Below are 144,179 nucleotides of genomic sequence, written 5' to 3' on the forward strand. Positions count from 1 at the left end.
TCGTTGAACACGGAGATCTAATCTATTAAACAGCAACGCTATGTACAAAGAGTGTGTGTGTGTGTGTGTGTGGTCTGGAGTGATGGTCTGGTGTAATAACCTCGAACCTCGTGGAGGCAGACGTCGGCGGGTCAATGTGAGTGGGTGTAATGACCTCGAACCACTGGTGGATGAGTTGGGATCCTCATCCAAGATGGCTGCTCTGAGGCGGTTTCAAAGAGCCAAAATGGCGGCCCGCTGTGCTTTGCGGAGCAGCGTTACCGTGGAGATTGGGGGCCGCTTTCCGAGGTCACGTGAAGACTGGACGACGCTGTCAGTCCGGTTCTGAGCCGGAGTTCTAACTGGATGTTGGAACATGCAGTCAGAACTCTGGTGATCTGTCCTGAGCTGCACAAGTTAGCTGTTCGGGTGCTAAAGTGTGTTGATCTTATCTGGAGCAGATAAGACGAGCTGCAGCAGACGTGCGCGCGAACGGGGTTAATGACAGAGAGAGAGGAATAGAAGGAGAGAAGAGTTCTGGCGAGGTTCTGCTAACACGAGAGTCCAGCAGTTATCAACAGGAGCTGGGTCAGCTGTTCAGACCGTCTCAGCTTCTGTTAGCTGCGGGATAGCTCCTGGATGCTCGTGCGCGAGTACGGTGATCTGCGTAGATGGCTATCGACACGTGGGCACAAACTGCTTGGAAACGGAGGAGGGGGTCAGCATCCCAGAGTCTCACAAGCACAAAATAAAACACACAGCGATCTCAACAGAACATCATTATACCTATTCTGCCTAGACACCGCCTCTTACTTGGTCAGAAGGTGGGTGGAACGTGTCTCTGTGGCCGGGGGAATCCTTTGATTTGCGGCCGTGGGCAGGTTTTGAGTCCCGGGGACAGGAAGACCTGAGTTGCGTTTTGCGGCACGGAACACGGGGGTCCGCAAACGCGCTTTGAGTAACCTGGCACTTCTTGCGTGGGTGCAGAAGCGAGCTTCAGGTTAGCAGGCACGGGGAAGCTGCGCGGCTGGAGGGGAGCGAAGTTGGCTTGCAGATGTGTGGGTCCCGTTGAAGACAAAGAAAAGACGGACAAAAAGTACGTTTCCATGGCTTCTCCAGCTCGTCCTGTGAGTTGGAAGTGTTCGGGCCCAGTCCATGTGAGTCAACACGAGGCCCTTTGTGTCCCCATATGAAGTTCTGCATCTGGATCAGCGCGAGTCCGTCTTGGAGATGGTTGAATTTTCGTGTGTTGGACTTTTATAGTTGTGCGTCATGGTCCTACCCCTGGTGCAGTCAGGCTGTGTCTCAGCCAATCTCCTTGGGCTGGTCTCAGGTTTCCAGACCATGGGTGTGGCGGAGTTGATGGATTCCCCTGGTGGTGAGCTGCAGGGATGCAGCTTCCGAGGTGGGGGCCGGGGGCCCCCTGGTGGGGGCGCGTGACCAACGGCAAATTCCGTCGACCAATGGCCACCTTCCGTCGACTCAGCCAGAAGCACTCATGTCACCCCCAGTGTCATGGCTGCTCTGTATGTCATCTTGGTAATGGAGACCAACCTCCTTTTACCAAACCACTCCCAGTCATCTTCCCAGGTTGACCAAGTCAACCACAGCACCACCCACATACTCAGGTATGACAATAGCAGTGGTACAGATGGAGAGGTGAACCTCCAACGGGTGCTGGTGACCATTCGGTCCACCGTGCACCACCCCACAGGTTTCACTTCCATCAAAAGAATGACTGGTAGAGAAACGACCCTTCACTGCACCTTCTGAACCAACCAGAAGAGGGCAGTGTTGTCACGGCCTGCACAGCAGAGCCACTCAATCCATTTACTCCCTTGGAGTAAGGTTAATTCCTCCCCTAGCGAGGGGGGAGAACCTCCACCCCAGGAGCAGTGGGAGATGAGCTCCTCCGTCAGCAGGTACAGGTAGAACCACCTTACTTCGCTCCACTAACCCGGGTTGAGCAACTTCTCCAGACTAACATCACCACGGTTCTAAACCTTCACAGATACATCTGACGTAGTCTCTGCAGTGCTATTTTAACCTCTGTGGACCCACAGAGCCAAGAGTTGTGATTTCTTCAGAACATGGCCATTATTGAAATAATGTGTACAGTTTGAAGTCTCTGTAGTGAACGTTGGGTTTTGGAAGGGAACACACACGTACACCTCCACACACCACATTTCACTCTCTCACTCCTAGCCGGAGCAGGTGCACCAAGATCCCCCAGACGGCTGGTGGCTCTTGGACGCTTGCTCACTGGTGAACCATCGCCGATGTCGTCGCACACGCCGAGTGCAACCACCTCCAAATGCTACAGATCAGACTCGATTCCCTGCATCCGGTACCTCCGCTTTTGTAAACTGGTCCACAAACATGTCGCGAGCTAATCCCTATCCTCCGGGAGGTGTGGGAGGAGCCTACTAACTATTTCCTAACCACCTGTCCCCCTTTCCAGTTTAAAAAGTCATCCAAAAAGCAAATTGGACCCTGGATTGTGCTATCACCGTATTCCTCTGTTATTGGATAACTCTCTAACATCTGTTAAGTTCAACTTGTACCAGAAAAAGGGACACTCTCACCTTGTACCCCTGGACTATGGCCATGCTGGGCCCCCCAGGTGAGCAGGAGAAGACTGTCACCATTTAGCCTGGCCTCCACCACTGCTACCTTGGCCTCCACCTCTGCCAGCTGGCTCTCCACCTCTGTTAGCTGGGCCCACATCACTGTTAGCCTGGCCTACACCTCTGCTAGCTGGGCCTCCACCTCTGCTAGCTGGCTCTCCACCTCTGTTAGCTGGGCCCACATCACTGTTAGCCTGGCCTACACCTCTGCTAGCTGGGCCTCCACCTCTGCTACCCGGGCCTCCGCCTCTGTTAACTGGGCCAACAGTAGGTGGAGGTGTTTTGGCTGATGTGGAAGCGAGCAATGTAAAGCCACATGCAAACATTGCCAATAAAAGAAACAGGAAGCTGCCAAATCCCGCAAAATTAAAACACCGGACATTCAGGGTGTATCAAACCGTTAATGACTCCAAACTAATATGGGATTCAACCTACAAACCAAAAGGCATTCTTTGTGCACACTTAAATATAGAAGTATTGTAAGAAGAAGTGATCAGCTCCATCACCTTCTCACTGACTCTAATATCGACGTCCTTTGCCTATCTGAGACATGTCTTCGTCACTCTTTGCCTCCAGCAACACTATCTGTACCTGGTCCTAACATTTTTAGAAAAGACAGACAGGGTTCCACAGGAGGAGGACACTTGTCCTTGTAATGAAATACATGTCCCAGATGAGAATGGAGTAGAATTCTTTGGACTAACGGTTTCCTTGTCACAGCAAATGTCTTTTATTCTTGTAGTTATTTATTCTCCTTCTTCAAAGGTGGATTTGTTTGAAAAGCTGGACATTTTATTGAAACAACTCAATCTTGCAAAAGAGGCGATAATAATGGGACTAAAATGTTAGTTGGGAAGTTAAAGTTAGGAAACAATAGAAGAAGGTTCTGGATGATCTGGATATGACTCAGGTAATTAATGGCCCGACAAGAACTACAAACTCCACCAGCACCCAGATTGATTTCATTCTTACTAATAGGCCAGTCCTACAATACGCTCACAGGAATGTCTGATCACAATCTTATAATGGTCACAAGGAAATGAAATAAAAAGCACTTCAGAGCCTCGGCCCCCACTGAACTGCATTGGATACCAAAACAGGAAGAACAAAACTTCAAAGATCCTGTCAAAGACGTAAACTGGGATGAATTGCTCACCGGCAAACATTTAGATATGGATTGTTCTAATGTGGCCAACAAAGTACAAGTTATTACACAATTTACACTGACAATTCAACTAAAAGCGAGAAAGAATAGCATTCCTTGGTTAAACAAACTTATTGTGAAACTCATGAAAGAAGGAGATCACTCTGAAGTTGTCAGTCAAATTAGGACACGACAGACACCAATTTGTTTCGGTGAGAAATAGTGAAAGAAATAAGAAACTCTAAAGCTGACTTTTTCATTACTGCCTTGAATAGTGCAAGGGGGAATTCTAAAACAACCTGGAATTATATTAAAAAACTAAAAAACAAAACTAATGCAAACTCAATTCAATGAAATATCTTGACAGAACCTCAAGTGACGCTCCCAACAAGTACTTCATTGAGTCTGTGTCAGACATTTCTGATACGTTTACAGTAAAACACAGATGGGGTACCCTGCAGTAAAACACAGACGTGGTACCCTGCAGTAAAACACAGACGGGGTACCCTGCAGTGAAACACAGACGTGGTACCCTGCAGTAAAACACAGACGGGGTACCCTGCAGTGAAACACAGACGTGGTACCCTGCAGTAAAACACAGACGGGGTACCCAGCAGTAAAACACAGACGGGGTACCCTGCATTGTCTGCAACGCAGTTCTTCACCATTACAAATATTACCAAAGGTATGGATTTCATCCCACCACTCAAACCATCTGAAGCAAAGGATGTTTCCGGAAGGGACCCCACCAGAAGGGACCCACCAGAAGGGACCCCACCAGAAGGACCCCACCAGAAGGGACCCCACCAGAAGGACCCCACCAGAAGGACCCCACCAGAAGGGACCCCACCAGAAGGACCCCACCAGAAGAGACCCCACCAGGCTCAAAGATCGAGGTTCAGCTCTCACCACTCCTATTGCCTCAATCATTCATCTTTCACTTTCCAAAGGCCTGAAATCTGCTCTTGTTCCCCGTCTTTAAATCCGGTGACTCAGCTTCTCTGCATAACCACCGTCCAATGAGCATTCCTCCACCCATTTCCAAAATGGCAGAAAAATGGGTGGCGCAGCAGATTGTCCATCACCTAACCAGCAGCTCCGCCTCTCTCCACGCCATGCAGTTTGGCTTCAGATCCAAGCACTTCACCCAAATGGCTACATGCCTCTTTATTGAGAAAATAGAATTCTTTCTCCATCAGGGTGGAGTTGTAGGGTGGTGTTTTTGGACCTCAGTAAATCATTCTGTTCTTCTTCCCAAGCTCTCAAAATGTAACTTCTCTCATGGAACACATCTGTATCAGTTAACACTGCAGATCTGACCTCCGGAGTCCCTCAGGGGCCAATATTAGGCCCCCTTTGATTTAGTCTTTCTATTAATGATGGGCCCACTGTTTGTCCTGAAGCTGAATGCTTCATGTATGCAGACGACACAGTGTTCTTTGTTCACGGTCACACCAAAGACACTCATTAGAACAATGTCCTGCTGTGTTCAGCTAAACGTTTCTAAAACTGTAGGCATGTATTTCACTAAAACAAATAGAGTACCACCTGACCCCGAAAAATACATGTTAATGGAGAAAAAATACAAATTGTCAGCCAATATAAATATCTCAGGACAATAACAGATCCAGAGCTTTCCTTTAAAGCCCATATTGGCAAAAAAATCAAGTTAAATCGCAGAAATTTTCATGCAATTTGAAATGAAATGTCAACTGAAGTCTAAAATGTCCTGGCATTGGATGGTCTTCAGTTTAACTATTGCCTAACCAGCTGGTCCCAGGCTAGTCAGAGTTCAAAAAACCCATTGGAAACCTTGTATAAACAAGCAGTTAAAGTTATGGATAAAAAATCTCGGCACTATCATCACTGTGCAATTTAAAAATAAAATACAGTATTTTAAATTGGGACAGTCTTCACACATTTGCAGAGTACAAAGTGACCTATAAAGTACTGCGTCGGCCTGGTCAGTAAGAAGTGCAAGTGTGTGGAACTCAGTACCTGAGGAACTCAGTACCTGAGGAGGTTCCACTGCTCACAACATACAAGGCCTTCACAGAGGAACTGAGAATGGAGCTTATCAACACTAAAAGATAAGCCTGTTGGGATGTTGGATGTTTTCTTAATTGTAGTTAGTTTGCATATGTATTTTGTATTATATTGTACATGTATTGTGTTGTTTTTAAATTTCTTTTTTACTCTTGACTGCTCACTTTTAAATGTAATTTCATTGCCTTTTTTACATCCTGGCCAGGGGACTCCAGATGGAAACTAGCCTTCCGGTTCATTCGGGCTTTTTTAACCAGGTGTAATCATGTGCTTTATGGAACTGCACTGGCCCTTTAAATAAACTAATAATACTAAATCGTCACTGCTCCACTGTCTACATGCACAGTTCACTTAGTGTTTCTTATTAACTTTTCTCATTGTAGATGGAGACACACAAACTCCAGCTCAACATCTCAGCAGCAGCTTCCATCGCCACAGGACATTTACACTGGCTGACACACACACACACACACACACACACACACACACACACACACACACACACACACACACACACACACACACACACACACACACACACACACACAACAGAAGTGTTCTGAGCATTGTCTTTAATAGATCAGTGACTCAGTCCAAATGCTGAACTAATTACTAATGGATATTAAAACACTGGGAGGTACATTAGAAACACCTTCAAACTAAAACACCTTTACATCCAATAAAACTCCTGGAAATAAGACAATCAATGATGAAAGTAATAAATCATCAATACAACAATCAACATCAAACTAAACACCCATTTTGCAAACAATAACTACATAACTTACATTTACATGATGTAATAACTATATACAAAACTAATCCAAATAACTATATACAAAGCTATATAAAATATGTATGTACAACTACTTTTATTGTTGTAGTATTGCTGATGGCCAAACATTTGCACACGCAGAACGTTAATATCTGAAATGCACGTCTGAGGAGTGAAGAGAAGTATTACTGCTGTTACATCATGAACAGAAACAACCTGGAAAATATAGAAAAACAAGACATGTTGTCTACTGGACAGGAGTAATATACAATCTACTTTTCTGATGTACAGATTAGATTAGTTACAACTCCACTGTCATTACAGTGAAACTTTGAAAAGCATGTGAGTAATGATAATATTGTCACAATAATATGTGGTTCTTTTCCATTAATAAACACTTTAATGTAATTTTATTGAAGGTGAATGTTTAAGATGTTCAGGCGACCCCTGGAAGCCACATCCCCTTAGCATCGCCTCATATTGCCCGACGGTCCCGTCGCTCTAACCTGTGAAGTTGTGAGTTGAGTTTGTGGCGTCCTGTTCGGTGTCTCTTCATATTGAAGTCTGTTTGCAGTTTGTTTAAATGTTCACAAACTGGTAATGCTCATTCCACACATTCCAGGAAATGAATGTTGGTGTCACCAGTGCAGAAAACCTTCATCATGAAGAAAGCAGAGCTCAATATTTCAGCATCCTGAAAACAGGACAAAACTCAAGATTTATTGGCTTACAAAGTTCACAAAACTCATGGTCTCTTCATTTGTCATTTACAGAATGCCTCCATCCTGTGCGCTTTATAATGCAGCTTTAACATTAAGACTCAACATGCTTATTTAAATAAACAAAAAGACAGCTATTAGTACATATAAAATTGCATAACTCATTCTACCAGCAGTTTTATTTCAAGATTAAAAAAAGAAAAGTGACTAAGAAGACATTGGACACATTAACAGGGCGAAGGAAGGGAAACGCCCACTTCCTTTTTAAATCAACATGGATGTTTCTCTAGTCTTGTGAGGACGGCGTGCGGCCGCACACAGACGGACATGGCGGAGTGCAAACAGGAAGTGAGTGGAAGAGGTCAGCTGACATCAGAACATCACTGTGGTCCCAACGACGAAAAGAAAAACACCCTGAGCCAAAACAGCACGACAGCTCCAACTCAGAAACATCAAGCCAGAAACATCAAACCAAAACCAGATGCATAGAAGAGTCCACATCCAGCGGCTCAGCAGGGGCGGGACGAGGACGAGGAGGAGACAGGGAGATGAGGAAGACGAAGATGAAGACGAGACTAGAAGACGAGGAGGACGAGGACAAGATGAGGAGGACGAGGACGAGATGAGGAGGACGAGGAGACGAGGATGAAGACGAGACTAGAAGACGAGGAGGACAAGGACGGGGATGACGAGGAGACAAGGATGATGACAGGATGAGGAGACGAGGATGACGAGGAGACGAGGATGACAAGGAGACGAGGAGACGAGGATGACAAGGAGACGAGGAGACTGGGAGACGAGGACGACAAAGATGATGAGGACGAGGAGACGAGGATGACAAAGATGATGAGGAGGACAAGGAGACGAGGAGGACGAGGAGACTGGGAGACGAGGATGACGAGTAGACTGGGAGAAGAGGAGGACGACAGGTCGAGGAGACGAGGATGACAAAGATGAGGAGACGAGGATGACAAAGATGATGAGGAGGACGAGGAGACGAGGATGACAAAGATGATGAGGAGGACAAGGAGACGAGGAGGACGAGGAGACGAGGCTCTGAGGAGCTCAGCTTTGTGCTTCTCTTCACTTGTGCTCCAGCCTCAGCAGCTGCTCTTTGCCGTTGATGGTTAAGGAGCGCAGACGTCCGTCCTCCTCTACCTCCACCCGCTCCTGACCGTTCTCCATCACCCTGCAGGACAAAACACTGCGCTGCTGAGAGCTACAGGACACAGCAAATGTCCAGGATGTGTGCCATGCAGGCAAACATGGAATCCAGACATAAGATCTGAATTCAACTCACAGTTTCTTGTGTTGAACAGAAATTTAATGTTTGAGGAACAAGAGCGTTCAGAGAGTAAAACCCCTGCAGCAGCGGGTAAAACCCCTGCAGCAAGAGGTAAAACCCCTGCAGCAAGAGGTAAAACCCCAGCAGCAGTGGGTAAAACCCCTGCAGCAGCGGGTAAAACCCCTGCAGCAAGAGGTAAAACCCCTGCAGTAGTGGGTAAAACCCCAGCAGCAAGAGGTAAAACCCCTGCAGCAAGAGGTAAAACCCCTGCAGCAGCAGGTAAAACCCCTGCAGCAAGAGGTAAAACCCCTGCAGCAGCAGGTAAAACCCCTGCAGCAAGAGGTAAAACCCCTGCAGCAGTGGGTAAAACCCCTGCAGCAAGAGGTAAAACCCCTCCAGCAAGAGGTAAAACCCCTGCAGCAGTGGGTAAAACCCCAGCAGCAAGAGGTAAAACCCCAGCAGCAGTGGGTAAAACCCCTGCAGCAAGAGGTAAAACCCCTGCAGCAAGAGGTAAAACCCCTCCAGCAAGAGGTAAAACCCCTGCAGCAGTGGGTAAAACCCCAGCAGCAAGAGGTAAAACCCCTGCAGCAAGAGGTAAAACCCCTGCAGCAGTGGGTAAAACCCCTGCAGCAAGAGGTAAAACCCCTGCAGCAGCAGGTAAAACCCCAGCAGCAAGAGGTAAAACCCCTGCAGCAGTGGGTAAAACCCCAGCAGCAGTGGGTAAAACCCCTGCAGCAGTGGGTAAAACCCCAGCAGCAGTGGGTAAAACCCCAGCAGCAGTGGGTAAAACCCCTGCAGCAAGAGGTAAAACCCCTGCAGCAGTGGGTAAAACCCCTGCAGAAGTGGGTAAAACCCCTGCAGCAAGAGGTAAAACCCCAGCAGCAGTGGGTAAAACCCCTGCAGCAAGAGGTAAAACCCCTGCAGCAAGAGGTAAAACCCCTCCAGCAAGAGGTAAAACCCCTGCAGCAGTGGGTAAAACCCCAGCAGCAAGAGGTAAAACCCCTGCAGCAGTGGGTAAAACCCCTGCAGCAAGAGGTAAAACCCCTGCAGCAGCAGGTAAAACCCCAGCAGCAAGAGGTAAAACCCCTGCAGCAGTGGGTAAAACCCCAGCAGCAGTGGGTAAAACCCCTGCAGCAGTGGGTAAAACCCCTGCAGCAAGAGGTAAAACCCCTGCAGCAGTGGGTAAAACCCCTGCAGAAGTGGGTAAAACCCCGGAGGTGAACAGGAGCAGGCAGGCGGGTCACTTTGCTATTATAGAATTCTGACCCGCTCCATGGAAACGTGACCTTTGTCTCAACACCTTAATGCATAAAAACAATAAAAATGTACCTCTCACATGTGTAATCCAAGTAATAAAGCTTTAGCATTGTTTAGTCTTGAAATGTCATTTTAGGAATTCATTTTTAAAAAGTTTGGATTTCTATTTTGTATACACAGACTTGTAAACTTAATTTCTGTGTATGTGATAGGATTCAGTAGTGGCTTATTTAGAAATTGTATATATGTAAGGGAAGATCAAGTAATACATGTAACAAGTAATATTTATATTAAATATCTACATTAGAACATTCTTGTTAGCAAAAGTTAAAGTTCCATATTAGGGGACAAAATGTTATGTCTAGAAAAGTCAATTTTATATAGAAAAGTGTCCCGCAGGGTCAGAATTCTATATGTATATGTACAGTATATACCTGCTGGGACAGGGGCTCCTGTCTGTTCTTTCTTTGTTTTGTGTTTTTAATCAGCCGTTCCAGTGTGTTTTGAAATACACCTTTGAGAAAGTACTAAATATGCAGAATGATTAAAAAAGTACCTTTTAGTGGTGATCTTCCTGCCATTGATGATCTTGCTGGATGTGGAGACAGAGCGGAAGTTTCCTGTACTTCCTCCTCCTCCTCCTCCTCCTCCTCCTCCTCCCCCTCCAAACGAGGTTGAAGAGAACGATGTGAACCCTGGACCTCCTAGACTGCCCATGGTTGTCATGTGACCCATGTGACCCATGTGACCCATGTGACCCATGTGAGCCATGTGACCCATGTGACCCATGTGACCCATGGGGCTCATGGAGCTGAAGGAGCCGAAGCCTGAGATAACAGCACAAGGAGTCAGACTGACAGAAGAGGCGTAGCATTTAGCAGTTACTGTACTGCTTACCTGGATCAAACGGTGTGAAACCAGCGCCGAAGGGAGGAAACCCAACAAACCCTCCATAAAATGAGCCCCCAGTTCGACTGCGACCCGCCCGGCTTTGGTGCCGCCGGCCACCGCCGAAGAACGGATCCTCACTGAATGGATCAGCACCTGGCAGGGGGCGGGGTTAAACACACCACAGAGGAGCAGCAACATGAGCATGAGCCTTACTATTGGAGCAACTCTGTCACTTTTCATCTCACCGAACAGATCGACGAAAGGGTCTCTGCCCCCGAAGAATTCCCTGAAGACGTCTTCTGGGTTACGGAACGTGAACTGTTGGTGGAAATGATCGCCGTTGTGAAAATGTCCTGAAACAGCAAAGTCACATGACAGAATTTAACTTACAGCTTGTGGCTCCGCAGCGAGGGCAGTCCCCATCGCTCATTCATTCTCTCATTCATTCAGTCCATCTTTGGGAGTTTTACTCTTGGACACTTTGACATGTGGAAGGGGAATGGAACATGCAACCTTCTGATTGAGACGACCAGCTCGACCCACTGAGCCTCAGCAGCTCAAACAAACACATAAAACTGTACAGACATTGCACTGTTTACTACTCAAAAGACAGTACTTTATCATTGCTCAGAACGCAGTTTTTCATTGCTGCACAGAACACAGTATTTCATTAGTATCCATTAACAAACGTTTCTTTCACAAGCTGGGCTGTGTGAAGTTTTTTCATGTGTTGCTGAAGACACGTTGCTGCAGTAGAACATGGAAAGCAAATACACAGCAGGTTGCCCAAGAGTTCAAAGGTTCATGTAGTGCCACAGCCTTATTCCACCTGGACACTGCTATATAGAAGTACATCAAAATACTTCTTTTGCAAATTCATGATAAACATTGACGTTTTAGAGGACTGACACTGGATTCCCTGATAAATTAACATAGCTGATGTTTTCCTTGTAATGAAAAATAAAAACCACCAACCTCTTCCTGCGTTGTTTCCTGTCAGCCCCTCTTTCCCGTACCGATCGTAGACGCTCCGCTTGTTGGCTGCAGGAGCAACGTGAGCAGAGGTGAGAGCAGAGTGGGATACACACCATCCGACTGTAACAGGGTCTGACTGTAACAGGGTTGAAGCTCAGGAAGCAGCCCTGTTACAGCCAGACGCTGATACACACCATCTGACTGTAACAGCAGCCCTGTTACAGTCAGACACTGATACGCACCGTCTGACAGGACTTCGTACGCCTCCGACAGCTCCTTGAACTTTTTCTCTGCCTCCTCCTTGCCGTCGGGGTTCTTGTCAGGATGCCACCGCAGGGCCAGCTTCCGGTACCTGCACAGGGACACCAGGAACACCTTTAGGACCCGTGGTAAACATTCAGCTTCAGGAGGTCTGGCTGAGCAACTGAAGTCCTGATAAGACCAGAGTCAGGGGGTTCTGGGCCTGGTTCAGGAGGTTGGTAGCAGACGGGAGAAACAGCTTTTGTGACGTGAGGTTCTGGTCCTCGGCCAGCTCAGTAGGTAGAGCATGAGACTCTCAGTCTCAAGGTAGAGGGTTCATGTCCCCCGTCCAGCTCAGTAGGTAGAGCATGAGACTCTCAATCTCAAGGTAGAGGGTTCATGTCCCACACCAGGCACCACCCTTCCTGTGGGCTCTCCACCTGCAGGAAGGTTCTTAATGGGTCAATGTGATCTGGGTGACGGTGCTCAGACTGACAACACCACCACCCGGGAATGGATAAGAGGGAGAAGATGGATGGATGGATGTATTCTGGTCCTGATGGACTGAAGCACCCTGCCAAGGGGGAGGGGTTGAAAGACTAGTGGCCTGCTGAGCTCCGTCTTAAGGCAGGGCTCCGTCTTAACACAGGGCTCCGTCTTAACGCTGAGCTCCGTCTTAAGGCTGAGCTCCGTCTTAAGGCAGGGCTCCATCTTAACGCCGAGCTCAGTCTTAATGCAGGGCTCCGTCTTAAGGCAGGGCAGCTCCTGTTCAAGCTCCGCCCCTCCTGTTACTGAGATGAGTGTCTGCACCTCGTCTGAACACCAGGGGGCAGTGGAGCGACATATTTAAAAAAAACAGTTCAGTAAACAACCAGTGAAAACAAAGCAGCAGATGAGAACAACTATGGAGGGTTTATACTGCAAGGAGATATTCAAAGTGCTTGTGACACCATATTCCATGTTGATTTAATTACGTTCGCCGTCAAAAATAACAGTGAAAGGCATAATTGCCTTCCATCAGCTGCCTCCTAAATTTACCCATTTTTGAATTTTGAAGTTGACAAGCTAATCCTCCCCGGAAGGTCGGAGATGGGAGAGGAATGGGGAAGTGACGTAGCAGGAGGAATGCTTCCTCTCGGTCCGCAAGGAATGCTATTTTTTTTTCTTCTTTTTTTGGGGGGGTGGGGGGGGTTTCAACACAGAATGATCTAATACTTACATACAGTATAGTAGGTCTATACTAAGATGGTGTAGTATGTCTACACAATAGACATACTCTAGTAAATCATCTCCTATATCGTGTAGAATAGAGGCTACACATATTGAAGGATCTACTAGCGTATATCTACGGTGTAGGCTTGGTGGAGCAGACATTCATTACACAGGACAGATTGATGGCAGAGTTAATTTATTAAAAGTCCCTCATTAGTCCTCCGACAGGAAATTTCTTCACCAAATGGACCGTCTTCAGCAGCCACACAGCGCAGTGCTGGGGGAGGTGATGGAGGCCAGGGGTGTAGCTCAGGGGGAGCTGATGGAGGCCGGGGGTGTAGCTCAGAAGGAGGTGATGGAGGCTGGGGTGTAGCTCAGGGAGTTACGGTGTAGACTGTTTGGACTGTCGGAGTAAAACGGAATAACAGAGGAAACCCACACACACAAGGAGAGAACATATACACTCCACACAGAAAGGCTCCTGCCGGGATTTGAACCGGGACCTTTTTTTTTGTAATTAGAAATACCTGAGACCTTCTGGCTGTGAGGCGAGCGGCTCAATGTGCAGTCACTGTGTATTCAGGAAGTGGTGAGTGGAACAAGTGTTATCACATCAGATCTACAGTCTTTATTCTGTCGTCTCCACAGTAACTGATATGGACTCAATCAGTCTCCTTGACGATTGTTGTTGGCGTCTCGTCTTCAGATTGTCAGAATATTTGCCGTAGTTGCTGGGTTGATCGTCACTGTTCCCCCAAATCTGTTGGGCCTGACCTCCATCACTCTCTCTTTCTCTTCTTCTTTAAAAAGTCTTCAACTACTGATGAACCGTGTGAAATGTCAGAAAATAGTTCTGTTTCTTCACTTTTCTGTGTGTCCGCTGCTGTGTTGAGCCTGTTACTGCTGGAACCTGTTACTGCTGGAGCCTGTTACTGCTGGAACCTGTTACTGCTGATGCCTGTTACTGCTGGAACCTGTTACTGCTGGAGCCTGTTACTGCTGACACCTGTGTTGGGTTTAAGATTCCAGTGAATTCCTCCAGCAGTTTCTCCTCCAGAGGGGAAACACCAGGAACAATGAACAGGACATAAAACAGCAGGGAGGAAGGCAAAGACCCCAGGAAGTCTCCACCCCCCAGGTTGACAACCAATGGTAATGGTCGAACCTGACCCGGACACCACAGGGTTCCAAAAGTCAACTTGGTGAGACTCCTTTCCTACCAACTGTCCCCTGCTTCTCATCCGACCACCAAGAGGGACACACGTCTCTGCTGCCTCTGGACGGTAAAGAGAGCACCAAGTGGACCCAAGGGACAGAACCAACGTCACCCTGCTGGACGAGCAGGACAGTTTGGACAACTGAAGCCAGGCCTCTGAATTTAGAACGCTGAATTCAGACCCGGTAACAACCAGTTACCGCTGCCTCACAGAACTGCACAGCGCCACGGACGGTGCTGTCCGGCACAGCGCCACGGACGGTGCTGTCCAGCACAGCGCCACGGACGGTGCTGTCCAGCACAGCAACCGGACAGCAAGAGCTTTTGTCTGGGCAGCAACTGTTGGATTAGCGTGAAGCTAACATGCAATGTGTTTCAATGTGCCGCTGATGAAGCCGTCGTGGCCCAGATGTTTGTGTATGCGTGTTCACGTGCACCAACCAAGTCCGGGACTCGGGTTTTCCACCTCAGAACCAGAGGTCCAAGTGAGCTCCAGGCCCACTGGGATCTCTGTGTGGAGAACCGGGTTGCAGAACCGAACGTCGCCAGAATTCTCTCTTTCTCTTCTCTCTCTCTCTCTCTCTCTCCCTCTTTAACTAACCCGAGTCTGTGCTTCCCCTGCTACTGCTGGAGCCTGTTACTGCTGACGCCTGGTACTGCTGGAGCCTGTTACTGCTGACGCCTGGTACTGCTGGAGCCTGTTACTGCTGGAGCCTGTTACTCCTCTGATGTCACAGCAAGATGGAGGAGGTTGAGAAAGCTTGATCAGCAGAGGTCGAGAATCAGGACTTAACTTCACTTGTATTTTGTAGTGTTATACTAACGGACTACGTAGAACAGCTCAATGGATCAACTCTTCATGGTGATTAGATTTTGGCTCCAGACGATCTCAGAACTCCTGTAATGGAGGAAAGAGGATGATGTTGTAGAGCCGATGAACGGGAGTCGGAGGCGGCGTGTTCGGCGAGTAACTCCAAACTTTCTTCTCCATTCAACCAAACGTCTCAGTAACTCTTTTCTTTTCTCTGTGTAACACCAATTTACCTCCCACCAGAAACCCCGCCTCTACAAATTAAAGTTCCACACCACAATTTTATTTTGGACCAATTTATCAAAATATTTTTGTTGGACTTGTTTATTGAAGTATATCCATCTCTTATTGTATTTTATTTGTTTCTTGTTTTTAAAAGATTGGGTGCAGTACAACTGTTTATTTTTCATTACAAGATATTTTTATATATTTAAGTTTTTTTTTTTTTTTTTTTTTTTTTAACATGTTCAATAAATGCTGTGCCAAATTCAAAGACATCATTGTGTAAATAATCAGGATTGCAATATTGTCCCAAATAATGGTGATTATGATGTTTTCTATAATCAAGCAGCCCTTGGATTACGGCAGTATGACAAAAACTTTTTATAATAAAAATACCTCTATTTTGTTTTGCCTTTTTTCAAAAATGTTTGGGTTCTTTAAATATTTCTGCTTGTCCAGAGTGACACGCCTCACTGACCAATCAGCAGACGGCTGAGTTACAGTTAAGGAAGCACCGATCCACGTTGTTTCACTTCCAATCCGATCCTGATACTTGAATTTAGATATCTGCCGATACCGATACTATTCCAATACCGGAGCCGTTTGCTTTAATATTATTATTATTATCATCATTATTGTTGTTGACTTTACATGAGGCTGTAATAAACTCCTCTCTACAGTAAAGTATGAAATGTACTAATGTATACATGTATTCTCTCTAAACACAACTTGAGGTTAGTATCAGGACAGAAAAGGAAGCAGTACAAAGTATTTTTGTTCCATGTGAACAATGTGGGGGTCTGCGTGACGTCATCATCTCATAATAAACTAGTTCTATCTTTAGAACCTCAGAATGACTTTATTAATTTCTGGGGAAATTCTTGAGCAAGGCAGCAGCAACACAATGTTTCCAGCTCTAAAGCAGCTCCAACCATTGGGACTATTTTCAGGGAGTTTAGTGTGGAGTAGGACGCAGCTTCACGGAGGTGTGAATCGCCTGCTGACAGCCTGGAGGAGCTGCTGGTCATTGTTTTGATGTCAGTGCTGTTCTCCTCCGAGAGCTGGAGTTTGAAAACGCTGAGGTCTGGCTGCAGAGCGCCGCCCTGCTGGACTACGGCTTTGCTAACATCCACGTTGCTGTGTTGCTTTGCCAACATCCACGTTGCTGCGTTGCTTTGCCAACATCCACGTTGCTGCGTTGCTTTGCCAACATCCACGTTGCTGTGTTGCTTTGCTAACATCCACATTGCTGTGTTGCTTTGTGGTGTTTTGAGCCTAAAATCCATCCAAATAGCAACATGTTGCCATGAAAAGTTGGATAGCACAGTGCTACTTCCCTAGCCTGCTCGCTGGCTGTACACTGTGGAGTCATTTCAGCAACAGTAAAGCAGACGAGGATCATGGATCAGAACCCTCTGCAGGTTGGATCAGAAGTTTCTGATCCGTGAATTAATTTGGTATCAGAACCCGATCCAGATACTGGATAAGATCGGCCCCATCCCTACTTGTAGTTCCGCCTTATAGGCGCAGTTCCACCGCACTTTGTCGCGTCGCAGGGCGGGTTTTCCCGCGGTCCGACTGAAAAATTGTGTAAGATAGGGAAGGAACCCGCGACCGCCGGGTACGATTTCCCGCTACTCCTCCGTTGAGGTACCTAGCAGCGAGGAACAGGTCTGTGAGGAGGACCTGCAACGCAGCCGTCTGCTGATTGGTCGTGAGGATCGTTACTCTCTACTTACCATCAATATTTAAATATTTCATCCTGGTAAACCTCCTGTTGTTGTTTACATACGCCGCTTTGCTCACTGGTTGATTTGTTTACTGGTTTATTGAAACGTCAGCGCTGCACAACACCGCGTCTTTTAACGAGGTACAGACGCTCCTCTCAGGAGGAGGAGGAGCTCCAGCAGGAGCAGGAGGAGGAGCTCCAGCAGCAGGAGGAGGTCCAGCAGGAGGAGGAGGAGGAGGAGCTCTAGCAGGAGCAGGAGGAGGAGCTCTAGCTGGAGCTGGACGCTGCTGTTCACCAACAGAAAGTTCAACCTGAGTCACAGAGAACAACTTGGACCTCCAGCAGCTTCCATGTTCTTCTCTGGACGCGTCTCCGAGTCGTTCTCAACCCTGCCTACATTTTTACTGTCCTCTCTGTGTTGGACGTGAGACAGAGTTGGTCCTGGGTGCTCTTTTCTGTACTGTAGCCTCCCACTCTGCTCCGCTTAGCAACGTACTGCGGTGGAACAGCGGCTTATGGGACCCTTTCCTCGGTGCTTGGTACCTCAACGGAGAAGTGATGAAAAGTAGTCACGGGCTGGTAATGGTTCTTTCGGTTCCTTCCACAAGGGCTGTGCCTCTTCACTCGTCTCCTCCTTTCATTACCATGTCCACGATTCCGTTCCACGATGCATAACCGTGTTACACCCTCCATGTTCTTCATAGCTGCTCATTACAAACTTTCCATTCATTGTCCCAGACAGTCAGACGGCCTCCCCCGGCTGTCCCACATTATGGGAGTTATTTCTTCCAGAAGTCCTGGTCAGCTGACCTGCTGTAAATCCCTCCTGTCATGTCGCCTCCAGGATCCTCATTTCTGTACCGCAGGTTCACTGTTAATGTGACAAAGGAAACTGGATGGTCACAGATTTGTTGACGCTTTGAGAAGCAATGTCCTCCTGGTTACATGGCGGTCAGAGTGGCTCATGTCCCATCCAGATCTGATTCATGTCCACATATGGCTGAGGCTGGTATGCCCTCTCTAGATATGTGAATGCCCACATATCTAGGTGTGGCAGGAGATTAAACCCCTGATAGGAACTAGGTGTGCTGCCTCACCTGTCTGTCCATACAGGAGGAGCTGCCCGGGGACACGGGGTGACAGGTGGGAGGAGACAGACTGAAAAGCCTGTGTGCACACACTGCTGGGGGACATATAGGTTTGTTTTGGATTTAATTTAATACAAGAATCATGGAGAACTGCAGTCCTGACTCCGTGCCTCTGGGGGGGGAACCCGGCGGTGGCGTGCTCTACTGCCACATCACGTTACATCATCCAGTAGCAGATCCAATCGGAGCCACCTGACATGGACCGTGTGAACGAAGCCGAAGAGTCGCAGATATGAAGCCATAGAAGAAGGTACTCCAGGTACTACAGTAGAAATACGAAAACATTTGCTTTGCTTGAATTCTGAAATGTTCTGTGTTGCCATGGGACTAGAGAACCGTATGTGCTTTAACCCCCATTTTCATGTATGTGATCTTTTAAGAACAACAAGGCCTGAAATATGTTGGGAACGTTCTCAACTCACGCTTTCTTTATGTCGTCTGCAGAGGCCTCCCTCCGGACTCCTAAGACCTGGTAGTAGTCCACCATGATGAGGGGATGAGAGGAGGGACGTCAGTGAGCACGATGCACCTGAGAGAGCAAAGAGATGAATAGAGGGGTGAGTCCTCTCAGAGGACAGTAGAGAGACGGAGTGGGAGCTGATCCTCCACTTATTAGAGCGGCGATAAGTTCTGCTATTCAACAGTTCCACACAGAACATTCCACATGAGAACGAGTCGGGCTGCCGATCTGAGATAAAGTATGGCTACACGTGTCTGGTTTCACATCCTCATCACACGACGCTAACCAGCAGCCGTTTGACCGGGTACTGCTTTAAACTATTAACTGCTGTCACAACATGTCAGCTGGTCGGGCTGCTCCATTATGGGAAACATCATAATCACCATTATTTGGGGCAATATTGCAATCCTGATTATTTACAAAATGATGTCTCTGAATTTGGAACAGCAGTTATTGAACATGTTTAAAAAAAGAGACTCTCCTGTTAAATATATAAAAATATCTTGTAATGTAGTAATGACAAACGGTTGTACTGCACTCAATCTTTTGAAAACAAGGAATAAATCAAATACAATAAGAGCTAGATATACTTCAATAAATATTGATTAAACGTTTATATTGACTTGCCGCTCAGTAAAGTAGCGGCTGCCTTGCTCGGTCCCTTCTCAGTGTGGACGCAGTGTGGTGAGGGTGTCCTCTGGTCTGACTGCAGGAAGGAGGGAGGGACAGTCAGACTGACCTCAGGACGGGGGAGGGGCTCACAGCAGGACCCGTTGCTCATTGACCAGTGACTGTAGAACCAAACCTGCTTTCACCTCAGAGTCGCCAAACGCACTAGAAAGTCGCCAGTAACACCAGAAAGAGTCGCTAGGTTTGCCGCAAGTCGCTTTTCACAAGAACAAAGTGTCCAACAGGACCTGAGAGTCGCCAGATTTAGACAGAGAGTCGCCAAGTTAGCAGCAGTGCAGAGCGTCTCAGAGGGAAACTCCACATTGTGGTGCTGTTAAGTTCATATTCACCCAGTTACTGTGGGGTGGGGGGGAACTTTATTTTGTAGAGGCGGGGTTTGTGGTGGGAGGTATCTTGGTGTTACACAGAGAAAAGAAAAAAGTTACTGAGACGTTTGGTTGAATGGAGAAGAAAGTTTGGAGTTCCTCGCTGAACACGCCGCCTCCGACTCCCGTTCATCGGCTCTACAACATCGTCCTCTTTCCTCCATTACAGGAGTTCTAACACTAACCCCTAACCCTCACACTTACCCGTCTGGAGCCAAAATCTGATCACCATTAAGATTGCATTCATTGAGCGGTTCTACCACATGGTGTTTATGGTGCATTGATGCAACAGGGAACTGAGACGTTCCTGCAGATAAATGAAGAAGATCATTATCATCAAACATGAGAGACAGTGAAGCCTGTCAATCACTGATACACATCGTTCCTTATGGATGGAAACTGGCTCGGCTCAACACACACACAGGAGACAGACAGGGACAGAGAGACAGAGGGAGGAGAAATCCATCATTAACCTGCTAGTTTCCAGTATTTCCTCCGGCTTGAGCAGTTTGGTGGCGACAGGTCAGCCAACATGGCAACCTGCTGTTCCTCCAGCTTTAGCAGTTTAAATAGGGTTAACCCAGGACCTCATGGAGGACTGAGGCCAGGAACTCAGGGAGGACTGAGACCCCGAAACCCAGAGAAGACCTTCAGACCCAGAGAAGTCCCTCAGACCCAGAGAAGACCTTCAGACCCAGACAAGACCTTCAGACCCAGACAAGACCTTCAGACCCAGACAAGACCTTGACAGTCAGAGAAGACCTTCAGACCCAAAGAACACTTTCAGACACAGAAGACCTTCAGACCCAGAGAAGACCCAGAGAAGACCTTCACAGGCAGAGAACACAGTCGGACCCAGAGAAGACAGTCAGACCCAGAGAAGACAGTCAGACCCAGAGAAGACAGTCAGACCCAGAGAAGACCCAGAGAAGACAGTCAGACCCAGAGAAGACCCAGAGAAGACAGTCAGACCCAGAGAAGACAGTCAGACCCAGAGAAGACAGTCAGATTAGCAGAAGTAAAAAAACTTTTAAAAACAGTAATAACAATAATAAATAAAATAATAATAAAAGTGTTGTAGAGGATTTATGTCAACTGTTGGATCCAGCTGGTCCTTCAGAGGAGAATGAAATAATAAAAGGACTTTAGCAGTTCACCGACTCAGAAGCTTATGTGACGGCTGTTAGCTTAGCTTAGCTTCACGGTGCTACCTCCGGACAGTAAGGGACTCACCGTCGCTCGGTCAGCCGGCTAAAGCCTCGGTCACTCCGGCTCGGTTCTGGACTGGATCACACACTAAAAGCGTCTGTTCATGTTGAAATATGTGTCGTTTGTCAGATTCACCGAACCGACCGTCTTCTTCTGGTTGTTTAGCTGCTCCAGCTTCTTCTTCTTCTCCCCAGCGGCGGGAGGCCCAGTCAGTCTGGACTCACAGCGCCCCCTGTATGCAGACTGTTTAACAACACCAGCCGCTGCACCAGGGTCCCAGAAACCAACTGATGAAGCTCATCCTCTGAAGAGAACCAACAATACAAGGGTTTTCATTGACTGCATTTAAAGTTAAAACTGGATTAACTTCATTCCAAAATATGAAACATTGAAAAAAAAAAGGTATAAAAATCTGATCATTCTGGAACTCCCGGTTGGCGCGTACCAAGATGGCAGCATAGAGCGTAGCTCCTGAGTCAATTGGTCGAATTATCCACCAAAACCTGAATAGAGGTGCAGGTTTTAGGTTCCTCCCAGATGGAACACACCTGAATGCAATAAGGCCCCGTTACTTGGCTTTTTCACAAGCTTGATGATGACATCATCATCAGATGGAGGTAACTTCAGGATTATCTCTGCTTTTCTCTTATCCAGATAACTTCGAATCTAACTCTGGTTTTCTCTTATCTAGGTAACTTCAGGATTAACTCTGGTTTTCTCTTATCTAGGTAACTTCAGGATTAACTCTCGTTTTCTCTTATCTAGATAACTTCAGGATTAACTCTCGTTTTCTCTTTCTCTACTGAAGTTAACTCGATTAGAGAAAATCAGAGTTAATCCTGAAGTTACCTAGATAAGAGAAAACCAGAGTTATTCCTGAAGTTACCTCCATAAGAGAATATCCAGCATTGTAGTACAGGCCACAGGTTTAAACCAGGGACGATAGATGGAGGACTTAAGCAACGGGCAACCAAAGCAATCACAGCAACGTGCACGATGAGGGAACGGGGTCAGCTGCACAGGTTTGAGAGACTAAAGGACAAATTTGGACCAAAGGAAAATGAACGCTATCGATATCTACAACTAAAGAACTACTTTGAGGCGGGCGTTAGGATTGGCAAAGACAATGGAATAGTAGGAATATTTCAGAAAGCTTATGAGGGACAAAGTGTAGAGTGTTCTCAGCTTTATATGAAAGTCTGATGTGGAACAGGGACGGCTCCTCTATATGTTAAAGACAAAGAGGTAAGCGAGCTGAATGAAGGAAGAACAGAAGAGGAATGGTCTGTCATGTGTCCATTGCAGTGCACGGCCACGAGCTCCAGGGTTTGGCCCCAGTTCAGTCGGAAAATCAAGGACAAAGTGGTGGCAGCTCAACAGCCATGTTGGACACTGTGTGGACACACTGCTGCACATATTAATATACATACATATTGGTTCTGTCACAAAGTACAAGTGTATTGGGAACAAATATGGCAGTTTGCAAAAAGTATTAGGATATCAGTTCCCCAAAACGTGCCAGATGCTGTATTTGGGAAACATAAGCCAGGATGGGATCCAAATAACAGATGAACATCTGTTGAAGATATTAGGAGCAGCAAACCAGAAGTGATGAGCAGACGGTGGAGCAAAGTGGAACCGCCGACCAGGGAGCAGTGGAGCCACCGACCCGGAGCAGTGGAACCGCCGACCAGGGAGCAGTGGAACCGCCGACCAGGGAGCAGTGGAGCCGCCAACCCGGAGCAGTGGAGGCGCCGACCCGGAGCAGTGGAGCCGCTGACCCGGAGCAGTGGAGCCGCCGACCCGGAGCAGTGGAGGCGCCGACCCGGGAGCCGCCGACCCGGAGCAGTGGAGGCGCCGACCCGGAGCAGTGGCGCCGCCGACCAGGGAGCAGTGGCGCCGCCGACCCGGGAGCCGCCGACCCGTGAACCGCCGACCCGGAGCAGTGGAGCCGCCGACCCGGAGCTGTGGAGCCGCCGACCCGGAGCAGTGTAGCCGCCGACCCGGAGCAGTGGAGCCGCCGACCCGGGAGCCGCCGACCCGGAGCAGTGGAGCCGCCGACCCGGAGCAGTGGAGCCGCCGACCAGGGAGCAGTGGAGCCGCCGACCCGGGAGCCGCCGACCCGTGAACCGCCGACCCGGAGCAGTGGAGCCGCCGACCCGGAGCAGTGGCTCCGTGCGGCTGAGGAACTATTTGGAATGGAGAGACTCACGCACAGACTAAGATTACAGGAGTCCCAATTCAAAGAAAAGTGGGACAAATGGACTGAATCCCAGAGGACAGAAGAAGACACCACCTCCACCGGACAATAGAGACATTGGTTGATGAAAGATGGACAGATTTTGTGTATCTCTTTGCCCTGAAACTGGAACTGTGACAACTGAAAATATTCAATAAAAAAATCAAGTAAAAAAAAAAAAAAATTCAGATCATTCTGTTGGAGGATTTTCACCAGAACTCTTCCATGTCGTTGTTACAGGAAAAAATAGGTTTACATTCTTGACTGAAGCCTGGGAGACTGGAGGGATAGACTGATAGATAGATAGATAGATAGAGAGATGGATAATGAGGGATGAATGGTCTCTCTCTCTCGAGCCACCAGACAGAGTGATGCTCTCTCTAGAACAGGGGTTCTCAGTCCTGGTCCTGCATGTTTTAGGTTCCTCCCAGATGCAACACACCTGAATGCAATAAGGCCTCGTTTCTTGGCTTTTTCACAAGCTTGATGATGACATCATCAAGACATGGAGGTGTGCTGAAGCTGGGAGAGCTAGAACGTGCAGGACACCGGCCCTCCAGGACCAGGATTGAGAACCCCTGCTCAAGAACAACGGCACACCATGACACAGAGTGATGCGTCCCTCTAGGGCCAGGACCAGGAGCGATGCTCTCTCTAGAGCCACAGCACAGAGCGATGGAGAATGGAGGTGTGCTAGTGACGTGTTTTTTTAAGTGAGGGTTGTGTTGGTGGTGTGTTTTGGTGACATGTGGGGGGGTGTTGGTGACAAGTGGGGGGGTGTTGGTGATAGGGGAGGTGTGTTGGTCACAGGGGGGGTGTGTTGGTTACGTGTGGTTGTAATGCTGACGTGTGGGTTTGTGTTGGTGACCTGTGGGGGGGTGTTGGTGATAGGGGAGGTGTGTTGGTGACGAGGAGGTGTGTTGGTGATAGGGGAGGTGTGTTGGTGACGGAGGAGATGTGTTGGTGATAGGGGAGGTGTGTTGGTGACGGGGAGGTGTGTTGGTGATAGGGGAGGTGTGTTGGTGACGGGGGAGGAGATGTGTTGGTGATCGGGGAGGTGTGTCGGTGATAGGGGAGGTGTGTTGGTGACGGGGGAGGAGATGTGTTGGTGATAGGGGAGGTGTGTTGGTGACGGGGAGGTGTGTTGGTGATAGGGGAGGTGTGTTGGTGACGGGGGAGGAGATGTGTTGGTGATAGGGGAGGTGTGTTGGTGACGGGGAGGTGTGTTGGTGATAGGGGAGATGTGTTGGTGACGGGGGAGGAGATGTGTTGGTGATAGGGGAGGTGTGTTGGTGATAGGGGAGGTGTGTTGGTGACGGGGGAGGTGTGTTGGTGATAGGGGAGGTGTGTTGGTGACGGGGGAGGAGATGTGTTGGTGACGGGGAGGTGTGTTGGTGATAGGGGAGGTGTGTTGGTGACGGGGGAGGAGATGTGTTGGTGATAGGGGAGGTGTGTTTGTGACGGGGGAGATGTGTTGGTGACGGGGGAGGTGTGTTGGTGATCGGGGAGGTGTGTTGGTGATAGGGGAGATGTGTTGGGTGACGGTGAGGCGTTGAAAGAGGAAGTGAGGAAGAGGAAGTATTCCTGTTGGAGGAATAACGACGGACTCTTCTCTCCAGCTGAACGTCACTCATCATATCATCAAACCACGTTTGTGTAACTGAAGTAATTTTGCAGTAATTCTGAACTTCTTGTTCAACTCAGTTATGTTACTAGTATGATGGATTATACTTCATACTAAGGTGACAGTTTGGATCTTCACACATTCAACCACAAACTGTTTTCAGTGACTGCAGTTTTATTGTTTGGTTGAAGCAAACAGGTGATCACATGACCCAACAGCTCATGATGTGTGGAAGGTGCAGTGGTGAAACGTGAGCGATGGCGCAGCGTGATTCATTTGAGCAGCTTCGCCGTTGCCATGGAGGTCATGGTGGTCATGGTGGTCATGGTCATGGTGGGCACGGTGATGTCTTTGAAGATGGGCTGCGAGGCACCAGAGTACGACACTTTGTTCTCGCTGAGAGTGCCGATGATCATCTGCCGCATTTCTCTGCTGGCGTCGCCACGTACCGCCAGCAGCGCCTGGATGTGCTCCTCCCTACGGAGAGACGGAGGGACAAGAAGCTCAGTACGGTCACACGACCACAGGAACCACAGGGTCTACCTGCTACACCTTAAGCCGCTGTTCCACCGCAGTACGTTGCTAAGCGGAGCAGAGTGGGAGGCTACAGTACAGAAAAGAGCACCCAGGACCAACTCTGTCTCACGTCCAACACAGAGAGGACAGTAAAAATGTAGGCAGGGTTGAGAACGACTCGGAGACGCGTCCAGAGAAGAACATGGAAGCTGCTGGAGGTCCAAGTTGTTCTCTGTGACTCAGGTTGAACTTTCTGTTGGTGAACAGCAGCGTCCAGCTCCAGCTAGAGCTCCTCCTCCTGCTCCTGCTAGAGCTCCTCCTCCTCCTCCTCCTGCTGGACCTCCTCCTGCTGCTGGAGCTCCTCCTCCTGCTCCTGCTGGAGCTCCTCCTCCTCCTGAGAGGAGCGTCTGTACCTCATTAAAAGACGCGGTGTTGTGCAGCGCTGACGTTTCAATAAACCAGTAAACAAATCAACCAGTGAGCAAAGCGGCGTATGTAAACAACAACAGGAGGTTTACCAGGATGAAATATTTAAATATTGATGGTAAGTAGAGAGTAACGATCCTCACGACCAATCAGCAGACGGCTGCGTTGCAGGTCCTCCTCACAGACCTGTTCCTCGCTGCTAGGTACCTCAACGGAGGAGTAGCGGGAAATCGTACCCGGCGGTCGCGGGTTCCTTTCCTATCTTACACAATTTTTCAGTCAGACCGCGGGAAAACCCGCCCTGCGACGCGACAGAAAGTGCGGTGGAACCTCAAGTTTAGGGTGTGAGCTGGGCGAGACCCTGTTGGAATGCAAGAGATGATGATGATGATGATGATTATTATTATTATTATTATAGTTTCTTCTACTGCTCAAACTGCTGGATGCCACGGACACCCAGACGTAACCCAACAGGAAGTCATGACGCCCAGACTCTAACCCAACAGGAAGTCATGACGCCCAGACTCTAACCCAACAGGAAGTCATGACACCCAGACTCTAACCCAACAGGAAGTCATGACGCCCAGACTCTAACCCAACAGGAAGTCATGACGCCCAGACTCTAACCCAACAGGAAGTCATGACACCCAGACTCTAACCCAACAGGAAGTCATGACACCCAGACTCTAACCCAACAGGAAGTCATGACGCCCAGACTCTAACCCAACAGGAAGTCATGACGCCCAGACTGTAACCCAACAGGAAGTCCTGACACCCAGACTCTAACCCAACAGGAAGTCACTGACACACCGCAGTGGTCCTTCCCTTAAGGTGAACTAACCAGGATGTACAGAACAAGTGAGGACATTGAAAGTCACTCCTCTCTCACTCATGGTTCTAAAGGCTCTGACCTGCCGTCTGTCCACCCACATTAAATGATATAGTAGTGGCGGTGAAGGACGACTGGGTTCCTCCTGCTCCTCTCTCCACCTCTCTCATCCTTTACCTCCTCTCTCTTCCTCTCTCCACCTTGCTCCTCCTCCTCGCCACCTTCCTCCTCCTCTACCTCCTCTCTCGCCCTCTCTCCTCCTCCTCTCTCCACCTTCCTCCTCCTCTACCTCCTCTCTCCTCCTCCTCTTTCCACCTTGCTCCTCCTCCTCTACCTCCTCTCTCCTCCTCCTCTACCTCCTCTCGTACTCTCTCTTGCTCCTCTCTCCACCTCTCCTCCTCCTCTCTCCATGAACATGTAATGGTTCGCCATGATACTAACCCATACTATCCATTCACAGACTAACGCCATCTGCTGGACACAGGAGAGAGCATGTTTTGATAAACGGGACACAGGCCCTCCAGTGTACTGTATGCAGCAGACAGGCTGACAGGCTCCCAGCTGAGAAAGCTTAACGGGTCATTTCCATACCAACAGTGACCTAGTTAGCACGTTAGCATACATTTGCATCCCTGACGTGCAGCACATCCAGGATGTGGTCTGCAGTGTGTGTACCTGATGTCGGGGTACTTGGACACCAGGGTGGTGACCTCCAGAAACAGCAGCGTGGGGTCGGTCAGCTTGAAGACCTCAGCGATGGCAGCGATGGCGCCACAGAGCCGCTCAGTGTCTTCACCCTGCAGACACATTCAGAGATGTGACACCGGGAGCAATCTTCACCATGTCACCTTCTGTTTCTAACTCTAACTCTAACCCTGATATATCGTCTAGCAAATTTAGTTATGGTCACAAGCTGTCAGTGGACTCACCGCCGCCAGTTTCCTGAAGAGAAACTTGAACTGATCAGCTTCTTTGATCATCCTGTCGGCTCCCTCCTTCCTCTCGTCGGCATTTCTGAAGGTGATTCTCTTCTGCATCACTGCTTTGATGTATTCCACCACCACCCTGCGCAGAGCCTCGCTGGTCATCTCCTGCAGAAAACATCTCGGAGTTCAGTGTCGAGTTCGTCTCCTTCAGGTCAGGTCAGTGTCGAGTTCGTCTACTTCAGGTCAGTGTCGAGTTCGTCTCCTTCAGTTCAGTGTCGAGTTCGTCTCCTTCAGGTCAGGTCAGTGTTGAGTTCGTCTACTTCAGGTCAGTGTCGAGTTCGTCTCCTTCAGGTCAGTGTCGAGTTCGTCTCCTTCAGGTCAGTTCAGTGTCGAGTTCGTCTCCTTCAGGTCAGTGTCGAGTTCGTCTCCTTCAGTTCAGTGTCGAGTTCGTCTCCTTCAGGTCAGGTCAGTGTCGAGTTCGTCTCCTTCAGGTCAGGTCAGTGTCGAGTTCGTTTACTTCAGGTCAGTGTCGAGTTCGTCTCCTTCAGGTCAGTGTCGAGTTCGTCTCCTTCAGGTCAGTCCAGTGTCGAGTTCGTCTCCTTCAGGTCAGGTCAGTGTTGAGTTCGTCTCCTTCAGGTCAGGTCAGTGTCGAGTTTGTCTCCTTCAGGTCAGTTCAGTGTCGAGTTCGTCTCCTTCAGGTCAGGTCAGTGTCGAGTTCGTCTCCTTCAGGTCAGTTCAGTGTCGAGTTCGTCTCCTTCAGGTCAGTTCAGTGTCGAGTTCGTCTCCTTCAGGTCAGTTCAGTGTCGAGTTCGTCTCCTTCAGGTCAGGTCAGTGTCGAGTTTGTCTACTTCAGGTCAGTGTCGAGTTCGTCTACTTCAGGTCAGGTCAGTGTCGAGTTTGTCTCCTTCAGGTCAGTTTGAGGAGCAGCAGCATTGTTTGATCTAATGAAAGCAAAAATCCTAACCCTCCGAAACCTAATCCTAATCTTAATCTAAACCCTTGTTACCCTAACCCTAATCGTAATCCTAACCCTCCCAACTCTAATCGTAATCCAAAACCTAATCTTAATCCTAACCCTCCTCACTCGAATACTAAACCTAACCCTAATCTCAATCCTAACCCTAATCAAATCCACTGATAGGGCAGGGGGAGTCACTGAGATAGATTTACTAACCCTAATACTAACCCTCCTAACCCTAATTTAACCCTTTTAAACCTAAACCTAATCCTCCTAACCCTTAACCTAATCTAGCACCGTCCTACCTGGTTGAAAGGCTTCTTGATCTTGTTGAAGTCGTTGAAGTAATCCTCCACCGTCACACAGATGGTGTCCACCGCATGGCAGCCGCTCAGCCACTTCCTGGTCAGCAGCTCGTTCAGGTGGTGCTGGTCAATGTTAACGTTAGGGTTCAAACTTCCTCCCCTCATGTTAACGTTAATTACTACATTACTGCACCACAACATTACTACATGACTACATTACTCCACTACTATATTACTGCACCACTATATTACTACACAACTACATTACTGCACCACTATATTACTACATTACTGCACCATATTAGTACAATACTGCACTACTATATTGCTACACCACTATATTACTGCACGACTACATTACTGCACTACTACACCACGATATTACTACATTACTGCACCACAACATTACTACATTACCGCACCATATTAGTACAATACTGCACTACTATATTGCTACACCACTATATTACTGCACGACTACATTACTGCACTACTACACCACGATATTACCACATTACTGCACCACCATATTACTACATTACTGCAACACTATATTACTACATGACTACATTACTCCACCACTATATTACATTACTGCACCACTATATTACTACATGATTACATTACTGCACTACTACATTACTACATGACTACATTACTGCACCACTATATTACTACATGACTACATTACTGCACTACTATATTACTACATGACTACATTACTCGTGGCTCAGTGGTAGAGTCAGTCGTCCAATAACTGGAGGGTTGATGGTTCGAATCCCACTCTATCCAAGTCATTGTCATTGTGCAAGGCACTTTACCCACATTGCCTTGTATGAACGGGTATGAATGTTGGTGGTCGGAGGGGCGAGATGGCAGCAGCCCCTGTCAGCAGCCCCAGTGTGGCTACAAGGGAGCTTAGCACCACTGGTGTGAATGAATAATGGTTTCTAGACGCGCTTTGAGTCAGCTCGAAAAAAGCGCTATATAAATCCAAGACATTATTATTATTACTGCACATTACTACAGTAATACTCTGCTACAACATGTAGTTTTAATTAATTGAAGTTGTTGTAAGGAAGTAACGTTCTTACATCTTTACATTCGTTATCTTTCACTTCCTGTGTTCAAATCATTCGTACATCATTGTACTCTATCGACTGCTTGCATTACTGTGTTTTCTTTGTTCTTCAGATGTGAAATACATGGTAGTACCACAATGTTTCCTAGTTTTGTGCGTTTTCTTCTGAAAACCTTCATGAATCGGGATGAGTGGCACAAGATTCACTCCTGTACTACGGGCCTTCACTACTATATCCTCGATCTCCCTGTTACCTAGATCAACATAACCAGGATATCTCTGTTAACTAGATTAACATGCCAGGAGTCGGTGGAACAGGCTGAACACTACACAGTTTAATGTAACAAGAACCTCCTTCAAAGCTCAGAGACCAGGATTTATTGGGTTCTGTCTAAAAGATTGTTCCAGATACTTTCTCCTCTCCTCTCCGCTGCAGCTCAGCGCTGAACCTGCCCACCAATCACCATCATTTAAGAATGGGCGGGGCATTACTCAAGAGATCTGATTGGTCAGAAGGCGGGGCTTTACACTCACTGTGATCTTATCCAGAACATATCCTGCTCCGGAGCAGGTTAGACATTCAGAGTCAGTTATGATGGTGATTTATCCTGGGAAGAAGTGAACCAGCGTCATAGTACGGAAAACCTGAGTTAATCCTGAAGTTACCTAGATAAGAGAAAACCTGAGTTAATCCTGAAGTTACCTCCATAAGAAAGAACCAGAGTTAATCCTGAAGTTACCTCCAGAGAAAACCACAGTTAATCCTGAACTTATCTCCTTGAGAAAATCAGAGTTAATCCTGAAGTTACATGGATAAGAGAAAACCTGAGTTAATCCTGAAGTTACCTGGATAAGAGAAAACCTGAGTTAATCCTGAAGTTACCTCCAAAAGAAAGAACCAGAGTTAATCCTGAAGTTACCTCCAGAGAAAACCACAGTTAATCCTGAAGTTATCTCCATAAGAGAAAATCAGAGTTAATCCTGAAGTTACCTCCATAAGAGAAAACCAGAGTTAATCCTGAAGTATGCAAGAAAATCCAGAGTCGTAGTACAGGCCCCAGGTTCAAATGTTTTAAAGCCTCAAGTCTCTGAAATCTGTTCAAAACCTGGCAGTGAGTGAGTACAGTTGTCCTATGTGGTACTAGATGTACACAGAGAATACTGTGTTTGTACCTCCAAGTCTAAGAAGACTTCGTCCAGCAGAAACTGGCAGCCGTCCTTGGCCACCTCGCCGAGAGTCCGCTCGATCGCAGCGTCGCTGTCGGAGGGCTCAGTGTACTGAGAGTACTTCCTCTTCAGACTGTTGATGGACTCTCTGAGGAACAACGTTATTATAGCATGACTCAGCAGAATGAGAGTACTTCCTCTTCAGACTGTTGATGGACTCTGAAGAACAACGTTAAAGCTTGTTTATGTACTGAGTAAAAGAATAAAACTTTCCAGAGATGACATTTATGGAGGACTGAATGTGCCAAAACTTCAAAAATAAACACACCTTTAAATAATTATTTAAACGTGTCATTACATTATTAAAATTTGGATATATAAATGTGTCATTAATGAATTAAAATACCAATTAATTTGATGTGAAAGACATAATTTCACTATTTAATTAAATGTGATCTAAATGTGCCAAAATAAAAAAATGAATACGCAGGTAAATAATTAATGAAATGTCTCATTGATGAATTAAAATTGGAATTAAATATTTAAATGTGTCATTAATTAAAATACCAATTAATTTTATGAAAAAAACAATTATTTCACTATTTAATTAATAATTTTATGATCTAAATGTACCAAATTATATAAACACACCAGTAAATAATTAATCAAATCTGTCATTAATGAATTCAATTTGGAATTTAATATATAAGCGTGTCATTAATTAATTAAAATATGAATTCATGTTATGTAAAAAAAACTTAAGACTTTTTAAAAAACCTTTCAAAAGAAATTAAGACCTCATCGCCACTTTAAATTGTTGTTAGCAACACGTCTAACAGTTGTAGTTTACAATTTAACAGAAATGAGGTAAAGGCAGTTTTATTGACGTTCCCCTCAGTCAAAACAAGTAATAACAGTTATTCAACGCCAACTGAAATGGAGAATTGAATTGTTGTGCATACTAGAGAATTAATGACTAATTTTAGACAGAAAATAAATTGTAGTATCATACATTAACAGACAGTATTCAGTGACTAGAGTACACCAATAAAAAGACACAAACTGATGCATGACAGAGTGCAGTACTGTAGAACACAAACTGACAAAATGTGGATCCAGTTTGTCACTAAAGTATTTAGAAAACAAGTATTGAAGCACAATTCATGAACATTTAAAAGTTCTTATTTCAGGATTCTGATGGACGGACAGCTTCAGGAACTTGCTCATCTATACTGCAGTAGGGAAGCACCGAGCCACGTTGTTTCACTTCTGATCTGATCCTGATACTTTAATTTGTATATCTGCTGATACTATTCTGATAGCAGAGCTCTGTTTCCTTTAATATCATTATTATTGTTGATTTTATATGAGGCTGTAATAAACTCCTCTCTACAGTAAAGTATGAAATGTACTAATGTATACATGTATTCTCTCTAAACACAACTTGAGGTTAGTATCAGGACAGAAAAGGAAGCAGTACAAAGTATTTTTGTTCCATGTGGACAATGTGGGGGTCTGCGTGACGTCATCATCTCATAATAAACTAGTTCTATCTTTAAAAGCTCAGAATGACTTTATTAATCCCTGGGGAAACTCTTGAGCAAGGCAGCAGCAACACAATGTTTCCAGCTCTAAAGCAGCTCCAACCATTGGGACTATTTTCAGGGAGTTTAGCGTGGAGTAGGACGCAGCTTCACGGAGGTGTGAATCGCCTGCTGACAGCCTGGAGGAGCTGCTGGTCATTGTTTTGATGTCAGAGCTGTTCTCCTCCGAGAGCTGGAGTTTGAAAACGCTGACGTCTGGCTGCAGAGCGCCGCCCTGCTGGACTACGGCTTTGCTAACATCCATGTTGCTGTGTTGCTTTGCTAACATCCACGTTGCTGCGTTGCTTTGCTAACATCCACGTTGCTGTGTTGCTTTGTGGTGTTTTGAGCCTAAAATCCATCCAAACAGCAACATGTTGCCATGAAAAGTTAGATAGCACAGTGCTACTTCCCTAGCCTGCTCGCTGGCTGCAAACTGTGGAATGGATTTCCTGACTCATTCCTCCTGGTCTCATTGAGACCCGCCTCCCTTCAGGAAATCCAGTCCACAGTTTGCAGCCAGCGAGCAGAGCAGCAGCAGGGAAACACTGTGGATCATTTCAGTATCATGAAGCAGACCAGGATCATGGAGCAGAAATCTCTGCAGGTTGGATCAGAAATGTCTTCATGTCTGTTTTTGCGCCAGAATATTCGCTGTGATGACGTTGCACCCGTACGAGCGCGGCCCCGAGGCGATCGAGCTCAGAGAACGCAACCGAGTTGTATAAAATTTGATACCTGATAGAATCACGATTAAGACTTTTTTAATACTTTTAAGGGCCTTAATTTTCCTACAATTGATTTATCAATTTTTAATACTTTAAGACCCCGCAGACACCCTGAATTAGTTTAAAAAATGTAACGGAATTAATGCAAGTTTTGTTGACTTTCGTTTATTTATTTTACACTCCGTCACGGGAGCAGCCTCATGTACATGTACTCTGGGCGCAGCACTGTGACTCCAGAGCAGCACGATACCTAGTGGATTAATATTAAGGCAGGAAGTTTCAATTTCATGTTCCCTGAAGACTGATTGAGAAGGTGAAAGTCATTATCACACTTTGTAAAGCTGAATTTAACGACCACAGAAGTAATTCTGCACCTAAACAGCAGGTTGCCATGTTGGCTGACCAGGAGCCTCCAAACTGCTAAAGCTGGAGGAAATACTGCTAAAATATTAATTTATCCTCTTTCCCTGGCTCTCCTCTATACTGTGTGTGTGTGTGTGTGTGTGTGTGTGTGTGTGTGTGTGTGTGTGTGTGTGTGTATTATTGCCACTTAGTTCATGTAATAAGTTTACCACTTTGTTTCTAGAACCGTTAAATCCTCGTGTGTAAAGTGGTGGACCTGCATTCTAACAAAACCCAGACTTATGTTAGATGTTTATTAATTAATTAATTACTTTATGTTTTATTATTTTGCTGATCTTAGAGAGAAACGGTTTCACCAAAGCTAAAATGAGGTTGAAAAAAGTCTTTGAATTGAAATATAGTCTCTGTGTGTTGAGTCGACATTAACTCTGGTTTTCCCTGAATAAATATCCATTACAAGCTTCAGTCTTTAGTAGAAAAACATTGCGATTAATCGCAATTAATTACAGAAAATTGTGCAATTAATTTAATCGATTGACAGGACTAGTTTTTTTTACATTAGTCAACACATTAGAAAACACTTGGAGCTGCTCAATTTTACTTTTCTGTTTAACTATATGTTTTTCTTTTTTCTTGCTTCTACACATTTAATGATCTTATCTCTGTTTTATTTAACTTTAATTTTTAATTATTTTATTTCATTTTTTCTGTTTTTAGTGCTGTTAAGCACCTTGTGACTCATGTCTGGGTAAGGTGCTATACTAATAAAATTCTATTCTATTCCATTAAATAAATATTTAAATTAATCAATGACACATTTAATCAATTAATGGTGTATTTATGTAATTATTTAATTTTGGCACATTTAGGCAATGAAATAATTAATCAAATACTTAAATAATTATATATGTCATTTACATAAAATTAATTGGTATTTAAAATTAATTAGACACATTTAAATATTTAATTCCGATTTTAATTAAGGACACATTACATATATTATTTAGTGTCCCATATATATATCTTATTCCAATTTTAATTAATTAGACATTAAATTAATTATTTAATGGTGTATTTGCATATCTAATTTTGGCACTTCCAGTCATTCATAGATATTCAGTGTTTAAGATGAAATGAATATGACATTTGGACAAAAGGTGAGTTGTGATGATGTGACCGTTACCTGAACGTCTGGCAGTTGTTGATGATGGCGATCATGTACTGAACATAACACTGAGGCAGCTGGCGGTCTCTCAGGTGCTCGTCTTTGTAGGTCACTGCCTCCTCACGGTACCTGTGAATACGTCACCACAACGTCAACATCAACACATCACCCCAACATCACCACATCGTCACCACAACGTCAACACAACATCACCACATCACCATAGCATCACCACATCGTCACCACAACACACACAAACACATACTTTCTTCTTTATTTATATAACCGACCCCCCCCAAAAATAACAAAAAAAACCTGTTTCAGTGCGAGGGTGACTCTCTAACCACTCTACACACTGTAACTTGACCAATATTAATTATTAATATAAAATAAAAAACTTCTAATCTGGGCCAGAAGGCTCTCGGGACCTAAGTTATCTCAAATGATGTCTGCCTCGATGGCGATCAGGTTTGGATATAATGGACAATCCATTCCTCGTCGTGCTTCAGGTTGGAGGAGACAGTAGAACGTCAGAGTTCCTCTACAAAACCTGCCAGCGAACAGGTTCTGTTCAGATAGTCTGTTGCCATGGTAACTGACTCAGAGTTACTCTGAGTTACTCAGAGTTCCACTTATCTCTCTTTCTGGAACGGAAAACTCAAGAGTTTCCCTCAATTCAGGGTTATCTTACTCTGAATTGTCACATAACCTGCTTTCTGGAACAGGACCAACATCAACACGTCAACACAACAACACAACGTCAACACAACATGACCACAACGTCAACATAAGATCACCACAGGCCTGTGGCCTGGACTAGGATAAGCGAAAACCCAGCTTCATAGTACAGGCCTCTGGACTACGTGAACGCGCACACCCAGGTCTGGGTTGAACCAGAGAGTTGATAACCTGCTTCGTAGTAACGGTGATCAGGATCGCGCACATCTGGATAAGTCAACCCAGGAAACACAGAGAGATCCTGGATATGTTGATCAGGGTTAGTAGTACAGGCCTCACATCACCACATGGTCAACACAACATCACCACAACATCAACATAACATCACAACGTATACATAACATCAACACAATGTCAACACATCACCACGTCAACACAACATCACCACAACGTCAACATAACATCACAACGTATACATAACATCAACACAATGTCAACACAACATCACCACAACATCAACATAACATCACAACGTATACATAACATCAACACAACATCACCACAACGTCAACATAACATCACCACAACGTCAACATAACATCACCACAACGTCAACATAACATCACAACGTATACATAACATCAACACAATGTCAACACAGCATCACCACAACATCAATATAACATCACGACGTATACATAACAACATATCACCACAACGTCAACATAACATCACAACGTATACATAACATCACAACGTCAACATAACATCACCACGTCAACATAACATCACAACGTATACATAACATCAACACAATGTCAACACATCACCACGTCAACAGAACATCACCACAACGTCAACATAACATCACCACAACGTCAACATAACATCACCACAACGTCAACATAACATCACAACGTATACATAACATCAACACAATGTCAACACATCACCACGTCAACAGAACATCACCACAACGTCAACAGAACATCACCACAACGTCAACATAACCACAACGTCAACATAACCACCACCGTTATGTCGTCAATCCTCACGTTCTGAGAAAACAAACCCTGCCGGGAGTCACTTCCGGGTCACCACCAGGGATGACGGCATGAAAAGCCTCTGGTGACAAACTAATTTGAAATACCCCCGAAAGTCTATTTCAATTGCGCATTTATATGAAATGAGTTGATATAGTGAAAGAGGAAAATAAATGGCATCTAAGAACAAGACAAAGAAAATGTCTCAAGCTGTTGAAAGAAACATCGGGGTTGAAGAACATGCTCGCGCTCCCACAGCTAGCCAAGAGGACGCAGGCAGCATGGACGTTCAAGGCGAGGACAAGCTGGCATTAATCTGGAAAGAAATCAGAGATTTTCGCAAGGACAATAAAAAGCAACTCCCCGATCTAAAGCAAGCGATTACAAACACAAAGTCAAGATTGGACGACGCAGAAAACCGGATTACAACTACGGAAGCCCGCGTGCAGGGGGTAGAAGAGGTGATGGAGCCAGTGAAGCAACAAGGAAGGACACTCCCGGAGACACAACATCAGAATATATGGGATCCCCGAGTTGGCTGAGGGGGAATCTCCATCTACGGTCTTGCCATTTGTGGAGAAGTTATTGCAGGAGAATCTGGGAATACCCGCTACTCAAGATTTACAGATTGAGAGAGCGCAGCGGGCCCTGGGCCCACGTCCCCCTGCACACGGTAAGCCCAGATCGATAGTGGTCAGGTTCCAAAGCTATTGTACTGAAGAAGAAGTATTGAAATCAGCCTGGCAAAAGGAAGGTTTTACACCAAACAGTCAAATCAGCCTGGATCACGATTAGGCCTGGATGTGCCGGCACCACGGAGGGGATATGGAGAGATACCAAGAATTCTCAAAAAAAACAATATGAGGTTTCAGACTGTGAGTCTTCTTCAGCGAGGAGACGAAAACATACGACTCGATGGAGGATGCATCGTCGGACCTGGCGGACAGGGGCTTGCCTGTCGCCAGGGTGAGGCGCACAGATCCCGACATGCTCCTGGAGAGGGTGCATCGGCAAACCTGGCAACCACGGCCACCGGGATACAAGGAAAAGCTCCAATCATTTAGGAGGAATCAAACCGAGAACGCAAACGTCTAAGGAAGCAAACTGAACAGGTAATTTCACACTTGGATGCAAAATACCAACTAAGAAACGTGTAGCTACAGAGACACAAAGAGCATCGATATAACTGTTTCAGAGGGCGCTCCAGGCCTTTCAGGCAAAAGAGGATATCCCTCGATGAGGTCCAAGAGAGACGGGACCTCAACTTAGGAAGTGGGTTTGAAAGTTAAAAGGGTAACAGTTTTAATGTTTGCATGTTGTTACCAGTGTTCTAATGTTTATTGTTAAACTCAAAATTATTTCTTTCAACCTCAATGGTGTATTAAACCCATCAAGAGAGCAAAGATTTGATCAAAATTGACAAAAAAAAGAGCACAAACAACTTTTCTACAGGAGACTCACAGGTCTGATTCTGAACATGCTCAGCTTAGGAGGCGGGGCTTCATCATGTATTTGCCTCCTCATATAAGGCTGCACACAAAGGAGGGGTGGCCACGCTTATATCTGGCTGGCTTACCTACGAACATGAGTCTGAGACAGCAGATGAAAATGGCCGTTTTATTAAGATCACCGGTAAATTAGAAGGAATTGAAGTACCTCTGATAAATGGGTGTGCCCCACCAGGGAGCGATTGGCGACTGTATAAGGAGATTTTTGAGATGATGGCTACTTCTCAAGGAGTGAGGATCTGTGGTGGTGACTTTAACATCAGGCTTGACCCAAATATGGACTTATGGGGTAAATCTACCCAGACCAATCCCCTGCTCACAAAGGTGAATTCCATAATAAAGGAGCTGGGAATCATAGATGTGTGGAGAGATGTGCAGACTAGAGGTTAGACACACTTTTCTGTCCCACATTCCAGCTGCTCCAGGATAGATTATTTTTTCATATTTAGTGTGGATAGGCTTCAGAAGAAGGACTCCCAAATTGCAACAATTGATATCAGATCATAGTCCAATACCTCTAATAGTAGACCTGCAGGGGGCACAAAGAAAACCCATTGGAGAATAAATTCATATATTCATAATGACTCAAAAGTAGTTGAGAAAGTTATAAGGGACATCAAAGAATACATGGAAATTAACAATGACGGCATAATTAAACCTACAATCCTGTGGGACACATTGAAAGCAGTACTCAGAAGAAAGCTTATTTCCCTTACTGCATACATGAACAAATGTAGAAGTAAACATTTGACAGATCTACAGGAAAAGTTCAAACAAATGCAAACCAGAGATAGTCAAAATACTCACACTCAAATGAGATCGGATACAAAAAGAATACAAAGGCAAATAGATGATATTTATACAATGGAAATACAAAAAAAACAGACATTTCTGAAACAAAAAACCTGGCTTATAAGCTGCGCAAACAACAAATGGAGAACGCAATTTATAAGGTTAAGAATCCTACAACCGGCAAAATCGAGGACTCCAGGGAAAGAATTAAAAAAGGTTTTGAAACAACTGACCACAGGTTATAGATACAGCCTGCAGCTGCACATCAGCAAAGTATCAATGTGTTCTTGGAAAGTCTGGAGCTCCCAAAAGTAAAGGATTTCCAAAATAAAATGCTGGTGAAGCCTATTACAATCAAAGAACTAAATGTGAAAATGTCAAAATTGAAATCTGGAAAATCCCCTGGTTCAGACGGGTACACCCTGGTTCAGACGGGTACACCCTGGTTCAGACGGGTACACCCTGGTTCAGACGGGCACACCCTGGTTCAGACGGGTACACAGGAGAGTGGTATAAACATCTGAAAACCAGCCTCTCACCACTATCAATAAGGACTTTTAACTGGGTCTTACAGACGGGTGAGACGCCACCCTCCTGGCGTGAAGCCATCATTTCAGTTATTCCAAAAGAAAATAAAGACATAAAGAAGTGTGGAAATTATAGACCCACAAGTGTCCTTAATGTGGACTATAAACTTTTTACCTCCATTTTAGCACGTTGACTGGAGAACATATTACCAGACGTCATCAATCTGGACCAGACAGGATTTGTAAAACAGAGACAGACAATGGACAACATAAGAAGGACTATACAGATTGTTGATCATGCAACACAGGAGGAAACTGGTGCCTTGGTCTCGATGCAGAAAATACCTTTGATTCCGTAAGATGGCTTTTTCTTTACAAAGTAATGGATAAATTGGCATTTCATAGTAATTTTATAGTAGTGATTCAATCTCTGTACTGGGAACCAACGACACGGATAAAGGTTAATGGTGACCTTACAGACTCGTTCGTGTTGGAAAGAGGACGCAGGCAGCGGTGCCCAACCACTACACTTTTATTTGCAATATTTATCGAACCTCTTGGACAATTGTTAAGGCAAAGTACCCAAATCAAAGGAATTACAGGGCCTAATGACTTTGTTAAAAGAAGTTGGAAACTTATCAGGTTACAAACTCAACACAAGTTATGACACTAATTATCACTGTCCCAACAAATTTAGAGAATGATTTTAATTTAAATTGGGAATCTCAGGAGATAAAGCATCTCGGCGTGTCCGTGACCAAAGATTTAGAAATGCTTGACCAAACTAATTATGAGCCATTGTCACTGAAGATTAAGGAAGACTTACCTAGGTGGAGCCTTATCCCCTTTTAGAGTCTCACCTCCAGAGTAAATACTATTAAGATGTCAATACTCCCTAAACTACTGTACTCATTTAGAACGCTCCCAATAGAAGTGCCCGAAAGTCCATTTAGGGAGTGGGACAAACAGATACCAGGTTTATCTGGCGGGGAGAGAATCCACGTGTTAGGCTTAGCACGATGGAATTACAAAAGGAAGAGGGGGGAATGGCTCTCCCATGCCTACGATACTATCGCTGTGCGTCTCAGTTAATTCCTCTCCTCTCCTGGTGCAACGATAACTACTGATCAAAGTGGAAAGGATTGGAGATTAAAATGGTCAGTGCATTCCCACTGCAGGCAGCGACTGGCGACAGAGCACTGCCATCATGGATGGGAGAGCCTGGAGACTGTTGGGTACATTTTACATTAAACATTTAGAAGAAGGTGATTGACTTGACAAAAACTCAGAAGATGGTAAATTAATTCAGATGGTATGCATTTGATTTTGATTTCCCTCCTAATAAAGTAGATTTCACATTTAAACCGTGGGTAGAAAAGGACCTTACAACATACTGGTCATTTACCAAACATAATATCTTTCCCAGTTTCCAGGATCTTAAGAACAAATATAACTTGGGAACAAATGATCTTTACAGATATCTTCAAGTAAGACACAGTTTCACTTCAAAATGCAAAACTTCTCATTTTTCAGAGACCGACATGGCATTTTATAAAATACTGAAATCAGCACACAGTTTGTCTCCAAAAATGATTTCAAGAACATATAACGCCTTTTTTACTACCGACAAACACAAAACACTGAATATAAAACAGAAATGGGAGAAGGAGGCTGCCATTAATATTTCTGAAGAAGATTGGGGAGAAATTTGGGCTTTTCAGTGTTCATCAACTAATTCCTTATTTTGGCGAGAGCATTGTTGGAAAGATGTTGTGAGGTACTTCCAGACCCGTCCAGGGAAAGTATTCAAACACCAACATGTTGGAGACAGTGGCTCAGACGAAGCGAACCAGTACCATGTATTTTGGGGGTGTCCTAAATTGAATCCATATTGGAAAGAGGTTGGTAGGACTCTAAACTCTATGTTTGGAATTGATTTAGCGTTCACCTTTGAAAGTATGTATTTGGGAAATGCTGATAACTTGGAACAGAGAAGTGATGATAAACTGTTGCAGGCCCTTCTGGCAGCAAGCAAGAACAATATGACCAAAAAGAGGCTAACTTCAGCTCCACCTTCTCTGCAAGGTTGGATTAACATTATTCTTAAATTTTTCAAAATGGAGACGTTAACCTACATAACGTAAACAAGAAAAAACTAATTCTATTGTATTTGGAATAAATGGATCAACTACATTACCCCAATGAGAACAGATTTTATATGACGTCCCTGACATGTTTCAATGTTTTCTAAATGATATGGTTTTTGTCTCCTCCCATACTGTAAATAGTTCAGGGCGTCAGATTTTCTATGTCCCAGCCATTCTTAGACAGCTTTTGTGGTTTTTGTGTACACGCAAAACAACTTTGTCTAACTTTGTGTAGACAAAAGGTTGGAGAATGCGAAGCTGAAGTGAGCTAAAGATGCATACGGGGGGAATAATCTTATCTGTATATCTATACTACATGTATAACTGTGTACAATTGTACAATGGCTATTTCCAAATTAAAAAAAAAAAAAAAAAAAAAAAAATATATATATATATATATATATATATATACAGTGGGGCAAAAAAGTATTTAGTCAGCCACCGATTGTGCAAGTTCTCCCACTTAAAATGATGACAGAGGTCTGTAATTTTCATCATAGGTACACTTCAACTGTGAGAGACAGAATGTGAAAAAAAAATCCAGGAATTCACATTGTAGGATTTTTAAGGAATTTATTTGTAAATTATGGTGGAAAATAAGTATTTGGTCACTTCAAACAAGAAAGATCTCTGGCTCTCACAGACCTGTAACTTCTTCTTTAAGAAGCTCTTCTGTCCTCCACTCGTTACCTGTATTAATGGAACCTGTTTGAACTGGTTATCTGTATAAAAGACACCTGTCCACAACCTCAAACAGTCAGACTCCAAACTCCACTATGGCCACGACCAAAGAGCTGTCGAAGGACACCAGGAAAAGAATTGTAGACCTGCACCAGACTGGGAAGAGTGAATCTACAATAGGCAAGCAGCTTGGTGTGAAAAAATCAACTGTGGGAGCAATTATCAGAAAATGGAAGACATACAAGACCACTGATAATCTCCCTCGATCTGGGGCTCCACGCAAGATCTCATCCCGTGGGGTCAAAATGATCATGAGAACGGTGAGCAAAAATCCCAGAACCACACGGGGGGACCTGGTGAATGACCTGCAGAGAGCTGGGACCAAAGTAACAAAGGTTACCATCAGTAACACACTACGCCGACAGGGAATCAAATCCTGCAGTGCCAGACGTGTCCCCCTGCTTAAGCCAGTGCATGTCCAGGCCCGTCTGAAGTTTGCCAGAGAGCACATGGATGATCCAGCAGAGGATTGGGAGAATGTCATGTGGTCAGATGAAACCAAAATAGAACTTTTTGGTATAAACACAACTCGTCGTGTTTGGAGGAAGAAGAATACTGAGTTGCATCCCAAGAACACCATACCTACTGTGAAGCATGGGGGTGGAAACATCATGCTTTGGGGCTGTTTTTCTGCTAAGGGGACAGGACGACTGATCCGTGTTAAGGAAAGAATGAATGGGGCCATGTATCGTGAGATTTTGAGCCAAAACCTCCTTCCATCAGTGAGAGCTTTGAAGATGAAACGTGGCTGGGTCTTCCAGCATGACAATGATCCCAAACACACCGCCCGGGCAACGAAGGAGTGGCTCCGTAAGAAGCATTTGAAAGTCCTGGAGTGGCCTAGCCAGTCTCCAGACCTCAACCCCATAGAAAATCTGTGGAGGGAGTTGAAAGTCTGTGTTGCTCGGCGACAGCCCCAAAACATCACTGCTCTCGAGAAGATCTGCCTGGAGGAATGGGCCAAAATACCAGCTACTGTGTGTGCAAACCTGGTAAAGACCTATAGGAATTGTTTGACCTCTGTTATTGCCAACAAAGGTTATATTCCAAAGTATTGAGTTGAATTTTTGTTATTGACCAAATACTTATTTTCCACCATAATTTACAAATAAATTCCTTAAAAATCCTACAATGTGAATTCCTGGATTTTTTTTTCACATTCTGTCTCTCACAGTTGAAGTGTACCTATGATGAAAATTACAGACCTCTGTCATCATTTTAAGTGGGAGAACTTGCACAATCGGTGGCTGACTAAATACTTTTTTGCCCCACTGTATATATATATATAAAATAAAAAAAAGAAGATGGCACTGTGAAGTCGGTCGCCATCGGAACTGTTGAAGCACCTTTACAACTTTATTTATTGTTATTTTACGTTTTACTGAACCTGTTTAAAGGTTTACACCGTCACGTTCTGGTCCTCACAAACACAACAGACACTCCCAGAGGCCTGTGGCCTGTACTAGGAACCTGATCAATATATCCTGAGGCCTGTACTAGGAACCTGATCAACATATCCTGAGGCCTGTACTAGGAACCTGATCAATATATCCTGAGGCCTGTACTAGGAACCTGATCAACATATCCAGAGGCCTGTACTAGGAACCTGATCAACATATCCAGAGGCCTGTACTAGGAACCTGATCAATATATCCAGGATCTGTGTTTCCTGGGTTGACTGATCCTGATCACCGTTACTACCAAGCAGGTTATCAACTCTCTGGTTCAATCCAGACCAGGTGTGAGCGTTCACATGAAAGGGGCGGAGCTTGCAGCATCTGACCAATCACACAGGGAGAAACCATCCAGAGCAGTTTACAGATTACTGAAGGAGCAGTTAATCTCTGAGATTATGAAGAATTCTAACAGATCCAGCAGCTCAAAGCAACACTGCTGCTGCAGCCAAAGCCAGAACCTTCCTGACTTGTTAATGCTGACTTGGTGAGATTAGAGCAGATTAATTTATCAGATATAAAGGAACAGCACTGTGATCACTCAGTTCCACTTTATTCCAGCAGAAAGGTTCCAGGCTGAACTTCCTCACTGCTCTTCTTTTACTTTACATTCTCCATCACTGGTTCTGAGGCGGAGGTTCTCTTGTGTTTACTGTTGGAATATTAATTCATCACCATGACGACACGAGTAGTTCTGGTTCCATAAATTCATGGTTCTGCAGTTCTGTCAGGTGTGATCATGAACCTCATTATTCCAGATCAACCCTCGTGGAGATAAACAGACCTGGAACAAGTGCAGAACAAGAACAAGAACCTCCTTCAGAGCCTCAGAGACCAGGATTTATTTTATTATGTCAAAAGATTGTTCTGAATTAATTTCTAATCTCCGCTGCAGCTCAGAGCTGAACCTGCCCACCAATCACCATCATTTAAGAATGGGCGGGGCATTTTCCAAGATATCTGATTGGTCAGGAGGCGGAGCTCTGACCTCTTATCCAGAACATAACCTGCTCCGAAGCAGGTTAGACTTTCAGCGTCAGTTACCAGGTGATTGATCCTGGTGAAAAGTGAGCGAGAGTCGTAGTACGGAAAACCAGAATTAATCCTGCAGTTATCTCCATAAGAGAAAACCAGAGTTAATCCTGAAGTTACCTCCATAAGAGAAAACCAGAGTTAATCCTGAAGTTACCTCCGTAAGAGAAAACCAGAGTTAATCCTAAAGTTACCTGGTTAATCCTGAAGTTACCTCCATAAGAGAAAACCAGAGTTAATCCTGAAGTTACCTCCGTAAGAGAAAACCAGAGTTAATCCTAAAGTTACCTAGTTAATCCTGAAGTTACCTCCATAAGAGAAAACCAGAGTTAATCCTAAAGTTACCTCCGTAAGAGAAAACAAGTGTTAATCCTGAAGTTACCTCCGTAAAAGAAAACCAGAGGTAATCCTGAAGTTACCGCCATAACAGAATATCTGAAGAGGATGGATCATGCCCACTGGGGCCTCGGAGTACCTGAATCCTCCTCCTCACATTCAAAGCCATTCACAACCTCCACCCCCCGTATCTGTCCACCTCCTCCATGTTTCACCTCCCTCCCATTCCCTCAGATTCTCTTCCTCCATTGAGCCGTCATCTCGTCATGGCGGAGGAGCAGAGCTTTCAGGCGCTCTGCTCTCCATCTCTGGAACTCTTTACCTCCTCAACTGAGAAACCTGGACTTTTTCCTTCATTTCAAATCAAAACAGAACTTTTCAAAACTGCAGATTCCCTCTAATACCAGTATTGTCTTGTTTTTACTGTTTTGAATGCACTGTTGTAAATGTATGATTGCGCGGTGTTGAGTGCCGGGAAAAGTTATCATTATTATTATTATTATTATTATTATTATCATTATTCAGAACAACACTCACCTGATCAGGAAAGTGTTCATCTGCTTCAGACAAAGCTTCAGGACCTGTTCTCTGAAATCCCCATCGATCTGTGCAGCAACTTGCAGATTCTGCTCAAACATCTGAGAATGTTCAATGAAGACCAAGAGAGAATCAGTGTGTCATGTGTTCAATTCAATTTAACTTTATTTAATAAGCGCCAAATAGAACACAGTCATTTCAAGAGAAAAACCAACAATTCCACATGAGCAAGTGGATGAGACGGAAAACCGAAAAAACATCAGTGGTCGCTGTCAATAAAAAGATGTGGGAAGCTCTGGTGTGTGTGAAGGTGGAGGTGAAGCCTGCGGTGTGTGTGGAGGTGGAGGTGAAGCCTCCGGTGTGTGTGGAGGTGGAGGTGAAGCCTCCGGTGTGTGTGGAGGTAGAGGTGAAGCCTCTGGTGTGTGTGGAGGTGGAGGTGAAGCCTCTGCTGTGTGTGGAGGTGAAGCCTCTGGTGTGTGTGGTGGTGGTGGAGGTGAAGCGTCTGCTGTGTGTGGAGGTAGAGGTGAAGCCTCCGGTGTGTGTGGAGGTGGAGGTGAAGCCTCTGGTGTGTGTGGAGGTGAAGCCTCCGGTGTGTGTGGAGGTAGAGGTGAAGCCTCCGGTGTGTGTGGAGGTGAAGCCTCCGGTGTGTGTGGAGGTGGAGGTGAAGCCTCTGGTGTGTGTGGAGGTAGAGGTGAAGCCTCTGGTGTGTGTGGAGGTGGAGGTGAAGCCTCTGCTGTGTGTGGAGGTGAAGCCTCTGGTGTGTGTGGTGGTGGTGGAGGTGAAGCGTCTGCTGTGTGTGGAGGTGGAGCAAAGTGAACATCAGTGAACAAATGTCCTCCCAGTCTGCGTTACCTGGAAGACGATGGCGGGCAGCGTGGTCTGGTAGTATCCGTCCTGGTCGGCCTCCGGCTCACTGTCTTTCTGCCAGTCCTTCTTATCTGTTTCCAGAGCTTTCCTCAGCCAGCCTGTGATATTAGACTACACACACACACACACACACACACACACACACACACACACACACACACACACACACACACACACACACACACACACACACACACACACACACACACACACACACACACACACACACACACACACACACACACACACACACACACACACACACACACACACACACACACACACACACACACACACACACACACACGTCAACATGCCTATCTAATCAAAGTAACAATTATCTATGTAAGAATGTGATTTAAATAATTATTTAAAGTTACCATGTGATTAAGGTAATGACGTGATCAAACAATGTGATCAAAGTAACGATGTGATTAGATTAAAATTATATTAAAGTAACGACTATTTAAAGTAACAATGTGATCAAAGTAACGACTATTTAAAGTAATGTGATTCAAGTAATGATTAAAGTAACAATGTAATCAAAGTAATGATTATTTAAAGTAACAATGTGATTCAAGTAACAACTAAAGTAACAATGTGATTCAAGTAACGACTATTTAAAGTAACAATGTGATTCAAGTAACGATTATTTAAAGTAACAATCCATTGTCCACCTCCTATCCGGGGCCGGGTCTTGGAGGCAGCAGTCTAAGCAGGGATGCCCAGACGTCCCTCGCCCCAGACACGTCCTCCAGCTCTTCCGGTGGGACCCCAAGGCGTTCCCAGGCCAGCCGAGAGACATAGTCTCTCCAGCGTGTCATAGGTCTGCCCCGAGGCCTCCTACCGGAGGGACATGCCTGGAACACCTCCCTAGGGAGGCGTCCGGGGGGCATCCCAAACAGATGCCCGAGCCTCAGCTGGCTCCTCTGGATGTGGAGGAGCAGCGGCTCTACTTCGAGCTCCTCCCTGGTGACTGAGCTCCTCACCCTATCTCTAAGGGTGCGCCCAGCCACCCTACGGAGGAAACTCATTTCAGCCGCTTGTATCCAGGATCTCCTTCTTTCGGTCATGACCCAAAGCTCATGACCATAGGTGAGGGGAGGAACGAAGATTGACCGGTAAATCCAGAGCCTCGCCTTCTGGCTTCGCTCCTTCTTCACCACGACGGACCGATACAGCGACCGCATAACTGCAGACGCTGCACCGATCCGCCTATCGATCTCACGCTCCATCTTCCCCCCGGTGGCGAACCATGGCCTCGGATTTAGAGGTGCTGATCCTCATCCCAGTTGCGTCAGACTCAGCTGTGAACTGCGCCAGTGCACGCTGAAGGTCCAGATTTGATGAAGCTACCAGGACCACATCGTCTGCAAAAAGCAGAGACGAGATCCTGTGGTCCCCAAGCCGGACCCCCTCCGGTCCCTGGCTGTGCCTACAAATTCTGTTATGAAAGTTATGAACAGAACCGGTGACAAAGGACAGCCCTGCCGGAGGCCAGCGTGCACTGGGAACAGGTCCGACTTACTGCCGGCAATGCGAACCAAACTCCTGCTCCGGGCGTCCAGGGACCAAACAGACCTTAGCAAAGGGCCCTGGACTCCATACTCCCAGAGCACCCCCCACAGGACATCCCGAGGGACACGGTCAAACGCCTTTTCCAGATCCACAAAACACATGTGGACTGATTGGGGAACTCCCATGAACCCTCGAGCACCCGGTGGAGAGTATAAAGCTGGTCCAGTGTTCTGCGACCTGGATGAAAACCGCATTGTTCCTCTTGGAACCGAGGTTCGACTAACGACCGGATCCTCCTCTCCAGACCCTGGAATACTTTCCCGGGGAGGCTGAGGAGTGTGATCCCCCTGTAGTTGGAACACACCCTCCGATCCCCCTTCTTAAAAAGAGGGACCACCACCCCGGTTTGCCAGTCCAGAGGCACTGTCCCTGACCACCACGCGATGTTGCAGAGACGTGTCAGCCACGACAGTCCCTGCACATCCAGAGACTTAAGGAACTCAGGGCGAATCTCATCTTCTCCCGGTGCCTTGCCACCGAGGAGCTTAGCAACTACCTCGGTGACTTCAGCTTGGGTAATGGACGGGTCTACTTCTGAGAACCCAGCCTCTGCTTCCTCAACGGAAGACGTGATGGTGGGATTGAGGAGGTCCTCGAAGTATTACTTCCACCGCCCAACGACATCTCTAGTTGAGTTCAACAGCTCCCCACCTCCACTGTAAACAGTGTTGGTGAAAAACTGCTCCCCCCTCCTGAGGCACTGGACGGTTTGCCAGAATTTCCTCAGGGCCGACCGGTAGTCCTCCTCTATGGCCTCCCTGAACTTCTCCCAGGCCCAAGTTTTTGCCTCCACCACGGCTCGTGCTGCGGCCCGCCTGGCCTGCCGGTACCCGTCAGCTGTCTCGGGACTCCTATGAGCTATCAGCGCCCGATAGGACTCCTTCAGCTTGACGGCATCCCTTACTTCCGGTTTCCACCACCGGGTTCGGGGGTTGCCGCCACGACAGGCACCAGAGACCCTGCGACCACAGCTCCGAGCAGAAGCTTCGACAATGGAGGTGGAAAACATGGTCCACTCTGACTCAATGTCTCCAACCTCCCCCGGAATCCGTGAGAAGCTCTCCCGGAGGCGGGAGTTGAAGACTGCGCGGACAGAGGGCTCGGCCAGGTGTTCCCAGAAGATCCTCATGACATGTTTGGGCCTGCCGAGTCTGTACGGCTTCCTCCCCGTCCAGCGCATCCAACTCAAGACCAGGTGGTGATCAGTTGAAAGCTCTGCCCCTCTCATCACCCGTTCATCCCAGTCACCCCCTTCCAAGTCTCACTGTCGTTGCCAACGTGGGCGTTGAAGTCCCCCAGTAGAACAACGGAGTCCCCAGTCGGAGCACTATCCAGCACCCCTCCCGGGGACTCCAAGAAGGTCGGGTACTCTGTACTGCTGTTCGGTCCGTAGGCCGAGACAACAATCAGAGACCTGTCCCATACCCGAAGGCGTAGGGACGCGACCCTCTCGTTCACTGGGGTGAAATCCAACACATGGCGGGTGAGCTGTGGGGCAATAAGCAAGCCTACGCCAGCCCGCCGCCTCTCACCACGGGCAACTCCAGAAAAGTGGAGTGTCCAGCCCCTGTGGAGGAGCTGAGTTCCAGAGTCCAAGCTGTGGGTGGAGGTGAGCCCGACTATATCTAGACGGTATCTCTCAACCTCCCGCACAATCTCAGGCTCCTTCCCCCCCAGCAAGGTCACATTCCATGTCCCAAAAGCCAGATTCTGTGTCCGGGGATCAGGTCGTTGAGGCCCCTGCCGTCGACTGCCACCCAATCCACATTGCACCCGATCCCTACGGTAGCCTCTGTGGGTGTTGGGCTCACAGGAGGAAGAGGAAGAGGGACCCGCGCCGTCCCTTCGGGCTGGGCTCGGCCAGGCCCCGCAGGCAGAAGGCCTGACCACCAGGCGTTCGCATACAAGCCCCAACCCCGGGCCTGGCTCCAGGGTGGGGCCCCGGCTGCGCATTACCGGGCGACGTGACGCTTCTCTTTGATGTTTCCATGGGGGCTTGTTGAACTGCTTTTAGTTTGACTTGTCACCTAGGACCAGTTTGCTTTGGGAGACCCTACTGGGGGGCATGAAGCCCCCTGACCCTGTAGCTCCTAGAATCATTCGGGTACTCAAATGATGTTGCCTCCATCGTGCCTACACCATCCTCAAATTTTAACAAATTTCTGTAGGGGTCAACCCCACAGCACTCCTCTATCTTACCATGCTACCTAGCCTTATCTGGAATGTTCAATCCTTGATCAATTTGGGAAAAATCACATGAATCCGATACGAAGATATGTTCTTATGCAGCTGTATACATAAAAGATGGCGGACCCAAGCGAATTGGAGAGGATCATGGGAAATCTGACGTCAGTTGCAAACGATTTATTGTGGGACTGACCCACTTGCTGTGCTGGATATTATTCTTGGAGCATACGAGTCCTCACAGCGTTCAGGGAAACAGGACTGTGCCACACAGAGGCACAGAGGCAGACTGCCGGTTCACCATACTTTATTGTCCGTACTCAAATCACCACACTCTGCTGAACTGTCTTCCTCATGTCACCCCTGTGTCCGGCCTGCTGCTCCTTTATGGGCAGAGAGGTCTTTGGCACCTGATGCCAGTCAGGTGTGCTGCCTCATATATACTATGTGGCAGAGAGGTGGAGCAATAAAGTATGGTGACCTGGCCGTCTGTTTCCGTGCCTCTGTGTGGACCGAGGGTGGCCAGCACGTCTGCCACAAGGACACTCTGATCCCTCAGCTGAAAAGAATTCAAGGAGAAACAAATTGTGCTTACTGTGAAGGTTTGCACGTATTTGCTGAGCAGGTCGTCGACCACTTCCTGAGGCAGCAAAGGCTCCAGCTGATGGATGTCACACTCTGAACAGAGCTCTGGATGGCCCATCATCTCCTCACTGTAAAATCACAACAGTCGGTTAATGCTCCTCCTGCAGGTGTCCACATCACTTCTTCCCTCAAACTAAATCATGTTTTCTTCAGTCTGAATAAATTCGAGCCACTTTCATCCACAGAGCTGCTTGTACCTTTAATACCAGTAACCTGAAATATCTCCATGATAAACTTTTTCCTCCGTCTACCTCTTATAGGTGTTGAGGACCCAGGTGAGCAGGGACACGATCTCGTTGGCCTCCAGGTCTTCAGAGGCCAGTTCTGTGACACGAGTGGACACAGCATCGTGGTAGAGACTGAAAAACCTGCAACACATAATGCAGGGTTTACACACACTGAAGGACAGTCTGATGGTTTGTTTACAATCTGATCTGAGCCTCTGTATCATTACCTGTTGAATGTGTCGTAGTGTGGTGGGAAACACTGCACCATCAGATTCTTGACAACAATCAGATCATCCAGAACGTATTTCCGGGTTATTTCCAGGAGGCGAACCAGCCACATTTTGTCAGCCTCTTTGGTCACAGCCTGGGTACCCTCGATGCGGGTGCTGACCGTGCCCTCTAGAACCTGCTCCACAAACACATCCAGGATTTCACAACCGGGCCTGGATGAACGTCCTCACATAGGTGACATGTTGGTCAATCCATAATTCACAAACACACCAGTTGCTCAGATGAAAGCCAGCTGTCTGTACCGAACGTGATCTCATGATTACACCAGTGTCCAAAGCTTGTTCTGACTTTGGTTCCTGTGACCCTCAGACTTTCAAATCAGAAGAACGTTACCCACCTTGAACATTTTGTCCTTCCACTGTTTGGGTCTGCCTGGAGGGATGAACCCACTTTGCTTCTTTCGGTCCACCATACGCCGATCAATCTTCTCCTCCCGCTCAATGATCCGGACCACTGACACCAGCATGGTGGGATCCCGTCGTACAGTCACCATGGCCCTCTGCAGTACCATCCACAGTTGTTTGGCCAGCTCGTCTGACAGCCCCTGAACCTGGAGGAAAGACCGCTCTGTGACAGCAACCACCACAGGATGAACAGGAAAACCAAAGCCATGGAGAAATCTTCAGGACGAGCACATCCACAACAGAAACAAGAGCAGTAATTGGCTGAACCTCGTGTTTTTATTGGTGCAGTGAAATCATGATACTGTCCATAGTTTACCTGCAATTCAGGCTCCACAGGCCGAACTGAGATCAAGTGATGGAATGAGCTGAGGTTCTCTCTTATCTTGGTAACTTCAGGATTAACTCAGGTTTTCTCTTATCTAGTAACTTCAGGATTAACTCAGGTTTTCTCTTAACTTGGTAACTTCAGGATTAACTCAGGTTTTCTCTTATCTAGGTAACTTCAGGATTAACTCAGGTTCTCTCTTATCTTGGTAACTTCAGAATTAACTCAGGTTTTCTCTTATCCAGGTAACTTCAGGATTAACTCAGGTTTTCTCTTATCCAGGTAACTTCAGGATTAACTCAGGTCTTCCGTACTAAGACTCTGGTTCAGTTCTTCCCAGGTTAAATCACCATGGTAACTGACTCTGAATGTCTAACCTGCTCCGGAGCAGGATATGTTCTGGATAAGATCACAGTGAGTGTAAAGCTCCGCCTCCTGACCAATCAGATCTCTTGGGAAATGCCCCACCCATTCTTAAATGATGGTGATTGGTGGGCAGGTTTAGCTCTGAGCTGCAGCGGAGCGGAGAGGAGAAAGTATCTAGAACAATCTTTTAGACAGAACCCAATAAATCCTGGTCTCTGAGCTTTGAAGGAGGTTCTTGTTCTTGTTCTTGACTTGTTCCAAGTCTGTTTGGCTTCTCGAGGATTGATCTGGAATAATGAGCTTAATAATAATGCTCACGCTGACAGAACTCCAGAACCATGAATTAATGGAAGCAGAACTTCTCCTGTCGTCATGGTGATGAATTAATATTCCAACAGGAAACACACTCACACAGAGGAACCTCCGCCTCAGAACAAGTGGATGTAAAATGTAAAGTAAAAGAAGAGCAGTGAGGAAGCTCTGCCTGGAACCTTTCTGCTGGATATAGTGAAAGTGACTCCGTTTCTATTGTCCCATGAATTAATCTGCTCTAATCTCACCAAGTCAGCATTAACAAGTCAGGAAGGTTCTGGCTTTGGCTGCAGCAGCAGTGTTGCTTTGAGCTGCTGGATGTGTTGGAATTCTGATCCTTCAGTAATCTGTAAACCCGGGATGATGCTGTAGTGTGACCCGTCAGAATCGGCACCACAGCCCCACACGGTGGGAGCTGGTTTGAAGCACTCACGTCCTGGAAGTAGATGGAGATGAGGTTCATGTCGCTGGCGTTCCTGCTGTCCATGCGGTACTGCTCGTACATGAGGTCGTCCCGGGAACACTCCAGCTCCATCAGCTTCCTGTGGGCCTGCAGCAGCTCTGCCTGCTCGATCAGCTGCTGGGTGTCTGCCACAATCTCTGGGACTGAGCAAAGGGAAACCAACTTCTCTGCATAACTCATTTTCTTACTTCTTGGCAGAAACAAATCCCATTATAGAAGGAAAAAACTGTTTTTTTAAACAAATATTTGTTTCATTAAGTGACATTTTTTTACTTAATCTAAATGACATGACGAGAAAACAAAAAAAGAAAAACAAGTCTGACAGCAGCAGGCCTAAATAATGATCAACACATAAGATCAATCAACCTACCAGAAAAAATGTTTTTGAGGTTTTCCACAGCAGAGGCCAGCTGACTGTGTTGGACCACAGCGTCTTTGACGTCCTTTAGGTTCTCTATGGTGTTGATGCTCTGCCTCCAGTCCTTACTCACGTCAGCCAGCGAGCTCTGGATGTCTTTCACATCCAGCAGGGCGCTGTGGAGCTGGGTGAGCCCGGTGCGAACCCCGTCCAGCTGGGACTGGATGGCTGCCTGCAGGACAGGAAACACATGACATTGACCCGATTCTCACCAAGTGCTGCATGTGCAAAATGCAGCCGGGGTTTCCCCGACAACTGTAGACTTGCATTCAGAGTTCCATCAGTCAGGGAGGGAGACATGAACATCACAGAAACCAATGAATTAGAAGATGTTATGTCAGAGGCGGTAGTGGCCGGCAGGTTCCAGGTTAAACTGGAGATTACAGCTTGAGCCAGGCCCTGGTCTGTGTAGCTAGTGTCCAGTCTGAACAGGATGGGATCAATAAAGACCAATAAAGAAGAGGACAGGTACAAGACATGGGAGATATGAGCTCACATAAACCACCGCAGGAACAACAGAACATTGCAGGACCTTAACCGAACCGACACCGACAGTGTTGACAAGATGCTAATGAAACAACAAAAGTTACACAATCCAACGGCTAAATATCTGTGATTCTGTGGCTCTGGGTTTCCTTTGGCTTCAGTGCAGACAGGCAGGTTCTGGCTGAAGGCCTCTGTAACGATACAGCTTTTACAATGAGTGACTTCAAACATCATGACAGGATCCAAAGATTAACCGGCCTGACAAACGTGAGCCTGCAAGTCTGAACCAAGGACAAAGAAAAGTTCCCCTTGTAAAGCCTGAGGAGACAGACACCTGCTGGTGGTGGAGCAGAAGACAAAACATTGGTGCGCACTTACAATTAGCTGCACACATATTGTATTGTGAGTGCACACATTTCAATATGCACATACACATTTCTGCACAGTATGAATTATAATATGGTGAGATATAAGATACTGATCGCTACACAAACAACAGTACTCCACACAGTTTCACTCACGCCTCAGTTGAAACTGTAAAGTTTAAAGGACGTAACAGGTACTAAACAATTACAGTACTTCTACTTTGTGCTGAATATTATGTTGGCTTTCAAAAGTATTTTCCACTGTGTAGTGTCCATGAGCAAGGCACTTTGCCCAACTTTGCTCTCGTCGACTCAGCTGTATAAACAAGTACCAGCATATGCGATGGACCAGTGTGTCCTCCATGGGGGGTCTAAACTCTCACCCGCTGGGGGGGGGGTCTAAACTCTCACCTTCTGTGGGGGGTGGGGGGTGGGGGGGGGGGGGGGGGGATAAACTCGTACCCGCTGGGCACTACTGAAACCAGAGACGGTCCGATAAACCCTCGTGGTTTGGAAAAGATTTGGTTGGTTTCAAAAGCATTGATCCTTTTACACTTCTCCACATTGTGTGGGATTACATTACAACCACAAACGTATAGTATTGGTTTTATATGACAGACCAACACAACGTGAAGTGGAACTCAGTTTAAAAGAACAGGTCAGACAGGAACTCAGCAGACAGGTCGGAGGTCAGACAGGAAACTGTGGAGAAGTTTATAGCAGATTCATTTCTAATAGGGATGTCCCGATTCGATCGGTAGATATCGGATCGGGGCCGATATTAGTGATTTGTGAGTGATCGGGAATCGGCAAATCCAGCCGATCACCCCGCCGATCTAAAAGAACAAAAAAAAACTCGGTCCGCAACGTCACCTAATAACCACAACAATCAGGGACTAGAAGCTCGGGTGGAGCTGCAGAAGCTAGAAGCAGGCGGAGCGGGGCCATAGACCTATGAAACTAGAGTTATATATAGTGGGTTATGTGTTTATGTGCAGAAGTCTACTTCTATATTTCTATGTGGTCTGTCTTCTACTGCGTTTTTTGTTGTTTGGTGAGTCACAGCGCCCCTAAAGGCCTGGCATGTGTACTACATGCCCTGAAGCCTCGTGTTGAGCCGTGTTCATAGTGAGATGTGGACGGAAGTTTTTCGGGAGAAGAAAAATCATTTTTTCGTTGTGTGGATGTTCCTCAGTTTACAACAACAACTTAAGAAAAAGCCGCACCGAAGCAGCAAACCCGGTGCGGCTTTAAAATAAAGGATTTTAAAATAAAGGATTTTAAAAACAGGGGAGCGATATGGTTAAAACAATAACCCAGAAGGTTCCTCTAGTTTGAAGGGAGACTGAGATATTCTGAATAAGTTTTTGAGAGTACTATGTTCAGAGTACTTTTGTCAAACAGGTTTTACCACTTTGAAGTGGAATGAAGTGTTTATAATTCACATTGAAATGTAAATGTTTTGTGACAGTTCAGGTCAAACCTCTCATACTGCTTTAAGGTAAACTGGAATTTAATACACAAAGAAGTTACATTGGAGCCTGAGAGTATTTATGTTTAAGTCATTCTGAGAAGAAGTTTGATTCAATAAGTGAGTTTTACAATCATTTCTAGGTAAACAAAGCTTCTACCAATAGTGCTTTTAGCTTCAGACATCTTAGCTGCTCCAAAAATACACTATTGAGAATATTTGCATTAGCAATGTAAGTATCGGATCGGGAAAGTATCGGTATCGGCCGATACTCAATTCTGAAAAATTGGTTCGGTATCGGGGGTCAAAAAGTGTGATCGGGGCGTCCCTAATTTCTAAATACCGTTACCTTGAGCCTGGCCTCCACCGAGGCCTTCTTGTTAGCAGTTAGCAGTTAGCAGTTAGCAGTTACCTTGAGCCTGGCCTCCACCGAGGCCTTCTTGTTAGCAGTTAGCAGTTAGCAGTTACCTTGAGCCTGGCCTCCACCGAGGCCTTCTTGCGAGCCTCTCTTCGCCTGTACTGCTCCACTTTGTCCAGCTGGTCCGAGCGCTGCAGCATCCCGGCTACACGCTGCACTGCAGTGGCCACGGCCTCCCGACTCGTCTCCTCCATGGCGCCGCTCACCAGAACCTCCCGAGTCCTGTCGCCTTGTGCAAGCTCTTCTGGACTGGAAGAGAGAAACACAGTCCAGTCTGGTTGTTTCTCCTCAACAAAACATTCAAGGTGACCAAACCTTCTCGTCAATACTCGGAAAGATCAGTAACTAAAACAATACCATAGTCAATAGATCCACTTCCACAAAGTAACTAAAGGTCAAGAAAAAAAAAAGTGGAAGTCCTGGATGAGATCTTTTTTTGCGGCTGCAGAGCTGCAGCCATAACTGCTACATGGGTCCCGGGAGAGCGGACGCAACGCCGGTGTAGTACCGGTGTAGTACCGGTGTAGTATTGTATATGGACCCCCTAGAAAATGGACCCAGCCACAGCAGCCCCCCATTGAATTTGCAGAATGTGGACACGCCCCCACACACATAGACACACCCAAAAAAACATGATTATAAACATTTGGTTGTATTTATATTTTCACATTTCTTCTCAGTGCTTCCAGTAGCAGTGCTCATCATGGGTGTCACACCTGAAATGTTCAAATAATTATAACTTAAAGAGTATCTTCCAAAGGTAGATATCACTGACTCTTTAGAGTTGGGACCAAACAGGCTTTAAAAGTATTTTTGTTAATTCAAACTATATAATCTAGAGCTATATATTTCTGTGAATAAAAGTTTATTTTATAATTTGAAAGAACAGGTTGAAAATAGAAATGATTTAATTTATTATTTATGTTTACCTTATGAACTTGATTTGTGTCGACTCCATCAGGAACACTAAGAAGTAAAAAATGTAATTTCTTCCAGGCTGACAAGGGTCTAAAGGTGTTAATTATGTTATAATAGGGTTTAGTTACTCTGATATGTAATAAAATATATCACGTAAACTGAAGTTGTGATTTCACACTATTCTGAAAAGTCTGAAAAACACTTCTAAATACCTTCACATTCAAACTGAGTCCTGTACTAGGAACCTGATCAACATATCCTGAGGCCTGTACTAGGAACCTGATCAATATATCCTGAGGCCTGTACTAGGAACCTGATCAACATATCCAGATGCCTGTACTAGGAACCTGATCAACATATCTTGAGGCCTGTACTAGGAACCTGATCAACATATCCTGAGGCCTGTACTAGGAACCTGATCAACATATCCAGAGTCCTGTACTAGGAACCTGATCAACATATCTTGAGGCCTGTACTAGGAACCTGATCAACATATCCTGAGGCCTGTACTAGGAACCTGATCAACATATCCAGAGGCCTGTACTAGGAACCTGATCAACATATCCAGAGGCCTGTACTAGGAACCTGATCAACATATCTTGAGGCCTGTACTAGGAACCTGATCAACATATCCTGAGGCCTGTACTAGGAACCTGATCAACATATCCTGAGGCCTGTACTAGGAACCTGATCAACATATCCTGAGTTGGAATATTAATTCATCACCATGACGACACGAGTGGTTCTGGTTCCATAAATTCATGGTTCTGCAGTTCTGTCAGGTGTGATCATGAACCTCATTATTCCAGATCAACCCTCGTGGAGATAAACAGACCTGGAACAAGTCCAGAACCAAACATTACTTTCATCTCCGCTCTGCTGCAGCTCAGCTCTGAACCTGCCCACCAATCACCATCATTTAAGATGGTCTCATGTTGTGACCTGACACACTGAGCCACTGCATCTCATTAGCCAGGTTTCCACCGCACAGAAAGTGCAGGGAAGGAACAGAGCGGTTCAGAGCGGTACAGCAAAGCAGACCCCAACAGAAGTTTGGATAATTTAGAGCTCTGTAGATATGTGAGGTTCCAACAGTGATCTCAGCCGGGCGACAGACCTGGACCTTATGAATCCTCTCTTGTTCTTTACATCCTCTCTTTGCACTCATCGTTTACTTCTTTTATTTGTATGTGCTGCAGCCACAGAGCTGCAGCCACAGAGCTGCAGCCACAGAGCTTCCATGTTGGTTCCTACAGAGCCAACGTCGCAGGGCGGTGACGGTGTCGCTCCGCTGGTTGTGACGGCTGCTACTTCCACAAGGAGGCAGAGATGGTGGACATGATGCCAGGACAGACACCGGGACTCGGGGCTCGGACCAGCTCAGGCGTCCCGGCAGGTTCCAGCGTTGGGGAACCGGAGCGTCGGGGAACCGGAGCTCCGGGGCGGCACGCGGTGGTTCACACCATATTTTGATTGATTTGATCCTAATTTCTTTCCTTTTTTTCCATCAAAAACTGAGAAGTAAATGGTGGTTCTCTTCACAGTGTTCTAAGTTTTTATGGGTTTTATGAGTTCGAAGCCCAAATTATGTCAAAATAAACAAATAAATACTTGAAATTGTTTGAATTGTGGAACCTGAATCTGTAATCTATGAAAGTTTAACTTTTTCAATGGCATTATGGAAATAAATAAAGTTTTCCATGATATTCTAATTTTTTTTAAAGTGTCTGTACATGATCAACTAGGAACCATCCTTCTCTATATAGAATATAAACTACGAACCAACCTTCTCTATATAGAATATAAACTTGGAACCAACCTTCTCTATATAGAATATAAACTAGGAACCAACCTTCTATATAGAATATAAACTAGGAACCATCCTTCTTTCTAGAATATAAACTAGGAACCAGCGTTCTCTTTCTAGAATATAAACTAGGAACCATCCTTCTTTATAGAATATAAACTAGAAACCAGCGTTCTCTTTCTAGAATATAAACTAGGAACCATCCTTCTTTATATAGAATATAAACTAGGAACCATCCTTCTTTATAGAATATAAACTAGGAACCATCCTTCTTTATAGAATATAAACTAGGAACCAGCGTTCTCTTTCTAGAATATAAACTAGGAACCATCCTTCTTTATAGAATATAAACTAGGAACCATCCTTCTTTATATAGAATATAAACTAGGAACCATCCTTCTTTATAGAATATAAACTAGGAACCATCCTTCTTTATATAGAACATAAACTAGGAACCATCCTTCTTTATATAGAATATAAACTAGGAACCATCCTTCTTTATAGAATATAAACTAGGAACCATCCTTCTTTATATAGAACATAAACTAGGAACCAACCTCCTCTATATAGAATATAAACTAGGAACCAACTCTCCTTAATCGACGTGAATCTTTCAGCATGAAGAAGGTAACAGCTAAAGCTAAGCTAACGACGGACAGGAGGCGAACTGTACCTGAAGGCGGGGGAAACGGTCGCTAGAAGAGTCCGGTAAACATCCTCACTGCAGACATTTAAACGGAGACAATAACGGACACGTCTGCAGATTAAACAGAGGTTTGGATTTCAGACAGGTTGATGTTGTTGTGGTTGACTTCCGCCCTGCATCAGCTGCCGCGGCTGCTGCAAAGCTTCTTCTGCAGCTCAGCGCCTCCTGAGGCTCCATGGCGCCCCCTGCAGGGTCGCCCGTCCTCTGCAGCTTCTTCTGCAGCTTCTTCTGCAGTTCAGCGCCTCCTGAGGCTCCATGGCGCCCCCTGCAGGGTCACCCGGCCTCTGCAGCTTCTTCTGTAGCTCAGCGCCTCCTGAGGCTCCATGGCGCCCCCTGCAGGGTCGCCCGGCCTCTGCAGCTTCTTCTGCAGCTCAGCGCCTCCTGAGGCTCCATGGCGCCCCCTGCAGGGTCGCCCGGCCTCTGCAGCTTCTTCTGCAGCTCAGCGCCTCCTGAGGCTCCATGGCGCCCCCTGCAGGGTCGCCCGGCCTCTGCAGCTTCTTCTGCAGCTCAGCGCCTCTCGAGGCTCCAGATCACAGTTGTATACTCTTATCTATAAAACTTACCAGTGGAAGATTTTGTAGCTCATGGTGACGGAGCGGCTCTGCAGCCACAGCGGACACTGAAGCTCTGTGGCTGAGCTTCGGACCCGGACGGTGTTATGTGCACGCTCACGCTGCTGCTTGGTGTGGGAGGCAGGCGGTGGCGTGTGCACCTTTTTCTTTTTCCTCCACTGCCACTCTGGAGACCCAAGTTGTTCTTCGCTCTTTTCTGACATCTTCCCCCGTTTGCATCCATTTTTTTGTTTTTTTGGTCTTTGCACTGTAAATATCTGCACTTGGGCGGCCGCCGAAAATATATGGTAAAAAGACTGCGCCATCTTTTAGGATTTTTGTTGTTGGAAGAAAGAACCCGTGACAAAGACGTCTCCGTTCATGTAGATGTAATACCAAAGCACCAATTACAAAATCTCAGAGGAAGTAACCTTTATTGATTTTGGGGAAATAACTTCACTGAGCTCCATAGATGCTTGCCGTGACTCTTTCCACAACAAAATAAAAAACGTGATTTCTTCTTTTAGTCGAAAAGTGAATTAAAGAGCTAAAAAAGACACGAACACCTTCCATGGTTAGATGAAACATGCAAACATTTAATAAGATCAAGAGATGCTCAGCTTAAGTGTTACTAGAGAACTCATCTGTCCACAGACAAAGATTTACTCACCAACACGATAAAGTAACACAAACCTTAAGAAAAGCAAAAGTGCTTTTTTTTTTTATCTCTGTCATTGAGGATGCAAAGAGTAATGGAAAGAAAGTGTGGCAAAGACTGAATAAACTACGAGGTAAAGAAACTAACAATGAGAATAAAAAGCTTGAGCTAAATATTGACAATTTATGAGTAAAAGATCCATTCATGGTGTCTGTTACTGCGGAGGCAGTGGGCTTCACTTAACAAACTGCTGGATTAACCTGGAAAATAACATTTTTCAGCTGCAAAGAACAACAGAAGAGCAAGTCTCAAAGATCAAAGGGTCCATTAAATGTTCCAAAGCCAAAGATGCTTGTGGTATTGATTCAGGTCAAAACTCCCTCTGATGCTTTAATCTTAAACAAATCAATAGAACATCCAAGTAGGAACAATGAGGATCCAGAACACATGATGCCTGATCTGAAAGAGACTGGAAGTGCGTGACAGCGAATGCTTCAAAGGTTGTCTTTGAAAGGACAGGACAATGGGGCAGGTGAGCACACACATCGCAGGTGGGAATGCCTCAAAGCCTGGAAGTCTTATGCAAGCACAAGGGAGTGCTGGTGACTTTTCACAGACAGACCACACCTCCCTTTATGTGCGCTGCCTGGTGGACCCCATCAGAACCCTTCATCAGAACCCTTCATCAGCCTTCAGCACTTCAGAGACCGAGTCTGAGTGAACCAGCTTCTTCTGAAACGCTCCATTTCCCTGGACCTCTTGAAGATGCCAGGTAAGAATCTTTTGGTGGTATTCTTTACTAAATAATGACTGATTGAACATCCGTGAGGATCCTGTACTCAGTCCCCTCAGCCTGGGTGAACCCATGAAGAGGGAGGGAGGACACTCCACATCAGAGGAGCTCAAATAATGGAGTTCACTTTGATAGCACAGAGTGCTTCACACTGCTAATCCACCCATTCACACTGGGGAATGGAACCTGCAACCTGCCGCTGCAGTGCTGAAACACTGCTGAACATGAAACCAGTGAAGAAGAATTCATCACTGAGCTCAGTCAACCTGCAACCGTTTCCTTTTGGAAGAATGAACTTTTCCCAGAGGAAGACTTTACATGCAGAGCAGGGCAGGTACTCGTGAAAACACAGTACTTCTCGGTATCTGAGTATTATGCAAAGCTTTGAAGAGATAAAGGTCCTGACCACCAATGTCCTTCATGTGTCCTTAAAAGAAGACTGTGCAGACACGAGGCTAAGCAAAGGCTCAGGGACTCACGAGGACACGTCTCTCTACAGGAACAACCTTCTATTTACCAAATGTCAGAATGAACCGGACTCACGCTGTTCTTGTCGCTGTGGATGATGAATTCAAGGTTCTGGCAGATCTTTTCAGCTCAGTCACTTTCTCAACATGTCTGCTGCCACTGGCTCTTTTATTTCTTCAAACTGGTTTTGTGAAAATCGTCCCGGCTTCCCTTCCACAGCTCCTGTGTAGAACTGAGATTAGAGCTGTGGCTGCTCGATTCTGCTGGAGTTCAGTTTCCCTCCATGTTCAGGCTCGTTGTTCCACTGCGCTGAGGGAGACCTCACTGTGGAGTTCAGTTCCGGTGCTCTCCATGGCCTGAAGCCAACATCCCGGCCCGCCATCATGACTGAGGAAGAGCACCAGCAGCAACACACCTCCTGCTGCGTGTCTCTGAAAAATATAGAATCAATCGTTATTCCAAACAAAAACAACAGAAACAACAGACTCATCATCATCGAGTAGGAGGAAGACGCCCAGACCTTTTGACTCCTCCACCCCAAACACTCCATATCCTGCCAACGCCTTTCAGTGTGATTTAACATCAACAGTTGCTCAGATGTTTACAATAAACTACATCTGGACTGATTCTCCATTTAACAAGCAAACCCTCACAAACATGAACCACTGAACCTCTAGAATCACTCCCTCTAGAATCACTCCCTCTAGAATCACTCCCTCTAGAATCACCCCCTCTGGAATCACTCCCTCTGGAATCACTCCCTCTAGAATCACCCCCTCTGGAATCACTCCATCTGGAATCACTCCCTCTAGAATCACTCCATCTGGAATCACTCCCTCTAAAATCACTCCCTTTAGAATCACTCCCTCTAGAATCACTCCCTCTAGAATCACTCCCTTTATTATATTTCATATTGCTTTGATCTCCATTCCTACTTTAATCCACAAACTCACTCCCCAGACGGAGAAAAGAAACTTTTCACTTTATGCATCTTGAAAGTGAACTTGACTCTAAATCAATAAGCACTCGGTGTTTGACAGAAACATCCTGGGTAGTGAGTCATTCTCTGGAGTGGTTTGGAAGTGCAGCAGATCAGTGAGTTTTAAAGTTTGAGCTTGTATCAATAATGAAAACCAACGTGAAGGATTCTTAAAATCCTCATTTTGGTCAATGTGAAAGAATCAATCTGGTAAATGTAATAATGTGGAGTAAAGAGGTGGAGCAGATTCAGCTTTCCGTTAAAACTATAACAAATAGAAGTCAGTTGAAGGAATTCGAAGGGATTGATGCTTGTGAAGCGCAGCAGTTTCCTGTAGAGACGCTTGTTTACAGCGTTCACCATCATCTTCACTGCAGCTGACGGGGTAAATCAACTCACCATGGACCTTCTGCTCAAACAAAGGTGGAGCAAGTGATATGTGTTGTTTCACTGTTTTTTGTTTGACCAATTTAAAATGAAATGTTTCTCTTTTCCTTTCTTTCTTTTTCTCTATATTTGTATGTTTGAAATAAAGTAGAAAACTAAATCAATAAGAGATAAACCACGGTGTTGAGTGTCCTGAGGTCAGGAAGGATGGAGTCCAGTGTGTTGGAGGCTGCTGCAGCCGCCAGAATGGTGAGTGTCTGTCTGGACAGTCCAGTCATCAATACTCAGTCCACAGTCCAGCGTCCCTCTGCTGCTGTTTGTCCTCCTAAGAACAACAAAGGTCCCGCTGCCTTGTGCAGCTCTCAGCTTCGGAAGCGTCCGAGTCGTCCTCACTGATGTAGATCTTAGCTCCTCTAAGGTTCTTGTCTCTCTGCAGGACAGCTGATCGGTCCTGGAACCTCAGGACCTTCACCACTATAGACCTGAGGCCTCAGGACCTTCACCACTATGGACCTGAGGCCTCAGGACCTTCACCACTATGGACCGGAGGCCTCAGGACCGTCACCACTATGGACCAGAGGCCTCATCTCTAAAAGATGCTGAAGCACTAAAGGTCCTGAAAGATGCATACGCCCCTTCCCAAGCTTTTGAACTAAAAAAAGAAACTTTGCAGCAGAACGTTGGTCCCCTGAGCAGCACATTCCGGAGCGCTGATGGTGAGGTGGAGGAATGAAGCCACATTCATCTCAAACATTTAATATCTTCAAATATCAAACTTATTGATCCACGTGATCATAAACAGCCGAGCTGCAGAGTTCTAGATGTTTCTTTACTTTCTTTCATGACTGCTGAATCAGCAGCTCTATGTTCATATGTCAAACCTTCATCTTCAAATGATACAGAGCTGATAGAACTGATTGATTATTAATGCTATAGAGCTGATAGAACTGATTGATTATCAATGATACAGAGCTGATAGAACTGATTGATTATTAATGATACAGAGCTGATAGAACTGATTGATTATTAATGATACAGAGCTGATAGAACTGATTGATTATCAATGATACAGAGCTGATAGAACTGATTGATTATTAATGATATAGAGCTGATAGAACTGATTGATTATTAATGATATAGAGCTGATAGAACTGATTGATTATCAATGATATAGAGCTGATAGAACTGATTGATTATTAATGATACAGAGCTGATAGAACTGATTGATTATCAATGATACAGAGCTGATAGAACTGATTGATTATCAATGATATAGAGCTGATAGAACTGATTTATTATCAATGATATAGAGCTGATAGAACTGATTGATTATTAATGATACAGAGCTGTTGTTGTGGTCGTTGCGGTCTGCGGTTGTTGCGATCTGTGGTCATTGCAATCGTTGCTGTCGTTGCAGTCGTTGCGGTCATTGCGGTCATTGCGGTCACTGCGGTCATTGCAGTTCCAGTCACCAGTCATTGCGGTCGTTGCGGTCACTGTGGTTGTTCCTCAATAGCAGCTGAGCTGCAGGTCTTGTTCTTCTGCAAAGGTTTTTATTCTAGCTACACAAGTTTCTATCTGTGATACAACAGCTATTTATAATAATTTCTGCATCATAACATGTTTTTATAGCTAAAAGAAGTTATTGAGGGGTCACTGATTCAGACGGGGTGAAATACTGGGCAGTCACTGAAAGTAAGCAATCGTAATATGACCTCGTCAGGAAGAACAATCTCATCAGGAAGTACAACCTCATCAGAAAGGACAACCTCATTAGGAGGGACGACCTCGTCAGGAGGGACGACCTCGTCAGGAAGGATGACCTCGTCAGGAAGGACAACTTCATCAGGAGTTACGACTTCATCAGGAGGACGACTTCGTCAGGAGGGACGACCTTGTTAGGAAGGGCGACATCGTCAGGTGGACAACCTCGCTAGGAGGGATGACCTCGACAGGAGGGACAATCTCGTCAGGAGGATGACCTCGTTAGGAGGACGACTTCGTCAGGAGGATGACTTCGTCAGGAGGGACAACCTCGTCAGGAGGAACGATCTCCTCAGGAGGAACGACCTCGTCAGGAAGGATGACCTCGTCAGGAAGGACAACTTCATCAGGAGTTACGACTTCATCAGGAGGACGACTTCGTCAGGAGGGACGACCTTGTTAGGAAGGGCGACATCGTCAGGTGGACAACCTCGCTAGGAGGGATGACCTCGACAGGAGGGACAATCTCGTCAGGAGGATGACCTCGTTAGGAGGACGACTTCGTCAGGAGGATGACTTCGTCAGGAGGGACAACCTCGTCAGGAGGAACGATCTCCTCAGGAGGAACGACCTTGTCAGGAGAGATGACCTCGTCAGGAGGAACGACCTCGTCAGGAAGGACGACCTCGTCAGGAGTGACGACCTTGTCAGGGGAGATGACCTTGTCAGGAAGGACGACCTCGTCAGGAGGGACGACCTCGTCAGGACGAACGACCTCGTCAGGAAAGACGACCTCGTCAGGAGGGACGACCTCGTCAGGAAGAACGACCTCGTCAGGAGGGACGACCTTCGTCAGGACGAACGACCTCGTCAGGAAGGACGACCTCGTCAGGAGTGACGACCTTGTCAGGAGAGATGACCTTGTCAAGAGGGACAACCTTGTCAGGAAGAACGACCTCGTCAGGAGGGACAACCTCGTCAGGAGGAACGATCTCCTCAGGAGGAACGACCTTGTCAGGAGAGATGACCTCGTCAGGAGGAACGACCTCGTCAGGAAGGATGACCTCGTCAGGAAGGACGACCTCGTCAGGAGAGATGACCTTGTCAGGAAGGACGACCTCGTCAGGAAGGATGACCTCGTCAGGAGAGATGACCTCTTCAGGAAGGACGACCTCGTCAGGAGGGACGACCTTGTCAGGAGAGATGACCTCGTCAGGAGGAACGACCTCGTCAGGAAGGACGACCTCGTCAGGAGAGATGACCTCTTCAGGAAGGACGACCTCGTCAGGAGGGACGACCTTGTCAGGAGGGACGATCTCGTCAGGAGGGACGACCTCGTCAGGAAGGACGACCTCGTCAGGAGGGACGACCTCGTCAGGAGGGACGACCTCATCAGGAGAGATGACCTCGTCAGGAGGGACGACCTCGTCAGGAGGGACGACCTCGTCAGGAGGGACGACCTTGTCAGGAAGGATGACCTCGTCAGGAGGGACGACCTTGTCAGGAAGGACGACCTCGTCAGGATCGTCGTGTGGATCTCAACTGCTCTCAGCAATTCATTTGCTTGACAATACAACAATCAATAAAAAATCTGTCATTATGTAATTTCCACTGATCAAATATAAACAATCAATCAACCCATCAATAATCAGTCTACTGATCACCCGTTGAAGTGAACCATTTTGATTTCTTCGCTCAGACATCATCAATCGATCAGCTGCCAGAAACAAACAAGATCAGGATTCTGCAGCAGCAGTCAGAGACCGAAACCTGATGGCTGGCGACTTCCACAGTGTCTATGGCAAAGGTGAGTCCTGGACAAGGTCTGGAGGCTCAGTCGTGGACCAGGTCTGGAGTCTCAGTTCGGTGTGTGTGTGTGCATGTGTGTTTGTGTGCAGACCTGCTCCCGGCTCCAGATGGTGAAGATCTGACGAGAAGATTTCTTGAGGAGCTGCTGAACATTCTGCTTAGTTTCATCTGCAAGTCGAGTGAGACAAGCTCCAAGGTATCGACCAATTAAAGTCAAGATTGTGTCCTTCAGTCAGAGGACACGAACAGTGAAAGTGACTTCCTGCTGGGTTAGAGTCTGGGTGTCAGTGACTTCCTGTTGGGTTACAGTCTGGGTGTCAGTGACTTCCTGTTGGGTTACAGTCTGGGTGTCATGACTTCCTTTTGGGTTAGAGTCTGGGTGTTATGACTTCCTGTTGGGTTACAGTCTGGGTGTCAGTGACTTCCTGTTGGGTTAGAGTCTGGGTGTCATAACTTCCTGTTGGGTTAGAGTCTGGGTGTTATGACTTCCTGTTGGGTTACAGTCTGGGTGTCATGACTTCCTGTTGGGTTAGAGTCTGGGTGTCATGACTTCCTGTTGGGTTAGAGTCTGGGTGTTATGACTTCCTGTTGGGTTACAGTCTAGGTGTCAGTGACTTCCTGTTGGGTTAGAGTCTGGGTGTCATGACTTCCTGTTGGGTTAGAGTCTGGGTGTCATGACTTCCTGTTGGGTTAGAGTCTGGGTGTCATGACTTCCTGTTGGGTTAGAGTCTGGGTGTCATGACTTCCTGTTGGGTTAGAGTCTGGGTGTTATGACTTCCTGTTGGGTTACAGTCTAGGTGTCAGTGACTTCCTGTTGGGTTAGAGTCTGGGTGTCATGACTTCCTGTTGGGTTAGAGTCTGGGTGTTATGACTTCCTGTTGGGTTAGAGTCTGGGTGTCATGACTTCCTGTTGGGTTAGAGTCTGGGTGTTATGACTTCCTGTTAGGTTAGAGTCTGGGCGTCATGACTTCCTGTTGGGTTAGAGTCTGGGTGTCAGTGACTTCCTGTTGGGGTAGAGTCTGGGTGTTATGACTTCCTGTTGGGTTAGAGTCTGGGTGTCAGTGACTTCCTGTTGGGTTAGAGTCTGGGCGTCATGACTTCCTGTTGGGGTAGAGTCTGGGTGTCAGTGACTTCCTGTTGGGTTAGAGTCTGGGTGTCATGACTTCCTGTTGGGTTACAGTCTGGGCGTCATGACTTCCTGTTGGGTTACAGTCTGGGTGTCAGTGACTTCCTGTTGGGTTAGAGTCTGGGTGTCATGACTTCCTGTTGGGTTAGAGTCTGGGTGTTATGACTTCCTGTTGGGTTAGAGTCTGGGTGTTATGACTTCCTGTTGGGTTAGAGTCTGGGTGTCAGTGACTTCCTGTTGGGTTAGAGTCTGGGCGTCATGACTTCCTGTTGGGTTAGAGTCTGGGTGTCAGTGACTTCCTGTTGGGTTAGAGTCTGGGCGTCATGACTTCCTGTTGGGGTAGAGTCTGGGTGTCATGACTTCCTGTTGGGGTAGAGTCTGGGCGTCATGACTTCCTTTTGGGTTAGAGTCTGGGTGTCATGACTTCCTGTTGGGTTAGAGTCTGGGTGTTATGACTTCCTGTTGGGTTACAGTCTGGGTGTCATGACTTCCTGTTGGGTTAGAGTCTGGGTGTTATGACTTCCTGTTGGGTTACAGTCTGGGTGTCATGACTTCCTGTTGGGTTACAGTCTGGGTGTTATGACTTCCTGTTGGGTTAGAGTCTGGGTGTCATGACTTCCTGTTGGGTTAGAGTCTGGGAGTCATGACTTCCTGTTGGGTTAGAGTCTGGGAGTCATGACTTCCTGTTGGGTTAGCGTCTGGGAGTCATGACTTCCTGTTGGGTTAGAGTCTGGGTGTCATGACTTCCTGTTGGGTTAGAGTCTGGGAGTCATGACTTCCTGTTGGGTTAGAGTCTGGGAGTCATGACTTCCTGTTGGGTTACAGGCTGAGTGTCAGTTACCTTCTTTTGTGGCTCAACATGTTCAAAGTGTTGCCTGTTTTAGATTTTACAATTGTGAAAAAAATCTATGAGGCGCTAATGAGCCATTTTACAAAATGACCATAAAAGATAAAACAGTTTGCCACTTCTGATGTGTGTAAATGTTATAATAATAATAATGATGATATTATTTTCAACAATAATACTAATACTACTACTACTACTAACAACAACAACAACAACAACAACAACAACAACAACAACAACAACAACAACAACAATAATAATAATAATAATAATAATAATAATAATAATAATAATAATTAATGCTGCAAGCAGCCTTGATCAGGACCTTGCACTCTGGCCTCTGGACCGTCAGGGTGGGCCCAATCATGGCCTTTGGTCCATTTAAATATTGATCAAATATACATTTTGAAGGTTTTCACAAAAATGACTTTTATTTTGAAAAATGTGGGGGGGCTTTTAATTTGAGGGCCAACTAAATACAAATGTAGCTCGTGGCATATAGGCCACCACCTAACCCTAAACCAAACCCTAATTTTTCTGGTTTCCAGAGATAAGGATACTATAGTGGGTGTGGATGGTGAGGGTGGTGTTTAGATAAAGCAAAGCAAGCCACTTTCAGCTGGGGTTGGTCCTGTAACCCTAACCCTAGGGTGGGGTCAAAAGTGATTCGTCACCTAATCCCCCCTTTAGTTCACCCCCCAGATATCAGCTCAATCCAACAAACAATGTTAGCATGCTAAATAGCATGCTAAGCTAGTACCTGTTATCTACCTCAAAATTACACAGGTTACTCCCCAGTTGTCCTTGACCTGGAATCTCACATGCTAATCTGCTAAGCTAAGTAGCCTAGCATTAGCATTAAAAAGCATTAAAAGCATTAGCCTTAAACTAACATCTAATCTAGCTAATCCCGAAATATCCATTCTTTAGGGTTGTGGTGTCATTTTTAATAAACAAGCACTTTTGTTGTGAAAAGATTGTGGGCTTTTATTTTGAGAGCTAGCTCACCACTTACCTAGCTTAACAATTGATATCTAATTTGAAGGTTTACATTGTCATTAGATAAACCAGGGACTTTTTGGTGAGCATGTTTAGGGTGTCAAATCTATTCTCCATCAGAGGTAATAGTGTTTGCGTGAGGATCTTTTTTTGGTGAAAATCTTACTTTGAAAGGCAAATTGCAGACTTCTTGTTGAATTTAGGTCAGGGGCATCAGTGGGAGATTTTTAGGTCTTGTTGAGACAATTGAGTTTTGGTTTGATCTCCCTACGACATTCCTACGGGCCATGGTTGCCGTTTTAGTGTTTCTAGGTGGCGCTAGAGAACACATTTTGGCAATCTGGGGGTTAATTTTCACATTTCCTTGAATTTTTTGCCAGTCGAGATCAGCGTGCCAAATTTGATTCAACATTTGACCGTTTTTAGTGGGTTAAATTTGGGCTCAAAGCGAAAGGAGTGAAAAAAATGAAGAAAAAACAATAAGAAACATATGAAATACAAAAGGGTCCTGGCCGTTCGGGCTCGGTCCCTAATAACAATCTCTCATGATCCAATACAGTCTCAGGCTCAGCTCTGCTCAGACCCTAATGAAAACAAGGCTTCAATCGTTCCAGGTCCTGGACTTCCACCACCCTCATCAGTTGAAAGAAGGACTGGAGGGCTTCAATCTGGACCTGCCGGACAGTCCAGAGACTCTAGAGCAGATTCTGGTGGACTGTAGAGACACACTCAAGTATGGTGTGAGGACAGGTGTGTACTTCTTTTGAGTCTGTGTGTTTTCATTTCCTGCCTCCTCCCTGTTCTCTCCCTGGTACCTGCGACTGTGCACATGGTCTTAAACTAACCAATGAGGAGGCATCTGGTTGTATCTAGTTGAGTTCAGGCCTCAGTATTGAACAACACATAGATAACATACACAATCAATCAAATTAAGATAGGTGATCAAATCCACAACTAACCCCAAATAAGATGTCCTCATCAGACTATTGTTTTTTCATTTAAGAACAATCTTGAAGTAACTTAAAGAAAGTCCTGAAGAGCAGGACTCATTTTCATTGTTACTAAACCCCCATAATGACAGATGCATCAAACAAGGAAATAAACTGAAACCAAAACTAAGCCCTGGAAACCAGTGGTGGAGTTTATTCTGGGCACAGTGGGCGGCTGCACAGGGCCAAACTCAACAGGTGCACCGTGCTCCGGCTCAGATAAGGTCTGTGACTCCGCCCCCTGTCTGAGCAGACGGCTGCCAGCTCCTGCAGTTAAAACCAGACCAACATGGCGGCTCGGACACAAGCTTTCTCTTTTATTAGAAATGCATTTCTAAACTGGGTCAAGGTCCTAGCGACGGGGGGACCTCCCTCCCTCAAAACCTCTCTTACCTTACCTCACCTTACTTCACTCCACAATAGGGAACAGTGAGGCGGTGCATAGGGTGGGGGGTCCAGGCTATTTAACTGCGGTCTGGTCCCACCACTGGGCCCCGCAACCCACCAAATTTAAACCGCACCTTAGACACACACATTGCACCCACCCACAACGCAAAGACACACCCCTACATGCATCTAAGGCTCCACAGGGTGGGTGGGGGCGGGAGGTGCTGGGGGGAGTGTGGGTGTGGGTGTGTGTAGGTGTGCGCGTGTAGGTGTGTGTGTGTGTGTGTGTGTGTGTGTGTGTGTGTGTGTGTGTGTGTGTGTGTGTGTGTGTGTGTGTGTGTGTGTCAAGATCAAGATCCATCAAGACATCTGTCTAGATAGAGCTCCTCGGGCGGCTGGTTTAATCGAGAAAATCATGTGACTGTTGCTGTTCACCCGGGGCTGAAAAAAACAGCCAAGTCTGCCACTGCTGGAAACTGATGTCCTGTCCCCAAAACACCATTTCATCGAACTCAAACCCCGTTTACACCACAACGTTCCAAGTGACGACCATCCATGTGACAATGTTCTAAGTGACAATGTTCTAAGTGACAATGTTCTAAGTGACAACGTCCCTTGATCTCCTCAACCATCCTCCATATATCAGAACATTACAGCAGCCAGATGGAATCTCTCAGGAGGATTTTGCTGTGGGGGCTACTGAGCTCTGACGCTACCCTCACAGGAGATAGAGCCTCAGAAAGTAACTCTCAGAGGAGCCAGAGCTCCAGAAAGTAACTCTCAGAGGAGCCAGAGCTCCAGAAAAGAGAGGACACTCTTGACCTGTTGGTTGAGTTTGGTTCTCTCGACTCTTGGAACAAGTTGTTTTTAATTGAAATGAAAAGGTTTGTTGTGTTCCAGGTCATCCTCGCTTCTTCAACCAGCTGTCGTCTGGTCTGGATGTAATCGGACTGGCAGGAGAGTGGTTAACCTCCACCGCCAACACCAACATGTAAGACCTGTCTGTCTTTCTATCTGTCTGTCTGCCAATCTGTCTTTCTCTGTGTGTGTGTGTGTGTGTGTGTGTGCGTGTGCGTGTGCGTGTGCGTGTGCGTGTGCGTGTGTGTGTGTGTGTGTGTGTGTGTGTGTGTGTGTGTGCGTGTGCGTGTGCGTGTGCGTGTGCGTGTGCGTGTGTGTGTGTGTGTGTGTGTGTGTGTAACATCTGTTAACCAGTTTATGAAGAATTGTGTTTGATGTTCTTTCTGCTGGTGTGAATATTTTGATGTCAGAAGTCTTAAGGCCTCTTCATCCTCTATAAGAACAAGACGAGAGTTCGGCAGTGACGGTCCTGCGAACAAAATGATGTCATTTCCTTCTTCCAGCTCCTTCTGGCTGAAGACATTAGTTTGGGCTGTTCCAACCGCCCTGGCCGAACTGTGTAGGAACCTTCTGTTCTGCCGTGCTGCTCATGTGTTCCAGCTCTCTAATGACTATCAGTCATATTTTAATCATATTTAGCTTGTAACATCGCTACTGTACGAGCGCCGCAGCTCGTTAACATGTCGGAAAGCAGGCTGACGTGATGCACCTGAACACATCACGAACAGCTGTCAGCTCCTGTCGTTAATACCGGACCAACATGGCACTCTGACAAAAACTCTCTTTTATTACTGAAACAGTTCAGAGAAATGTTTCTGAAAGCTCTGGAGGACAGAAATAAACTGCAGCTAAAAAGTTTAAACGCCGCATCACTGTGGCTGCTGTGAGGGGGCATGGTCATATGTGATGGGGCCTGTTGTGGGGTGCGTGGCCTGTTGTGGGGTGCGTGGCCTGCAAGTTCGGCAGCTTCTTATCGGAGTATGAACAGTCCTGCTGAACAAGCTTTTTTTTCGGCAGCTGGCTGACGTCACTGCAGAACTTTCCTCTTGTTCTTATGGGTTCAAAAAGGGAGGATGAAGGAGCCTTTATCCAGAAAGTGTGAACTGAACCAGGAGGTGTTCACTAATGCTGATGGTGACGATTCACCAGGTTCACCTACGAGATCTCCCCCGTCTTCCTCCTCATGGAGGAGGAGCTGCTGAGCAAGATGCAGAGGATGGTGGGCTGGTCTGACCAGGAGGGGGATGGGCTCTTCTGTCCCGGTAGGACGCAGGGACACACACACACTTTGACACACACACTGTCAAACACACTGTCATACACACTGTCACACACACACTGTCACACACACACTGTCACACACACTGAGACATACACTGACACACACACTGACACACACACTGTCACACACACTGTCACACACACTGTAACACACACTGAGACACACACTGACACACACACTGTCATACACACTGTCACACACACTGAGACACACACTGACACACACACTGACACACACACTGTCACACACACTGAGACACACACTGACACACACACTGAGACACACACTGATACACACACTGACACACACACTGACACACACACTGTAACACACACTGTCACACACTGACACACACACTGACACACACGCTGTGAGACACACACTGACACACACACTGTCACACACTGACACACACGCTGTGAGACACACACTGTCACACACACTGACACACACACTGTCTCACACACACTGATACACACACTGACACACACACTGACACACACACTGTCACACACACTGACACACACACTGACACACACACTGACACACACGCTGTGAGACACACACTGTCACACACACTGACACACACACTGTCTCACACACACTGATACACACACTGACACACACACTGTCACACACACTGACACACACACTGACACACACACTGACACACACGCTGTGAGACACACACTGTCACACACACTGACACACACACTGTCTCACACACACTGATACACACACTGACACACACACTGTCACACACACTGACACACACACTGTCTCACACACACTGATACACACACTGACACACACACTGACACACACACTGTCACACACACTGATACACACACTGACACACACACTGACACACACACTGTCACACGCACTGATACACACACTGGCACACACACTGACACACACACTGTCACACGCACTGATACACACACTGACACACACACTGACACACACACTGTCACACACTGACACACACACTGACACACACACTGACACACGCTGTGAGACACACACTGACACACACGCTGTGAGACACACACTGACACACACACAGACACACACTGTCACACACACTGACACACGCACTGTCTCACACACACTGATACACACACTGACACACACACTGACACACACACTGTCACACACACTGACACACACACTGACACACACACTGACACACACGCTGTGAGACACACACGCTGTGAGACACACACGCTGTGAGACACACACTGACACACACACTGACACACACACTGACACACACGCTGTGAGACACACACGCTGTGAGACACACACTGACACACACACTGACACACATGCTGTGAGACACACACTGACACACACACTGACACACACACTGACACACACACTGTCACACACACTGACACACACACTGTCACACACACTGTCACACACTGACACACACACTGACACACACGCTGTGAGACACACACTGACACACACACTGTCACACACTGACACACACGCTGTGAGACACACACTGTCACACACACTGACACACACACTGACACACACACTGACACACACGCTGTGAGACACACACTGTCACACACACTGACACACACACTGTCTCACACACACTGATACACACACTGACACACACACTGACACACACACTGACACACACGCTGTGAGACACACACTGTCACACACACTGACACACACACTGTCTCACACACACTGATACACACACTGACACACACACTGACACACACACTGTCACACACACTGATACACACACTGACACACACACTGACACACACACTGTCACACGCACTGATACACACACTGACACACACACTGACACACACACTGTCACACACTGACACACACACTGACACACACACTGACACACACACTGTCACACACTGACACACACACTGACACACACACTGACACACGCTGTGAGACACACACTGACACACACGCTGTGAGACACACACTGACACACACACAGACACACACACTGTCACACACACTGACACACGCACTGTCTCACACACACTGATACACACACTGACACACACACTGACACACACACTGTCACACACACTGACACACACACTGACACACACGCTGTGAGACACACACTGACACACACACTGACACACACACTGACACACACGCTGTGAGACACACACTGACACACACACTGACACACACACTGACACACACGCTGTGAGACACACACGCTGTGAGACACACACTGACACACACACTGATACACACGCTGTGAGACACACACTGACACACACACTGACACACACACTGTCACACACACTGACACACACACTGACACACACAGCGGATTGAAACGATAAACTCTGGGTTGGATGAGCTTCCAGAGCAGCTGTGGTGAGTGTAGATTTCTCCTCATGTTCCTCATGGCCAAACAACAGGAGTGTGTCCCCATGCTGCAAACTGTCAGTTTGCTCATCAGGTCGCTCATCAGGTTGCTCATCAGGTTGCTCATCAGGTTACTCATCAGGTTGCTCATCAGTTTGCTCATCAGGTTGCTCATCAGGTTGCATGAGGTTGCATCAGGTTGCTCATTAATTTGCATCAGGTTGCTCATTAGGTTGCTCATCAGGTTGCATCAGGTTGCTCATCAGGTTGCTCATTGGGTTGTTCATCGGGTTGCATCAGGTTGCTCATCAGGTTGCTCATCGGGTTGTTCATCGAGTTGCAGGTGATTCACTCACAGCAATTGGTTGACACAGTCCTGTTCAGAGGTCAAGGTGACTTTTTTAGTACCTGTAGGTAGATTCAGAAGAGGGTGTTTAGTGGAGAACACCCGGCTGGAGACTGGGTCTCCTCCAGCAGGTGGAGCACCGGGTCGTTGTTCCAGACGACACTCTGAAGCATCAGGTGTTTCTTGCAGTTGTGCAGCGGTAACACTCAGTGACAATGGCGAGCAGAAACATTCAGACTCCTCCTACTGCTTCCTCCTCCACCAGGTGGCTCCATATCCAACCTGTACAGCATCCTGGTGGCCAGGTATCACTTTTGTCCAGAGGTGAAGACCAGAGGATCTGCAGCACTGCCGCGGCTGGTGCTCTTCACCTCAGAGCATGTAATCACTCTTCTCTCACTCCTCTCATTCCTCACTCTCCCTGCTCTCCCTGCTCTCACTCTCACTGCTCTCACGCCTCTCACTGCTCTCACTCTCACTGTTCTCAGTCCTATCAGTCCTTTCACTTTCACTGCTCTCACTCCTCTAGTTCCTTACTGTCACTCTTCACTCTCACTGCTCTCACTCTCATTGCACTCACTGCTCTCACTCTAACTGCTCTCTCTCTCATTCCTCACTCTCACTGCTCTCACTCTCACTCCTCACTTTCACTGCTCTCACTTCTTACTCTCACTCCTCACTATCACTCTCACTGCTCTCACTTCTTACTCTCACTTCTCACTCTGACTCCTCACTCTTCCTCTCCTCATTCCTCACTCTCACTGCTCTCACTTCTTACTCTCACTCTCCAGTGGCGTTTCTTCAAGTAAACACTTGGTGGGGCAAAATTTAATTTCAGGTGAAGTGACAGCACTGAATTTCAGAGTAAAGTGTGTACACAAACTTTTAGCCACAACATTATAACCACCATATAGGAGCTGATCCAATGAAAATGTTAAGCCTGGAGATGGCAGATCAAAAAAGAAAAAGATCGATTAAAAAAAAAGTCTCTCTTTGATTCTTAAGAATGAGACCAGGTCATGCAGTTTCAAAGACGAAAGTTCTACCATTTGACCACAAGTAAAGCTGCAAATTTATGAGATTCTTAGAACTCTGTCTGTGAAAAGCGCTATATAAATAAAATGTACTTACTTACTTATTTAGAAAGTCTTGATCACCACGTTACTCAATTTACCACAAGTTACCCTCAGTTTCTCAGCTAAAATAAGAGTTTCAAACTCGTACTCTTAAATAATCGACCTACTTAACTTAGATTCTTAACTGTTTGTTAGCTTTAGCTGCTAACAAGATGGTATTTGCTCGACTCGCTTCGTTTCTGTGAAGCTCCGCCTCAATCAGCGACAGCCAATCATCTCTGAGCATCTAAATGACGTTGTCAGTGGGCGGGGCTTCAGGCTACAAGACCCATGAGGCATCAAAATCACCTGATCTGAATAAACAGAGCTACAACCTGAGCATGAACACTTTACTGCACGCAATACACACTGCATGGTGAGAGAGGGGCGAGCTATACTAATGCAATACACACTGCATGGTGAGAGAGGGGCGAGCTACACTAATGTAATACACACTGCATGGTGAGAGAGGGGCGAGCTACACTAATGTAATACACACTGCATGGTGAGAGAGGGGCGAGCTACACTAATGCACCATCAGTGTAGATCAGGAGGAAACAAGCTGAAGCAGCAAGAGGAGACCAGGAACCAGGGAGTACTGTCCTCACACAGTAATCATGTGTATATAAGAGGAAGTTTTATTCACAGACAAGAAAATATAGTAGATAATCTTAAAGAATTAATAACATACTTTGCATGCAGTCCTTTCTGATGACACCAGGTGGCGCTCAGCCCCAGCTGCCCCTGATGACCAGTCGCCCCTGTCACTCTCACGCCTCACTCTCATGACTCACTCTCACTCCTAACTCTCACTCCTATCTCTCAATGCTCACTCTCACTCATCATCTCACTCCTCACTCCCACTCCCAACTCTCACTCCTAACTGTCACCCCTAACTCTCACTCACTCACTCACTCACTCACTCACTCACTCACTCACTCACTCACTCACTCACTCACTCACTCACTCACTCACTCCTCACTCGCTTTCCTCTCACTCCTCACTCTAACTCCTCAATCTCCTCTCATTCCTCACTCTGTGTGTGTATGTGTGTGTGTGTGTGTGTGTGTGTGTGTGTGTGTGTGTGTGTGTGTGTGTGTGTGTGTGTGTGTGTGTGTGTGTGTGTGTGTGTGTGTGTGTGTGTGCGTGCGTGTGTGTGTGTGTGTGTGTGTGTGTGTGTGTGTGTGTGTTTTCACCACAGAGCCATTATTCAGTGATGAAGTCTGCCGCTGTGCTCGGGATGGGCAGCGACAATGTGCTGCTGGTGAAATGTGATGAAAGGTGGGACGCACACACACACACACACACACAAACACACACACACACACACAACACACACACACACACACACACACACACACACACACACACACACACACACACACACACACACACACACACACACACACACACACACACACACACACACACACACACACACACACACACACAGATCTGCATGATGAGCTCCAGCCATGACTGACCTTACTATGAACCAAACAGAGAAATGAACCAGATACAAAACAGGTAGTCTGAGTGTGAACAAGGGAAATCTCTTTCTACGTCAGTTGGAGACCTGGAGCTGGGAGGAGGAGGCCAGCTGCTCATAGTCAGGACTGTAGGAGCTGGTTGCAAGTCGTAGGCAGGCTGCAAGGTGATTTTCATGAGAGAGAAAGCAGACTCACACAAATCAGCTGATCCTAAAAAGAGCTGTCAGGTTCACATCTTCTGAGCCTGGGATTCTTCTCCTCCACCAGTCGTCTCCAGAACTCTCCAGGTTGAGCAGATGTTGATCTGGGTTTGATCTCAATGTCATTTTGCAACTTCAGGATTCCATCCTCCAGAGCAAAGCTTTCAGTCGACAAGTGATTTGACTTTAGCTGCAGTGTCACCAACATCGATCCCTGCACTAAATGGATAGCACGTAACGCTGGTTCCAGGCTCAGTGGAGGCAGAGTCAGTAAGACGCCTCTCACACTCTGAGGAGATGCTCTGAACATGTTCCTCATGAGGTGCACCGTCAAGCTGTCACAGCTTTCCCTTGACGTTGTGGTTCTGCCTGCATGTGAGGGACGTTGCCCAGGTTACCAGTTGTTGACTGAACTCATCATGCTGACGACGTCCTCACCCTGGCCCTGCAGCTCGGAATTCAATTTATTGATCTCGCCAGTGAGATCAGTGAGGAAAGACAAATCTAAAAGCCACTGGGTGTCCTCTCACTTTGGATTGTTATCCACATCTTTTGAAAGCTTCAGGAAGTCCTTGATTTCAGGCAATCTGGCCAAGAATGTCCCTCTGCTGAACCACCTAACATCCGTGTGACGCAGCAGGTCAGCGTCACTCTCCTCCAGGTGAGCACCATAAAGCCTGGCCCCAACTTCATCACAATCTCCATCACAATCTCCATCACTCCTTTCAGATTTACAATCTTTCCACCCAATGCTTGCTGGAGAATTATACAATGATAATGCAGGATATCTGGGAAAGATTCACTTTGTTTGCTCAGTGCATTGAACCCACTGGTGCGGCCCATCACAGCAGGCGCTCCATCAGTTGTGATGGAGATCAGCTTGAAGAGCCGCAGTTCTGTCTCGCCAACAAATCCCATGAAGCATTAAAAATCTCCTGGCCTCTGGTGTGTCCTGCTAATGGCAAAATGGTGAGTCGCTCTTCCTTGGTGCTCATGTCTTCAAACACCACCCTGATGGAAACATCCACCACATCAGTCGACTCGTCACATTGGAGGGAAAAGCACTCACACGCGTTGATATCCTTCCACATCCACAGCCGTTCCCTCACATCGCCTTGTCGTAGTGTTGCACTTCTTTAATGGCCTTTCGAGCTCCGTTTTAATTTTGAAGTCGTCCCAAAGGCTATCTGCTGCCTGGAGGAAAGCTTCTGTTACAATATCGCCGTCTTTGAATGGCTTCTTGTGTTTAGCAAGGATGTGACTGCCGCGATAGGAAGCAGTAGTTGCGGCCTTACGCTGGGTCTGCGGTTTGGTGAAGATTGACTGCCGTGCTACAAGCTGGGCTTTCAAATCCCCCACTTTGTAGCGCTAAAAGTGTTTTTGAAGGGTAATACCTCTCGTAGCTCCCATTGACCATTTTAAAATGCTGCTCCAGGTTCTCTTTCTTCAGCAACGCCACGGTTCCTTTGCAGATCAAACAAACAGGCTTTAAATGAAAATAAACCAAAAAATAATCTTCCTCCCATTCAAGGTGAAAATGGTCGGTCTCGGCTCGTTTCCCTTCAGCCGCTCTGATCGCGAGCTGCTAGCTACCGTTGACAGCTGTCCGCTTCCTGTCATACATGTCACGCAATAGCGTTACGCTGAACTTGACCTTTTGTTTTTATACTTTTGGGTGGACGTGTTCAAGAGACTGATGGGGTGCGCAGGCAAGGCCTTACGATAGGCTGTAGTGTACATTTCATATAGAATATAACAAACACACACACACATCAAATTGTTTTTTGAAGTCTATATTTGTCCGGTCACGGAACTGAAGTGACTTTTGCTATGTGTCCAGCAAACGCTCTGATTGGTCGAGAGCGGTGACGGCATCACGTCGCCTACTTCACCGGGTCATTTGCAGAGATGGCTTTTCGCATTGGACATACTTTTTCTTCCTTTGCAGAATGAAACACTCGTTTAATGAGCCCCGGGGGGGGTTGTGACCCCCCCGTCTCATGGCCGCTCACTCAAACATTCCCCCCCGGGGCTACGCCTGTCTGAGGGTCACTTTGCAATCAATCGGCCGGGTCCGGCCCCCCGCCAACCCTCTCACCGGGGGTCTCTGAGGCGCCTGGGTCATCCGGACGCGGCATTCCACATGCTTTTCGGCTCGCCTCGGGGTGGGGTGGATGTGGGTACAGGCGGGGCCCTGGCAGGTAGCTGGTAACTTGCCGACCAGGGCGTAAACCCTAAACCGCCGTCGCCATCCACCCACCGCCCACTGCCCACCGCCCACCGCCCACCGCCCGCCAACCTTGGGAGTTGGACGTACGTCAGCGCGGAGCCACGACCGGGTCCTTCCCACTCACTTCCACCTACAACCTCAGATCAGACGAGACAACCCGCTGAATTTAAGCATATTAGTTTTTTTTGTTTTTTTTCCTCCCCCTTGTCCTGTTGGGCAGCTTGACCAAACAATATGATGTGATCTAGAACCTTCGGAGTCAGAACAGTTTTTGTTCTTGAACAGGAAGAGACCTGGAGTCTCCTAATGCTGCTGCTTTATTAGGAGTTGGCATGGCTGCTGTACACGACCGGGGGGGGGGCGCTCAGAGAGAGAGAGGAGAGGAGAGGAGAGGAGAGAAAAGAAGTGAAGAGAAGAGAAGTTGAGGGGGGGGGGGGGGGGGGGTAACATACAATACCCTTGTTAGTGCTACATATATTATTTGCAGTTATCACACTGATCCAAATACTTTACAACTGTTATTAGATTAAACAAGCCTGAGCGGCTCTATCTAGACAGTAAGATGATTTTCTAGATTAAACCAGCCTGAGCAGCTCTATCTAGACAGTAAGATGATTTTCTAGATTAAACCAGCCTGAGCAGCTCCATCTAGACAGGAACATGATTTTCTAGATTAAACCAGCCTGAGCAGCTCTATCTAGACAGAAACATGATTTTCTAGATTAACCAGCCTGAGCAGCTCTATCTAGACAGTAAGATTATTTTCTAGATTAAACCAGCCTGAGCAGCTCTATCTAGACAGTAACATGATTTTCTAGATTAAACCAGCCTGAGCAGCTCCATCTAGACAGGAACATGATTTTCTAGATTAAACCAGCCTGAGCAGCTCTATCTAGACAGGAACATGATTTTCTAGATTAAACCAGCCTAAGCAGCTGTCTAGACAGTAACATGATTTTCTAGATTAACCAGCCTGAGCAGCTCTATCTAGACAGGAACATGATTTTCTAGATTAACCAGCCTGAGCAGCTCTATCTAGACAGGAACATGATTTTCTAGATTAACCAGCCTGAGCAGCTCTATCTAGACAGGAACATGAAGCAGGAACATGAATTAACAAAGAGGCAACAACAAAAGAGGAACATGATTTTGAGTGTTTGAGCAAATGATGACAGAGAACAAGCAACTTCAGAAGCACCTTTCATGAGGAGTGGAAGTGTGTGTGTGTGTGTGTGTGTGTGTGTGTGTGTGTGTGTGTGTGTGTGTGTGTGTGTGTGTGTGTGTGTGTGTGTGTGTGTGTGTGTGTGTGTGTGTGTGTGTGGTTTGTGGTTTGGCCGGAACTGTTGTGGGGGGACCTGTAGCGACACCCCGGGGCCCGAGGCCATCGGGCCCGGACATCACCACCGCAGCGGACGGCAGCCCTCCAGACCCGGGGAGGCCCCAGCGAACCACCCCAGAGAGCCACGCCCCCGCCCAGAAAGCACCAGATGGAGAATGTAGAGAGGACCCTCCCCCACCCCCAAGGCAAGAGTAGCCCACAGGAGAAGGATAAAGGGCAAAGGGCCCCAGGCGAACCAAGCCACCAAGCTGAAAAATGCCGGAGCAGGGCCCCCGGGCGGAGTGGGCCGAGAGCCCCCCAATCCCGGCGGCGAAGCCCGCCGCACCCCCAGGAGCCGGACCCCCACCGCCCCCCCCAACTCGGCAAGGCAGAGATGGCCCCAGCCGCCACGCCATGCCCCGGACTAGCCCCGCCCCCAGACCAGGAAAAGCGAAGGCCCGAACAGGCCCCGGTCGGAGGACAGTCAACTCTCCACCCCCAGGAGCCTCATAACCCACCCCCAAACAGACACAGACAGACTGACACACTGACACACTCACACACTTGGGGGGGGTTATGCCTCTCGCCCCCCAGGCTGCCAGCCGGGCCCCCACCCGGCCACCGCGAGATCCCATCCTCCACTAATCCAACAGCGAATGGGGAAGGAGCACCGCACCCTAGCCCCCCCACGAGCGCCACGCCTGAGGGATCGCACCCCCCGCATTCCAGCCGTACTCAACCCGGGCCGGGGTGAGACCTCAGCGGGAGATTCTGGGGGGAGCCACATCCCCCGCCCCCCCACCCTGTGGCGTGTTGGATGCATGTAGGGGTGTGTCTTTGTGTTTTGAAGAAGTGGGTGCAATGTGTGTGTCTATGGTGCGGTTTAAAATTGGGGGCCGCGGGGCCCGGGCGTTCTACCGCTGACAAGCGGCAGAACCCCGAAAGCGGCTTACCCCATCAAGACCCTGCGTGACTCGGTGTGGTTAAAATTGTGTGTGGTGCAAAGTCGGAGGAGGACCCAGACCGCAGTTAAGCAGCCTGGACCCCCCACCCTAGGCACCGCCCCACTGTTCCCTATTGTGGAGTGAAGTAAGGTGAGGTAAGGCAGGGAGGGCCCCGACAAGGCGCCGTAAGAGGACCCGGGCAGGAAGCCCCCACCCCACCCAACGGCCAGACAGCAGAGTCTAAGACCCGCATGGCCCAGTGCGAAGCCAGTGGTTAGGGAACCCACCCTCACACACACACACACACACACACACACACACACACACACACACACACACACACACACACACACACACACACACACACACACACACACACCTCCCATATTTCAGGCCCTGGAGGTCACTCTCAGTCAGTTGTCATCCAGAACCCGGACCCCACCTGTCCCTCACCCACCCAGATCCGGGAGTGAGGCAGACCCGGAGCGCGGCTGCAGGGGCCAGCCAGCGGCCCCACCGGGGGAGGAAGGGCAGAGGGAGGACCCACCCCTGGCGCCGCAGCGGGCACCCCCACCAGAAAGGGGGAGGAATTCCACCCCCAGGGCCCCGACGCCCCACCCCCCGCACCCCTCAGCCCGACACCCAGCACCCCCACCCCACCCCAGTGGGAGCACCCCCGGCCCAGAGCAGAGCCCCATCACACACATCCCCAGCACTCCCCAGGAAAGGCCGCAGCCCCTCAGCATAGAGGCTAGCACCCCCTCGAGCCCGCAGAGCCACCAACCACCCAGGCCACGACGTCCCAGCCACTGATGGCCCCCAGAGCCCCGGCGCGGAGCCACCGCCCCCCCACAGGGCTACATGGTGTATTTAAGCATTTTACTAAACGGAGGAAAAGAAACTCTATAAACGATATTCTGAGTCACCTCGACTCAGGGTGTTACACACAATGCACAGCGGGGATGACGGCAACATTACCATATAATCTATGTACATGCTCAGTCGGAAAAATCACAGTCAGTGACGTCATGGCGATCAATCAATCACAGTGTTTGCCAGACAAATAGCCAAAGTTGTTTCAGTTCCGTGACCGGACAAGTATACGCTGCCTTTTTTTTTCCACATCCCTTGTTACAAGGGTTAGGGCTAGAGGGTTAGGGTTAGAGCGTGTTTAGGGTTAGAGATAGAGTTAGATGGTTAGAGTTAGAGGGTTAGGGTTAGAGGGTTAGGGTTAGAGCGTGTTTAGGGTTAGAGATAGAGTTAGATGGTTAGAGTTAGAGGGTTAGGGTTAGAGGGTTAGGGTTAGAGCGTGTTTAGGGTTAGAGATAGAGTTAGATGGTTAGAGTTAGAGGGTTAGGGTTAGAGGGTTAGGGTTAGAGCGTGTTTAGGGTTAGAGATAGAGTTAGATGATTAGAGTTAGAGGCTTAGGGTTAGAGGGGTTAGAGGGTTAGCGCTAGAGGCTTAGGGTTAGAGTGTATTTAGGGTTAGAGATAGAGTTCGAAAGTTAGAGTTAGAGGCTTAGGGTTAGAGATAGAGTTAGAAGGTTAGAGTCAGGGTTAGGGTTAGGGTTAGGGTTAGGGTAAATGCACACATGGAGATCACCTCCAAAACCAGCACCTGATTCTCACTGGTGACGCAGTTTAACTTCCAGTTTATTTTCTGAAAAGTGTCACGTGATGATTGTGAAACAAACAAGGAGATTTCCATTCAACATGCAGAGGAAACAACCACCTGCTTTCTTCTCTTCAGAGGTAAAATGATTCCTGCTGAGCTGGAGTCTTCCATTGCTGCAGCTAAAGAAAAGGTGATGATCAGTTTTCAGTGTGTTCCTGTGGATCCTGCTTTACAGGACGGTACAGAGACTTGTGTCTTTCTCTGCAGTGTCTGGTGCCGTTCTACGTCAACGCCACCGCCGGCACCACCGTGTACGGAGCCTTCGACCCGCTCACTGCCGTGGCAGACATCTGTCAAACACACTCTCTTTGGATGCACGTGGACGTAAGTCACACACACACACACACACACACACACACACACACACACACACACACACACACACACACACACACACACACACACACACACACACACACACACACACACACACACACACACACACACACACACACACACACACACACACACACACTTCCATTCTCTGACACTGCACTCATTATTCAGGATTAAGTCAAAATACAAGTTTTTTTGGAGCTCCTGCAGATTCCTCACAATTTCCATATTCAAATGACATAAATATTTAACTACACATATACAGCACTGAAAATATTGAAACACATAACAGAAACTCAAGTATAGAAGGACCAAAGCCGACCTAAATGGCATCAAATCTCTGCAAATAGAACTTTGGCGGACGTGCGACTGCAGGGCCCAACCCCTTGGAGACGGATTGAAGCGGCCTCCACACAACCAGCCAAAGGTTCAACCATGGACGTTGTGTCCATCAGGGAGGACATTCTTTGACATTCTTTCCTCCCTGAGTCAGGACATGTCCTCCATCAGAAGAGTGGAGCTGAAAAACACTATGACAGAGGAAGAGGAAGGGCCCAAAACCCAGACTGCTAACAGCATAGCCACAATTACCTTGGAGGTGAACAAGGTGGTGGCAGACGTCCCGGCAGTGGAGGACAGACTGTCGGCCTGGTCGGATGGACTAGAATAGAATTTTATATATATAGCACCTTTCCCAGACACGAGTCACAAGGTGCTTAACAGCACTAAAAACAGAAAAAATAAAATGAAATAATCCATCCCTCCATCCATCCATCTTCTCCCTCTTATCCGTTCCCGGGTGGTGGGGGTGTCAGTCTGAGCACCGTCACCCAGATCACATTGCACCATTAAGAACCTTCCTGCAGGTGGAGAGCCCACAGGAAGGTGGCGCCCGGCGTGGGACATGAACCCTCTACCTTGAGACTGAGAAGCTCACCCACAACGCTGGAAGAAGACACATTAGAAGACCTTCAAGCCGACTTGGACCAGTGCTACGATCATCTCGTAATGTGCAAGACTCCGCAGACCTCGTCACCCTAAAGAAGCCGCCAGAGCTGTCTCCACCCATGAGTTCCTCGCCGTCCAAAAAGTTCGAGGACATCCTGGACAGCATCAACACCAAGCTGTCCAGCTTCGATGCCCGGCTCGCTCTGGTCGAGGTGCTCCACCACGAGTTCCAGGCTCTCCGGGACTCGCTGGAGTTCAGCCAGCAGCAGGTGGTGGAACTGAGAACCAGGGACTTCGGGACGAGGTGAAGTCACTGAGCAAAGGACTGACCGGGCTGACGGAGGAGAGCAAGAAGATGAAGGAGTCCATCCTCGATCTCCAGAGTTGCAGCATGCGGGACAACCTCGTCTTCGAAGACGACAGGACAACCAGCGCCCGCATCCACCGCCTGGGAGCAAGACGACAGGACAACCAGCGCCTGCGGCCCGTCGTCGCCGTTTGAACATTTTAATCAGAAAGAGCAGGTGAAGAGTCACGGCAGGGAACTGTGAGGGACGGACTTCAGTGTCAACGAGCAGTTCCTGAAGGACATCCTGGACCGCCGCTGCTCATCGCTGAGGGATCCCGAGCCGTCCTCACCGTGGACAGGCTCTATGTCAACGGCCAGCTGTACCGGGACCCCGCCGTCCCCCCCTGGCTCTACTGATGGTCCTCACACACTGAGTATAACCACTCTAACACACACATCACAGGTGTACTCAGGTCCAGGTAAGTATTTAACAGTAACATCAGTAAACATCATGAACAACCTCTATTAAAGCGAAGCTAATTAATATTACATCATTAATGTACACGATGTTTACAATATTGTTGTAGTAATAATTATCCTGGACTTGCATCGTCAGCGCTGGGATGGAAAAAAGAAAGAAAAAAACACTGAATTCTTTTCTGTTTTTGGTTTCTCACTTTTCTCTCTATTCCTCTACCTCCTCCCTCGTTTTAATAACAATACATACTCACTGTTTTCACCACATTAAAACCTCCACATCACAATCAACTGCCACCATATCACACACTCATATATTGGCAGACACACACTCCTGTTTGAATAGCCAGTCACACACACACACACACACACACACACACACACACACACACACACACACACACACACACACACACACACACACACACACACACACACACACACACACACACACACACACACACACACACACACACACACACAGACACAGAAAATGAGTGTAACTAGGAACAGGTTCAGCTTTCTCCCCTGGAGTGTACGAGGAATGGACACGCAAATAAAAAGACAAAAAGTTTTTGAACACTTAAACCAACTCCAGGCAGACATTGTCTTGTTACAAGAGACATTGTCTTGTTACAAGAGACATCATCTTGTTACAAGAGACATTGTCTTGTTACAAGAGACACACACACCTACCACAGGACATCACAAACTGATTTCACCACAGTTCCCTCACACACACTCAGCTTGGTAGAATGCCCAGCAGAGAGGCGGAGCTACATTAATCAACAATAAAATATAATTGTCTTGTAAAGACACAATCACAGACCCAGAGCGATTCTACTAACAATACACATAGATTAATTAATCTTATAGACCACTCCACTAATTATACACATAGATTAATTAATCTTATAGACCACTCCACTAATTATACACGTAGATTAATTAATCTTATAGACCACTCCACTAACAATACACATAGATTAATTAATCTTATAGACCACTCCACTAATTATACACATAGATTAATTAATCTTATAGACCACTCCACTAATTATACACGTAGATTAATTAATCTTATAGACCACGCTACTAATTATACACATAGATTAATTAATCTTATAGACCACTCCACTAATACACGTAGATTAATTAATCTTATAGACCACTCTACTAACAATACACGTAGATTAATTAATTTTATAGACCACTCCACTAACAATACACGTAGATTAATTAATCTTATAGACCACTCCACTAACAATACACATAGATTAATTAATCTTATAGACCACTCCACTAACAATACACGTAGATTAATTAATCTTATAGACCACTCCACTAACAATAAACAAAAGGCCATTATCACCTCCTTAGATGCAGAAAAAGCCTTTGATGGGGTAAATTGGAAATTTCTACTCGCTGCACTATGAAAATTTGGATTTAGAGAAAATGACCTCTCCTGGATAAAGATCCTGTCCACCTCACCCAGTGCCTGTGTTAAAACCAATGACCAAATGTCCTCAAGGTTCAATCTTGAGAGAGGCACCAGACAGGGGTGTCCACTCTCACCAGTACCCTAACCCACAGTACCCTAACTACAGTACCCAGTACCCTAACCCAAAGTGCCCAGTACCCTAACCCACAGTACCCTAACTACAGTACCCAGTACCCTAACCCAAAGTGCCCAGTACCCTAACCCACAGTACCCTAACTACAGTACCCAGTACTCTAACCCACAGTGCCCAGTACCCTAACCCACAGTACCCTAACTACAGTACCCAGTACTCTAACCCACAGTGCCCAGTACCCTAACCCACAGTACCCTAACTACAGTACCCAGTACCCTAACTACAGTACCCAGTACCCTAACCCACAGCACCCTAACTACAGTACCCAGTACTCTAACCCACAGTGCCCAGTACCCTAACCCACCGTACCCTAACTACAGTATCCAGTACCCTAACTACAGTGCCCAGTACCCTAACTACAGTACCCAGTACCCTAACTACAGTGCCCAGTACTCTAACCCACAGTGCCCAGTACCCTAACCCACCGTACCCTAACTACAGTATCCAGTACCCTAACTACAGTGCCCAGTACCCTAACTACAGTACCCAGTACCCTAACCCACAGTGCCCAGTACCCTAACCCACAGTACCCTAACTACAGTACCCAGTACTCTAACCCACAGTACCCAGTACCCTAACCCACAGTACCCTAACTACAGTACCCAGTACCCTAACTACAGTGCCCAGTACCCGAACCCACAGTACCCTAACTACAGTACCCAGTACCCTAACCCACAGTGCCCAGTACCCTAACCCACAGTACCCTAACTACAGTCCCCAGTACCCTAACCCACAGCACCCTAACTACAGTACCCAGTACTCTAACCCACAACACCCAGTACCCTAACCCACAGTACTCCAACCCACAGTACCCTAACCTAGTACCCATACCCTCCCCTCACTACCCAGTACCCTAACCCACAGTACTCTAACCCACAACACCCAGTACCCTAACCCACAGTACTCCAACCCATAGTACCCTAACCTAGTACCCGTACCCTCCCCTAAGTACCCAGTACCCTAACCCACAGTACTCCAACCCACAGTACCCTAACCTAGTACCCCATACCCTCCCCTCAGTACCCAGTACCCTAACCCACAGTACCCTAACCCTCAGTACCTTGACACCTACTGGAAGAACTGTAACAATGAGATCGGGAATCACATTCATATATTCTGGACTTGTCTGAAATTACAAACATGTTTGGAAAAAAATCTTTGAGGCATTAAGAGTAATATTTCAAAAAAATATTAGAAAAGATCCAAAGGTGGCACTACTTGGGTTCTTACCAACAGATAGTAATAGAGCTCAGAAATATCTTTTTCAAATTCTGACTACAGCAGCGGTCAAATGTACCACAATTAAATGGCGACAACTGGAGACACCAACACATGATATGAGGATGTAGAAAGTCTGAAATCTTCCAATTGGAACAATTTACATTTTTTAAGGCTACAAAGTGAAGTTTTTGTTGAAAGATGAAGACCAATTTTGCCGCTGCTACCGCGGACCCTCGGCTGGACACACTGTGATTATTTCATCTATCTATCTATCTATCTATCTATCTATCTATCTATCTATCTATCTATCTATCTATCTATCTATCTATCTATCTATCTATCTATCTATCTATCTATCTATCTATCTATCTATCTATCTATCTATCTAGTTGTAAAGTGTGTTAATGAATGTGTACTTTGTAAAACTTGCTAAAATCAAAATCAAAACTAAGTAAAAAAACAAAAGAAGATCATGTAGAGTAAGTACACCAACAATGAAAGTCACTCATGATGAGTACTCACATTACTCAGTTTATTGTAGTCATTCGTAATGTTATTCACAAGAGGCTGAGGTACGTGAATTCTCATTTCAACCTTTTGTAGCTTATACGTTTCTTTAAAGAGGGTTAGCGTTAATCCTAGCTTCACTATGATGTCATGTTTGCATTAGTTCCTGGTGAATATTGGATTCTGGTACATTCAGCTCACACTTGTCAAACAGGAACATTGATGCTGCTTGTTTGAGTGGTTGGACCTCTTTCAAAGCCAAAGCCGATGTGTTTCCACAGGCAGCGTGGGGCGGCGGCCTGCTGATGTCAGACCGACACCGGCTCAAACTGCATGGCATCGAACGGTACGCATCTCTACACTCCACACTCTGGCTACCACGACACAGTGTGTGTGAGCTGCAGGATGACCGGACCATAAAGACAGAACACATAGTCAGCTGCTACACAATGAGCTGGCTGGCCTCACCTGACCGTGACACAGGTTTCATGGTTCTGTACACAGGTTTCATGTCTCTGTACACAGGTTGCATGTCTCTGTACACAGGTTGAAGTTTTCTGTTAACAGGTATAACAGGTTGCAGGTTGCATGTATAACATGTGAGATAGCACTGCTGATGCTTCATTACAGGAGTCGTGGTCACTTTTGGTTAATTATATCATGTCACACATTATTTTGCTTACATTTGTACATTTGCTGTAAATCCGTGTGATAATATCCCTGACAGTTTGCTGACAGAGTGTACTGGTAGTGGCCCTAGTAATAATATTTGTGATTATTTTCAGAGCATCTTCTGTAACCTGGAACCCTCATAAGATGATGTGTGTCCCCCTGCAGTGCTCCGCCATACTGGTTAAGAAAAAAGTAAGAAATCAAAGCTCTGCTTCAGATTGTTGTTGAGCTGCTGCAGTTTGACTGCTGGACAAACGGACTGATCCACGGAGCCTCTCTCCTCTCTTCTCTCCTCATGTTCATATGCCATGATGGCATGTAGAGATCCGTGTTTCCTCTCTGACCCTTTACCCCCCCAGTGCAGACAGAGTGCTGCCCCCTCCGTCTGGTTTGTCTATTCTTTTAAATTGGTGACATGCTGTTGTTGAATGTTGTTCCAGTCTGCAGGTGATTGTGGCGCTCTGTCACCTGGACTGGACTTTTCCTTCTTCTGCTGCAAGGTTTCTCTCTCTCTCTCTCTCTCTCTCGCTCTCTCTCTCTCTCTCTCTCTCTCTCTCTCTCTCTGTTGGAGAACATGCTCACTCATTAAATAGTGTTTCTTTTCTTTTCTATATTTTATTTGAACATGTAGTCCCATGAAATGTACATTAACCCTCCTATTAACCTCACATTTTACTCCCACCTTTTACCCTCAAGGTCAATTTGACTTCAGACATGTTTGCCTCCAGAAAATGATTTATATAAAACTGTTGTCCAGGTTTTAGTTTCAGGCACTTTGTTTATATATTGAATACATAAATAACCCTTGAAAATGAGTGAGGTGGCCTGTCTTCTAGCGCCACCATCAGGTCAAACCTATTCATTTGAATGAATGTTTCCTGAAAAGTTTTCATCCAAATCTTCTCAAACCTGCAGACAACATAATGTCCACACGAGTCTGTTGGTTTGATGATGATGTGACCTTTTTGCAGGTGGAGTTCATTATGACATCTTTAAAGAAACACTTAGCATGAATAACCTAGAACTGAAAAGGGCCAGACAATCTTCCTTTTCTGAGATTATCACCAAGCACAGTAATACTGCTGGTACTTTGATTAGTGTGGACAGACTGACTAATCCCTCCTGATCTGTTATCAAATGCAGTTTGTAATGAATTTCATCCCATTTCACCCAAAAAGGACAAATCAGACTGACTTTCAGTCAGTCGGCTATTCTACCTTCAGACTGACCTTCAGTCAGTCAGCTAGTCGAAATCAGACTGACCTTCAGTCAGTCAGCTAGTCGACCTTCAGACTGACCTTCAGTCAGTCAGCTAGTCGAAATCAGACTGACCTTCAGTCAGTCAGCTAGTCGACCTTCAGACTGACCTTCAGTCAGACAGCCAGTCGACATCAGGCATGATGACTGTAACGTCTGAGCCTCCACAAAGATGTTCTGTCTAATCTAGTTGAAAACAAATCATCAATTATTTTAGTGATTTGGGAGTGAATTCATGATTCTCCCACCATGAACCATGAGGACTGTAAAGGTTTCACCACTTTGCCCAAACTTCCTTTTAGTAGCACGGCTGTCTCGTTCTGGTCCACCTGCCTTGTTTGTTTGTATTGTTCTGGTCCACCTGTCTGCCTGTTCCCTCAGTGTCCATGCTGCCTGTTTCCTCAGTGTCCATGCTGCCTTTTCCCTCGGTGTCCATGCTGCCTGTTTCCTCGTGTCCACGCTGCCTGTTCCATCGGTGTCCATGCTGCCTGTTCCCTTGTGTCCATGCAGCCTGTCCCCTCGTGTCCAAGCTGCCTGTTCCCTTGTGTCCATGCTGCCTGTCCCCTCGTGTCCAAGCTGCCTGTTCCCTTGTGTCCATGCTGCCTGTCCCCTCGTGTCCACGCTGCCTGTTCCCTTGTGTCCACGCTGCCTGTTCCCTTGTGTCCACGCTGCCTGTTCCCTTGTGTCCACGCTGCTGCCTGTTCCCTCGAGTCCATGTTGCCTGTTTCCTCATATTTCCACTGTCTGTTCCCTTGTGTCAATGGTGTGTGTTCTCTCGTGTCCATGCTGCTTTTTCCCTCGTGTCCACGCTGTCCGTTCCCTAGCTTGAACACGACCTGTTCCGTTGTGTCAACGCTGCTGCCTGGTAATTTGTATGTACGCTGCCTGTTCCCTTGTGTCCATACTGCCTGTTCCCTGGTGTCCATGCTGCCTGTTCCCTGGTGTCCAGGGCCTGTTGCAGGAGTGTAACAAGCTGGGAGCAGAGTACCTGTTCCAGACAGACAAGCCCTACGATGTGAGCTACGACACCGGTGACAAGAGCATCCAGTGTGGACGGCATGTCGACGTCTTCAAGTTCTGGCTGATGTGGAAATCAAAGGTATTGATTTTGATGATGGGTGAGGGAGGGGTGAGGATGGAGTTGGAGTCATTAAGAGGGGTGCGGGGGCATGAGGGGGGAAAGGTGGTGATGAAGGTGGGTAAGAAAGCAGGGATGAGGGAGATAAATGGATAACCAGAGGTCTGTACTACGACGCTAGATTTCTTTATAATTGATGTAACTCTAAGATGACCTCTGCTTCTCTCTTCAGGATTAACTCTGGTTTTCTCTAATCTAGGTATCTTCAGGATTAACTCTGGTTTTGTCTTATCCACGTTACTTCAGGATTAACTCTGGTTTTCTCTTATCCAGTTAACTTCAGGATTAAACTCTGATTTTCTCTTATGGAGGTAACTTCAGGATTAACTCTGGTTTTCTGTTATGGAGGTAACTTTAGGATTAACTCTGGTTTTCTGTTATCTGGGTAACTTCAGGATTAACTCTGGTTTTCTGTTATGGAGGTAACTTTAGGATTAACTCTGATTTTCTCTTATGGAGGTAACTTCAGGATTAACTTTGGTTTTCTCTTATGGGGGTAACATCAGGATTAACTCAGGTTTTCCGTACTATGACGCTGGTTCACTTCTTCCCAGGATAAATCACCATGGTAACTGACTCTGAATGTCTAACCTGCTCCGGAGCAGGATATGTTCTGGATAAGATTACAGTGAGTGTAAAGCTCCGCCTCCTGACCAATCAGATCTCTTGAGTAATGCCCCGCCCATTCTTAAATGATGGTGATTGGTGGGCAGGTTCAGCTCTGAGCTGCAGTGGAGCGGAGAGGAGAAAGTATCTAGAACAATATTTTAGACAGAACCCAATAAATCCTGGTCTCTGAGCTTTGAAGGAGGTTCTGGTTTTTGTTTTTGTTCTTGTTCTTGTTCTTGTTCTTGTTCTTGTTCTTGTTCTTGTTCTTGTTCTTGTTCTTGTTCTTGTTCTTGTTCTTGTTCTTGACTTGTTCCAAGTCTGTTTGGCTTCTCGAGGATTGATCTGGAATAATGAGCTTAATAATAATGCTCACGCTGACAGAACTCCAGAACCATGAATTAATGGAAGCAGAACTTCTCCTGTCGTCACGGTGATGAATTAATATTCCAACAGGAAACACACTCACACAGAGGAACCTCCGCCTCAGAACAAGTGGATGTAAAATGTAAAGTAAAAGAAGAGCAGTGAGGAAGCTCTGGACATTGAATACATGATGCTGCAGTGCAGACCGATATATTTGTGTGTATTAGTTTACATCGATACTGATCACAGCCGTATACGCTACACCTCGCCATCAACCGGCAACTTGCAGCACAACCAGACAGGGTCGTCATAGCAACTGGGGACCTCAATCATGCCAACCTGAAGTCTGCCCTACCCAAGTCCCATAAATATGTAAAATTCGCTGATGCTTCCTTTAGAGCCTCCTTTAGCCCAGGAACCACTGAGGCGTCCTTTAGAACCTCCTTTAGCTTAGGAACCACTGATGCTTCCTTTAGAACCTCCTTTAGCCTAGGAACCACTGATGCTTCCTTTAGAGCCTCCTGTAGGTTAGGAACCACTGATAGATCCTTTAGAACCTCCTTCAGCCTAGGAACCACTGAGGCGTCCTTTAGAACCTCCTTTAGCTTAGGAACCACTGATGCTTCCTTTAGAACCTCCTTTAGCCTAGGAACCACTGATGCTTCCTTTAGAGCCTCCTGTAGGTTAGGAACCACTGATAGATCCTTTAGAACCTCCTTCAGCCTAGGAACCACTGAGGCGTCCTTTAGAACCTCCTTTAGCTTAGGAGCCACTGATGCTTCCTTTAGAGCCTCCTGTAGGTTAGGAACCACTGATAGATCCTTTAGACCGTTCTTTAGCTTAGGAACCACTGATGCTTCCTTTAGAACCTCCTTTAGCTTAGGAACCACTGATGCTTCCTTTAGAACCTCCTTTAGCTTAGGAACCACTGATGCTCCCTGTAGAACCTCCTTTGGCCTCGGAACCACTGATGCTTCCTTTAGAACCTCCTTTGGCCTAGGAACCACTGATGCTTCCTTTACCAAAGCAGACCAGCTCATGTTCCTCAGAATTCCTTGCAGCGACAACATTTAAAGGAACCCGCTCATCGGAGCGTTCAGAGAAACTCAGGATGACTGAAAAAGGAGCAGATCATGTAAGTTACTAAAGCAATAATCTGCCTAGAACCACTTGAAATCATCTAGAATCCAGATGAACTTTTTGTAGTTCATTTACAGAAACTTGTAGTTCTTTCCCCACCATGGCAGACGTCACTAACTAGAGCCGCCGTCGCTTTATTATGACGTCACTAAGTGAAAGTCTGACTGCCTCACCACCGTGATCACCTTTACTAACTCCTTTAGGAAGCCTCCTAACACCTTTCACTAACTCCTTTAGGAAGCCTCCTAACACCTTTCCTTAACTCCTTTAGGAAGCCTCCTAACCCCTTTCACTCACTCCTTTAGGAAGCCTCCTAACACCTTTCACTCACTCCTTTAGGAAGCCTCCTAACACCTTTCCTTAACTCCTTTAGGAAGCCTCCTAACACCTTTCACTCACTCCTTTAGGAAGCCTCCTAACACCTTTCCTTAACTCCTTTAGGAAGCCTCCTAACACCTTTCACTCACTCCTTTAGGAAGCCTCCTAACACCTTTCACTAACACCTTTAGGAAGCCTCCTAACACCTTTCACTCACTCCTTTATGATGCCTCCTAACACCTTTCACTCACTCCTTTATGATGCCTCCTAACACCTTTCACTCACTCCTTTAGGGAGTCTCCTAACACCTTTCACTAACTCCTTTAGGAAGCCTCCTAACACCTTTCACTAACTCCTTTAGGAAGCCTCCTAACACCTTTCACTCACTCCTTTAGGAAGCCTCCTAACACCTTTCCTTAACTCCTTTAGGAAGCCTCCTAACACCTTTCACTCACTCCTTTATGATGCCTCCTAACACCTTTCACTCACTCCTTTAGGGAGTCTCCTAACACCTTTCACTAACTCCTTTAGGAAGCCTCCTAACACCTTTCCTTAACTCCTTTAGGAAGCCTCCTAACACCTTTCACTCACTCCTTTAGGAAGCCTCCTAACACCTTTCCCTAACTCCTTTAGGAAGCCTCCTAACACCTTTCACTCACTCCTTTAGGAAGCCTCCTAACACCTTTCACTAACTCCTTTAGGAAGCCTCCTAACACCTTTCCTTAACTCCTTTAGGAAGCTTCCTAACACCTTTCCTTAACTCCTTTAGGAAGCCTCCTAACACCTTTCACTCACTCCTTTAAGAAGCCTCCTAACACCTTTCCTTAACTCCTTTAGGAAGCCTCCTAACACCTTTCACTAACTCCTTTAGGAAGCCTCCTAACACCTTTCACTCACTCCTTTAGGGAGTCTCCTAACACCTTTCACTAACTCCTTTAGGAAGCCTCCTAACACCTTTCCTTAACTCCTTTAGGAAGCCTCCTAACACCATTCACTCACTCCTTTAGGAAGCCTCCTAACACCTTTACTTACTCCTTTAGGAAGCCTCCTAACACCGAGTCACAAACCGCCTCAGGCACAGCTTCTACCCACAGGCTGTGAGAACCATTGCCACCCCACCCTCCACACAGACTGAACAATTTGCACAGCTGCTACACTCCCTTCTCCACTACTTGTAAATACTTCTTAGTTGTACATATTTTATTATTTATATCTTACCTTTCGTATTATATTTTCTACCATTGTGTGTGTGTTTTTACTGCCGTCACAACATTTCACTGCTAACACTGCTAACACATTGCTAGAGTTACAATAAACAACTTCTACTTTTACTTCTACTGTGTTGCTTTGAGCTGCTGGATGTGTTGGAATTCTTCATAATCTCAGAGATTAACTGCTCCTCTATGGTAAAGTCAGCTGCTCTGTAGGGTTTCTCCCTCTGTGATTGGTCACACGCTGCAAGCTCCGCACCTTTCATGTGAACGCTTTGATCCTGGAGGGAAACTCTGGTTGAACTTGTGAGGTGATAACCTGCTTCCTGTTAATGCTCCAGAATGTCTGGGTTAGTTAATCTAGGTAACAGAGATATCCTGGATATGTTAATCCAGACAACAGAGATATCCTGGTCTGTTAATCCAGAGATATCCTGATACGTTAATCCAGGAAACAGATATTCTGATACGTTAATCCAGGTAACAGAGATATCCTGGTATGTTAATCTAGGTTACAGAGATATCCCGGTATGTTAATCCAGGCAACAGAGATATCCTGGTATGTTAATCCAGACAACAGAGATATCCCGGGAATGTTAATCTAGGTAACAGAGATATTCTGGTATGTTAATCCAGGTAACAGAGATATCCTGGTATGTTAATCCAGACAACAGAGATATCCTGGTATGTTAATCCAGGTAACAGAGATATCCTGGTATGTTAATCCAGACAACAGAGATATCCTGGTATGTTAATCCAGACAACAGAGATATACTGGTATGTTAATCCAGGTAACAGAGATATCCTGGTATGTTAATCCAGGTAACAGAGATATCCAGGTATGTTAATCCAGGTAACAGAGATATCCTGGTATGTTAATCTAGGTAACAGAGATATCCCGGTAAATTAATCCAGGTAACAGAGATATCCTGGTATGTTAATCTAGGTAACAGAGATATCCTGGTATGTTAATCCAGGTAACAGAGATATCCCGGTATGTTAATCCAGACAACAGAGATATCCTGGTAAATTAATCTAGGTAACAGAGATATCCTGGTATGTTTATCACGGGTCGTAGTCCAGGCCTCTGGTGTCAGACCTGAGATGACAACATGAAGTTGAATAGAAAAAGAAGTGAAGAGTATGTATGTATATGTATATGTTGGTGTTGTTGATGGAGTTGACAGTATGTCACGGTGTGACGTTGACGGGGGCCTGTCACGATGTGTTTCACCCTCTGGTTCAGGGTTCGGAGGGTTTCGGCTCTCAGGTCAACAGGTGCTTGGAAAACGCAGAGTATTTGTACGACGAGCTGCAGAAGAGGACGGACTTCCAGCTGGTCTTCAAAAGCAAAGTGAGTCTGATCAGACACATCATGAGTTGTGTGCGATTGTATATTTGTTTGTTGGCAGCCTGAACACAGTACCATGTGTTTGTTTGTGTTTTCTTGTTTGTTTGTTGGCAGCCTGAACACAGTACCATGTGTTTGTTTGTGTTTTCTTGTTTGTTTGTTGGCAGCCTGAACACAGTACCATGTGTTTGATTGTGTTTTCTTGTTTGTTTGTTGGCAGCCTGAACACAGCAACGTGTGTTTCTGGTACATCCCTCCCAGTCTACAAGGACTGGATCCTGGACCAGAGCGAGACCGCCGGCTGCACCAGGTAGTGACACACATCCAGACTCAGACCGACCCTGTTCCTGCAGGACGTGGACCCCGTATTCATTCATTCATTCATTCATTCATTCATTCATTCATTCATTCATTCATTCATTCATTCATTCCTGAAGATTCTGAACAAAAGATTAAAACAAAAGAATCAAGAGAAACAAAGAGAATGAATAAAAAAGAGACATTCATCCCAGTGAGTGATCCAGAGTTCACTCCACACACACTCTGGATCACTCACTGGGATAAATGATCCAGAGTTCACTCCACACACACTCTGGATCACTCATTGGGATGAATGATCCAGAGTTCACTCCATACACACTCTGGATCACTCATTGGGATGAATGATCCAGAGTTCACTCCATACACACTCTGGATCACTCACTGGGATGAGTGATCCAGAGTTCACCCCACACACACTCTTCTTTTACAATGTGTGTGTCATATGTTCGAAAAGGGGGAGGAAGAAGTATAACTTATTTTTTTCTTCTTAAACAAGCACCAATTTAAAAAACAACTAAACATTGGGGTACAGACCACGGTCACAATGGTGAACAGTCGTTTTTTTTTTTTTAATGTGAAATGAAAAATGAAATATGAATATAAAAACTCAGGGGTTGAAGCAAAGTTTCCAGATCTCTGTGAAGACATGAGCATCCGCCGCTCCACCCTCAGAGTTTGGAGAGTTTGGATGTTGGGGTTTCAGTGCAGCAGGATGCTTTTCCCTGCCATTGGAGATATCCTGGGAATCCTGTCGGTGCCTGTGGGATCCAGTGTCCTGTCCAGTTCTGTGCCAAAGAGAAAGCTCACTGGTTCACAGTCCAGCCGGGTTTCAGAATGCTTTCGATTTCTGCATTCCCACTGAGCCTGTTCATGTTGTACAACGGAGACATTCAGAGGAAGAATGTGTGACCATGCTGCTCATGCGAAGCGGGATTAGATATGTCCTGAGCTTAAAGTTAGAATTGTCTTCAGTGATTTTATGATATGGCAGAGGGGTGAAGACATATGGAGTCCCACACAGCTTCTCTAACTTCGTGTCCTAAATCCTTTTGCCTTCTGGTCTAAAGTGAGGTCAAAGAGGAGCGGTGGTGTTCTAACACAGCTCCACAGAGCCAGGCCTTCCCTCTGTGGAGCGGTGGTACTCTGACACAGCTCCACAGAGCCAGGCCTTCCCTCTGTGGAGCGGTGGTACTCTAACACAGCTCCACAGAGCCAGGCCTTCCCTCTGTGGAGCGGTGGTACTCTGACACAGCTCCACAGAGCCAGGCCTTCCCTGCGGTGATACTCTGACACAGCTCTACAGAGCTAGGCCTTCCCTCTGTGGAGCGGTGGTACTCTGACACAGCTCCACAGAGCCAGGCCTTCCCTCTGTGGAGCGGTGGTACTCTAACACAGCTCCACAGAGCCAGGCCTTCCCTCTTCAGGATAGTGGAAAGGTGGAGAATTCACACTATTTGGAAAAGTCTTATTCTGGGATTTCAAATTCTGACTTGAGGTTTTAAAAAGCGAACTTCAAGCTCTTTCTAGGATATGGAGGGTCTGTGTTACAGGAAGGGGGGGTCTGGGTTACAAGATATGGCTGGTCAGACTGTGGCTTGTTGTCAGACTGTGGCTTGTTGTCAGATTGTGGCTACTGGTCAGATTGTGGCTTGTTGTCAGACTGTGGCTTGTTGTCAGATTGTGGCTACTGGTCAGATTGTGGCTACTGGTCAGACTGTGGCTTGTTGTCAGATTGTGGCTACTGGTCAGACTGTGGCTACTGGTCAGATTGTGGCTACTGGTCAGACTGTGGCTTGTTGTCAGATTGTGGCTTGTTTTCAGACTGTGGCTACTGGTCAGATTGAGGCTACTGGTCTGACTGTGGCTACTGGTCAGATTGTGGCTACTGGTCTGACTGTGGCTACTGATCAGACTGTGGCTACTGGTCCGATTGCGGCTACTGGTCAGACTGTGGCTTGTTGTCAGACTGTGGCTACTGGTCAGATTGAGGCTACTGGTCAGATTGAGGCTACTGGTCAGACTGTGGCTACTGGTCCGATTGCAGCTACTGGTCAGACTGTGGCCACTGGTCAGACTGTGGCTACTGGTCAGATTGTGGCTACTGGTCAGATTGCGGCTACTGGTCAGACTGTGGCTACTGGTCAGATTATGGCTACTGGTCAGACTGTGGCTTGTTGTCAGATTGTGGCTACTGGTCAGATTGCGGCTACTGGTCAGACTGTGGCTACTGGTCAGATTGCGGCTACTGGTCAGACTGTGGCTTGTTGTCAGACTGTGGCTTGTTTTCAGACTGTGGCCACTGGTCAGATTTTGGCTACTGGTCAGACTGTGGCTTGTTGTCAGATTATGGCTACTGATCAGATTCTGGCTTGTTGTCAGATTGTGGAAGAGAAGAGAACTTCATAAGAACTCCCTCTTCAGGAAGAAAGCGTGGGGCGGACCCTAGACTCTGGAAGGACGGCCATCCGCCTTGACCGGTTGGGGGAGAAGTACATGGGATAGGACAGGGAGAGAGAGGAATAGAAGAGAGAGAGAGAGAGTGGCAGACAGGCCAGATAAGTACAAATACTAAGAAAAGTCTATGATGAGCGTTGGTCTGATGATGAACCAATCTCAGTCTGGAGTTTAAGGGCCGTGCCGTTGCGGTGGGGTCCCGGTGCTGTGGTGGGGTCGGGTAGTAGGACCGTGGTAACTCCACTCTGGGAGTCTTGGGTCTGATCCCCTGGATCCTGCTCTCCTCCTGTCAGGGATAAAAAAGACGGCGGCAGTGTCTGGTGTCTACAGTAATGTTGTTACACAGAGAGAAAGAAAGAAAGACAAGAAACAGAACCTCCAAATGTAGAGTTCCTCCCTTTAACGGGAGAGAGGAAATCCCCTCAGCAGTCTAGGCCTAGAGCAGCTCAACTTAGTGCTCCTATTTTATTCCTAATGAGAAGCTTTATCAAAGAGGAAGGTTTTTAGTCTCCTCTTAAATAAACTAAGGGTGTCGCCCTTCGGACCGAGGCTGCTAGTTGATTCCAGAGTAAAGGAGCCATATGGCTGAAACTCCTGCCTCCTCTTTTACTTTGAAGGACTTTAGGGATTACCAACAGTCCTGCATCCTCAGAGCCAAGGGCTCGTGGAGGGTGAGACACTTCTAGAAGTTTCTCGATATAGGACGGAGCCTGGTGATGAAGAGTTTTATATGTGATCAGAAGGATGTTGAATTCTATTCTAGATTTGATGTGAAGCCAGTGTAAGGATGCTAAGACTGGGGAGATGTGCTCTCTTCTTCCAGTTCTGGTTAGTAAACCTGCAGCAGCGTTCTGCACTAGCTGGAAGATCCTAACAGAGGAGTTTGGACAGCCTGACATTAGGGAGTTACAATCATCTAATCTTGAAGTCACAAAGGCAGGAAGCATTTTTTCTGCATCTTTGAAGGACAAGAAGTTTCTCATTTTTGCAATATTCCTTAGATGGAAGAAGGCTGTCCTGGAGACATGTTTAACATGGGACATAAAGGACAGATCCTGATCAAAAATAACACCCAGGTTCCTAATATCACTGTTAGAGGTTAAGGTAATATTATCTAAGGTAATCAGACTATCTGAAAAGTAATCCCTGAGCTTTTTAGGACCTAGGATTAGAACCTCAGTCTTGGATGTGTTGAGCATTAAGAAGTTGATAGACATCCAGGACTTAACGTCCCTGAGGCAGGACTCTAGTTTAACAAGTTGGTCGGCCTGATTGGCTTTAACTGATAAATATAGCTGAGTATCATCTGCATAACAATGAAAGTTAATGCTGTGTTTCCTAATAATATTTCCGAGTGGTAACATATAGAGATTAAACAATATGGGTCTGAGGACGGAGCCTTGTGGTACTCCACACAGGACCCGTTCATGCATTGAAGATTTGTTATTTACATGAACAAATTGAAACCGGTCAGATAAATATGATTTAAACCAGTTTAAGGCTAAGTTTTTAATGCCGACGGCATCTTCTAATCTCCTTAAAAGTATATTATGATGGACAGTATCAAATGCGGCACTAAGGTCCAGAAGAAGTAAAGCAGATAGAAGAGCTCTATCTGAGGCCATTAGAAGGTCATTAGTAACTTTTAGCAGTGCAGTCTCTGTACTGTGGTTCATTCTGAAGCCGGACTGAAGGTCCTCTAACAGATTATTCTCCTGCAGATAATCCTGGAGTTGTTTAGCCACTACTTTCTCCAGAACCTTTGACAGGAAAGGAAGGTTGGAGATGGGCCTGTAGTTTGAGAGAAGGCTTGTGTCTAAGTTTGGCTTCTTAATGAGAGGTTTAATAACTGCTAGTTTAAAGGATTGTGGCACATAGCCTATTGTTAGAGACTGGTTAATAATTGCGAGTATAGAATTATTGATTAGTGGCAGTGCCTCTTTCAGAATTCTAGTAGGAATTGGGTCCAACAGGCTAGTAGTTGGTTTAGCAGAAGAAATAAGGGAGTTTAGTTGGACTAGTTGTATTTGCTGAAAGCATTCCAGATGACTGTTAGGTTTAACCAGTTCCTCTGTTATGGGGCTAACAGACGGTAGGGTTTGATGGATGTTATCCCTAAGCCTTGTCATTTTATTTTGAAAGAACTTCATGAAGTCCTCACTACATATATTGATAGGAATGGTGGGCTCCACGCTATTTTGGTTCTTGGTCAGTTTGGCTACAGTACTGAAAAGAAAGCGAGGGTTGTTTTTGTTTTCCTCTATTAAGGATGAGTAGTAATTAGTTCTACTTCTACTCAGAGCTTTCTTATAAGTTTTGAAGCTATCCTTCCAGGCTATATAATCTAGGTCTGTTTTTGTTGAACGCCAAGTTCTTTCTAATCTACGGGAGCGTTGTTTAAGCTGGCGGGTTGATGAGTTAAACCATGGGGAGGACTTTTCCTGTTTTTTCAGTTTCATTTTTTGAGGAGCTATGTCGTCTAACGTTGTTTTTAGCATATCTGTCAGACTGTTTGTTAGGTATTCAATATCTGAGCTAGCAACAGTATACGGGTCAGGAAGATTCACTACTGATTCTATAGCAGAGGGAATTCTTTCCTTGAATTTAGTTACTATGTTATCAGAGAGAGACCTGGTTAACACGGCTTTAACCGGAGGGTTATAACTATTTAGAACAAAGTCAAAGGTTATTAAGAAGTGATCTGACAGGAAATCATTGTGAGGAGAGACGGTCAGACGCTCTATATTCAAACCATAGGTTAGAATGAGGTCTAGGGTGTGGAGATGTTTATGGGTAGGCCCGTCTACTACCTGAGAGAAACCTAGAGAGTCAAGTGTAGATCTAAAGCTGGTACTGAAACTATCATTTTCTAGGTCAACATGAACATTGAAGTCTCCTACCATGATAACCTTATCTTTAGTCAGGGCTAGATCTGACAACAATTCAGAGAATTCAGTTAGAAAAGTTGAACAAGGTCCAGGAGGACGATAAATGATTACAAATTCTACAGAATTTACTATTTTATTTGACGGGTGTGGCATGGTCATGCTCAGACTCTCAAAAGAACTAAGTTGGATTTTGGGTTAATATTAATTAGTAACTGAGAGTTCTAGATGGCTGCCTCCACCCTCCTCCACCACTTTCACCAGCTATTTGAGTGTTAATATGACTTGGAGGGGAGGCTTCATTTAGACTAACATACTCATCTTTACATAGCCAGGTTTCTGTTCATCCAAAGAGATCAATGTTGTGTTCGCTTATCAGATCATTGCCTAGAAGAGCTTTGGATGATAAAGATCTAATGTTTAGGAAACCACATTTCATTCTTTTGTCTTGATTTTGTCTAGTTTCACACTTGATACGGATGAAGTTTTTGTAGTCATTAGAAGTTGTTTTCCTAGGTTTAGATAGTTTTATACTTGTGGTGGTCCGAGGGATAGACACAGTCTCTATGGGATGTTTGACTAAGTTAGCTATGGTTGGTGACTGCCGAGAGGGAAACTCAGAGAGGCGTGTAGGACTGTGAATCTGTTGCCTGGTCCCCACTCTGCTACGTCAGGATGGAGGAGCTAAGCTTTTAACTCTGTTTCTAGATAAGAGGTACGCTCCATCCAACGTGGGATGGATGCTGTCCCTCCTGATGAGACCAGGCTTGCCCCAGAAGGACTTCCATTTATTACTGAAGCCTACCGAGTTACTGGGACACCACCCTGACAGCCAGCGGTTAAAAGATGAGGTGCGGCTAAACATCTGATCACTGATGAGGTTTGGGAGGGGGCCAGAGAAAACTACTTCGTCTGAAATGGTCCGCGCGTATGTGCACACTGACTCTACGTTAGCTTTGAGGACCTCAGACTTCTTCAGGCGAACGTTGTTTCCACCGCAGTGGATTATAATCCCTTTAAATCTCTGTTTACTCTTGGTCATTAGCTTTAGCTGGGACTCTATGTCGCCTGCTCTGGCCCCAGGCAGGCAGCTAACTGTGGCCGCTGGTTGTCCTAGGTTAACGTGTCTCACTATAGAGGAGCCAATAACCAGCGTGTCCTTCTCAACCAGCGTGCTGCTGAGTGGGGCAAACATATTGGAGACACTGGCTACTGGTCAGATTGTGGCTTGTTGGTCAGACTGTGGCTACTGGTCAGATTGTGGCTTGTTAGTCAGACTGTGGCTACTGGTCAGATTGTGGCTACTGATCAGATTATGGCTACTGGTCAGACTGTGGCTACTGGTCAGATTGTGGCTTGTTGGTCAGACTGTGGCTACTGGTCAGATTGTGGCTACTGATCAGATTATGGCTACTGGTCAGACTCTGGCTTGTTGTCAGACTCTGGTTACTGGTCAGATTGTGGGTACTGGTCAGACTGTGGCTACTGGTCAGACTGTGGCTATTGGTCGGACAGCAAGTGGATCAATTTCAGAAATGGACCAAGCCCTCATTTATTCCTTCACGTTCTACTGCCAGAGGAACCGTCAGTGACCGGGGCTTGCTGCGATACTGCAGGTGGTTTCAGCCGGTTGTGTAGCGGCGGCTCTGGGTTTGGCTGCTTCACAGATTCTCTGCTTCTGGGGATTTAGACGTCATGTTTCTCTGCTGGTCGGCAGGTTTTAAGAGGTTTTGTGTCCCAAGTTGTGGGAAGCATAGACATTATATACATAGACGCCTCATTATCTGGGGAGGGAGACGTCAACAGCGCTGCCATCTTGGACTGGTGGTGGTGGAGGCAGGGGTGAATGAACATTGACGATGGAATGAGGTACTCCTCAATCTCTAAGTAGAATTATAAGTTGAATTTTGTATCAGTCTTCCCTTAAAGTCTTAAACACAACACAAGGAAATGTGACTAGTAGTGGTCAGTGTGCATTAATGTGCAGTATACACTTTGTTTAGTGTGTTAATGTGCAGTATACACTGTGTTTTAAATGAGTTAATGTGCAGTATACACTGTGTTTAGTGTGTGTTAAAGAGCAGTATACACTTTGTTTAGTGTGTGTTAAAGAGCAGTATACACTTTGTTTAGTGTGTTAATTTGCAGTATACACTGTGTTCAGTGGGTTAGAGTGTTTTACTGGGCTGTAATTCATGTGAAGTGGGTTCAGTCAATAAATTCTGAATTTCTTCAGTGAGACAGATATTGTAATATACCGCAGAATCACTGTATTGTCATAATTAGGTTACTGGCTATACTCAGCCGTAGTAATGGTTATAATAATACTATCAATAATAATATCAGAATCCAGTAACTAAAATACAATAATAAAAACTATAATAATAAACAGCATTAGATCATTATAATAAGGTAATATAATATAAGAATACTATAGTAATAATAATTGTACAATGAGAATACCAGTAAATATAAAATATAATAATAATATGAGAATATAATAATTAAAAGAGTAGCAATAACAATAATACTGTAGTAGTACAATTATACAATAATAATTGTCAAATGCAATGTACTGCCATAGTCCTGAGCAATAATGTCAATAAAACCTGAACACATCTGAAAGTTTTCTGGGTTTCTTTTGTTCTATTTACATCTCTCTCTCTCTCTCTCTCTCTCTCTCTCTCTCTCTCTCTCTCTCTCTCTCTCTCTCTCTCTCTCTCTCTCTCTCTCTCTCTCTCTCTCTCTCTCTCTCTCTCTCTCTCTCTCTCTCTCTCTCTCTCTCTCTCTCTCTCTCTCTCTCTCTCTCTCTCTCTATATATATATATATAATGTCTGACTCTAGTTATAAACCACCTCCATGATAATTGTGGATCAGCTTTACTCAGGTCATTCCTCTAGAGATGTACTGCGCTGCAGGAGCGATTGTCACTGGTCCAAGATGGCCGCCCTGTAAAGGCCTACTCTTTGTTCTGTCTATGGTGGGGAGCCTTGAGTCTTTATCTACCCCCTGTACCTTTATCTGATTATTCTGAAACTGTTCCTGCAGGTGGCGCCACGGATCAAAGGCAGGATGATGGAGAAGGGCTACGTTCTGATTGGCTACCAGCCGCTGGGAGACAAAGTCAACTTCTTCCGCTGCGTCTTCTCCAACCCGGCGACCCAGCAGAAGGACGTGGACTTCCTGCTGGACCAGATCTCCCAGCTGGGCCAGGACCTGTAACCTGAGGGGCTCTGATCCAGACCACCGCTTCTAGACCTGGGTCTACTTCTACACCTGGGTCTGCCTCTACACCTGGTTCTGCTTCTACACCTGGGTCTGCTTCTAAAGCCTGAGTCTGCTTCTACACGTGGGTCTGCTTCTAAAGCCTGGGTCTGCTTCTACACCTGGGTCTGCTTCTAAAGCCTGGTTCTGCCTCTACACCTGGGTCTGCTTCTACACCTGGGTCTGCTTCTAAAGCCTGGTTCTGCCTCTACACCTGGGTCTGCTTCTACACCTGGGTCTGCCTCTACACCTTGGTCTGCTTCTACACCTGGGTCTGCTTCTAAAGCCTGGTTCTGCCTCTACACCTGGGTCTGCTTCTACACCTGGGTCTGCTTCTAAAGCCTGGTTCTGCCTCTACACCTGGGTCTGCTTCTACATCTGGGTCTGCCTCTACACCTTGGTCTGCTTCTACACCTGGGTCTGCTTCTAAAGCCTGGTTCTGCCTCTACACCTGGGTCTGCTTCTAAAGCCTGGTTCTGCCTCTACACCTGGGTCTGCTTCTACACCTGGGTCTGCTTCTACACCTGGGTCTGCCTCTACACCTGGGTCTGCCTCTACACCTGGGTCTGCAGCAAAGTGATTTTCGGCTGAGCTGGTCCGTTCTGGTCCCAGAGGTCTGGGTGGTCCTACTGTTATTAAATGTTTTCCTACTGTTAGTAAATGTTTTTCCTGCTGTTATTAAATGTTTTCCTACTGCTATTAAATGTTTTCCTACTGCTATTAAATGTTTTCCTACTGCTATTAAATGTTTTCGTTCTGTTATTAAATGTTTTCGTACTGTTATTAAATGTGTTTGTTCTGTTATTAAATGTTTTCGTACTGTTATTAAATGTGTTTGTTCTGTTATTAAATGTATTCCTGCTGTTATTAAATGTGTTTGTTCTGTTATTAAATGTGTTTGTTCTGTTATTAAATGTATTCCTGCTGTTATTAAATGTTTTCCTGCTGTTATTAAATGTTCGACAATCAATCCAACATGGAGTTGATTTTTGTTAATATTTCTCACCAGAAATAGGTTTTTGAGAAAAAATGATTTACCAACACAATGTATTGATTATATGTTCCAACCTTCGATATCTGTAAATTGAGTAATAGACATTGTACAGAAGTAGTGACGTGTTTTGTCCCTCCAGACCACAGGAATCCTAAACTTCAGACAAGTCGTCTTGTGTTGGCGCAGACATTCAGTACATGTCTTCAATCATAAATCAACTTTATTTGTAAAGCACTTTTTGTACACTTAATGTCAAACAAAGTGCTGAACATGATTTAAAAACAGTGCAAAGATACAATAGAAAAAATGAACACACACACACACACACAAGCCTAGTGGTATGGAGACATGGCAGGACACTGAGGACTAAGGTGAGGAAAGGGACACATTTGGGGGCCGTCCACACTGGGAGTGGCACAGCCTCTAACCACAGATCTCTCTCTCTCTCTCTCTCTCTCTCTCTCTCTCTCTCTCTATAGATAGATAGATAGATAGATAGATAGATAGATAGATATAGATATACTGTATATATATCTATATATATATACACATCTATAAAAATCTGTTAAAAAGCCTGATTAAAAGGTGAGTTTTAAACTTTTTTTTTAAAAGCCTCAAGGGTCTCTGCAGCCCTGAGGCTCCCCGGCAGGCTGTTCCACAGACGGGGGCCATAGGAGCTGAATGCAGCCCCCCCAGGGGTCTTGGTCCTGGTTCTAGGCACCACTAAAAGGCCGTCGCTGGAGGACCTCAGGGTCCGTGGGGGCCGATACGGTAAAAGTAGACCAGACTAATAGGAGGGTGCAAAAGCGTTAAGACACTTAAAAACTAATAAAGAACATTAAAATCCATCCTGAAGCCAGCGGGGAGCCGATGCAGCGATTTTAAAAACAGGCGTGATGTGGGCCGCCCTCTGGTCCTCGTCAGCACTCCGGCAGCAGAGTTCTGTAGGAGTTGGAGAGTTGATAAAGTTTTTTGGGAGACCAGAGAGCAGGGCGGTACAATAGTCCAGCCTTCAGGAGGTAAAAACATTAGCACCTCCAGCCTTGGCTGAGAGAGAAGTGGGCGGAGTCTGGCTGAGTTCTTCAGCTGATAAAAACAGTCTTTGTCACATGTTTGATGTGTGAGATCGAATGAAGCTCAGAGTCAAAAGTCAGGGCCGGGTTCTGTACGGATGAAGATGGTTCAAATCCAACAGTTTGGGTAAAAGTTTGTCTCTCTGCCCTTCAGGACCGAGAACTAGAACATGTGTTTTGTCCTGGTTGAGCTGAAGGACGTTTGCTGCCGTCCAAGACTTAATATCTAAAATACAGTTAAGAAGGGCATCAGTTGTCCTCGTGTCCTCAGGAGACACCTCCACATACAGCTGTGTGTCATCAGCATAGCTATGGAAGCTGATGCCATGTCTCCTGAGGACGTCCCCGAGTGGCAGCATGTCAAGATTAAAAAGGATTGGGCCTAAAACCGATCCTTGGGGAACCCCACAGCTGACTTCATGGGTTCCTGAGGAACGTGTATCCATACTTACAAAGAAGCGTCGATCTGTGAGAAAAGAACTGAACCACTTCAAAACATCAGCAGAGACGCCGGCCAGATTCCTGAGTCTCTCTAATAAAACCTGATCAATCACAAGCACTAAGATCCACTAAGATCTAGACTGGGAGCTGTTGGGAGTCTTGATTGCCCCTGATGCCATTTAGAACCTTTATACGGGCTGTGCTGTGGTTCTTCCTCAAACCAGACTGTAAACGTAGCTTTACCTCCTCCCTCAAGTTGGAGAACTGTGCAAGCATATTAGCACCTCACAAGGGTAAATTCCATCTCCATACTCCGACCCCAGCTCACCCAGGAGCTCCCTAACCTGGCGACAGTTCAGTCCTCTGCTTTTCATGATGTTTATGGTGGAAACAACAACTTTCCTCACAGGAAGTTAACATGCACATGAGCTCTCTTGGTGTAGGAGACAGTGGCAAACCAACAACTCCCTGGGATCCAGACGGAGGCCACTCATTTCTTTTCTCACCAATGCAGTCAGTCCTTTTGTGGCGTCAACCATAGCTGGAGGTTCCGTCAGTCGCCAGGACACTCAGCTTGTGGAACTGCAGGTCAACTTTGTTCATGTCCAAAACAACTTGTTCCAACAGATCTTCACCTTTAGTCGTCCCATGCATGGCGTGCAATGAGAGCTCTTCCTCTCTAATCTCAAAGTGGGCAGTAAGCCCTCGCACAACAACGGCTAGTGGAGCTGTTTGTCATGTCAGTTGTCTCGTCACAGACCAAAGAGACAAACTGGAACTCTCCTGCAGCATCCTTCAGAGATTTTTCAGTGTCTTGTGCCATGTCAGTGATCCGATCTGAGACGGTTCTCCGAGACACACTAACACTTTGGAAGAGCAGCTCCAGAGCGGCGACGAGGCACCCCTTAACAATTCACCGTTAGAATGAGGTTTCAGCTTCTCACCACGAAGCCAGCCGGCGCCACGTTGTCCTGGTCCCTCCGCCGTTTGGATCAAACTGCTTGCTGGCCACTCAAACTCCGTCGCAGAGCTGCAACTTTATCCACCATCCCTTGTTCTTGAAAGGCATCAAAGCATGTTTAGTGCTCTGACTGCACTCAGTGTCCGCCTGTTTCACCTGTATCCCGCCTGTCTTTTGAGGATCATATCTGACTCCAAACAGCCAATCAGACCATCACTGACCTTAAAGATGATCTTTGACGTCTCTCCAGAGAGCTGCAGAAGAAGGACACCATGTTGTCCAGCTTCATGGAGGGAGCCGTGGACCAGTCCAAACAGCTGTCCTCCTTCAACGCCACGGTTCAGGACCTTCAGGACACAGTTGGTGGGATCCTGCCACCTGTCCTCGCTCCTCCTCCTGCTCCACCCCCAGCCATCAGCCGCCATGGTCGGAGGTGGTAATCCGTGGTCGTAAAGGACGCTCCGGAGCAGCAGCCTCACCTCCTGGACTTGGTCTGTCTCGCTCCGCTCCCCGTCACAGCCTCACCACAGAACCAGCCTACCAGCCATCTCCTCGTCCTCTCTCCTCTCCAACAACATTAATAACAGGAGATTCCATCACCAGAAACATCCTCTTCTTTAACACCATCACACACTGTCTCCCCGGAGCCACGGTCCCGGTGGTCCTCGGTAAACTCCCGGAGCTTTTACGCTCTCTTCCTCCTCCATGCACCGAGTTCTAGTCCATGTGGGTACTAATGATACGGCCCGCCGGCAATCCGAAGTGACTAAGAAGGACTTTAATGAGCTTTTTAAGTTTTGAAGTAACTGTGGTAAGTCCGTTTTTATCCCCGGGCCCATTCCCACACTTGGTCGAGGCTCAGTTCATTTAGTTCATGTTCATGATAACTCTTCAGTCCAGACTGAAGTTAAACATGGAGTTCCACAGGGTTCTGTCTTAGGTCCTTTACTTTTTACTTTATACACGCTTCCTGTAGGGAATATAATTAAAACACTCCATTAACTTCCATTGTTATGCAGATGACACACAAATCTATTTATCTATGGAACCTGAGGATAATAACCAACGTTCTAAACTAGATACTGTCTTGAAGACATAAAGGTTGGATGAGCTGTAATTTCCTGCTCCTGAACTCTGATAAAACTGAAATTATTATATTTGGCCCAAAACATGTGAGAGAGAAATGATCTAAAGATCTAGTACCACTAGATGGTTTTACTTTGTCCTCCAGTACCACTGTGAGGAACCTGGGAGTTCTTTTGGACCAGGATTTATCCTTCAACTCCACATTAAACAATCTGCAGGACTGCCTTTTTTCACCTCCGTAATATTTCCAACATTAGAAACATGCTGACTCAGAGTGATGCTGAAAAAGTAATCCATCATTAGTTACTTCCAGAGTAACTATTGTAACTCCCTATTATCAGGGTGAAACAATAACTGCTTCAAAATGCTGCAGCCAGAGTCGTGACAAGAACCAGCATCAGAGATCACCTCACTCCAATACTAACCTCGCTTCATTGGCTCCCTGTTCAATCTAGAAGAGAATTTAAAATCCTCCTTCTAACTTAGAACGCTCTTAACAACCAGGTTCCATCAGATCTTAAAGAACTGCTAGTCCCAGATCTCCCCAGAAGAACTCTTGGTTCTCACAGTGCTGGCTTACTGGAAGTTCCTAGCTTTTCTAAAAGTAGAATGGAGGCAGAGCTTTCAGCTTTCAGGTTCCTCTGATGTGGAACCAGATCCCAGTTTCAGTTAGGGAGGCTGAAACAGGCTCTACTTTTAAGGTTCTACTCAAGACTTTTCTATTTACTGAAGCTACAGTGAGGACTGCTTCAAGATACTTTCACTCTCTCTCTACCCCTCTCTACCTCTCTCTCTACCTCTCTCTCTACCTCTCTCTCTACCTCTCCCTCTACCTCTCTCTACCCCTCTCTACCTCTATCTACCTCTCTCTCTCTCTACCCCTCTCTCTACCTCAATCTAACTCTCTACCTCCCTCTACCTCTCCACCCCTCTCTCTATCACTCTCTACCTCGCTCTACCTCTCTCTACTTCTCTCTTTTCCTCTCTCTACCTCCCTCTACCACTCTCTCTACCTCTCTCTCTTCCTCTCTCTTCCTCTCTCTCTACCTCTCTACCTCTCTCTCTTCCTCTCTTTACCTCTCTCTATCGCTCTACCTCTCTCTCTTCCTCTCTCTACATCTCTCTCTTCCTCTCTCTACCTCTCTCTCTACCTCTTTCTAACTCTCTCTACCTCTCTCTCTACTTCTCTCTACCTCTCGCAATAACTCTCTCTAACTCTCTCTACCTCTATCTCTCTACCTCTCTCTCTCTCTACCGCTCACAATAACTCTCTCTACCTATATCTACCGCTCTCTACCTCTCTCTCTACCCAAACCAAGGTGTGTTTCTCCCAATCTATCTCTATGTCTATTCTATCCTTTCCTCTCCTCTATCCCTCCCAACCAGTCAGCAGAAAGCCTCCACCTCTGACTCTGGTTTCTGGTTGGTGACGCTGAAAACCTCAGTAAAAACACATGTTGCACAGCAATTCACAAACTGGCGAGGGCCCTGACGGCGCTCCTTGACCGATTTGTGGTTTCCCCAGTCCCCTGGCCATACAATCAATAAGAGAGGAGTTTTATGCAACAGCAGGTAAGAGAATATAGCCTGTGTAAATGACACATGATGTCATCTTACTCAGCTGTATACTGAATGCAGTATGTCCCCTTCACAGGGTTCCCCATGGTCATAGGAGCAAGAGACCTCACACACATCCCCATCAGAACCAGTCTGAGAGGAAATGAGGCTTATTATGTTAGTAGGAAGAATATTCACAGCCTCAACATTCAGGTACTTCACATAATGCATAACATTTTGCTATGCACACATTTCACCAATGTCTCGTCTCAATAGTCTTTATATTCTCATTTTAAGTCAGAACTACACAGTCCACATGTATGAAGATGTCCACACAACACACTTAGAGGTTTTTTCCAAGTATCCATTGAGTAATTTTCACTTCAACGCTTCTGTAGATGACATGTGACCATCTGATGATGTCTCCAGCCTCATGGCCAAGTGGCCAGGGTCCGTCCACGACTCCCTCATCTTCAGGGAGTCTGAACTGTGCCATGTGCTTGAGCAGTTTATGACAACTGTATATTTAATACCTTAATCATGTTCAGACTGTACTGTGTGGTACTAATCAAGGCCATTTCTCTTCTTTGGGGCAGTTCAGTGGAGTACCTTTGGGTGACGGGGGCAATGCCTGCCAGCCCTTCTTGATGACCCCCTGTCCTGATGCTGGTGCAGAGCAACAAACAACATTTAATGTGTCTCATGCAAAAACCAGGTCAAGGTAGAAATGACCTTTGAGACCCTAAAGGCCCATTTCAACTGCCTGAGAGGGCTCAGGGTGGCCCCCTACAGGGCGTGTAAAATCATTACAGCATGTGTTCTCCACAATATGGCCACTGCAGGGAAGAGCAGACCCCTCCTGTTTAATATACAGTTACTTCATGGCTGTCATTTAACCAATGCTCATGTCACTGCTCATTACATGTCTTGGTCGCCATCTGCAGGTGGAGGCCTCAGGCTCTGAAATGGTTCCTTCGTCCTGTAAAATAACAGCAATGTCTTCTTTATAGGATATAAAGCACGAGTACAAGGAGCAGACCACCACCATTAGTGAGAATTTAAAGGTTCACCCAGCAGCCCCTCCCTTTGTGTTCAGGCAATGTTTGTCGGTGTAAGAAAAAAAGAAACGTAGGACTGGATTGTACCAGTTTTGGTCTTTCTGAGTAAACACACACCGTGTCCTCATTAATGGCCTCCTCCTGAGTGGACAACATTAGATCTGGAGAAGGTCTTTATGCACAAGCGGAACAAATCAGATCCGGGCTGGGGGCGGGGCACGTGACTGGGCCCTTTAAACCCAAATGATAAAGCTCATCATAACATCATTTTACAACAAACATGCCCGCAACAGCGTGCTCACAAGCTTCAGCACCACGAAGACCAACTACTTCATTTTGAAGTCCATCAAACCGACATAAAGTAGAACAAACCAAGAGAAGAACAAAAACAAAAAAATGTAGTAGGCTACTACATCACTAAAGGTGTGTTTCCACCGAACAGAAAGTGCAAGGAAGGAAATGAGCGGTTCAGAGCGGAACAGCAAAGCAGACCCCAACAGAAATTTGGGTGGTGTTTCCACCGCAGAGGGAGGGTTAAAATGTAGGCGGGGTTTAGAGCTCTGTAGATATGTGAGGTTCCAACAGTGATCTCAGCCGGGCGACAGACCTGGACCTTATGAATCCTCTCTTGTTCTTTACATCCTCTCTTTGCACTCATCGTTTACTTCTTTTATTTGTATGTGCTGCAGCCACAGAGCTGCAGCCACAGAGCTACAGCCACAGAGCTACAGCCACAGAGCTTCCATGTTGGTTCCTACAGAGCCAACGTCGCCGGGCGGTGACGGTGTCGCTCTGCTGGTTGTGACGGCTGCTACTTCCACAAGGAGGCAGAGATGGTGGACATGATGCCAGGACAGACACCGGGGCTCGGGGCTCGGACCAGCAGGTTCCAGTGTCGGGGAACCGGAGCGGCACGCGACGGTTCACACAATGTTGCACCGGCCAGCGACGTGACGAGTGGACTCGGTAGAGCATCGGTTCCGGCCGCAGCGTCTGCCCCAGAGTCCCGGTCTCCGTCCTGCCTCACGTCTCCTCTTTAGGGACCAACATGAAAGTTGAGCAGCAAAAAATAAATAAATAAAACAACCAGTGCAAAGCTGAATCTGTGAACAACAGAGGATTCATACAGCCACATATTAAAATATTGAGGGCGATCTGAGCTCCTCTGGGCCCAGGCCGGAGAGCCCCGCCTTCCCCAGCCTGAAGCCGGGGGAGGGTCCTGGCTCCCCAAGGTCCCCAGGCCAGGAGAGGGACCTGGCTCCCCCGGCTCTCCCAGGTCGTGGGCGTGCCGCCCTCCGCCCCTGTCTTTTTGTATTGTCACCAAGCACAGCTTGAATAGGACAGTTACTGTCCTGCTTCCCTCTGAACAGGACAACTCTGGTGGGTTCGGCAGTGAGAAAGACTGGTCACTGTCCACTGGAGGTCAAATGCACATTAGCCCAGCGACCCCCACAGTAAATGACACAGTGGACATGTGGGTTATAAGCAACACCGTTTTTTTTTTTTTTTAAACCTTAAAGCTGGGATAAAGGGAGGTTATCCCTGAGAATCTCACAATCTTACACATTTACGGAGTCGGCCATTTTCTGCCAACGATCCTTCCTGGCTCTGGCTGCGGCAGCAGTATTACTCTTGGCCTGAATCGTGCTCTGAAATGATTCAAACTTTGATTCATTTCAGAGCTGAACTTTGTTAAACTATGTCAGCTAGTGTCTACATCTGTTATTTAGACATTTAGTTTGTGACAATCATTTCAGGGAATTAGCGTAGCTTCCACAGGTTGATATTATTGGACATCTTGAGTGCCTTTGCCAGAACAGAGAGACCAGACGGAGTGCCCCCTTGTGGTGAAGAGAAGAACATCGGGCCAAGAATCATCGACTCTGATTGGACCAGGAGACGATGACCGGGATTGGCCAAGAAGACGCAGGACATGATGACATACAGTGTGTGATGCCCTCCAGGTATATCTGCTGTTGACCGTAGAAGCGCGCTCTCTTTCAAACGCCATAAGGTTTGGTCGAGCCGTACGCTCCTTCTGAACACCAGGTCGAGCCGTACGCTCCTTCTGAATGCCAGGTAGAGCCGTACGCTCCTCCTTCTGAATGCCGGGTCGAGCCGTACGCTCCTTCTGAACGCCGGGTCGAGCCATACGCTGCTCCTTCTGAACGCCGGGTCGAGCCGTACGCTGCTCCTTCTGAACGCCGGGTCGAGCCGTACGCTGCTCCTTCTGAACGCCGGGTCGAGCCGTACGCTCCTTCTGAAGGCCGGGTCGAGTCATACGCTCCTTCTGAATGCCGGGTCGAGCCGTACGCTGCTCCTTCTGAATGCCGGGTCGAGCCGTACGCTGCTCCTTCTGAACGCCGGGTCGAGCCGTACGCTCCTTCTGAACGCCGGATCAAGCCGTACGCTCCTTCTGAACACCAGGTCAACACTACCTTTGTTAATAAGTGCTTGTGTAAACTTTGATCATTTCAGACCCGTTTTATTAGTTCACAGATTGGAACATGCAGTGAGGTGAATCCCTCACAAATGGTGACTTGTGCGCTGGCTGTTGGAACACTGGAGGAGGGTGGGGGTTCTGGAGGAGGGTGAGGGTTCAGCATGCTTTGGGCCAACTGGTGAGCAGAAAACCTTTTCTGACCTGTTGTGGAAAGTTTCTGGAATGTTCATCGTACTCCTAATCGAAATTAATATAGAATTTTATAGAAGTTATTTTTGTAACCACATGGCAGTTTGTAAAGGTTTCTATTGTCAAAGTACTGTAGTAGTTTTGTTTGTGTCAGATAATGCACGGGAGCCTCATCCAAGTAATTGTTAAAAACACATCCCTGCTTTGTGTTCTCATGGTGGTTGATAATGTGTTCCCCTGAGTTTGGATAATTGCTTGTAAAGAGTTTGATTTCGAGGATTTCAAACCCTCAGTTTGGGGAAGCTGGGACAGATTTCCTAAATATTGTAGACGTGGGTAGTTTAATTACATGTCCAGTAGCGCAAGGAAGCACACCCACATTTATCGATGTTTTAGAAACACAAGTCATAGACGGAGTTCTATGGTGTTTAGGTCTATAGTACATTCGCCATGAGATCATAGAAAGGGTAAATCTGAACGAGTCGATTTGAGATCTCAGTTTTAATAAACTGTGGTGGTGCTCTTAAGAGTCTCATAGACGTGGGTTTTTATTTTTATATTGCGTCCGGTAACACAGGAAGTGATTACCCGGGTTTGACATTTTAAAAATGCAAGTCAGACTGAGTTCTCATGTTTTAAAAACTGGTGTTTTCACCGTGAGTTCATAGAAAGGAAAAACTGGAACGAGTCTTTGATTTGAGATAATCGGCCGACAGGTGGAGAAATCTGTGATGTGATTCCTGGTTAGAGTAGTGGGGATTTAACCTTTGTGCATTGGGCGGTGGAGTCGTAATGTTTGTGAGACTCAAATAATAATACTGGTAGTAAGTAGAAATGCACGTGTGGTTCTGGAGTCAGATTGGAGGTTAATGGTGTTGATTTGTTGCACGTTTGATGCTTTTATGTGGACGAGTTGCAGTTATTGTGCCGAGAGATGAAATCATTGTGTTGTGTGAGTCAGATGGGTCAGAAGGATTGGAGTCAGTTTTGAGATGGTTGGAGAATGGATTGAGATTGAGTTGAAAATGCTGAGCAGAGCACAGCTGTGACGTCGCAGGAAAAAGTCTGTCGATGAGATGGAAGAGTACGTGACAATGTGTGGAAGCAGTCATCTTTAAGATGGCTGCACTGGTAACAAGGTCTGTGGTTGTAAAATGGTGGCTGGAAATTAGAGGCGATGCCATGAGGCAACTTGTGAACATTTGTGGTCTGAACTTCCCCCGTCAGAGAACCAAAGGTTTGGTGTTTTGGGGGAGAAATCCTGTGTGTGAGTGGAACTCCTGAGTGAAAGAGACAAGTCAATGAGAGCCTCCTTTAGGATGGAACCTTCTGAATGAGGACTGTATGACGGAGGTTTTCAAACTTTAGATGTTTTTGAATGTGTGGGGTCGACTCAGTTGTAGCGTGGTGCAAAGGTAAACTCTTTGTACTGAGTACCAAACTACCTGGGATTAAATGTGGCTTCAATCCCAGATAGCAGCTGATGGGGAGAAAAATTCAGAAAAAGAAATGAATGGAATAAGTAAACCCTGGAAGGAGAGGAAAACAGGAAACAGGAGGTGCGGCTTTGGGAGCAGAGAACACAATGGAATAGAGAGAGAACAGGTTCTAGTGGAAGCCAGACGAGCGATGAGGGACCAGAGTGAGGAGGACTTACAGTACGTGAGAACCTGGACAATTCTGATGTGAGGTGAGAACGATGTGAGGCAAGGACGATGTGACGACATGAGGCGAGGACAATGTGAGGCGAGGACAACTGGATGAAGGTTGGAACATGGACACCCATAGAAGGGAAGCAGACACACATTCATGAAGTGGTGACGACCAACAGAATAAACATAAATATTCAAATAGATTAGTAAATTTACTTGACTAGATTTTTCTTTTAGGCACAGATTAGATTTCTAAATATAAGATTAAACTTTTAAATGGATTGACAATATTAAAATAATGGTTCTATACTGTGTTGTTAATCTCCGAGGCAGATCTGTAACCCAGACTAATAACATTTTAGCCCTCGCAGACCCCTCCCCCGACCCCCACCCAGAGTGAGCTGGGATCAGCTCCAGGAGACCCTGGGCTGGATAAGGAGCTTAGGAGTGTAAATCAAGTAACCTTGCCTGGGTTTTAAGAACGTCCACAAGGTGATCTCAAAGTCAAAACATTTATTAGAAACACATTTCATTGATTAGTCATTTCAAATAGATTCTTTAAAATCTGCTGGTCGCGGCTCGTTCTGCAGGATCGTTTAGTGTCGTGTGGTTCGTCCAGTTCCTCCTGCAAACAAAACGCATCAGCGCTATAGTCTCACACACTCAGAGCTTCAAGGCAATTTTAAAGTTAAAACCCTGAAGGAACCGTGACGGTTCCTCTGGACCGATATCTGGGATGTGACCGGCGAGGGTTATTTTGGGCAGCTGGCTGGTATATGAGGTCATGATGTGCTGCAGCAAACTGCTTTAAGGAGCATTAGAACCAAATGTCACTTTATGAAATGGCCACATTTCTGTCTCTATTCTGCCAAATTATTTAATACATTTATAAGTCCACATTTTTCATGACTTTGGCAGAAACTAAATCCACATGTAAAGAAGAAATCCCAACAATGTTTGTGAAGCGAGTGATTAACTGCTGATACCAAAAGCTTTGTGTGCAGGACTGGTGGAACCGGTGGAGCTGAAAGAATCCACTCTTCAGATGGGATTCCTCTGTAGAGTGATGAATTTACTCCGACCACTTTGCTGCTGCGTCACTGAACTTTCTCACTTGTGGGACTAATAAAGGTCCAAGTAATGTAATGTAACTCCCGAGTACAGATTACTGCTGCTTCACGTTGGCCTAAATCACTGAAAGCATTTGAAAAGTGAATAAAACAGAAGTGTTGCTTCATAGTGAAGTGGAAGTTGGAGCTTTCACCTTTTGACCTCCCGGGTTTCCCACAGTGTCCCAGTGCCTCCTGCTGGATCCCCCTCATGGATCCACCCTGACGGAGGTCCGAGTTACCTGGATTCCTGCTCCTCCAGTGACCGGCCTGCTTCCAGGGTTTGGAGGGCCGTCGATCCATCAGGCTATGTTCAGTGGTGTCATGGTTCAACTTCTGCACATCTAAAAGACATTTAAAGTGAGTTTTCCCTGGAGTCCACAGACGTGACCCGGAGAGTTTGAAGGACATCACCTGGACTTTTGGGAGGACGCAGCTGCTTTGGTCCGGTGCAGTCCTTCAGCCCCCCACAGCCACAGAGGTCAGTACACTGAGTACCACAGTCCATCGACGGCCCCTTGGAGGGCGACGTAGCTGCAGGGACCAACAGCAGGCCCCGTGCTCCCTCCGTCACCTCCTCTACTGCACCATGCCGAGGACCAAGATGACCTCTGACCTCTTCCACCGCATCTCGTCGGGGACTGAGACGACCTCTGACCTCCACCGCATCTCGTCGGGGACTGAGACGACCTCTGACCTCCACCGGAGACGTGGGGCTTGACTCCTGCTGCTGAATGACCACCACCACCTGTGGCTTGGGGCTGTGGGCTTCACTGAGAGAAGCCCTCTCGTGCTCCAGGTCCTGGTCAGTGGAGGTTTTTTGGTGCTGGGGGGGAGGGGAGAACGTTCCTCCCACGTGGGTTCCTTTCTCTGCAGCGAGCTCAGCTTCACCCTCCAGGGAGGTTCTTGGACAGCCGGACCTCTCTGGGGTGCTGAAAGCCAGCCTGCTCTCCAACACGGGGACACAATCTGAAGCCGTCGGGCCATTTCCTTTAAGGGGAACAAACATGTCATGTTTGAGGGCTGACAGACCATCTCCTTCAACTTTCTCCATCTCAACAATGACTTGAGCATCAAGAAGACTATTCTGCAGCAGCCACTCCCGGCTGGGGACATAAGGCTCCAGAGACTCCACAGACCAAAGGGACTCATTCAGTTTTCGTCTCATGTGGAAGCTACTGGAGGACATGTAATAGGGGATCATCTCAGAGGCGTCCTCCTGGCTGGTGTTCAAGGAATGCAGCTCTTCGTCTCTCAGGGCGAAGCACCGTACAGTCTGGCCTAGTTTCCTGGAGTCTTCCTCCATCCTGGACTCAGGAGTACAAGGTGGTCTGCGAATCTTTGGAATCTCATGTTTGGACCTTGAGAGACCCTGAATGACTTCAGCCTCCATCGAACTCTCAGACTTTTCATGCAGTTCTTCCATTTGAAAACACTGAGGCGGCATGTTGTCCGCTACGTTCAACAGCCGAATGTTTGCAAGAGAGCCGCACATCTGTCTGTTGGCCACATCTTCAGTTTGAGACGAGCTGCAGACAGGAACCTCGTCAGAACTCTGAGACCACATGTTGAAGTGGCTGCTCTGGAAGGTGGAGGTGAGGTGAGGCTGTTGATCCACGCTGTCCTTTTGGTTCTGCGTTTCCTGAGTTTCTCTTAAAAACGATTGGACAACCTCCTCCCTGGCGGGCTGCTTGGCACCGGAGCCCTGGTGGAGGGTGGGGGCGGTGCACCGCCTCTTCTCCTGGGAGCTTCTCTCCGCTGGGCCTTGTTTTTGGGAGGAAGACGGGGAGTTGGAGGCAGTGCCACGTCCAGAATCAGAGCACACTTCATCATATCCCCTGTCGGGTCGGTGGGGGGGCTCCGTTTGGACCTCGGTGTTGACAGTGCCTCTCGTGGGGAAGGTGGGGGGCACCGGAGCCCTACGGGTCAGGTTCTGGTTCTGCTGAGATGCTCCAGGTGCGTTGAAGCGTCGGTAGTCCACAGGTTGCATGTACGAGTGTGGCAGAACATAGGCCGGTGCCTCCATAAAGGGTGGAGGAGGGAATGAGGGCATAACCATACCGTAGCCTGGGGGCACAAAACATTACAGAAACTTAGTTTCTCCATAAATTTAAAAAAAATCCTATCCTTTGTTCATAAAGCAATAAAGTTCGACATGACTGCAAATTCAGACGCTGGAAAAGCAGCAGCCGGGTGAAACTTACTGACCCTCTGATTCAGACACTCGATCCTGAAAGAACCATTTACACAATCAAATGCAAAAGATCAGGTTTTAAAAATAAGACACTTATTCACACAGAAGCCAAACTGTCAAACGGTCTAACAGAATTAGTTGTGATTTATATGAAAGGAAATAATGAGACACGATGTTAATGTGGCGTCAGGAGGTTGTTCCCTTAAATGGGCCTGCAACAACCGAACTCCTTGCACACTGCTCTCTACGCCATTTTAATTCATCTTCCTTTCATTTCTTTTATATTCAAGCTTAAAAATGTATTTTCCGTTAAATCACATACTGATTTTGAACCACAAGTGAAAGATCTTGTGAAGTTTACTCTTCCCAAGACCTACTAGTACAGCTTCGATCCTGCGCCGCCAAAGTCCCCAGCCCATAGCCCCCGGCCGATATATCCCAGCCCCCAAAGACAACAGCCCCCCCCATAGCCCCCGGCCCATACATCCCAGCCCCCAAAGACAACAGCCCCCCCCATAGCCCCCGGCCCATATAACCCAGCCCCACAAGTCCATAGTTAGGAGGATAACTTTTTCTTACGTGCGCAAAATCTCCCCATTGAAAGCCGTCTTCTAAACCACTTTAATGGATTTGTGGTGCGACTAAATGAGGCATAAAGGTTTATGTTGAACATATCGGAGGAAACTCCAATCAAAAGGTTTGAATGTTGAAGAATGTTGCTCACGTGTCACGTTGTTCCAAAGTGAAAGCTCACAGGACTCACCCATGCCAGGGAAGCCGGCGAAGGGGTTATAAGGGAAGGGCATGGGCCAGGGGTACTGCAGCATGGGGGGAGGGGGGGGCGCCTGAACGTAGAGAACCGGCCGGGTGAAGACTGGCTGCTGTGGCGGAGCTCCTGGATCCACCACCCGGTGAGGCTGCAAGGGGACGCTCGCTGCGGGGGGGGCATTCGGAGCAGCTTCGGTGGACATTTCAACCTGCACAGGGACACACACTGCTGATCAGTCACACACACACACACACACTGCTGATCAGTCACACACACACACACACACACACACACACACACACACACACACACACACACACACACACACACACACACACACACACACACACACACACACACACACACACACACACACACACACACACACACACACACACACACACACACACACACACACACACACACACACACACACACACACACACACACACACACACACACACACACACACTGCTGATCAGTCACACACACACAGCTCCACTGCTGATCAGTAAAGTCAGAGTCTTGATAGAAGTTGAAAGTTTCATGCAGTAAAGTTTTAGTCTAAAGTGGATTCAGACTGTGGAAATGACTGATACTTTGTTTTTCAAGTTGTTTCATGCTTTAATAACATCATCCACCGCCACCTCATCATCATTACATAATCTGAAGAAAAACTAAAAGACGTCAGCGTTAAAGAGGAAAGACGTCATACAGTTTAAAGGGGAACTGACAAATAATCCTGCAGACCGTTTCTCACCTCACATAACCTACCAGTCAATCTTAAACTGCACTTTAAGAAACTCCTACTACTAATACCAGTTTTGTCCCTGTACTTCCTGCACAGAAACCAGAATATTCCACATTTTGTATTTCAATCAACCGTTTCAGTGAAGCCTGATAAGACTGATCAATCAGAAACTACTTAATGAACCAGATCAGTCCGAAGCTAATCAATAATAGTCAGGCAGCTCCAGTAGAAGTGAGTTTACCTGTACAGCAGCTGGATCAATCAGACTGAAAGAGGAGCGGAGTCACGCTCAGGTTAAGTAGCTGCAGCTCACACAGCTGTCAACACTTCCAGCTGATTGACAGGGAACCAATCAGACAGGGAACTAATCAGATTGTTGATCTGAATGTCACGTTCCAACAGGACACCAGAGGGAGCCAAACGTCCCTCACTGTCGTGTTCCAACAGGACACCAGAGGGAGCCAAACGTCCCCCACTGTCATGTTCCAACAGGACACCAGAGGGAGCCAAACGTCCCTCACTGTCATGTTCCAACAGGACACCAGAGGGAGCCAAACGTCCCCCACTGTCATGTTCCAACAGGACACCAGAGGGAGCCAAACGTCCCCCACTGTCATGTTCCAACAGGACACTGTTTGCTCATCAAGTTAGAACTTGTTAGGTTTTTGCCTCTTACCTCTCCCTGAGTTACTCTCTCTGAGAATACTCTCCCTGAGATACTCTGTCTGAGTTAATCTCCCTCATGTTACTCACCCTGACGTTACTCTCCCTGAGTTACTCTTTCAGAGTTACTCTCTCTGAGTTACTGTCCCTGAGGATACTCTCCCTGAGTTTACTCTACCCAAGTTACTCTCTTTGTGTAACTGCATCTGAGTAAATCTCTCTGAGTTACTCTCTCTGAGTTTACTCTCCCTGAGTTACCTCCAACTGAGATACTCTCTGAGGTACTCTTCCAGAGTTACTCTACCTGAGGTTACTCTCCCCGAGTTTCTCTCTCTGAATCACTCTCTCTGAATAATTCTCTCTCTGAGTTACTCTCTTTTAGTTACTCTCCCTGAGGTTACTCTGTCCTCTTTTGCTGCGATCGTTGGTACCTTATGTTTTACGCAGTTAGTTTAGCCCCCCCGAGTCTGCTTCGTTGTATTTACCTTTTCTAGTCGCTTTTCCGTCAGGAGTTTCCTGATCGTTTTCTGTTTACTTCTTAGTGTTAGTTTATGCCTTAGTGGATTAGTCTCCTTTAGTTGGCCCACCATCCCGTTAGGGGCTCTGGTAGTTTTTGTTGACTCCGCTCCTTGTTCAAATAAATCAGTGAACGGAATTTTGTATCTCCTGTTTTGCTGTCTGCGCTTGAGCCTCAGTTCCGTCCCATGACATTGATAGACATTAGGACAGTTGGGCAATGGGCTGGTAGACATTAGGACAGTTGGGCTTGGCTTTCTTGGGCACAGGAACAATGACAGACGGTTTATAGCTCCTGGATGAATCCTGCAGAGCCAGAAGTTTTAAGCTGGTTGCTCGGGTTTTCAGGCCTGTTCTACCGTCAGGTCCTTTTCTGCTGTTCAGGTGTTGAAACCTCAAACTCACTTCAGGCTCCGTTATAGTTCCTGTCTCCTCCTCTCTCCAGGCATGGTTCCTGTCTCTTCCTCTCTCCAGGCCTGGTTCCTGTCTCTTCCTCCTCTCTCCAGGCCGGGTTCCTGTCTCTTCCTCCTCTCTCCAGGCTGGGTTCCTGTCTCCTCCTCTCTCCGGGCATGGTTCCTGTCTCTTCCTCCTCTCTCCAGGCATGGTTCCTGTCTCTTCCTCCTCTCTCCAGGCTGGGTTCCTGTCTCCTCCTCTCTCCGGGCATGGTTCCTGTCTCTTTCTCCTCCTCTCTCCAGGCATGGTTCCTGTCTCTTCCTCCTCTCTCCAGGCCTGGTTTCTGTCTCTTCCTCCTCTCTCCAGGCTGGGTTCCTGTCTCCTCCTCTCTCCGGGCATGGTTCCTGTCTCCTCCTCTCTCCAGGCATGGTTCCTGTCTCTTTCTCCTCCTCTCTCCAGGCATGGTTCCTGTCTCCTCCTCCCTCCAGGCTGGGTTCCTGTCTCCTCCTCTCTCCGGGCATGGTTCCTGTCTCCTCCTCCTCTCTCCGGGCATGGTTCCTGTCTCCTCCTCCTCTCCAGGCATGGTTCCTGTCTCTTCCTCCTCTCCAGGCTGGGTTCCTGTCTCCTCCTCTCTCCGGGCATGGTTCCTGTCTCCTCCTCCTCTCCAGGCTGGGTTCCTGTCTCCTCCTCTCTCCGGGCATGGTTCCTGTCTCCTCCTCCTCTCCGGGCATGGTTCCTGTCTCTTCCTCCTCTCCAGGCATGGTTCTTGTCTCCTCTTTTCTCCAGGCATGGTTCCTGTCTCCTCCTCTCTCCAGGCATGGTTCCCCGTCTCCTCCTCCTTTCTCGAGGCATGGTTCCCGTCTCCTCCTCCTCTCTCCAGGCATGGTTCCCGTCTCCTCCTCCTTTCTCCAGGCATGGTTCCTTGTCTCCTCTTTTCTCCAGGCTGGGTTCTTGTCTCCTCTTTTCTCTAGGCTGGGTTCTTGTCTCCTCCTCTCTCCGGGCATGGTTCCTGTCTCTGCTGTGGTCCAGGACGTCTCAGCGTCGATGCTTTGATTCGTCCACAGCTGGTTGGGAGAGTCAGATCTTTCAGGAACAGTTCTGGCCTTGCTCCACAGTAGAAGTTGGTTTTCAGCTGGTCTGCTTCGCTGAACACTCTGAACACAGTTTGCTCATTTCAGTGAATAGTGCATGAATGTAACCAGTATACTGGCTTGTCACCAAAACAGTCATGAGACCCAATGAAGTGGTCACACGACTCCTGTTAGAAATAAAGTGGGTTGGTCCTGATGTCCACTTTAGTTACATTTAAAGTGTGTTTACAACCTGGCAAGCATTGTTCTGGTGATGAAGTCATTCTATCAGTCTACAGTCTGACCTTTCATAGTGAACACGAGCTGAGCAGAAATGTTTTACACTTGTGACCTTTCATCCCATCACACTCTCCTGGGTTCCTGAGAAAAGCTGCAAGATTACTGAGATCTGCTTCTTACACACACACAAAGTTTTCCACTGTGTGTAACATCAACAAGCGGAACGAAAACAGATTGTAATGTTTTGGAAACACGTTCTGTTGGAGCGTCGGACGATTCTGATCTCCAACATGTGAACATTATGAAACCACCATGAACCAACTCAGAAGAGGTGCTCCTGTGTCTCTTCTACACCAACACATCTTCCATCCATCCAGTTCAGGGTGGCAGGCCGTTGGAGCTGATCTCAGCTCAGTAAAGGTCATCGGTGTTGACCTTCCTCCCATCCAGGACTTGTACCGGTCCAGGGTCAGGGAGCATCACTACAGACCCCTCCCACCACAGACACAAACTCTTCAAACTCCTCCCCTCCGGAAGGTGCTACAGATCACTGTACGCCAAAACAACCCGCCACAAGAACAGTTTCTTCCCATAGGCTGTTACTCTGATGAACAATACTTAGTCACAGAATGTCAGACCTGCTGCTGTGGAATAACCTAGAATCCGATTCAATTCAATTCAACTTTATATATATAGCACCAAATACAACACAGTCCTTTCTAGGAGCTTTTAACAGAGAAAAGAGAAAAACCCAACAAATCCACACGAGCAGCAGAGGGAAAGAATAGACAGAGAGACATATTGGAGGGATAGAGGAGAGGAAAGGATAGGATGGACAGAGAGATATATCGGGGGGATAGAGGAAAGGAAGGGATAGACAGAGAAATATATTGGGGGGATAGAGGAGAGGAAATGATAGAATAGACAGAGAGATAGATTGGTTTGGGTATTTGGTGAGAAACAGACCCTGGTTCGGGTAGAGAGAGAGGTAGAGAGAGAGGTAGAGAGCGGTAGAGAGTGAGGTTGAGAGAGGTAGAGAGAGGTTGAGAGCAGTAGAGAGAGGTAGAGAGCGGTAGACAGAGGTAGAACGAGCAAGAGACAGAGGTAGAGCGAGGAAGAGAGAGGTAGATAGAGAGAGAGATGGACAGAGGTAGAGAGAGAGGTAGAGAACAGTAGAGAGTGAGGTTGAGAGAGGTAGAGAGAGGTAGAACGAGCAAGAGACAGAGGTCGAGAGAGGTAGAGCGAGAGGTAGAGAGAGGTAGATAGAGAGGTAGATAGAGAGAGGTAGAGAGAGAGAGAGGTAGAGAGAGGTAGAGAGAGAGATGGACAGAGGTAGAGAGAGAGGTAGAGAGCAGTAGAGAGTGAGGTTGAGAGAGGTAGAGAGAGGTAGAACGAGCAAGAGACAGAGGTCGAGAGAGGTAGAGAGAGGTAGATAGAGAGGTAGATAGAGAGAGGTAGAGAGAGAGAGAGGTAGAGAGAGAGAGAGGTAGAGAGCAGTAGAGAGAGAGAGGTAGACAAAGGTAGAGAGAGAGGTGGAGAGAGGTAGAGAGGTAGAGAGCAGTAGAGAGAGAGGTAGAGAGGTAGAACGAGGAAGAGACAGAGGTAGAGAGTGGTAGCGAGCGGTAGAGAGGGGTAGAGAGCAGTAGAGACAGTTAGAGCGAGGAAGAGAGAGAGGTAGAGAGAGGTCGATAGAGGTAGAAAGAGAGGTAGAGATGTAGAGAGAGAGGTAGAGTAATGTAGAGAGAGGTAGAGAGGGGTAGAGAGAGGTGGAGAGAGAGTGAAAGTGTCTTGAAGCAGTCCTCACTGTAGCTTCAGTAAATAGAAAAGTCTTGAGTAGAACCTTAAAAGTAGAGCCTGTTTCAGCCTCCCTAACTGAAACTGGGATCTGGTTCCACATAATCAATCAATAGTTACTCTGGAAGTAACTAATGATGGATTACTTTTTCAGCATCACTCTGAGTCAGCATGTTTCTAATGTTGGAAATATTACGGAGGTGAAAAAAAGCAGTCCTGCAGATTGTTTAATGTGGAGTTGAAGGATAAATCCTGGTCCAAAAGAACTCCCAGGTTCCTCACAGTGGTACTGGAGGACAAAGTAATACCATCTAGTGGTACTAGATCTTTAGATCATTTCTCTCTCACATGTTTTGGGCCAAATATAATAATTTCCGTTTTATCAGAGTTCAGGAGCAGGAAATTACAGCTCATCCAACCTTTATGTCTACAAGACAGCTTCTAGTTTAGAACGTTGGTTATTATCCTCAGGTTCCATAGATAAATAGATTTGTGTGTCATCTGCATAACAATGGAAGTTAATGGAGTGTTTTAATAATATTCCCTACAGGAAGCCCAGAACAACTGTGTACCTATAGTCATATATATATTTTAATGACCATCTACGCCATTTTTTATGTAAATATTCCCTACCCGATGTCACTCTTCATTATTTGCACTGTTATTTAGCTCCTGCACATATCAGTTGTCCAATTACTGTTTAGATTTATTTTTAGTTATTATTTGATGTTTACACTTGTTTGCATAGTTTCTTCCTACCGAAGTAAAATTCCTCATATGTTCAACATATCTAGCCAATAAAACTGATTCTGATTCTGATTCTGGTTCTGATTCTTATTCTGGTTCTGATTCTTATTCTTATTCTGGTTCTGATTCTGTGGTTGCTGTGAGGGGAGAGATCTTACCACTGCTGGCCGACAACCATCAGAGTCCCTCCAGCTGCAGCATTGGAACAGTCGAAGATTGATTCATCTTCAAGTCTGGAAGTATTGATCACTACTGATATTACTATATCACGCACGCACGCACGCACGCACACGCGTGCATGCCTGGCGGTCTGGAGGGCCGGTGCCTGGATCTGGGTCTGCTCCCTGGGCCTCCCGGACGGTCGCTTCAATATCCCAGTCAGTAGCACCCAGGATGCAGGATGAAGGGATGATGAGGTTCAGCGACTCGGAGGAGGAAGGGGAGGAGTGGAGCCGAGACAGGGCGTCAGGTTTGATGTTCCGAGATCCAGGTCGGAAGGACAACGTGTAGTTGAACCGACTCAGGAAGAGGGACCAGAGCGCCTGACCGGAGTTGAGCCCGCGGGCCGAGCGAAGGTACTCCAGATTCTTATGGTCCGTCCATATGATGAAAGGGACTGTGGTGCCCTCAGTCCTTGGCCGGGACCGGACGGAGTCGGCCCCGTGCAATGATGAAGCCGAGGTACTGCACGGAGCTAGAGTGGAACTCACATTTTTCTGGCTTGACATAGAGCCGGTTTTCCAGGAGGCGCTGGAGGACCAGGGGGACGTGTTCCCGGTGCTGCTCCAGTGAGCAGGAGAAAACTAAGATGTTGTCCAAATAAACAAAAACAAACTTTTTCAGCATGTCTCGGAGGACATCGTTCATAAAAGTCTGGAACACCGCCGGTGCATTTGTGAGTCCGAACGGCATCACCCGGGACTCAAAGTGACCCAGCAGTTGAATGCAGTCCTCCATTCATCTCCTTCCCTGATCTGGAAGAGGTGGTATGCGTTCCGGAGGTCCAGCTTGGTAAAAACCCGGGCCTCACAGAGGGGTTCGAAGGAGGGATCGATGAGGGGAAGTGGTGACCTGTTCTTCACTGTGATGGCGTTCAAGCCCTTGAAGTCTATACAGGGACGGAGAGTGGCGTCTTTTTTCGAATGAGGGCGCCAACAGCGGCGCCCCGGGAAGCAGGTCACTGGAACAATCATAGGGCCAGTGAGGAGGGAGAGTCCGAGCAAGGTCCTTGCTGAAGACCGATGCCAGTTCATGATACTCCAAGGGAACGGCCGTCAGATCAGGAGGAGCCGGAGCAAGTGGACGGGAACCGGAGAAGGACTCGGCTGACCGGGGGCACTGGGAGTGACCCGGGAGGCTCCAGCCGAGGATCGAGGAGTTCCTCCACTTTAGGTGGGGGTTATGCTGGTGCAGCCAAGGGTAACTGAGGACTAGGGGCGTGACCGGAGAAGGGATCACCAGGAGCTGGAGAGTCTCTCGGTGGTTCCCGGAGATGACCAGGGTGAGAGCTGTCGTGCGGTGGGTAACCCGGGAAATCCGTTGGCCATCCAGGGCGTTGACGCTTCGGGGGGAAGGCAGGAGCTCCAGTGGCAGTCCGAGCTGGGCTGCCACCCAGGCGTCCATGAAGTTGTCGTCAGCTCCCGAGTCCACCAGTGCAGGAAGGACCACTGAGTGCCGGTCCCAGTGGAGGTTGGCGGGCACTGTCATCCGGGCAGAGGAGCTCGGGTTTTGGGAGAAAAGGCTCATCAGAGGGCTCTCGGTCACTGACGAGCCGCCCTTTTTGGTAGGCGCGAACAGGAGTCCCGACAATGTCCGGCTTGGCCGCAGTGAGACACAGCTGGTTCTGGATGCGCCGGCGTCGTTTTCGGGGATCCAATTAGACCCTCCCCAGCTACATCGGCTCATCTGCTGACTCATCAGAAGCTCCGGGGCCCAGCGGGAAGGTCGAAGACCGGAGAGCGGCGGAGGAGAGTGCAGCAGGGAAGGATCGGCGGTCAGCGCGCTCCCGCTGCCTCTCCCGCAGCCGGTTATCCAAGCAAGTGGTAAGGGAGATGAACTTGTTGAGGGAGGGGGGTTTGTCCCGGGTAGCCAGTTGGTCCTTCAGTCTCTCCGAGAGACCCTTGGTGTAGATTCCCCGGAGAGCATCGTCATGCCACCCACACTCCTGTGCCAGGATCCGGAACTCGACCGAATAGTCAGCCGCTGACATTGTGCCCTGGGAGAGCGAGAGAAGCCGCCGCGACGCCTCCACTCCTTTCCCGGGTTGGTCGAACGCCTTCCTAAGCTCCCTGGTAAAGTGGGCCCAGGTCTGAAGTACCGGGGAGTCATGGTTTCAGAGCGCCGTCACCCACCGAGCCGCCTTCCCTTGCAGGAGGTTGGTGGTGTAGGCGATCTTGGCCCGATCTAAAGGATACTTGGAGGGTTGGAGGTCGAAGACGAGGCGGCACTTTAGCAGGAACTGATCACAGGAGCCCAATTCCCCGGCGTATGATTCTGGTGGGGGAACGAAGGGCTCGTTGCCGGGGGAAGACTCATCCAGGCCACCGGAGGGGTGGGTGGCGAAGGGAGCTGACGCGGAAGCGCCTGGTGCAGCGCCTGGACCAACCGGTCGGGGCCGTGCCGAGAGGGGGTGCGCTGGAGACGCTCAGAGTGAGGAGCCGGAGAGCACCTGAACGAAGCTGACCACCTACGTGAGGACTTCAATCTTCGAGCATCAGCTCCGCCTCGCTGCCGTGCTTAAGAAGTGGAGAGAGTTAATTACATCATCACCTGCAGGTGTGTCAGGAAGGATCCGGAGCTGCTGCGAGGGGGAGATCCTCAAACCTTCAGCTGAAAATGTCCTCAGGATGACCCCAGGACCTACAAAATATGCCAAGACAGCACGTTTGCCGATGGTGGAGTTTTTCTACATGTTAGATGTGCCAGCGTACAATGCACTCGTGCTGTGGATGGAGGTGAATCCAAGATGGAAGCAGAGGAACATTTTCAAGAGGAGCTATTCCTGGAAGAGTTGGGGAAAGCCATGCTGACACCCAACACCTTCCCCCAACGCCAGCCTCTGCAGGATCGGTGAGAGAGGTACAAGGTGGAGATGCAAGATCACCCTCTGCAAGAGAGAGAGAGGTGACAAAAAGAAAAGGTGCAGTCTGTGTGCACCCAGAGATGTAAAAACAAGCATAATGTGCCAGAAATGCAACACATCTGTGTGCAGGGCACGTCCAAAAACCTGCTCATATTGTCCAAAATGTCATTATCATTATCCACTGCATCACTCATCATGTCAGTGAGACTGAATCAGGTTGATTTGTTTCAATGTGAATCAGCTGAATGCTCCTTGAAAAGACTCGTTACCAAGTCTTCACACACACGCACGCACGCACGCACGCACGCACGCACGCACGCACGCACGCACGCACGCACGCACGCACGCACGCACGCACGCACGCACGCACGCACGCACACACACACACACGAACATGGTGGTTCTCCTGCAGTGTGCTCTCTCACCCCTTGGTTTCTAGAGTTCCTGATATGTGGTTGCTATGGTTATTGGGTCACTCTATGGAGGTCCTGGAGGAAGTTGCATTGTGTGTGAGTTGGGGGGGTTCCTATTATGTCATGTTTGGATTCAACACAGGGGATTAGTCATGCAGAGTCTGGAGATCAGCAGATTATCAGATCACATGATATTTATCCTCACAACACGAACTCTGGGTGTTCTGAAGCAGGATGTTCCTCTGGGTGTTCTGAAGCAGGATGTTCCTCTGGTTGTTCTGAAGCAGGATGTTCCTCTGGTTGTCCTAAAGCAGGATGTTCCTCTGGTTGTTCTGAAGCAGGATGTTCTTCTGGGGGTTCTGAAGCAGGATGTTCCTCTGGTTGTTCTGAAGCAGGATGTTCCTCTGGTTGTCCTAAAGCAGGATGTTCCTCTGGTTGTTCTGAAGCAGGATGTTCCTCTGGTTGTTCTGAAGCAGGATGTTCCTCTGGTTGTCCTAAAGCAGGACGTTCCTCTGGTTGTTCTGAAGCAGGATGTTCCTCTGGTTGTCCTAAAGCAGGATGTTCCTCTGGTTGTTCTGAAGCAGGATGTTCCTCTGGGGGTTCTGAAGCAGGATTTTCCTCTGTGTGTTTAAACAGAACAAAGACCTGAAAGCTTCTTAGGAGGTCTGGTGATTTCAGAAGATTCTGTGCTGAATAACAAATGATGAACTGCACTTTGCACATTTTTAACCTGAATGTTTTTAAAGGTCTGACACACTGCAAGACTTTCACTTTTTCCACCGACAAACTGATGGAAATAAAAGTGTCGGGACGTAAGGATGTGGGGACGTTGTGACATTAGGACGTCTATGCGGACTTCCTGTTGGATTTAGATCAGGAGTATCGGCAGGTGATTTTTAGGTCTTTATGAGACGAACAGTTGACATCCCTATTGGCTGTGGTGGCTGTTTTAGTGTTTGTAGGTTTTTTTTTTCACATTTTCCTTTTTTCCACCAGTCTTGATGAGCGTACCAAATTTGGTGAGCTTATGAGCATGTCCATCCATCCATCCATCCATCCATCCATCTTCTCCCTCTTATCCATTCCCGGGTGGTGGTGGTGTCAGTCTGAGCACCGTCACCCAGATCACATTGACCCATAAAGAACCTTCCTGCAGGTGGAGAGCCCACAGGAAGGTGGAGAGCCCACAGGAAGGTGGCGCCCGGCATGGGACATGAACCCTCTACCTGGAGACTGAGAGTCTCATGCTCTACCTACTGAGCTGGACGGGGGACATGAACCCTCTACCTTGAGACTGAGAGTCTCATGCTCTACCAACTGAGCTAGCCAGGGGCTCCTTATGAGCATGTTTAGGGGAAAAATGTATTCTTCCTCAAAGGGAATATTGTTTGCGTGATGGTCTTTTTTGGGAGAAAATCTTACTTTGAAAGGCAAATTGAAGACTTCCTGTTGGATTTAGATCAGGAATATCAGCACATGATTTTTAAGTCTTCCTTTTTTCTTTTTTTCCCCCTTGTCCTGTTCAGCAGCTCGGACAAACAATATGATGTGATCTAGAACCTTCTGGAATCAGAACAGTTTTTGCTCTTGAACAGGAAGAGACCTGGAGTCTCCTCCTGTTGCTGCTTTATTAGAAGTTGGTATGACTGCTGGACACGACCGGGGGGGAACGCTCAAAGAGAGAGAGAGAAGAGAAGAGGAGAGGAGAGGAGAGGAGAGGAGAGGAGAGGAGAGGAGAGGAGAGGAGAGGAGAGGAGAGGAGAGGGGGACATACAATACCCTTGTTTGTGCTACATATATTATTTGCAGTTATCACAGTGATCCAAATACTTTACAACTGTTATTAGATTAAACCAGCCTGAGCAGCTCTATCTAGACAGTAAGATGATTTTCTAGATTAAACCAGCCTGAGCAGCTCTATCTAGACAGTAAAATGATTTTCTAGATTAAACCAGCCTGAGCAGCTCTATCTAGACAGTAACGTGATTTTCTAGATTAACCAGCCTGAGCAGCTCTATCTAGACAGGAACATGAAGCAGGAACATGAATTAACAAAGAGGCAACAATTCAATTCAATTCAATTTTATTTGTAAAGCGCTAAATCACATCAACAAACATCTCAAAGCGCTCTTTGAAGTCCTCTCGACATATATTGATAGGAATGGTGGGCTCCATGCTATTTTGGTTCTTGGTCAGTTTGGCTACAGTACTGAAAAGAAACCGAGGGTTGTTTTTGTTTTCCTCTATTAAGGATGAGTAGTAATTAGTTCTACTTCTACTCAGAGCTTTCTTATAAGTTTTGAAGCTATCCTTCCAGGCTATATAATCTAGGTCTGTTTTTGTTGAACGCCAAGTTCTTTCTAATCTACGGGAGCGTTGTTTAAGCTGGCGGGTTGATGAGTTAAACCATGGGGAGGACTTTTCCTGTTTTTTCAGTTTCATTTTTTGAGGAGCTATGTCGTCTAGCGTTGTTTTTAGCATATCTGTCAGACTGTTTGCAGCAAAAGAGGAACATGATTTTGAGAGTAGAACAAATGATGGCAGAGAACAACCAACTTCATCAACATATTTTGTGTGTGTGTGCGTGCGTGCGTGCGTGCGTGCGTGCGTGCGTGCGTGCGTGCGTGCGTGCGTGCGTGCGTGCGTGCGTGCGTGTGGTTTGTCCACTTGGTGTGGTCAGAATTGTTGTGGGGGGACCTGTAGCTACACCCCAGGGTCCAAGGCCATCGGGCCCGGACACCGCCACCCCGGCGGACGGCAGCCCCCCCAGACCCGGGGAGGCCCCAAAGAACAACCCCAGAGAGCCACGCCCCCGCCCAGAAAGCACTAGATGGAGAATGTAGAGAGGATCCCCCAGGCAAGAAGAGCCCACAAGAGAAGAATAAAGGGCGCAGGTCTTGATGAAATGAACAATTGAGTTTTGGTTTGATCTCCCTACCACATTCCTATGGGCTGTAGTGGCCGTTCAAGTGTTTCCTGGAGGCAGTTCTAGTGTTTGTAGGTGGCGCTAGAGAGCACATTTTGGCACTCCGGGGGTTAATTTTTACATATCTTGAATTTCTTTTGCCAGTCTTGATGAGCTTCGTCAAGTTTGGTCAACATTTGAGCGTGTTTAGTGGGTCAAATATGGCTCAAAGAGACGTCAGGACTAAAGAAATAAACAATAAGAAACATTCAAAATAGAATAGGGTCCTGGCCTTTCGTGCTCGGTCCCTTATAATGTTTTATATAGCTTTAATAATAATAATGCATAGGTTATATATAGATTTAATAATAATAATGCAGGTTTTATATAGATTTATTTAGGGAAGTGAACCCACTCATTATCTTAATCACACGTTTGATCTTGTCCTCACTTATGGTATTGACATTGATCAATTAATGGTTCTTCCCCAAAACCCTTTGTTGTCGGATCACTTCCTGATGTCATTTGAATTTACATTAACTGGCTTTATAGCCCCGGAAAATAAACTGAAATATAAGAGATATCTATCAGACAATCCTGTAGCCAAATTCAGGGAAGTACTCCCATCAATACTGACTTCAGTTCTATCCGTGGATCCAGCAGTAAACAGCTGTCATACCATTAGCATTGGCATTAGCATTAGCCCTACTCAGGCTGACTTGGTTGTCTATGGAACAGCAGCCTTACTTCACTCCACACTTGATTCCATTGCTCCCTTAAAGATAAAAGCAACAACTCAGAGGAGGATAGCTCCATGGTATGATGGTCATGAGAACTTTAAAGAAATCAGCATGAAAATTAGAGAAGAAATGGTACTTAACTCAGTTAGAAGTATTTTGAACAGCCTGGAGAGATAGTTTACTAATCTATATAAGATCCCTTCGCAAAACCCGAAATACCTCCTATTCCTCCTTAATAGAAGAAAACCAGAACAATCCTAGATTTCTCTTCAGTACTATAGCCAGGCTGACAAAAATCCACAGCTCTGTCGAACCTCATATCCCTTTAACTTTGAGCAGTAATGACTTTCTAACTTCTTTAATGACAAAATTCTAACTATTAGGGATCAAATTAAAGACTCACTGCCCAAAGCTGCTGCAGATCGATCAACCACATCTTCAGATTAGTCAGTGGAACTAGATTTCCAGTTATCCAGCTTCCACCCTATAGAGCTCCTTGAGTTCTCCTCAATCGTGGCTTCATCTAAACCAACAACTTTCCTGCTAGATCCAATCCCCACTAACCTGTTTAACGATAGTTCCCCTGTGATTAGTACATCAATACGAGATCAGATCAACATATCTCTAATAACAGGTTATGTACCATAAGCCTTTAAACCTCTTCTTTAAAAAACCTAACCTTGACCCAGGTGTCTTAGCAAGTTACAGGCCAACATCCAACCTTCCTTTATTTCTAAAATCCTAGAGGAAGTAGTTTAAGTCACTGAGTATCAATATCCAACCTTTCTTTTATTTCTAAAATCCTACAGGAAGTAGTTCCTTTATTTCTAAAATCCTACAGGAAGTAGTTTCAGTCACTGAGTATCAATATCCAACCTTCCTTTATTTCTAAAATCCTAGAAAAAGTGATTACAAGTCATTTATGTGACCATTTAATCCAAAATAACTTATTTGAGTCTTTCCGGTCGGTTTTAGATTCATCAGAGCTCAGAGACTCTCTGATCAGAGTTATTGATCATCTTCTCTTGGCCTCAGACAAAGAACTGGTCTCTGTTCTGGTCCTGTTAGAGCTGAGTGCTGCATTGGTACTATGGATCAGAACATTGATACTATGGATCAGAACATTGATACTATTGATCAGAACATTGATACTATGGATCAGAACATTGATGCTATTGATCAGAACATTGATACTATTGATCAGAATATTGATGCTATTGATCAGAACATTGATACTATGGATCAGAACATTGATACTATTGATCAGAACATTGATACTATGGATCAGAACATTGATGCTATTGATCAGAACATTGATACTATTGATCAGAATATTGATGCTATTGATCAGAACATTGATACTACGGATCAGAACATTGATGCTATTGATCAGAACATTGATGCTATTGATCAGAACATTAATACTATTGATCAGAACATCCTACTACAGAGACTAGAACTCATCATCGGGCTTAAAGGTACAGCACTAAATTGGTTCCGATCATATTTATCAGTCAGGTTCCACTTCGTTCATGTTCACGATAACTCTTCAGTCCAGACTGAAGTTAAACATGGAGTTCCACAGGGTTCTGTCTTAGGTCCTTTACTTTTTCCTTTATACACGCTTCCTGTAGGGAATATTATTAAAACACTCCATTAACTTCCATTGTTATGCAGATGACACACAAATCTATTTATCTATGGAACCTGAGGATAATAACCAACGTTCTAAACTAGAAGCTGTCTTGAAGACATAAAGGTTGGATGAGCTGTAATTTCCTGCTCCTGTACTCTCTACCTCTTTCTACCTCTCTCTCTACATCTCTCTGTTCCTCCCCTAACTGAACCAGGGTGTGTTTCCAAGGTTTGTATCTCCCCACCAATCTATCTCTCTGTCTATTCTATCCCTTCCTCCTGACCTCTTGGTGTATTTGACCTGTGTACTTGACCTCATGGAGTATTTGACCTGTGTACTTGACCTCATGGTGTATTTGACCTGAGTACTGTGTACTGTGCAACCCTCCAGGACAGAAACTCGACTGAGGAAACGGATGTTGAGACATTAATTCTTTCATTGATTCACCCACATTTCAGATTTACACTTTTCACTTTGTCACATTTCAGCAGGTTGAAGTGGAGCTGCTGCTGCAGGCAGCGCCCCCTGCAGGCAGGGCTGAGCCTGCGCCTGGATCCTGAGCATGGACTCTGGACCTGGACCTGGACCTGGACCTGGACCTGGACCTGGACCCTGGACTCTGGACCTGGACCTGGACCTGGACCTGGACCTGGACCCCTCCCTGTGCTGGCCTTACCCGGTCAAGACGTTATCATAATGTACTAAGTGAATGCAAATCAGACGCCATGACACTGTTGCATTATGGGAGATGAAGGCTTCCAAACATTTTTAAAGAAAACTGCTTCTACAGGAAAAGAGTGAGTTTTGAGTCTAATTCCTCACATCAGGAGGGAATCGAACATAATCACCCTCTCACTTCCTGTCTGGCTGCTATCGTGAAGCTACTTCACATAATCACCCTCTCACTTCCCGTCTGCCGCTGAAGACAAGATGCCGGTTTGAGCACAATGACTGGGAACACGATTCACACGTTTAGACTGACCAACCTCCTGGTTGAGTGTTCATGTTGTCACTTCTGTGGTCACTAAACACTGAATTGTTCATGTTGTCACACTTGGTTGTTCATGTATTCAAAGTAGGTTTTTGATGGACATTCTGCTGCTCACATGACAACAAAAGTCATTTCCATTAAACAGGATTCCAAAGTCAATTGAGTGAAAAACGAAGCAGATAAAATATGATTGATTGTATAATTTTATAAAGACAGAGGCAGGAAGGAGATACATGGTTAACGTGGTTAACGAGGGATCAGGACAAGCTGAGCAGCGAGAAGCAAGGACAATGAAGTGCTGAAAACAGAAGGTGGAAGCAAAAAGGAGGAAGTAGGAAGGAGGGAGGAGGATAGAAAAAGGAGGAAGAAGAAAAGAGGAAAGAGGAAAGAGGAAGGAGAGAGGAGGAAGAAGGAAGGAGGATAGAGGAAGTAGGAAGGAGAAAAGAGGAAAGAGGAAGGAGGAAGGAGAGAGGAGGAAGAAGGAAGGAGGATGGAGGAAGTAGGAAGGAGAAAAGAGGAAAGAGGAAGGAGGAAGGAAGAAGCAGGAAGGAGGGAGCAGGACGGAAAAAGGAAAAAGGAGGACGGAGGAAAGACGAAGCAGGACAGAGGAAGGAGGAGGGAGGGAGGAGGAAGAAGGAAGGAGGACGGAGAAAGGAGGGAGGAGGAAAGAGGAAGCAGGGAGGAGGAAGAAAGGATGGAGGAAGTAGGAAGGGGGGGAGGATGGAAAAAAGAGGAAGGAGAAAAGAGGAAAGAGGAAGGAGGAAGGAGAGAGGAGGAAGAAGGAAATAGGATGGAGGAAGGAGGTAGGAGGAAGAAGGAAGGAGGAAGTAGGAAGGAGGAAGGAGGGAGGAGGAAGAAGAAAGGAGGACGGAGGAAGGCGGAAGGAGGGAGAAGGAAGGAGGAAGAAGGAAGGAGGATGGAAGACGGAGAGGGAGGAAGGAGGGAGTAGGAAGGAGGGAGGAGGGAGGAGGAAGGAGGAAGAAGGAAGGAGGATGGAAGATGGAGAGGGAGGAAGGAGGGAGTAGGAAGGAGGGAGGAGGAAGGAGGAAGATGGAAGGAGGACGGAAGACGAAGACGGTGGAAGGAGGAAGGGGGAAGGGGGAAGGAGGAAGGAGGGAGGAGGAAGGAGGAAGGGGGAAGGGGGAAGGAGGAAGGAGGAAGGAGGGAGGGGGAAGTAGAAAGCAGGAAGGAGGAAGGAGGAAGGGGAGGGGCTGAGTGGACTCATTTGAAGGAGGCGCGGACTTGGCGGCTTTTGATTGGCTGAGGAGGCCGGTAGTTGTCGGCCATACAGCAGGCAGCTTCTCCGTCTGCAGTGAAGAGGAGGCTGCGGAACATGGCCATCTGAAAACAGGACAAGGTGGAGGGTGAGAGCCGCGGATGACAGGGTGACAGGATGAAGGGGTGACGGGTGAATGGGTGACGGGGTGAAGGGGTGAAGGGGTGACGAGGTGACAAGGTGAAGGGGTGACAGGTGAAGGGGTGACGAGGTGTAGGGGTGACAGGGTGATGGGGTGATGGGGTGATGGGGTGAAGGGGTGACAGGGTGAAGGGGTGAAGGGGTGAGGGGGTGAAGGGGTGACAAGGTGAAGGGGTGAGGGGGTGACAAGGTGAAGGGGTGATGGGGTGATGGGATGAAGGGGTGAAGGGGTGACGAGGTGTAGGGTTGACAGGGTGACAGGGTGACAGGGTGACAGGGTGATGGGGTGATGGGGTGAGGGGGTGATGAGGTGTGATCAACATATCCAGAGGCCTGTACTAGGAACCTGATCAACATATCCAGGATCTGTGTTTCCTGGGTCGACTGATCCAGACACTTTGGATCCTGAACGCCGTTATTGCCAAGCAGGTTATCAACTAACTACTTCAACCCAGAACTACTTGTGCACGTTCACATGAAAGGGGCGGAGCTTGCAGCGTCTGACCAATCACACAGGGAGAACACTACTATAATTACTTAACACTACTCAAGACTACTCAACACAACTATAATTACTCAAGACTACTCAACACTACTAAAATTACTCAACATTACTCAGCACAACCCAACACTACTATAATTACTTAACACTACGCAACACTACTCAACACAACTATAGTTACTCAACACTGCTATAATTACTCAACACTACTCAACATTACTCAGCACAACACAATACTACTATAATTACTCAACACTACTCAACACCACTCAACACTACTCTAATTACTCAACACTACTCAACACAACACTACAATAATTAATCAACACTACTCAACACAACTATAATTACTCAACACAACACTACTATAATTACTCAACACTACTCAACACAAGCCGTTAACCAGTTGGTTTCCTCTCAACGACCTTCTGGTAGCAGTAACTGAGGGCGGAGCCACTGTGGCTAAAAGGCTCTACGGTGGCGTCGTGCTTCACTCTGCTGCCTCACATTTAGCATGTTTCTCTTGTGCCTGTCCCAGGTGATGAGGATCTTTGACATTTTAACAAGATTCAAATCGAATCACTCTCTGAAAAACTGAAAGTGAAAATAATGAGAATATTTACAATATGTGGGTTCAATTAACAGAATTTAAGCACATATAACTTGTGTTTGGTAAATTCTTTGACTCGACGTATATTTACACGTGAGTTTGGAGGATTTTCTTTTCCTCCAGTTTGTCAGAATCCTGCTACAGCTTAAGTATGTCCGACCCGTTCCCTATGTAGGAGCCTGGATCCTCGTCAGGTGTTGGATCCAGGCAGAGAGCAGGATGTGACAACAGCAGCTGGCGGTGACGTGTGAAAGGTGAAGTTCCAGCACGGCTTTGGGGGTGCGAGGGTTGTTTACCTGTGCTGGGCTGACGCTGACCGGCTCCTTGAGGACGATCCAGGTGACGCTCTCCAGCAGAGGCGGGGTGGTCAGAGAGCCGTCGTAGGTCCAGTAATCCAGAGAGCCGGGCAGCAGAGTCTTCGCATCAAAGTTACCAAAGCTGGTCTGCTTCCCCTGACGGCAAAGAGAAACAGGCCATCAGAACCTGGCTTGGCTTGACGGAACCTGAGGGTTCTGGAAACACCTGTACCTTGGTTTTAATAGCATCCAACGCATCCAGAACTTTCTGGAGCCGCGGGTTGGCAGCTCCAATCTGGGGGGAAGAACAGAAGCATGACAGGTTGTAGTTACTGTTTGCCACCTGCAGGGCTGTACGGCCTGAAGGCTGGCCTCCACCCACCTTCAGGAAGACTCCGACCACAGCCAGGCCGTCGGGCTTGTCGGCGGCGTCGCCGAAGCTCGGATACTTGGTGTTCCAGTGCACCAGGTGGAGCTGCAAACACGTCACACGTTAGTCAGGCAGCTGTCAGCCATGAAGCACTCTTCCCCCCTACACATCATCACTTCCTGGCTCATGTTGCCTCATTTCCTGTTTTACCGTCCACAGACGACGACTTCCCGTCAGAGACGTAACCAAGACGATCACATGACCTTGGCTCAGTCTGTGATTCAAAGAGAAGCACCTTTGTTTGTTTCCATGTTTCACAGTGACGTCGTCACGGCCGTAACACCGATCAACAACCTGATCAATCTAGCCATCGTAGAAGTGATAAAGCAGGTCGTCAGCAGTTTGTCAATCAGAGGACAAGTGGACAGAGCATGATCAGATTCACTCGTTCATCAGACAGGTGATGCACCACCATGATGAAAAACCTTTCACTTGTTTATTGCATTCATCATTTCATTTGATTAATGTAGTTAAAATAGGTCAACATCACTTCAAGGCGACTACAGATGGAAAGCTTTTATTTGAAGATGATTTGTAATTCGATCTTTATTGATTATGATATTACCTGTTACAGATTGGTTATTGATTATGATATTACCTGTTACAGATTGGTTATTGATTATGATATTACCTGTTACAGATTGGTTATTGATTATAATGATCTTACCTCACAATGACTTCATGATAAAGTGTTGATTCCATGCTGACAGTTTCACCAACAGTACTTTTATTATTAATGATACATCCATATCTCATCCACCAAATGAAATTCATTACAAAGAGACTCAGGCCCCATTTCCACGATAGTGAATACCAACACATGGTAGTGGTGTTTCACCATGTACAAACACATGGTAGTGGTGTTTCACCAGGTACTAACAAGTGGTAGTGGTGTTTCACCAGGTACAAACACATGGTAGTGGTGTTTCACCAGGTACTAACAAGTGGTAGTAGTGTTTCACCAGGTACTAACAAGTGGTAGTGGTGTTTCACCAGGTACAAACACATGGTAGTGGTGTTTCACCAGGTACAAACACATGGTTGTGGTGTTTCACCAGGTACTAACAAGTGGTAGTGGTGTTTCACCAGGTACAAACAAGTGGTAGTAGTGTTTCACCAGGTACTAACAAGTGGTAGTGGTGTTTCACCAGGTACAAACAAGTGGTAGTGGTGTTTCACCAGGTACAAACAAGTGGTAGTAGTGTTTCACCAGGTACTAACAAGTGGTAGTGGTGTTTCACCAGGTACAAACAAGTGGTAGTGGTGTTTCACCAGGTAAAAACACATGGTAGTGGTGTTTCACCAGGTACTAACAAGTGGTAGTGGTGTTTCACCTGGTACAAACAAGTGGTAGTGGTGTTTCACCAGGTACTAACAAGTGGTAGTTGTGTTTCACCAGGTACAAACACACGGTAGTAGTGTTTCACCAGGTACAAACACATGGTAGTGGTGTTTCACCAGGTACTAACAAGTGGTAGTGGTGTTTCACCAGGTACAAACAAGTGGTAGTAGTGTTTCACCAGGTACTAACAAGTGGTAGTGGTGTTTCACCAGGTACAAACAAGTGGT

General features: G+C 46.7%; 4 protein-coding genes across 13 annotated transcripts in view; 1 reads left to right on the forward strand and 3 right to left on the reverse strand.

Moving 5' to 3' along the window:
- Positions 1-6,350: 6,350 nt before the first annotated feature.
- On the reverse strand, positions 6,351-21,222 carry dnajb6a (DnaJ heat shock protein family (Hsp40) member B6a). 8 transcript variants are annotated; one of them, XM_080493215.1, is made up of 9 exons: positions 21,025-21,198; positions 19,364-19,442; positions 18,699-18,805; positions 11,941-12,050; positions 11,699-11,764; positions 10,969-11,076; positions 10,730-10,876; positions 10,389-10,659; positions 6,351-8,479 (listed from the first exon to the last, which is right to left on the reverse strand). In XM_080493215.1, the coding sequence occupies exons 3-9, from the start codon at positions 18,761-18,763 to the stop codon at positions 8,374-8,376; spliced, it is 873 nt and encodes a 290-aa protein (XP_080349341.1). In that variant the 5' UTR covers positions 18,764-18,805; positions 19,364-19,442; positions 21,025-21,198; the 3' UTR covers positions 6,351-8,373. The 8 variants fall into 8 exon arrangements, with proteins under 8 accessions (XP_080349341.1, XP_080349342.1, XP_080349340.1 ...); XM_080493216.1 differs by lacking the exon at positions 21,025-21,198 and adding an exon at positions 20,265-20,619; XM_080493219.1 differs by having other exon boundaries at positions 6,357-7,265.
- Positions 21,223-25,014: 3,792 nt separating this feature from the next.
- Positions 25,015-60,312, reverse strand: exoc3 (exocyst complex component 3). 2 transcript variants are annotated; one of them, XM_080475324.1, is made up of 17 exons: positions 59,924-60,108; positions 57,455-57,491; positions 56,576-56,774; positions 53,738-53,957; positions 53,338-53,510; positions 51,835-52,047; positions 51,434-51,612; positions 51,231-51,347; positions 50,930-51,047; positions 46,558-46,683; positions 45,706-45,806; positions 34,929-35,039; positions 31,078-31,219; positions 28,824-28,946; positions 27,564-27,725; positions 27,310-27,431; positions 25,015-25,340 (listed from the first exon to the last, which is right to left on the reverse strand). In XM_080475324.1, exons 2-17 carry the CDS (start codon positions 57,481-57,483, stop codon positions 25,136-25,138), a joined length of 2,340 nt encoding a protein of 779 aa, XP_080331450.1. In that variant the 5' UTR covers positions 57,484-57,491; positions 59,924-60,108; the 3' UTR covers positions 25,015-25,135. The 2 variants fall into 2 exon arrangements, with proteins under 2 accessions (XP_080331450.1, XP_080331451.1); XM_080475325.1 differs by lacking the exon at positions 57,455-57,491 and having other exon boundaries at positions 59,924-60,312.
- Positions 60,313-61,842: 1,530 nt separating this feature from the next.
- gad3 (glutamate decarboxylase 3) lies at positions 61,843-108,861 on the forward strand. The gene is made up of 16 exons (XM_080466106.1): positions 61,843-61,937; positions 67,196-67,303; positions 67,395-67,501; positions 70,892-71,027; positions 72,554-72,644; positions 73,661-73,773; positions 76,787-76,902; positions 78,838-78,917; positions 85,568-85,622; positions 85,700-85,816; positions 91,186-91,250; positions 91,690-91,768; positions 93,783-93,932; positions 98,859-98,966; positions 99,184-99,273; positions 107,673-108,861. Exons 1-16 carry the CDS (start codon positions 61,931-61,933, stop codon positions 107,844-107,846), a joined length of 1,596 nt encoding a protein of 531 aa, XP_080322232.1. The 5' UTR covers positions 61,843-61,930; the 3' UTR covers positions 107,847-108,861.
- A 30,681-nt stretch (positions 108,862-139,542) lies between these two features.
- cahz (carbonic anhydrase) overlaps positions 139,543-144,179 on the reverse strand; it is an 8,692-nt gene continuing 4,055 nt past the window's right edge. For both annotated transcript variants that reach the window (XM_080485986.1, XM_080485985.1), the window contains 4 exons: positions 142,563-142,655; positions 142,413-142,475; positions 142,181-142,336; positions 139,543-140,696 (listed from right to left, as the gene is read on the reverse strand). In XM_080485986.1, coding sequence (XP_080342112.1) covers positions 140,577-140,696; positions 142,181-142,336; positions 142,413-142,475; positions 142,563-142,655 — 432 coding nt within the window. In that variant the 3' untranslated portion in view covers positions 139,543-140,576. The remainder of the gene's footprint in view (positions 140,697-142,180; positions 142,337-142,412; positions 142,476-142,562; positions 142,656-144,179) is intronic.

This window comes from Lipophrys pholis, assembly GCF_963383615.2.
Source record: "Lipophrys pholis genome assembly, chromosome: 1".
Taxonomy (NCBI): Eukaryota; Metazoa; Chordata; class Actinopteri; order Blenniiformes; family Blenniidae; genus Lipophrys; species Lipophrys pholis.

What these genes read in the sequence shown, in the direction of transcription:
- dnajb6a (XM_080493212.1), bottom strand. Translation starts at nt 18,763, where the DNA reads ATGGTGGACTACTACCAGGTCTTAGGAGTCCGGAGGGAGGCCTCTGCA. An exon ending in GCAGACGACATAAAGAAAGC is followed by an intron (nt 12,051 to 18,698) that starts GTGAGTTGAGAA and finishes GTCCCTGTGCAG; the next exon opens with GTACCGGAAGCTGGCCCTGC. An exon ending in CCCTTTCGTCGATCTGTTCG is followed by an intron (nt 10,877 to 10,968) that starts GTGAGATGAAAA and finishes GCCCCCTGCCAG; the next exon opens with GTGCTGATCCATTCAGTGAG.
- exoc3 (XM_080475324.1), bottom strand. Translation starts at nt 57,483, where the DNA reads ATGGAGTCGACACAAATCAAGTTCATAAG. An exon ending in AATACGTGCAAACCTTCACA is followed by an intron (nt 46,684 to 50,929) that starts GTAAGCACAATT and finishes GTGTGTGTGTAG; the next exon opens with TCTAATATCACAGGCTGGCT. An exon ending in AAGTCTTCTTAGACTTGGAG is followed by an intron (nt 28,947 to 31,077) that starts GTACAAACACAG and finishes AACATTGACCAG; the next exon opens with CACCACCTGAACGAGCTGCT.
- gad3 (XM_080466106.1), top strand. An exon ending in CTGGTGAAATGTGATGAAAG is followed by an intron (nt 78,918 to 85,567) that starts GTGGGACGCACA and finishes TCTTCTCTTCAG; the next exon opens with AGGTAAAATGATTCCTGCTG. An exon ending in CTCTTTGGATGCACGTGGAC is followed by an intron (nt 85,817 to 91,185) that starts GTAAGTCACACA and finishes GTGTTTCCACAG; the next exon opens with GCAGCGTGGGGCGGCGGCCT.